The sequence below is a fragment of the Suillus fuscotomentosus genome (genome assembly GCF_016647785.1).
Source record: "Suillus fuscotomentosus strain FC203 chromosome Unknown F5891scaffold_100, whole genome shotgun sequence".
Lineage (NCBI taxonomy): Eukaryota > Fungi > Basidiomycota > Agaricomycetes > Boletales > Suillaceae > Suillus > Suillus fuscotomentosus.
This window is the reverse complement of record NW_024539612.1, coordinates 1-139379: the sequence shown is the minus strand read 5'-3', so window position 1 is coordinate 139379 and position 139379 is coordinate 1. Positions and strand designations below refer to the sequence as shown.

The 139379-nt window shown below is 46.9% G+C and overlaps 35 protein-coding genes across 35 annotated transcripts in view; 15 read left to right on the top strand and 20 right to left on the bottom strand.

The window, feature by feature from the left end:
- Positions 1-60, bottom strand: part of F5891DRAFT_1207533 (uncharacterized protein) — a gene marked incomplete at both ends in the record, with an annotated part of 3148 nt that extends 3088 nt beyond the window's left edge. The window contains one exon of the mRNA XM_041369072.1: positions 1-60. This exon is cut by the window's left edge and continues 8 nt beyond it. Within this exon, the coding sequence (XP_041219001.1) occupies positions 1-60 (60 nt within the window).
- Positions 61-3090: 3030 nt separating this feature from the next.
- F5891DRAFT_1207532 (armadillo-type protein) lies at positions 3091-4183 on the bottom strand (the record flags this gene model as incomplete). Its single annotated transcript, XM_041369071.1, has 5 exons — positions 3091-3278; positions 3334-3448; positions 3601-3747; positions 3798-4039; positions 4108-4183. The coding sequence occupies 5 exons, from the start codon at positions 4181-4183 to the stop codon at positions 3091-3093; spliced, it is 768 nt and encodes a 255-aa protein (XP_041219000.1).
- Positions 4184-22803: 18620 nt separating this feature from the next.
- Positions 22804-23028, top strand: F5891DRAFT_963035 (uncharacterized protein; the record flags this gene model as incomplete). Its single annotated transcript, XM_041375958.1, has 1 exon — positions 22804-23028. One exon carries the CDS (start codon positions 22804-22806, stop codon positions 23026-23028), a length of 225 nt encoding a protein of 74 aa, XP_041218999.1.
- A 2781-nt stretch (positions 23029-25809) lies between these two features.
- F5891DRAFT_930835 (nucleoside phosphorylase domain-containing protein) lies at positions 25810-26106 on the top strand (the record flags this gene model as incomplete). The annotated part of the gene is made up of 1 exon (XM_041373951.1): positions 25810-26106. A coding segment is annotated over one exon (297 nt), but the record flags the coding sequence as incomplete, so codon positions are not given.
- Positions 26107-28175: 2069 nt separating this feature from the next.
- On the top strand, positions 28176-29157 carry F5891DRAFT_963057 (kinase-like domain-containing protein; the record flags this gene model as incomplete). The annotated part of the gene is made up of 5 exons (XM_041375962.1): positions 28176-28424; positions 28475-28564; positions 28611-28868; positions 28913-29026; positions 29083-29157. The coding sequence occupies 5 exons, from the start codon at positions 28176-28178 to the stop codon at positions 29155-29157; spliced, it is 786 nt and encodes a 261-aa protein (XP_041218997.1).
- Positions 29025-30323, top strand: F5891DRAFT_45834 (uncharacterized protein). Its single transcript, XM_041371898.1, has 4 exons — positions 29025-29026; positions 29083-29153; positions 29203-29237; positions 29290-30323. The coding sequence occupies exon 4, from the start codon at positions 29465-29467 to the stop codon at positions 30173-30175; it is 711 nt and encodes a 236-aa protein (XP_041218996.1). The 5' UTR covers positions 29025-29026; positions 29083-29153; positions 29203-29237; positions 29290-29464; the 3' UTR covers positions 30176-30323.
- Positions 30324-31862: 1539 nt separating this feature from the next.
- Positions 31863-33254, bottom strand: F5891DRAFT_1196466 (uncharacterized protein; the record flags this gene model as incomplete). Its single annotated transcript, XM_041368304.1, has 3 exons — positions 31863-32270; positions 32322-32551; positions 32600-33254. The coding sequence occupies 3 exons, from the start codon at positions 33252-33254 to the stop codon at positions 31863-31865; spliced, it is 1293 nt and encodes a 430-aa protein (XP_041218995.1).
- A 2596-nt stretch (positions 33255-35850) lies between these two features.
- Positions 35851-36845, bottom strand: F5891DRAFT_1196464 (uncharacterized protein; the record flags this gene model as incomplete). Its single annotated transcript, XM_041368303.1, has 2 exons — positions 35851-36381; positions 36435-36845. 2 exons carry the CDS (start codon positions 36843-36845, stop codon positions 35851-35853), a joined length of 942 nt encoding a protein of 313 aa, XP_041218994.1.
- A 603-nt stretch (positions 36846-37448) lies between these two features.
- On the top strand, positions 37449-40171 carry F5891DRAFT_1131289 (uncharacterized protein; the record flags this gene model as incomplete). Its single annotated transcript, XM_041364650.1, has 7 exons — positions 37449-37676; positions 37728-38015; positions 38074-38175; positions 38222-38414; positions 38440-39003; positions 39034-39753; positions 39816-40171. 7 exons carry the CDS (start codon positions 37449-37451, stop codon positions 40169-40171), a joined length of 2451 nt encoding a protein of 816 aa, XP_041218993.1.
- A 786-nt stretch (positions 40172-40957) lies between these two features.
- F5891DRAFT_1131288 (uncharacterized protein) lies at positions 40958-41536 on the top strand (the record flags this gene model as incomplete). Its single annotated transcript, XM_041364649.1, has 2 exons — positions 40958-41441; positions 41487-41536. The coding sequence occupies 2 exons, from the start codon at positions 40958-40960 to the stop codon at positions 41534-41536; spliced, it is 534 nt and encodes a 177-aa protein (XP_041218992.1).
- A 2703-nt stretch (positions 41537-44239) lies between these two features.
- Positions 44240-44881, bottom strand: F5891DRAFT_985923 (uncharacterized protein; the record flags this gene model as incomplete). Its single annotated transcript, XM_041377671.1, has 1 exon — positions 44240-44881. One exon carries the CDS (start codon positions 44879-44881, stop codon positions 44240-44242), a length of 642 nt encoding a protein of 213 aa, XP_041218991.1.
- Positions 44882-46341: 1460 nt separating this feature from the next.
- Positions 46342-48057, bottom strand: F5891DRAFT_985922 (uncharacterized protein; the record flags this gene model as incomplete). The annotated part of the gene is made up of 5 exons (XM_041377670.1): positions 46342-46983; positions 47032-47076; positions 47126-47224; positions 47249-47857; positions 47917-48057. 5 exons carry the CDS (start codon positions 48055-48057, stop codon positions 46342-46344), a joined length of 1536 nt encoding a protein of 511 aa, XP_041218990.1.
- Positions 48058-49200: 1143 nt separating this feature from the next.
- Positions 49201-51411, bottom strand: F5891DRAFT_1196459 (uncharacterized protein; the record flags this gene model as incomplete). The annotated part of the gene is made up of 5 exons (XM_041368302.1): positions 49201-49469; positions 49521-50384; positions 50438-50629; positions 50680-51074; positions 51128-51411. 5 exons carry the CDS (start codon positions 51409-51411, stop codon positions 49201-49203), a joined length of 2004 nt encoding a protein of 667 aa, XP_041218989.1.
- A 9514-nt stretch (positions 51412-60925) lies between these two features.
- On the bottom strand, positions 60926-61600 carry F5891DRAFT_963049 (uncharacterized protein; the record flags this gene model as incomplete). Its single annotated transcript, XM_041375960.1, has 1 exon — positions 60926-61600. One exon carries the CDS (start codon positions 61598-61600, stop codon positions 60926-60928), a length of 675 nt encoding a protein of 224 aa, XP_041218988.1.
- Positions 61601-61792: 192 nt separating this feature from the next.
- F5891DRAFT_1196457 (uncharacterized protein) lies at positions 61793-62195 on the bottom strand (the record flags this gene model as incomplete). Its single annotated transcript, XM_041368301.1, has 2 exons — positions 61793-61861; positions 61911-62195. 2 exons carry the CDS (start codon positions 62193-62195, stop codon positions 61793-61795), a joined length of 354 nt encoding a protein of 117 aa, XP_041218987.1.
- Positions 62196-62342: 147 nt separating this feature from the next.
- On the top strand, positions 62343-64404 carry F5891DRAFT_1196456 (uncharacterized protein; the record flags this gene model as incomplete). The annotated part of the gene is made up of 5 exons (XM_041368300.1): positions 62343-62549; positions 62602-63023; positions 63072-63175; positions 63221-63385; positions 63437-64404. The coding sequence occupies 5 exons, from the start codon at positions 62343-62345 to the stop codon at positions 64402-64404; spliced, it is 1866 nt and encodes a 621-aa protein (XP_041218986.1).
- A 549-nt stretch (positions 64405-64953) lies between these two features.
- F5891DRAFT_1196455 (uncharacterized protein) lies at positions 64954-66914 on the bottom strand (the record flags this gene model as incomplete). The annotated part of the gene is made up of 8 exons (XM_041368299.1): positions 64954-65114; positions 65179-65274; positions 65318-65401; positions 65448-66146; positions 66194-66355; positions 66406-66459; positions 66513-66584; positions 66641-66914. The coding sequence occupies 8 exons, from the start codon at positions 66912-66914 to the stop codon at positions 64954-64956; spliced, it is 1602 nt and encodes a 533-aa protein (XP_041218985.1).
- Positions 66915-68385: 1471 nt separating this feature from the next.
- Positions 68386-71532, bottom strand: F5891DRAFT_1131286 (uncharacterized protein; the record flags this gene model as incomplete). The annotated part of the gene is made up of 7 exons (XM_041364648.1): positions 68386-68422; positions 68504-68720; positions 68783-70285; positions 70343-70460; positions 70519-70806; positions 70858-70938; positions 71068-71532. The coding sequence occupies 7 exons, from the start codon at positions 71530-71532 to the stop codon at positions 68386-68388; spliced, it is 2709 nt and encodes a 902-aa protein (XP_041218984.1).
- Positions 71533-71680: 148 nt separating this feature from the next.
- On the top strand, positions 71681-72675 carry F5891DRAFT_1196452 (uncharacterized protein; the record flags this gene model as incomplete). The annotated part of the gene is made up of 2 exons (XM_041368298.1): positions 71681-72091; positions 72145-72675. 2 exons carry the CDS (start codon positions 71681-71683, stop codon positions 72673-72675), a joined length of 942 nt encoding a protein of 313 aa, XP_041218983.1.
- Positions 72676-73299: 624 nt separating this feature from the next.
- On the top strand, positions 73300-75021 carry F5891DRAFT_1196451 (uncharacterized protein; the record flags this gene model as incomplete). The annotated part of the gene is made up of 6 exons (XM_041368297.1): positions 73300-73355; positions 73427-73554; positions 73608-74178; positions 74214-74284; positions 74333-74562; positions 74614-75021. 6 exons carry the CDS (start codon positions 73300-73302, stop codon positions 75019-75021), a joined length of 1464 nt encoding a protein of 487 aa, XP_041218982.1.
- Positions 75022-75736: 715 nt separating this feature from the next.
- F5891DRAFT_1196450 (uncharacterized protein) lies at positions 75737-78004 on the top strand (the record flags this gene model as incomplete). The annotated part of the gene is made up of 11 exons (XM_041368296.1): positions 75737-75770; positions 75823-75861; positions 75913-76089; positions 76159-76182; positions 76246-76430; positions 76481-76684; positions 76740-77189; positions 77238-77387; positions 77439-77633; positions 77681-77850; positions 77911-78004. The coding sequence occupies 11 exons, from the start codon at positions 75737-75739 to the stop codon at positions 78002-78004; spliced, it is 1722 nt and encodes a 573-aa protein (XP_041218981.1).
- Positions 78005-78400: 396 nt separating this feature from the next.
- F5891DRAFT_1196449 (uncharacterized protein) lies at positions 78401-78908 on the bottom strand (the record flags this gene model as incomplete). The annotated part of the gene is made up of 2 exons (XM_041368295.1): positions 78401-78709; positions 78765-78908. 2 exons carry the CDS (start codon positions 78906-78908, stop codon positions 78401-78403), a joined length of 453 nt encoding a protein of 150 aa, XP_041218980.1.
- A 167-nt stretch (positions 78909-79075) lies between these two features.
- On the top strand, positions 79076-81584 carry F5891DRAFT_1282101 (uncharacterized protein; the record flags this gene model as incomplete). The annotated part of the gene is made up of 12 exons (XM_041370520.1): positions 79076-79184; positions 79242-79283; positions 79345-79425; positions 79485-79708; positions 79765-79792; positions 79842-80089; positions 80146-80517; positions 80572-80721; positions 80786-80968; positions 81025-81191; positions 81245-81452; positions 81529-81584. 11 exons carry the CDS (start codon positions 79076-79078, stop codon positions 81324-81326), a joined length of 1686 nt encoding a protein of 561 aa, XP_041218979.1. The 3' UTR covers positions 81327-81452; positions 81529-81584.
- A 2461-nt stretch (positions 81585-84045) lies between these two features.
- F5891DRAFT_985911 (uncharacterized protein) lies at positions 84046-85184 on the top strand (the record flags this gene model as incomplete). Its single annotated transcript, XM_041377669.1, has 6 exons — positions 84046-84276; positions 84344-84366; positions 84453-84552; positions 84741-84777; positions 84836-84894; positions 84969-85184. The coding sequence occupies 6 exons, from the start codon at positions 84046-84048 to the stop codon at positions 85182-85184; spliced, it is 666 nt and encodes a 221-aa protein (XP_041218978.1).
- A 3769-nt stretch (positions 85185-88953) lies between these two features.
- F5891DRAFT_1131285 (ergosterol biosynthesis ERG4/ERG24) lies at positions 88954-90303 on the bottom strand (the record flags this gene model as incomplete). The annotated part of the gene is made up of 7 exons (XM_041364647.1): positions 88954-89163; positions 89220-89265; positions 89319-89450; positions 89504-89613; positions 89646-89709; positions 89757-90027; positions 90063-90303. 7 exons carry the CDS (start codon positions 90301-90303, stop codon positions 88954-88956), a joined length of 1074 nt encoding a protein of 357 aa, XP_041218977.1.
- Positions 90304-97925: 7622 nt separating this feature from the next.
- Positions 97926-98897, bottom strand: F5891DRAFT_1207530 (uncharacterized protein; the record flags this gene model as incomplete). Its single annotated transcript, XM_041369070.1, has 4 exons — positions 98534-98897; positions 98304-98483; positions 98060-98241; positions 97926-98007 (listed from the first exon to the last, which is right to left on the bottom strand). Exons 1-4 carry the CDS (start codon positions 98747-98749, stop codon positions 97926-97928), a joined length of 660 nt encoding a protein of 219 aa, XP_041218976.1. The 5' UTR covers positions 98750-98897.
- Positions 98898-99845: 948 nt separating this feature from the next.
- F5891DRAFT_1196443 (uncharacterized protein) lies at positions 99846-100913 on the top strand (the record flags this gene model as incomplete). The annotated part of the gene is made up of 1 exon (XM_041368294.1): positions 99846-100913. One exon carries the CDS (start codon positions 99846-99848, stop codon positions 100911-100913), a length of 1068 nt encoding a protein of 355 aa, XP_041218975.1.
- Positions 100914-117142: 16229 nt separating this feature from the next.
- F5891DRAFT_963052 (uncharacterized protein) lies at positions 117143-118523 on the bottom strand (the record flags this gene model as incomplete). Its single annotated transcript, XM_041375961.1, has 2 exons — positions 117143-117492; positions 117548-118523. Coding segments are annotated over 2 exons (1326 nt in total), but the record flags the coding sequence as incomplete, so codon positions are not given.
- Positions 118524-122776: 4253 nt separating this feature from the next.
- F5891DRAFT_1066791 (uncharacterized protein) lies at positions 122777-123072 on the bottom strand (the record flags this gene model as incomplete). The annotated part of the gene is given in 3 exon segments (XM_041363119.1): positions 122777-122959; positions 123003-123004; positions 123018-123072. Coding segments are annotated over 3 exon segments (184 nt in total), but the record flags the coding sequence as incomplete, so codon positions are not given.
- A 2191-nt stretch (positions 123073-125263) lies between these two features.
- F5891DRAFT_985906 (uncharacterized protein) lies at positions 125264-125908 on the top strand (the record flags this gene model as incomplete). Its single annotated transcript, XM_041377668.1, has 2 exons — positions 125264-125458; positions 125480-125908. The coding sequence occupies 2 exons, from the start codon at positions 125264-125266 to the stop codon at positions 125906-125908; spliced, it is 624 nt and encodes a 207-aa protein (XP_041218972.1).
- A 351-nt stretch (positions 125909-126259) lies between these two features.
- On the bottom strand, positions 126260-127334 carry F5891DRAFT_1196432 (uncharacterized protein; the record flags this gene model as incomplete). The annotated part of the gene is made up of 3 exons (XM_041368293.1): positions 126260-127155; positions 127209-127271; positions 127322-127334. 3 exons carry the CDS (start codon positions 127332-127334, stop codon positions 126260-126262), a joined length of 972 nt encoding a protein of 323 aa, XP_041218971.1.
- A 3649-nt stretch (positions 127335-130983) lies between these two features.
- On the bottom strand, positions 130984-132381 carry F5891DRAFT_1196429 (uncharacterized protein; the record flags this gene model as incomplete). Its single annotated transcript, XM_041368292.1, has 4 exons — positions 130984-131709; positions 131762-131940; positions 131996-132152; positions 132205-132381. 4 exons carry the CDS (start codon positions 132379-132381, stop codon positions 130984-130986), a joined length of 1239 nt encoding a protein of 412 aa, XP_041218970.1.
- A 633-nt stretch (positions 132382-133014) lies between these two features.
- On the top strand, positions 133015-133329 carry F5891DRAFT_1196428 (uncharacterized protein; the record flags this gene model as incomplete). Its single annotated transcript, XM_041368291.1, has 1 exon — positions 133015-133329. The coding sequence occupies one exon, from the start codon at positions 133015-133017 to the stop codon at positions 133327-133329; it is 315 nt and encodes a 104-aa protein (XP_041218969.1).
- Positions 133330-134158: 829 nt separating this feature from the next.
- Positions 134159-134837, bottom strand: F5891DRAFT_911629 (uncharacterized protein; the record flags this gene model as incomplete). Its single annotated transcript, XM_041373635.1, has 2 exons — positions 134159-134637; positions 134711-134837. Coding segments are annotated over 2 exons (606 nt in total), but the record flags the coding sequence as incomplete, so codon positions are not given.
- Positions 134838-137619: 2782 nt separating this feature from the next.
- On the bottom strand, positions 137620-138541 carry F5891DRAFT_1196426 (uncharacterized protein; the record flags this gene model as incomplete). The annotated part of the gene is made up of 3 exons (XM_041368290.1): positions 137620-137925; positions 137988-138302; positions 138353-138541. 3 exons carry the CDS (start codon positions 138539-138541, stop codon positions 137620-137622), a joined length of 810 nt encoding a protein of 269 aa, XP_041218967.1.
- Between the last annotated feature and the right edge of the window lie 838 nt (positions 138542-139379).

Sequence of the window (139379 nt, the reverse complement as noted above, 5' to 3'; positions counted from 1 at the left end):
GATCTGATCCCAAACAAGGCAGTAAGACTTAATGTTACCGACAATTAGAATTACAACCATGAGCCTTATAAGGGCATCCAGACGGGCATCAGACTTACTTCTGATAGGCCTAACGAACTTCGGTAGTACATGGACCGGGCCCATTCAGAACAAAGTTCAACATATGTCGAAGGCCGACTAATCTGAACACGTAGTAATCTGAGAGGATGCACCCAAATTTTGGGGACAAAAGGATCATTCTCTGTACAAATCTCAATTGCGAAGGAAGACGAGGACTAACATGTTGCAGATGATCATCACGATAGAGGCCCGAGTCGAGAACTCATTGAGTCAGTCCCTGATTAGTCATACTGCTGCATCTCACTGAGAGCACTGCCACAGGTAGTAACGTTTCAGTTCCCCAGGCACTTGGCAGGGAAAAGCATTAGTAGTGTTTAGATAATAACATTTGCACCCTTTTTCCAATTGCAAGCAAGACTGACTATGACCAAGTCTAGTATGTGCTAACCTGCAACTAACCCGCTTGACAATGTTTATCCCTGACCTCTCGACATAATTTGAATACTGTACATGTAACTCGGTAAGGTTAATTTGCGTGACGTGACTGATGCAGTCCCATTTTGGATTCATTTCTGCTAAGTTAACTATTCGGATTCAGATGTCTCATTGTTTCGATGCAATCGGCTAGGTGTGTAAAGTCCAAAAATTGCGGTGTTTGAATCAAGGTGCGGTATTCGAAATGTAGTTGTATGTGGCACTAGTACGAGACTCTACACACCGCCAATGGTTTGGAGTCTGGACTGGGTCCTATCATATCCCTCTCACTGAGGGCGCTGAACCTGGTGCCTATTGAAACTAAATAGGTACAGGTACAGAGAATTCATGTAACTTGAACGAGGCACATAGTACACAACTTGATGCTAGGATTCTGGGAACAAGTACATAGCGTACTAGAAATTGTAAATGACCAAGTATCGTAATGGGGCCCCGCGGCTAGAAAGTACGTCATTGCTCTATGAAATCAAACCAGTTCACTGATGCTAGCCATCAGTGCTAGCGATAGCTGGGCTGCCTGCAACAGAATTTGATGTATTGTCGCAGTCGCGAATCACTGTTATGATGATGTTCAGTAAGCGTGAATAAGAGCCGCCGTGGCCCGGTGGTCCCCAGATATTTGACAGTGGGGGGGTAACATGATGGTATAGTCATTGATCATCATCACAGAACAGCCTGGGGTCAAATTGACGGTGTTCTATAATTCATTACAAATTTACAATCACCAATTTTGGAATTTGTGGGATTCACATTACTAGATGTCGTTGAGCTGATCATGGTGTCATTACAGTTAAGAATTTTATTCAACTTGGGGGTAGAAAAGTTTTCTAACGAACGATCTACAATGATTTGCAAGTGAGTATGCCGTCACTAGGCTAGCAACTCAGCTATAAGATCTCACCGGAGCCAACTTCATTTTTGCAAATCAACATTAGCCTGGCTATGTCTGACTATGCCCCTTGTCCAACTGCCCAACCCTCTTCGACAGAAGACATGATAATGCATGTCCACACTGATCGATTGTCCAAATTTTCTATATCTGGCAGCAGTGACGACGTGTCAATTCATTGGGAATCAGGATTATTATTTTTAACAGACCCGTTCACTACTAGTACACACTCACCAACAGATCTGATCCTCCCTCCTCCTTCGTCCTTCGAAAATCTTCCGACCCTTCCATCACCTCCCACAGGTAGTCCCAGCGCTAAACCCCGTGTGCAGCTTGGTGACACTGACGTGTCACATGGAATCGAATACTCCGTGTCAACTAGTACTGTTCCCACCAATGAGAGCTTGAATAAGTCTTGTATGTTTCAAACCCGTCATCGAAGTGCTCCACTTGAGCAGTCGCAAACTCTCGAGCAGTTAAGCAATCATGACATAGCAGGCGTTCGCGTTGGGCAACCTGATGAACAGAAGGAAAACAAAAGTGTGGTCAGTGACTGTGGCAGCCTTGCTTAATTGTGATGTACTAACGAGGCGGCAGCAAACCGAAAATGGTTGTGTAGGGGTCCTACAAGCTCGAGCTTTTCGTGTCTCCAGCGCTCGGCGTCAGACTTGCAAGAGGAAGACTAAAGATGCCCTCAATCATGATACCGATCAGGTATCTCCGAAACCTGCTCCTCGAAAGTGCATTTGCCGGGAGAAAACGGGTACTGATTGGCAGACAGTCCTCGACATAGTCGCATATAGCAAAGAACGAAGCAGGAGTCAAATAGAGGGTGGTATGATGGTGAACATAGTATGAGAGCCTTGCGATAAGTCAGTGATCTCAAGATGTGGAAAGAATCTAGAGGTTTGGATGTCAAGGTTGAACAGCATCGTTGGCTTGTGGTTAGTTAGCCTGAGTCTGAGGTCGCATCACATAGTTAGCTACTCAGCGATTAGCAGGATATGGTGAAAATAGAACTGGTAATGTACACAGTATTTCTGCATTGAGTCACGTGGAACAGGTTCAATAAGACTCATAAGGATTGCGCCGGTCGTAGACAGCCGAGAACGAGGACAATATGTGCGATCACTTTTTGAAATCGTGTTGACGAGTCTGTTAAGGAGAGCTGTCTAGAATCTTCGATCATTCATCTTGAGAACGTAAAGACTTGTCCTCGTGCTGTGTCCTCATTTATGACCATTTCTAATGGACTTGTAGTATGTTGAGTAGATGTACAACAGACAAAGAGCACGAGATAAGCCAGCACTGAGAGGATTCGTGACTTCACGGTTGGTGTACCTGGTGTGGTAGTATTGATATCAGGAGCAGGATGTGTCATGGACGTTGAGGAGGTGATAGGCTGAGTCTGCGATGTCGATGCTTGAGCTGGGCGATGTGGTTTCTGCTGCTGTGCCTTATCTTGTTCTGGACGTCGAGCAACAAACAACGTCAATATCAATCCTCCGAGTCACGCTTACTTATACAATGACTGACGATGGGAAAATTCAGAGTGTCATTCGCACGCAAAGAGACAGAGAGCTTACCGCCATTTACAGTTTCGAATTACTGATGACATTGAGTCGAACTTCGGGAAATTTGTCCTTTCATAGATGAAGGAACAAGGGTAAGAGATGCTCAATAGTAGCTTCTCTGCCCAAGAGCGGTGCAAGGCCACTGATAGTATGGTTTGCAAGAGTGGCTCGCACATGCTGAGACGCGTTGTGCGAGAGGTCACGCACGCAAGGCACGATGCGTGCAAGGATGACTTCCTTCTCGAGCAATTTCGAAAACCCTGAAAACCAAGGCCGGAATCAAGTAGCATTCTATGGTGGTATTGATAATCATACCTGGGATCTGGCCTGCAGCTGCTGTGCGAACTTCTGCCTCGTTATCTTTCAAAAGCTGCACATATTGTCCTATTAACTCCTCCCTGACCAACTCGGTGCCGATGACTTCTGTGAGCTAAGCGCCAATATGAATTTTTGTCACCCAAATAAATGTGGAATCTGGCATCAAGGACGTACCTCATTGAAATGTGTTGCAGCCATATATCACACTCGCCAGCTCTTATCAGTGATACTGCATCTGATTTGCTTCAACAGCTGCTCCTTTACCTCAGGTGGCGTAAGTTGCTTCGCGATAACAATAAGGTCTTCTACTGTGAGTAAGTGTACAAAATCCTGATCATCGGATTGGAGTCTGCGGTAGATAGGTAGCCCACCCGACAAGACATGTTGCTTTGACAGGTTTTTGACAAATGGCTGCCAAAAAGTTAATTTTCAATCATGAAGACTGTATATATATTATGCACCCTGAGCCACTTTGCTGCAGCACATCTGACCATAGGTGTATCATCTGCACCCAGAGCGGCGAAGCCCTTCCGGAGATCCTCCTGGATTGACCACGATACTTTGTTGTAAACTGGAGGATACAGCGCAGCAGAAGAGGTGCACGATGTAAACCACTCTCCCTGTGAGAGCCGTTTCAGGAGTGGAATGTAAAACTGTTCGATTTGCGGAGTAGATAGAACTTCAGCTATTTTGGCAATAGATTCTGCAGCCTGGTGGCAAAAGCATGGTTATCAGCCAATTAATCCAGTAGCATCTTCTAAGGACGTGCACCTTGTCCCATACCAGGGTCTCCTCTACTGTGGATAAATTCTCCAGGGGGCCAAGCAGAACATGAGTGAATTATCATTGCTTTCCACCAATGGTACTCCCGCCTTAATGATTATATAAGCAAAACTCTGAGCAAAGTAGAACAAGTTGAACCAACTGGAACGATCTTCAAGTGTGGGCAGCGGCAATGCGCTGTTCTGGAATTCTTTGGACAGGGTTTCTTCTATTTCTTTCAATGGTGGCCTGCGGCGCACCTGGTTGCTCTTGGGAAAGGACAACAGACAATCGCGGACTTACCAGACATCGGACGTTCTGTCACTTCTACAAGAGAACCAGCACTCTCGCAAGCCAGAAGAGACAAGACCGCGCAAAAGAGGCGGTGTTTTCAAATTTAGGCTCAAATCCTGGCCAATCAGTGAGTAACTCCAAGCTTGCTTTAAAATAGCATGTTCAACCAGAGTCAATATCAGAGTCTCTCAGCTGTCCAATATGTGAGAGACCGTCCGAATCTCAAACCAATTACGCCTTGCAGCCTTCTCAAGCCGATATCTTTGGCTCACGAATTATGTAGTACTGCCGAGATCCTTGATGTAGAGAAGGAACAAAACAACAAAATTGATTTTGAGATGGGTAGCAATTTGGGAAACATGTGTGACAATACCAACTCAGGTCTGTGTCTTGTTTGCAAGTTCTGACCTATTCACAAATTTTTTCGATTCTTAAGAGGAACCCTTACTTCCAAGGGTGCGAATTCCGAGACCTCTCGATGATATCCAGCCTTCGCACGATGAACTCAATCACTCCGATAATACCACCATCCCAGCAGCGCAAGTGGCTGCATTACCTGCCCGATCCAGAATCCAACACATTCTTTTAATGCTGAGAGATACCCTGCAAACGTCCTTCAGCTCATTTGGACTCTGTCGACTATATCCTCATTGGCCTTCCTTTGAGCCTGACAGGTTTGTTCCGTCTGAGCTACTCGCAAAATCTTCTCCGACAGTTGTTCAGGCCGATCCTACACCAAACGTCCAGGCGCCGCCTTACCCCTTTCCTAACATGACGATATATTGTCTGATATCTTGGATGAATTCAGGTAGTCATTTGGTATCCGAAACCAAAGTCTTGCACCTTGTTAGAGACGTAACACTGGCAGATGATTTCAAACGCGAACATCTTGAAAACTTCTCTGTGAGGCGCAGCTTGCAGGAACTGGACAAGGACGACAAGGGGAGAAAGGCTACTTTTCCAGATGACTGGATTGAGAGCAGTGTTACCATTAACATTCCAATGAAGTCAAAAGAGGACGGTCCTCAGCCTTACACCATTCACGAATTTCACCATCGCCCTCTTGTCGAAGTCATATGTGCGGCGTTTGCAGATGTCCAAGCAAGGGCGTTTCATCTCTTACCTTTCAAGCACTTGTGGAGAGATCCTATGGACGGCCACCAAGAACGAGTCTTTGACGAACTTTATACCTCTGATGCATGGTTAGATGCTCAGGATAAGCTTCCAAAGGAGCCTGGGTGCTCATTGGAGCATGTCATCGCGGGACTTATGTTTTTTTCGGATGCCACACATCTGGCAAACTTTGGGACTGCGAAGACCTGGCCACTTTACCTGTATTTCGGGAACCTGACGAAATACGCGTGATCATCCCCTCGATCAGGAGCCTGTCACCTGGTAGGGTTTTTACCTTCAGTAAGTTTCCTCAAATGCCACAATTATGTCTACTTTAGTTGACCATGTCAGCTTCCTGACAGTATTAAGGATCTTCTGAGTACCTTACGTGGTATGTCGAAAACCGGCATGGTGTCCCTTCATGCACACTGTCGTAGGTAGCTTTTTCATTCCTGCTGGGAAATTTTATTGGATGAAGACTTTGTTTCCGCGTATCATCATGGCATTGTTCTGGTGTGCGCCGACGGTGTAGCTCAAAGGGTTTTTCCTCGAATCTTCACTTATTCCGCTGATTACCCTGAAAAGTATGTTCTTTCGTGAATTTTCAAGAGAGTAGAATTGCTCATAAATCTATAGAGTATTGATCGCTACTATTAAGGACATGGGCCTGTGCCCGTGCCCTCGCTGTTTCACACCGAAAAATATGTTCAATTCTCTTGGACTCCCTATGGACATGAAAAATCGCTTGAGAAACCTTCGAGTTTACACTATGGCGAAGGTAATTGAGGCCCGTGATTTCATTTACCGATGCGCGAATACTGTAGATGGTGTAAAGGTCGACCATGCTCTTGGTGGGGGTTCCTGGGTGCCTATTCTCATAAGAAATTGCTTCATGATCACTTTATGGTCAGCTCACGTATCTATTTACAGAATCAATTTGCCGCTAAGCTTGGGCCTTTCGGCCTTGATCCATTCCGGATGCTCGTTGTCGACTTAATGCACGAGTGCGAGTTAGGTACCTGGATGGGGTTATTTACTCACCTTATTAGACTCCTCTATGCCCTTCCTCAGGGTAGTGAGCTTGTCGCGGCCCTCGATAACAGGTACGAGCAATTCGTAAGGAGTGACGTTGCCTGGTAATGAATCCTGACGGTCAACTCTCAATCTAACTCTAGGTTTCGGCAGGTCCCGACTTTTGGTAACGGGGTTATTCGCAAGTTTTCAAATAATACATCTGAGATGAAGAGGTTAGCAGTGCGTGATTTTGAAGATATTTTACAGGTTCTTTCTGCTCATTTATTTTATGTGTTTGACTCCCTGATAACTTTTGTCAGTGCGCTATTCCCGTGTTCGAGGGATTGTTTCCCATCGAGCATGATGCGGTTGTGCAGTCCCTTCTTTACTGATTTGCACAATGGCATGCACTTGCCAAGCTCAGACTCCACTTGGACTCTGCGCTCACCTTTCTTGCAGAAATGTTCAAGAAATTGTCACAGAAGTTACAAAACTTTCGAAGCTTTACTTGCACTGCCTTCAACACTTTGGAATTACCCAAAGAAAGAGCAGCTCGGCAAAGAAAAGCCACCAAACGCTCAAATTGTGCCCCTCCAGAACCGAGCGGGCCCAGGATCAAAATGTTCAATCTGTCCACCTATAAGTTTCATGCAATGGGTGATTATGTGGCATCCATCAGGCTCTTTGGGACCACAGACTCCTTTACTACTCAAATTGTATGTACTGTCGACGTTCATATTTTTGACCTGAAGTTAAGTTTAGTTAGGGAGAACTTGCTCATCGAGCCCTTAAGGCATTTTATCCGCTGACCAGTAAGATAAACACCCTGCAGCAGCTAGCTAAGCATGAGCGTAGGTGTTGTGTATTACGGCAGATGGCAGAAGCTGGCATGCTCTCTTCTGGCAACCAATTGCAGGACGACACCCCCCCACCAGCGTCATCTGATCAGCATCACTGCATTGCAACTAATCGAAACAATCCCGTAAAGATTTTCACCTTTCTCCGAGAACACGACGGGGATCCGGCTGTCAAGGTATTGCATTCTATCTGAAACGTATTCTATAATTGGTTCACAGAAATTGCCAGAATTTTATACCCAAACTTAAGGACCATATACTCTATCGACTACGGGAGCTCGATGTTAGCTATTGCAACCATGTCTTCACAGACGCAGAACGCAACTCCGTCATTATTCCTGATAACACGATATATTCGGTGCAGATCATGCAAGTCCACTACACGACCTATGACTTATGGCGCAAATATGACACAATCAATCCCAGAACCCATGGAGATATCATGGTGTTATCAGGCGAGATAATACCTAATCACCCTTACTGGTACACCCGTGTATTGGACGTGTTTCATATGGAGGTTTGGCTTAATGTGGGGGGTCAACCCATAAAGCGGTGTCTTGTTACTTAAGGGTCTTATATGAAAGTTGTGTATAATGACAACACAATTATACACGGTGAAGACTTCTTGCCAGTCCTTAAGTCCACGGTCTCCGACTTTTCTACTTCGTGGGAGGTAACGTGGTGAGTTCTTGGGAGGATTTAGTTTGTTGTCCTCTTCTTGTGTAGTCTTATACGAAGTTGTTGTGGAATGTTCTGTGTTCTGGATAAATTCATTAGGTTTGTTTCAGCCTAGTAGGTCGTGTTTCAACCTATGAAAGTCTGTTTCAACTTTGTCGTCCTTAGATGTGTCTCACTTTCCGTTGAAAGGGAGAGTCTTATGAATACACGTAAAGCTTAGAATGAGAGCTGTTCAATGGTTATATAGTCAACCCCTGTAAGGTAGTATATAACCTAGAGTAGAATAACGATAATGAAAGTTATATAGTCGACCCCTGTAAGGTAGTATATAACTTTAGAATAGATAATGATATCTTAGATTACCTCAAGGCACTTATATTGGCCTGCACTTTAAGTCTTAGTGGTCTCACACGGTTTGAGATAAGAGTCAAGTGGGAGGATTGTATTTCATGGGTGAAAATGGGGTCCTTTTATACCTTTTGGGAACCCCCTTACTAAGCATGATTAATCAGATGGATTGGTAAGAATGTGGCTTACAAACCAGGTGATGAATCAGCTTATTACTAAGTACATTACAAATACAGTGTAATCTTACAAAGAAATTAGAAACCATGACAAACCATGACTAAACATGTTGAGTCATGTTAAATGTTGTTACAAAGCATGGCCAATCATGACTAAACATGCTGAGTCAGCTTAAATAATGTTACAAACCAGAATATTTCCCAGTCACATGATGTGATGACAAATAAAAGCTGGTGGCTGAAAGAAGCCAAATACAAATAAACAGTCAGAAATAAATAGAGATACAAAACTTGGTGGCTGAAAGAAGCCAAATAAAAATAAACAATGAGAAATAAACAGAAGGTCACATGCTTGATACAAATACAAGGTAAAATAAGCCTGTAAAGTGAGAAATAAAATACAAGACAATGAAATAAAGGAAAAATAGAGAGGTAACTTAGTGACAAAGGGCTAGACAGTCTCTCATATCTTCCTTATCACTCTCTATATATATCTGACATGGTATGAATCACATACCATGCATGACATCCACCCCGGACAAAAAATCGCAACTGTCCCCAGTTGAAGGGTAGGTCATGACATTTTGTTAATTGTGATGTTGTTAACTCCTCCATCTGTTTTCTGGGTTGACAAGATGGTGACATTCATCTAGGAGTCTGAAAATTTCGAAGTATACTGCACATGTAGGACATATTTGTGATAATGCTTCCTGGTAATTATGATCCCAGAAGTATATCATTTGATTGTAATGGGTTCTGATATCTTGAAAAATAAAGTCTTCGTGAAGTTTATTGCAATCCTCTAACAAGATGTCAAATAAACTTGCAATGTTTTGTTGAATTCGCTTCTCTATAGTGGAGTCTTTTCCATTCATGATGTGATGTGTTTTGTTATTTGTCCTCTGAGAGGAAAGAAGTATCTGAATCTGATCCTGATGAATTTTCCTCATAGTATTGATCATTGTCAAGAGTATCTGCAATTGTTTGCAGAGTAGGATCGTTTCGGCTTATATATGGAATTAGTCTAAAGGAGGCTACACCACGTCTAGACAGAGTTCCATTCATTTCTTTTAGAATGTAGGATCCACCTTTGGTTTGTCTCTCAACAACAAAGGGTCCTAAGTATCGTGGTTTTGTTTTGCGATTCAGTTCTTTCTCAACTTGAGTATTTCGGACTAGCACAAGATCACCTGGTGCAAATGATTTTCTGTGCATCCTCAGATGATATTTCTGTTCAAACTGAAGCTTGGACTTAAATCTGGCCTTCTTTAATGTTTTAGCGGCACGTCTCAAGTCTTCAGGACGTCTTTCGATTTGGCGTATTCGTAATGTGAGGAAATCAACAGGATTCATATTCTCGTGAAATCCATCAACAAGGAATGTTGCTTCACTAAGGTCAAAAGGTAGAACAGGATGGACTCCATGTAATAGGTAGAAAGGTGAGAATCCAGTTGCACGGCTTGTGGTAATGTTTTCGGCAAAGAGTGCCTGAGGAACCTTCTCAGGCCATCGTGAGATGTGCTTTTCACAACTTTTTACTATTGCTTCTCTGATATTAAAGTGTCCACGTTCAACTACCCCATTTGCTTGTGAGTTGTAGGGCGAGATTTGAATCTGTGGAATGTCCACTTGTTGAAGTAAATTTTGGAATGCTCCCTTAACTTCAGAGCCATTATCGGTAACTATCTGTCCTATTGCTCCATATCGGCAATACAAGTCTTCCCAGAAAAACTTGGCCATAGCTTTGGCAGAGGCAGATCGTAATGCTCTTCCTTCTACATATCGTGAAAGATCATCTCGAGCTAACACTAGATGCTTCATACCATTCCCGGCAGGCATCTTGAGTATGTCAATGTAGATCTTTGTGAAGATTGTGGCAGGTGTAGAGACTGTGATAGGTATGTGCATTTTCTTGGTGCTTCGAATCTGACAATCATGACAAGATTGTACATGGTGCTTAACATCGGTATACATATGTGGCCAGAAGAATCTGTATTGAATAGTCTCAAAGGTAGACTGTACTCCTTTGTGACCTAAATCTTCATGTGCTCCTGTCAGTATAGACAGTCGTTTATCGGGGTCAAAAATAACAAGTAAAGGGGGTCTATCTGGTAGACGCTTGTACATCTTTCCCTTTTGTACGAAGAATCGAGTTGTACGCTTGACAAATTTCTTGCGTTTAGCAGTACTTTCAAAACTTGGTGCTTCAAGTGTGGTAAGGAACTTGAAAATATCTGTCAAAGTCTGCTCTTGATCAGCAGCTGACAAGAATACGGATGGTAGGTTATTGGGATTATATGGATGTGCAGTGAAAATTGAGATTGATGTGAATAGGGCTATTTCGTCTAACCAAGAGTCATCTTCAGGGATAATCTCTTCGTCTGAAGCTAGAGGGCGTCGAGATAAGCCATCAGGCCCTCTGAAACTTGTTGCTGGTACATGGTGAAGTGTGAAATCAAATAGGAGAATTCCTTGAATCCATCTATTGATTGTAGCATTTGGTTGTAGGTCGGGCTCATTAAGCATGCCTTTAATATATTTTGCGTCAACTTCAACATGGAGGTTCTGAACTCCAATGATGTGAAGTCTGTAATGTTGAAGTGCTCTGAACAGTCCATACAATTCTAACTTGGGCTGAGAGTATCGTGACTCTGCATCACCCATAGGTAAAGAACCATATCGTGCTGGTCGTCGTCGTCCTTCATCATCTATTTGTGAAAGGATGATTCCTACAGCTATGAAGCTGGAATCGACTGATAAATATACGGGATTTGAGGAAGTATAGTCAATGCTTCTCATTGCTGGTGCTGAACATATACGTTCCTTCAAAGTTTCGAAAGAAATATCTTGCTTCTCTCCCCAAATAAAAGGGGCATCTTTTTTCCAAAGTTGGGTGATAGGTTTTGCTAGTTCAGAAAATCCTAGTATCCAAATACGAACTGTCCCACAAAGTCCCATAAATCCTCGGGCTTCTTTAACTGTAGTGGGGATTGGCCAGTTAAGAATTTTTGACACTTTCTTGGTATCAGGTAGTCTACCTTCTGGAGTACAGCGCTGTCCTACGATAAGGACGTCTGGAAGGCAACACTGAATTTTTGTAGCGGAGAATGTTGCACCTACGTCTTTTATACGGTGCATGATACGGTGAACATCATTTGCATGTTCCCAAATAAATCATCTAATCCCTGGGTTTTCTTCTAAGACCTCGGGATTACCTTCATTGTCAGGATAGATAGTCTTTGGACCTTTGACTGGAAGGTCATCTATGAAAACATTGGCTACATGTGGGATTTCATCCTGCAGTACAAAGCTGGTACATTTCTGAAATTCTGCAGGTGCATTTGTGTAGCCCATTGGTAAGGCTGTTAAGCGTAGCAGACCTAATGGTGTTAGGAAAGCTGTAAGATCTCTGCTTTCTGGGTGCATTTTACGTGCATCAAATCCCCAGAATAAATCGAATACGGTGTAACACTGAGCTCCTGCAAATGACTCTACAAAGTCATCAACTATAGGAATGAGACCAGCATCTCAAATAGAAATTTTGTTGAGAGGTTGAAGATCATGGACTAGTCTTAGTTTTCCATTCTTCTTGAGTACACAGAACCAGCGTGAACGGTATGCAGATTGGCTTGGTTCATATACCCCTGCGTTAATCTTGGATTTGAGTAGTTCAATAACTTTCTGACGTATCCCAGGTGGGATAGGAATATTCTTATATTCCCAAGGTACATGAGGTACAGTGGGAATAATGTATGGGGTGAAATATGATTCTTTGAGAATACCCCTATCAGTTTCTTCAAATGCTAGGGTCTCTTGATTTAAATTCATGATGTGTTGAAAAAGTTTCACTTCTTCAGGTAGTAGAAATCCTTTTGAATTTATCCCAAGGTCAACCATACGTTCATGAGTTAGACGTCCATTAGGAATAAATTCAGGAGGATGTGGAGTTAATGCTATTAAGTTTTGAAGTGGGTTATGAGGAAAATGACGATCTACTCTGGCTCCTTGAGGAAAAGTTCCTGACACGGGCTTGACTTTTTTGTCGACCCTCTTGTACATTGTGAGTACTGGATTTCCCTCAGGATAGTTGATAGAGTCACAGGAAATTAAGATATCAGACTCAGTATCAGAATTGTCATAATATTCTGAGTCTTGAAGTATAGATTCTTCATTTTGATTGGAGTTTGTGGTTTGGTTTTTGGATGTGAGATTATTTCTAAGTCTCTCAAAACAATCTTCTATAGACTCGTTTTCAAGTAAATCTGAAGGATACACTAGCATCTCCTTACTTGAATTTTGTTCAATAGGTTTTGAGTGACTTAGACATAAAACTTGATTTTGATGTTGTTGAAACTTAGGTTTTTCAGACAAAAATTTGGACCACCAAAGACTTGAATTACAGAATAGGTAACTCATATCTAAGGCTATCACTTGACTTTTTACACCTTTTTCCTGTATCAATACACTCATACACATAAGTCTGCAATGTAGTTTTTGTGAATAGGCAAGAGCACTAGAGACAATCAAAACAAACAAAGACAAACAAGTGAAACAAGATACTGAGTTGAAAACGGAGATATAAATACATAGGCACTGGTTCGAAGATGTGAGGGTCCATGTTTTTGGGATTATGTGAATTTTCACACGAGGCAATAGAAGTCGAAGGGGAAATAGAAATGATGGACATATACGAAATTTTGAGACTTGAGGATCCAGTAATGAGTTTTTAGATTTTCTATTAGAAAGATTGATAAGTTGAAAAGATAATAATGAAGGATAGAAGTTTACCTCTAGAGTACTAGAGAAAAAACTTCTTAGCCTTAGATTTCGGCTCTTCATCAGGTTCCTCAGCAATATCTGAGAGAACAAACCATTCCTTTGAATAAAAGGGGTCTTCGAACATCTCACTTCGAAAAGGTGATGTTGCTATGATAGTGAGGCCTGAGCGCGCGATCCCAAGGACTAGGTCTCTGTCTGATGCAAGACGAAGGATGTCCTTGACAGTCCCAACATCAAGGAGACGAGATTCAGTAAGGGCACTGACAGTGTCCTCGTCAGGGAAGGGCATAAGGAGGGCATCCAGGATCTTCGAAGCTAGCTCTCCTTCTCCATGAGCTTCGGCAATAGCTGCATATGAGTTCATCCGTTTAGCCTCACTCTCTGAGAAAAAAGGATTGACGTCGTCGTAGCGTCCAGTGTAGACTTTGTTAGTTAGACCTCCCTGAATGTGCAGGGTTTGGTCACATTTGATGGTCCTCGCGTGAGAGGATGCTTCAGCAAGCATGCGAGTCGAAAGGACAGTTTCAATGACATGGATTAAGTGCCGAGTGTGTGCCCTGTGGTCCTTGAGTTCTCGGACTCGTTCGTGCCAAGTCCTCCCAGAACGCGGACCTCCAGTGGGCAGTTTGACAGTTCCAGGGATGATAGGATGTCCAGGGTAGTTTCCATCTTGGAACGAATGGTAGTTCCAATCATTAGCAATAATCTCGTCTTGACAGAAACAGTAGGACTCAATACCCTGGACAACGTTAGGAATATAAACAGAATGATAGTCGTTGTACTTCGCGAACTCAGAGCTTGGATATTCCTCAGCCTCGAGCCTTGTTAAACCTTCGAATGAAACATACTTCCTACCATCAGGTCGACTCGGGCCTCGATAAGGGAAGGTGCCTTCTGTAGGTGCAGGTGCTGTGTCAGGTAAGGTTAACATAGGGATGTCTCCGTCATCCTGCGCGAGGCTTGAATCTCTCAAAGTAGGCTTAGATGTCGAATTATATTCATATTCGCCCTTGAAAGGACGAGAGGGGACGAGTGAGGGGAGATATTCATCATCCTTAGGTAAGCTCGCGTTAGAATTTGGTGGTGCTACCAGGAATGCGCTAGATGGTAGTGCGGACATCGAGTTTGAATACATAGACTCGTCGTCGAACGAAGGACGGACGAGAAAAACATCGACGGAGTCTTGAGCACCAATAGGAGGAGGTGTGGATGCTGTAGAGGATGGCATGGACGTGTTCTCGTTTGCATTAGCATTGTCTGCTTGATTTAATATATAGTTGAGTGCGTTGTAAAAACTTAGAGTGTGAATGCTCTCACCATTCGGGGCAAGAAGCAAAGGCTCTCCTTCGTCTGGACCAATCACGTGCACGAACTCGTCTTCCCTAGGTTCATCTGGCAGGGAGGCAATAGGTGGAATTAGGCTGTCAGAGAAGCTCTCTGTTTTGTTAGAAGTGCACGGGATTTTGTCAAAACAAAGTTCATTTTTAATCAACGATACATGTATATTTAATTTAGGTATCGTGTTGGGGTTAGAGAGAGAGGGTGGCGCGATGCCCGAAATTGCGGTGCCCGAAGGGTCAATGGTGGAGAGAGATGGTGGCGCGATGCCCGAAGTTGCAATGGGTGAAGGGCCAATGGTGGATAGAGATGGTGGCAAAGGGCCAATGGTGGAGAGAGATGGTGGCGCGATGCCCGAAGTTGCGATGGGCAAAGGGTCAATGGTGGAGAGAGATGGTGGCGAAGGGCCAATGGTGGAGAGAGATGGTGGCGCGGTGCCTGAAGTTGCGATGGGCAAAGGGCCAATGGTGGAGAGAGATGGTGGCGAAGGGCCAATGGTGGAGAGAGATGGTGGCGCAATGCCCGAAGTTGCGATGGGCGAAGGGCCAATGGTGGAGAGGAGGGTGCCGGTACCCAGAGTAGCGTTGGGTGGAGGTAGAAGGAGGGTGCCGGTACCCAAAGTAGCGTTGGGTGGAGGTAGTAGGAGGGTGCCAGCCGTGCCCAAGGTAGCATTGGGTGGAAGGATGGTGCCGGTACCCCAGGAATTTCCCAAGGTAGCGGAAGGTAGAGGTAGAAGGAGGGGGTCCGGATTGGCGTTGGCGTTGGCCAAAAGGTGGGGGTCCGGATTGGCGTTGGCATTGGCCAAAAAGTGGGGGTCCGGATTGGCGTTGGCCAAAGAGGAGGGCGCCGGATGAAGATGGGTGGCATTGGCCAAGGAGGAGGGTGCCGGATGAAGATGGGTGGCATTGGCCAAGGAGGAGGGCGCCGGATGAAGATGGGTGGCATTGGCCAAGGAGGAGGGTGCCGGATGAAGATGGGTGGCATTGGCCAAGGAGGAGGGCGCCGGATGAAGATGGGTGGCATTGGCCAAGGAGGAGGGCGCCGGATGAAGATGGGTGGCATTGGCCAAGGAGGAGGGTGCCAGATGAAGATGGGTGGCGTTGGCCAAGGAGGAGGGCGCCGGATGAAGATGGGTGGCATTGGCCAAGGAGGAGGGCGCCGGATGAAGATGGGTGGCATTGGCCAAGGAGGAGGGCGCCGGATGAAGATGGGTGGCATTGGCCAAGGAGGAGGGCGCCGGATGAAGATGGGTGGCATTGGCCAAGGAGGAGGGCGTCGGATGAAGATGGGTGGCATTGGCCAAGGAGGAGGGCGCCGGATGAAGATGGGTGGCATTGGCCAAGGAGGAGGGCGCCGGATGAAGATGGGTGGCATTGGCCAAGGAGGAGGGTGCCAGATGAAGATGGGTGGCGTTGGCCAAGGAGGAGGGCGCCGGATGAAGATGGGTGGCATTGGCCAAGGAGGAGGGCGCCGGATGAAGATGGGTGGCATTGGCCAAGGAGGAGGGCGCCGGATGAAGATTGGTGGCGTTGGCGTAAGTGCCGCGCGTAACATCAGCGTTGGCGTTGGCCAAAAAGTGACGAGGAGGGGGTGAATGTAAGATAGTGTTTGTTTTAATTAGATTTTGAATAAAACAAGAATTAAAAAAAAACGTACCCTTCCCTCCAACAAAGTCTCCAGCTCCAGGATCTTCTTCAGGGTCGTCCGGGTCCAGGGAAGATTCGTTCCAGAGGATGGGAGAATAAGAGGGAGAGGGAGGATCATCCTGGTCGTTGCCGGCAGGTGGGGAGAAGGCAGTAGCGTGGAAGGAAAGTGTGAGCGTGTCATTCTCAATGGAAGTGCTGAACCGGAAATTGCCGGGATTCTCAAAAAGGAAATCGGCCAGTTCGGCGCGAGTATTGTCGAACGCGTGTTCCGGCATATTCCGAAAACGCAATAGATTACCAAAAATGGATGTGCATGTGATTTCTGGATGCCTCGCGCTGGGTTGATCAGACACGAGGCCAGTGGGCGCTGGGCGTAGCACTGGTTCTGGCGCTTCTTTTATACATTTTGAGAAATCTTTTATTTCAATTTTGGCTGACTGATCTCGGCCTTTGCTGATAAATTTCTTACGAATAAAATTCTCGGCACGGAGATCATTTTGTAATTGTTTGGTCACGTGATTTTTGAGTTTAGAGTTTCGCGCGCTAAATTCCGAATTCGGTAATTCTTCATTAATTTCGCAAAACATTGTCGTTTCGCCCATATTAGTGACCCAAGTGGACGGTTCAAAGTCCCAATTAGGATCATTTCCGTCCGGAGTGCATAGAAGTTCATAACGGACCTCTAAATCAAGTGGATTTTTGAATAATAACCATGTCCCGTCCTTTCTTTCGTCAATGGAGACATAGTTTCCTCTTTGCCATGGACGACCTAATAATAGACTGAATGGTACGTGATCACCAACAAACAAATTCGCGTGAGTACTAACTCCTCCACAATCTAGTGGAACATTTTGTACCAATCCACGTAGTTTGCCTTCGCCGCCATTCGCATCGTTCATAGATACTGACTTGGCAATATCTATAGGCCTATTAATAATAGTCTTCCAGACGTGTTTGTTTACAATATTGAGTTGTGAACCCGTGTCAATTATTGCGTTAATCGCTTGACCGTCACAATGCATGGCTATTTTGATTAATAGTCCACGTGTCTTTGTCCATACTGAATGTGCTTCTATCTTCGAGTCATTAGGTAAAGACTTTGGTTTGATAGCATTAGCGAGGATTCCGCTAAGCTCACGAGAAGTGCCAAGAAGCTCTCCTACCTCAAGTCGGATAGGAGTCCTCAACACTGTTTCAAGAATTTTCTCTGGCTTAATTTTAGCCGCGATGTCAGAGACGCGTTGACGTGTTGTCGTATTCTTACGATCAGAGTTTGGGATTGATTTGTAAGGTGTGTCATTGGTCTTTGGGTGTTTCTCATTGACCTTCCTTTCATCCACATCATCCATGATGATGTCTTCACTATCCCACCCATTATCTAGACCTTTTCCTGTCTCTTTCTTATTTGCGGGCTTTGTCTTTGTGGGTGAAACGGGTTGTGTGGACTTAGGTTTGGTATGAGTATCAGCCTTCTTGGCTTGAGTAGTGGGAACTTTATCTTTCCCTTTATCTTTCTCGCTTGGTTTCCTTAGGGTTTTGCTTTGACCTGGAGGGAATACCTCCTGAAACCTTTCGTGTCTTCCTTGTGTGGAGTTTCGTGTGACTCTTTCAACCAGGAATGCATATGTTTCTTCATCTGAATCACTTTCTTCTTCTTCAGTTTCTTCATACTGGTTGATTGAATCATCCGTGTCACTATCTTTGCTATCAGAACTCACATACTCTTCGATGTATGCAGTCCTAGTCTCTTGAATTTTATTTTGCTTATTTGCACTATAGGTTTGTGTGTCTCCGCTATTCACTTTGATAAAGTGAGCTACTGGCACACTGTCCTCTCGCTTTAGTGCTTCGATAATCGTTTCTTCAGGTAGCCGTCTTACAGCTCTTCCATCTGGTTTTCCTATTTGTCCACGGTGTGTACGCTGTAGCTTACCGTCAGCGATTAGCTTATTGATCTGTGGACACATTGGAATACCATGTCCCTTTTCACCACAACCAAAGCATGTTCGTTCATTGAAAGGGGTGTTCGGTGGGTGATAGAACCTAGTACCTGGTTGTGGTCCTCTGAATGTCTGATTGGTGTTACTGTTTTGCCTTGCATTATTTTGTCCATTCTGATTGTTGTAAGGCTTATATTCTCCTTGGGTAGCATTACCTCTTTTCAAAATAGGGGCTGCTATCATTTCTTTGACAGAAGGATCAATTTGTGTTGCCCTGTAGTAGTACAAAGCATAGTCTGGATCATCGAGTGAGATTGCATTGAGTCTCTTGATGAGTCCCTCCATTTCATCCATAGGTTCTGGTGAAGTGATACTAGGACTCTTAGTATCTTTTGAGGAAGTCTTAGTTTTGGCTTCCTTGACATGTCCTTTCACTTTCTTTTGAGCTTTCTTTACTTCTTTCTTATCTTTTGGCTCTGGGGCCTTCTTCTTCTTACGAAAAAACTCGGTCTCAGACTCACTAGACTCTGAGTCGGTATTGGCATCAGAGTTTTCTTCAGTAGAGGAGTCAGTTTCAGACTCAGTCTCTACTTCAGAAACTAATAGGTCTGCATCAAACCGGTCACGGTGTAACAATTTCTCTGCTATTGCGACAACTCGGTCTACTGGGAAGGCTTCAGATAGATCTCTGTCTGGATCCTTGGCCATGAGGCGTGTTTCAATTTTGATACGGAGTTTCTTATAAATCCCCTCCCAGAAGTAACTTGCATATTCTTCACTTGTTAATTTCTTGGCTTGTTCAAGCCATCCTGCAATACGAATAAACCCTCTCACATACTTCTTCCAAGCTGTGAGTGTAGGGATTTTCTTTCCTCGTGTTGTCCTTACGTAGGACAATAAATCTTTGCGTCTATATCGCTTCGTGTCAAGGTCTGCATCATAATACTTCAGAATGTCAGCCTTGAGTTTGCCCCAGTTATTAGATCTGAAGCTCAGTAGTCCCTCTACAAATTCTGTTACATGACGGGACATGTACTGGGTAATAGATTCACATTTCTCCTCATCAGAGGTTACATTGTGATAATCACACAGTTTTTCATAAAGTCCTTGACTTCTGAAAATCCACCCTTGAATTTGGCAGGTGCTGCCTTAGTTCCAGGGCTAGGCAATGTTAATACGGATCGTGTAGTCATGTTTGACCTTTGTTTGTGTTGCGTTGATACGATTGTTGATGTTGTGATGTGTGTGTGGAGTGATTTATACAAAGTATGGCTTTGTTTACGATTGTTGTGATTTCTTTGTTGTGTTTAAATATGTTTGTTGACATTTTGTTGTGTGGGTGGAATGAATTATATGAAGTGTGCTTTGTTTACGATTGTTTTGCAATGTTTGATACAAGAAGAAGCCTCCCTCGCGGTGGGCTCCAGTGATGTCTTGTTACTTAAGGGTCTTATATGAAAGTTGTGTATAATGACAACACAATTATACACGGTGAAGACTTCTTGCCAGTCCTTAAGTCCACGGTCTCCGACTTTTCTACTTCGTGGGAGGTAACGTGGTGAGTTCTTGGGAGGATTTAGTTTGTTGTCCTCTTCTTGTGTAGTCTTATACGAAGTTGTTGTGGAATGTTCTGTGTTCTGGATAAATTCATTAGGTTTGTTTCAGCCTAGTAGGTCGTGTTTCAACCTATGAAAGTCTGTTTCAACTTTGTCGTCCTTAGATGTGTCTCACTTTCCGTTGAAAGGGAGAGTCTTATGAATACACGTAAAGCTTAGAATGAGAGCTGTTCAATGGTTATATAGTCAACCCCTGTAAGGTAGTATATAACCTAGAGTAGAATAACGATAATGAAAGTTATATAGTCGACCCCTGTAAGGTAGTATATAACTTTAGAATAGATAATGATATCTTAGATTACCTCAAGGCACTTATATTGGCCTGCACTTTAAGTCTTAGTGGTCTCACACGGTTTGAGATAAGAGTCAAGTGGGAGGATTGTATTTCATGGGTGAAAATGGGGTCCTTTTATACCTTTTGGGAACCCCCTTACTAAGCATGATTAATCAGATGGATTGGTAAGAATGTGGCTTACAAACCAGGTGATGAATCAGCTTATTACTAAGTACATTACAAATACAGTGTAATCTTACAAAGAAATTAGAAACCATGACAAACCATGACTAAACATGTTGAGTCATGTTAAATGTTGTTACAAAGCATGGCCAATCATGACTAAACATGCTGAGTCAGCTTAAATAATGTTACAAACCAGAATATTTCCCAGTCACATGATGTGATGACAAATAAAAGCTGGTGGCTGAAAGAAGCCAAATACAAATAAACAGTCAGAAATAAATAGAGATACAAAACTTGGTGGCTGAAAGAAGCCAAATAAAAATAAACAATGAGAAATAAACAGAAGGTCACATGCTTGATACAAATACAAGGTAAAATAAGCCTGTAAAGTGAGAAATAAAATACAAGACAATGAAATAAAGGAAAAATAGAGAGGTAACTTAGTGACAAAGGGCTAGACAGTCTCTCATATCTTCCTTATCACTCTCTATATATATCTGACATGGTATGAATCACATACCATGCATGACAGCGGCACCTTGAGGTGCTCTGGGTCAGGTGGTTAGCTGTCGTGCAGAACTATAAATCTGGCATGAATCATGCTTGCCTCCCAAAGATCGCATTTGTGGAAGAGTCAGACACAGACGTGTTTGGGTTCCTTGATCCCAGACAGGTAATCTGGGGAGCTCATTTGATTCCTGCTTTTTTCACGGGACGTGGTACGAGCTCACTTCGGTATGGGAAATCACTAGCGCGTCCTGGGGGTGAGCTGGATGACTTTGAAGAGCACTATGTCAACATGTGAGTGTAAACATTCATTTTCATAGTAAATCAATGTTTAAATTTGCACTAGATTCGTCGACAGGGATATGTTCATGCGTTATACCCATTTTGGCGTCGGACATTCGGCAACGTTATGCAAAATCATAAAGGACTGCACCAAGTTGGTGGTACAGAACAATACCATGGAGATTGAAAACAGCAATGACAATGAGGATGAGGACCTTGAGATGGTTGGCGATAGCGAGTGTTTTGATGAATGTGATGAGGAGGAGGACAGTGATGAGGACAGTGATGAAGACAGTGATGAAGAGTGCAATGAGTTGAGCGATAGGGATGCCGATGACGAGTTTGATGAAGTCTCTTTCTAACTTACAGCTCTGAATACCCGTACTACTTCAATTCATTATTGTAAATTTCTGGAGTCATGATCAGGTACTCGAGTCACTGATTAGTCACATCCAGATTCCGAAGCACGTTCAACATCTGTGTATCACTGATTCCCACTCCCTTATCGCCCTCTCTGCTCAGAGTTTGATCCCGCAGCCCATCCCCACAGACCGTGAAATCGACTTGTATCAGTGGTTTGCACAGGATTCTGTGGCAGATTCACCAGTCCAAGTACCCTCTCATCGATGACTATTTTTTTGTTTACTCGCCAGATTAATTTTGACCAAGTCCTGGCGCAGCATCACTACAATTTTTCTCCTGATCATAGACTCCTTATGAGTGTGTTGGGAACAAGGCCCTCACACTTGCACAGACTGCTATATGCAATTACACACCTACTCGAAATGATATTATGTCGTTTCACAGGATTTTATCCTTCAGTGAGTTCACAGACATTTGCATGAGAGCAATTTGTTCCTATCCTCCTTACCTTCTAGTGCATTCACACAACCTCCTTCATGGGAATAGAGGACACCCACCACCTCTGTTGATCTCTCTTTCTCGCATGGCCGAATGATGATCACGCATTCACTCAGCACTGCCTTGCAACACCAATTCATGATCTCGCTGATCTGTCCAGGATCTGGGCCACGTGCACAAGTTCTTTCCAAACCGCCATCATGTCTTCATCTATTGTTATACCCGAATGGTAAGCGTGACCTCTTTCTTGACCGACATCTTGTTTATGCGTCGACAGTCAAAGGATCCAAGTGGGCGTCATACAATTCTGGGCAGTTGTATATGACGTTGTCTGAACCGTGCATACAGCACATTTAACGTCTGGACAACGGAAACGAATAAAACACTTTTTGAAGTGTTGCCGCATGAATTCTCGCCATTCACAACTCAACATGGAAGGCTATTTACTTTTACCAGTTCAACGAATACCACGGTACCGACTACTAGTAAGTGTTCGCACTGGTATGTATATGACACGATTAACTAATCGTCGGTTCAGTTGGAAGAGCTTTTGCGAAGCACACCACCGTCATATACCTTTTTAGATGACTCGTTGGATCGAGCTCTGACAGAAATATCTTCGTTGGCAAACAATATGAACGAAGGCAAACGAGGGTCTGAATCTTGATGAAAACTCGTTCAATAGCAATCAAGAATATGAGGCAAATTCCCCAGCCCTCTGGTACAACCACATCGGTGAGTTGTGAACACAAACACCAGCTTCCAATCTTTTAACACTTCGATCAGACGGCTCATCATGGATGGACCTCTACTACTCACTAGGGTGGTGCGAAAGACGGTCATTTCATTTGAGACGTTCAATGCTCAGGGGGACGCCTCTGTTGTTCAAGTTGATTGCCTAGCGCCAGAGCTTAACCCCCAGCCTCTCATCGGAATACTGTGTAATGACCTTCTTGTTCTCTGCAGGGATCCTAGCGACGGGAAGGATCCGATGTCTGCGGTCGACCTGTGGGCAGTGTAGTGGATGGCGCAATCAGCAAAACCGTGAAAGCAGGTATTACAACTATGGCAGACCTCAAGGCGAAGACAAAAATTGGTGCTGGATGCGGTGGGTGTGTGCCTTTGGCCACAAACACATTCAAGGTATATCAATTTTTCTTTCATCACAAACACCTTTGGTGACCAAAAAATTTGTAGGCGGAGATGAAGAAAACAGGACAAGCTATATCGAACCACTTTGGTATGATTAGTGCTTCAAAAGAGTCAAAGTCGACGTGAGAGGTCGACCAGTCCTCGAGTCCTCTCCCATCTATTTCTTGCATCCCCACCTCGCTCACGGTAAGTGATCACTCGTGCTGAGTGATGAAGCAACTGTCCGTGAAAGCTTGGTATGTAATTCTATGGACTCACTCACTGTGGATGAGCGCTCATGAACTCCATCGCTGACTGCTCACCCCTGTAGTCAAGTTCCGAATGGCAAGCCATGCGGAAATTTACGAAAGGCATCACTAAGAAAATTTCGGTAAGTAGGTTGCTGTTGTCCTGGTTCTGAATACGGCTGACTTTGTGCAGAAACCCTTCAAGTCTTCCCATGACTGCGTTCCTGTGGTCCCAGAGAATGTTGACCCTCAAGGTGCTTCATTGAGCCAGAAAGTTGAGGTAAGTACTGGAACTCGTTATCCTAGTCTTTCAGCTTCTTATAGAGGCGCTGTAGAGAATCATGCCTCTCATGGCGTGATATGGTAGTTTTCACCAAGGAGTATACAGCACGAACTCATAGCATTACTCTGTGCGCTACCCGCAGCTATCTCTATATGAGGCGCAGCTTTCCCACGCAACGCGCGCCATGCGCGCACCATTCCCGCGCTTCACGATGTATACGCGCGCGCGCGTTCCCGCGCTTGCGCGCCCTATAGCGCCAGCCATCCAGATGCATCCATCCACTGTCCACCAAGCTCCCTAGTATGTATATTTCCATTTCCTTTATTAGCATAGTTCCACCTTTATTTTTATCATAGTTTCCCACTCATATATATTTTTACATACCTACTCGGTAGCGCTTCGGCTCCGCATGAGCGCGCTTAGGCGCGCTATATAAGCGCCAGCAGTACATACTACACGGGACCTACTTTTCCTTTTTTTCACTTACTAGTTACTACCCACTTACTACTTAGCAGAATATAGTAGAAAGCTATTCCTTTACATTTTGCACTCTTATATCTCTCATCTTGCTTTATATCACTACTTAAGCTTAGTTTCTCATTTCCGCATACGCGCGCGCACTTTCCCGCGCTTCGCGCTAATACGCGCGCGCGTTCCCGCGCCTTTGTACCTTGCGCGCTCCTGCGCTTTCTCGCGCTTCGCTTAAGCGCACACTCCTAGATCCTTGCTGCACTCACTTCCCCTATAGGGTCGAACGCACTTGCTTCTCAAGTAACGCAGACTAGGCAGCGCGCGACCTTACAACTTTTACAGATACAGTCAGGAGCTTCTTTTGTTCCTCATTGTATTGTTGTTTCTACAGCGCCCACTGGCAGGATCTCCACCTTTCCAACAACAAGAAGCATCCCGCCACATCTGACATCCCCAGCGGCTCCGTGAACCAAGGGCTGCCTGGAGAGGCTGCTTCGCAGATATTTTTGTCAAATACTTTGTTTTAATTCTCTAATTTCAGTGGTCCCACAGGTTCACACTCTTCCTGATCTCAAATTAGTTGACACTGAACTTCAGGGTGCCCGTGATGGTACGCAAAACATGGGATTACTCAGCAGACATGCGACTTCTATGGCATCTGCCGCCATCAACACTCCAGTGGGTCTCGCCGCTGAGGATGATTTTGAGACAACGTATCTCCAACCCCTAAAGGTTATCGATGTCATCCTTGAGAAGATCGCAGATGTATGGTTGATTCTTGTTGATTGGAAGCGAACTGATCAAGTTGTATAGGTACATTCATACGCAAAGATGGTGCTGGATGTGCTGTCTGTTGCAACCAAAGTACACTCGGTTTCTCCCAGGTCTAATCTCCTACTCAAAAGTCATAGATTATAATCGCTCAAGCACAGCGCGACAAATCGATCAAGAGTCTTATCAAGAAAATGGCTGAAGTTTACCGCTTCTTGACTCAAGATGACAGCCTTGGCAAAATTGAAGATGCGCGGTATTGTTGGAAAGATCGTTCAGATTCTTGAGTGTGCCCGTTTCATCAGGGGCTACTCGGAGATACAGAGCTTTTGTGAGTCCCCAAACTATCGCGCTGTGTGCATTAGTCTTATACTATTATCATAGAAAAATATTCTCTTGGAAACTGATGTCATTGTTAAACAGTATGGCGACTCTTTTGATGGACTTATGCAACAATTTCGGGACCAAGTTGATCGGGACATGGCCATCTTTGTCCAACGTATGGGTGAGGATTCTGACACGCTTCTGACTTTACATTCATTCATACAGTTTCAGGTGATACTCTGGATCTCGGGGATATCGCTTATGCAAAGGGTGCAGGACTGAATACCATGCAGTGCATACCAGGGACGCGCACGGAGATTCTCTCTCAGACCACGGATTGGATCAATGGCGGTGAAGATGCTGCTAACGTGTGCTATGGCTATCCGGCCCTGCAGGCACAGGCAAATCAGCCATCACTCACACAATTGCAGTGCCATGGGAGTGCTCGGTTCATGTTTTTGCTTTGACAAAGCCAAGAAACGCCATGACAAAGTCTGGTCCACCATCGCTCATGACCTAGCTGATCGTGACCCGGAGATGAGATGAGCATTGGCGGATGCAGTCAACGTTCAGACCTCTCATGTCCCCAGAATATGCCCAATTCATCCCTCTGGGAGATGCATACTCCCCTCGTCTGCGACACCTTGCCTTCCTTGCCTCTCACTCTCTTAAGTTTGACTCCTCTGCACTGGCTGAAGGAACGTATGCCTGGGTGGCAGGTCTCGTGTATGAAACCCCTGCTGAGGGTCGTTTCCTATGCAATGCAGGTGCACACATAGTCGGCATGAGCACCATACCCAAAGTCATGGCTGCACAAGAAGAGAATCTCGAGGTCATGGTGCTGAGCCTCGTTACTAACCAGGTGGTGATCGCGTCTGCTAGGATACGCAAGTTGAAATATTTGCCGAAATCATGGAGGCTACCGGTCTATTGTACAAGTTGTCTGCGAGGCGATACGCCATCTGTCGTAAGTTTGTACATATTTCGTACACATCCAGACCGCAAAATGCTAATGTGGCCCTCTAAGTCCCAAAAGGTGTTCCATCTCTCTCATTTCCCACTCAAACAATCGGTGTTCTCTGGCAATCCACAAGGTTATCATTGTGCGCATTTCCTCGTCCCAGAGTGGTGGCCGTGGGCACGGCCCGAATTGCTGCTCCGGATGATATAGTTGTTGGCGCACGCGCGATCGTGCGATCACCGATGTTGCATGAAGAATGTCCTGTAAAATCAGTAAATTATTATTTGAATGCATCACTTCACTCACCATTTGCTGATCTGGGATGGTAAACGAAATGTTACGACCATTCGGTAAGCGATTCAGATGCTGACAGTGTGGTTGTTGATGCACTCGCCATGACGATGTTAATGTGCGTACCTGATTGTTTTGATTCTGTGATAGCACCAGTCTGAGGTCAGTGCGAAACAAACTGATCAATCGATGACGGACCTGGACACCATTATTTTCTCTTTCTCTTTCATTTCCAATTCTATTCACTACATCTCTGAGAGTGTTCAGGTAATCCTGCATGCTGAATGTTGGTAGATCTTAAAGTAAGAAGATTTGTCGGATATCGAGCTCAGCGAGTGCACTTGGCGTTCAAAGATGACATCCCAATTCGGATGATCACACTTGATATCATGTGTGACATGTCACATCAGTCATGGTGTCACGGTGGTCATGGAGAATAACTACTATTTCTGTGAACTGCGTAGCTGCCTGGTTGCAGTAGATAAGTCAAAGTCATTATCAACATTCAACCAGTTCAAAGTCATTTTCATTTCCAAAATCTGGAGAGATGTCCAAGTCCTTATACTCATCTTGTGCGGATGTACTCTCTGTGTGCCAGGCTGCAAAAGATGACCTTGCTGCTATCCTTGATCCCAACATGGGGTTTGCGCCTAGGCTACGACAATTGTGTCGCGACTGGTGCATATCAAATTCCTTGTCTATAGAGCGTACCTCACCCGCTACCAGAATAACAGAGGCGGAGAATAGCGCGTCTTCTGACGTCTCTCAAGAGGAACTCGACATCTTACGCATGGAGGCCAATACATGGGGCCTTCTTCAGGCTATAATTCCGTGAGTGAACGTGTCTTGCTACTGGTTCCTAACTCAAGGCAACTGTAGTGCCCGCAAAACCGAACCAGAACCACATGTCCATCCCCGCACATTACTTGCCACAAATCCCTACACACCCACGTCAACATTAGCACAAGCAATCATGGATTCATCAGTACTCCTCACAGAACTCGTCATAGTACGAGAATGGCTCCATGAAACTGCCCCACAACCGCAACATCCAGAAGCCACCACAGGATACTGGAAATTTACGAAACATAATGTCATGCAGGGTTTACGCACAGGCTCAGGAATAAGAGAGGGTCTGGTAAAAGAGCTAGATCCTGATGCCATGAACAGAGGTGATGGCCGATCATTGGCAGCTGATGACACCATGAGCCAAATAATAACTTGTTGAAGCACTGACCAACATGCAATCATTCGCAGGGATCTGAGAAAAGCCTAGCACAAGCACTCTATTCATTTGTTCGTGCTGGCAGATTGGATGAGGCAGTTGAATTATGCAGAAAAGCACATCAACCATGGAGGGCTGCCAGTATCCGTGGTTCGCTATTATTTCAATGGCGGGCTATTGGTAAGTCAAGCTTTAGGTATGCTTTGGGTATCAGAATCGCTCTGACACCTAAACTCTAGTTTAAGGATATTGTTGATCTCGCTCCTCGTTTTAGGGATGGAGAAATTGAGATGCAGTATCTCTTATGCTGATGAGCGTCCGAGGTACTGATGATTGATGATCTTTGTAGGAGGTGATGGTCATTTCACCGAAACCAAGACTCATACATTCCTCCAGGCAAGGTGTGAAGGCCGGTGATGTGGGTTTTGTGAATATTGATTTAAGTCCACACTCAGACATAGCCATGCAGTTCCGACTACTCTACACACTGTTCAAAGATTCCATCTCATCGACACATCTATGCCGAAAACATGACGACCTCAAATTCTATGCTATACAAATTTTGAACAAGGAGCGCCTTCAAATTCGTAGTCCTCATGATCACATCCAACTTCAAATGAAAATTTGCGAGGAAATTTGCGAACTGCGGTCTTCTTTCCTCTCACCATTCATCTGGATCCATGAGGATGGCCTTGAAATTCATTCCATTGTGGTATACTTTACTTTTACTCTTGTGCTCCAGGTGCCAACAGTTTGAACTAGGAGTTTTACCCTAATGGCAGTCTCCAGGATTTGCTCGACTGCAACACGAGCCTTAACGAAAGCCACGCCCTGCACATAGCTTGCGAAGTAGTAAGCCAAGCCAAGTGACGCAATTAAATATGCTTACCTGCAATAGGTAGGGGCACTGGACACACTTCATACTGCTGGCATAATTCATCGTGATCTGGCACCATGTAATATCATGTTCGACACATCGGGACATGTGGTTGTTACGGGGTTTGGTCAAGCATGCAGACCTGATTCAGCAGCCTCTTTCCCATTGCCTGATACTGGTTTGTATTGTGCTCCTGAACTCATCCTAGGGTGGGCGCATGATTTTAGTGTTGACTGTTGGAGCTTTGGCCTGCTGATATACATGATGCTTTTCGGATCTGTGAGTTTACCACATCAATTTTTCCATTTATTTACACGTTTTAGCACCCATACGTTGCCGACAACGCCGCCATTCTGCAAACCAAGGTCCTTCGCTGCCCACTGATGGTTCCCCAGACAGTGTCAGTATCATGGGCAGTGCAACATCTTTCAGTCAAAGTGAGTTTTTGGAATATGTTAACGCGCACGCTGGCTGATGCACGTATTTGTGTTAGTGTTTGGAGCGCAATGCAGCCCTTCGCTTGGACATCAAACAGATTAGGGCGCATTCATACTTCTGCACTGTGTGAGTTTTATAACTCTGAGCGCTACCGCATTGTCGAAACTTGACGTAGGCATTGGAACAACGTGACCAAGAGGGTTGGCAAGGGTTTGGATACAAATTTGCGAGTACTTGCCTGTTAAACTGACATTCACTGTAGCACCCCTCGGATATGATGATGAGAATCCTAATATCAACATACGACATTCTGAAGACAAAGCACTCGCCTAGAATTTGTACCTGAAGCTTCTGACGAAGAGGAATCCCTGGACGTAGGTCAAGTGGAGTCGAGTGCGCAAGATTATGTACAACGTTTCAGGCAGCGCTCTGCAGTCATGGACCTAGGACACACTCCAGCAGGTCCATTATCATTGTGGGATGCTCTTGATTTGGAGATCAACTCCGTTTCCTCACACTACTCTAACCCAAGCACAACCAGTCATGAGGAACCACCAGAGAACTTTGGCACACTGCGAAAAAGTCGGTCAGTAACCTTTCAAGATCGTGCCCGGTCCACCCTATCTATCGCAAGCACCGTCCCTTCCACCAAATTGCATGCCCAAAATAAGCTTCGCAAGAGGATGTGTTCTGCAAGCACCCCTACACTTAGGTCTCCTCACCTTGATCCGTCGCTCAAGAAACTTCCCCTTGGCATCAAACAGATTGGCTACAGCATCGGTTTCAGCCCCCCTATGGAACCCCTTTCTTCTCGCTTGAAATTGGTTTATCGATCTGCTATCCGCACATGTCAAAAGCTGGTGCCAGTCATATGTCACAAAATCTCTAGAAAGACTTTATCTAAACGCAAGACATCCTCGCCAACAGACTCAAGTAGTGCCCATGACGCGACTGTAGTAATGCGTGGGCTCTATGGGCCAACCTGGACACTTGGTATGGAGTCCCTGCCACCTTCTGCGGCTACAGACACACTCTCAGCCACAACCAACGACTCGGAAGGCCCAGTGACACCAGAGACTCTGTTCTTTGCCCAGACAGTGGGAATAGTGCACCATGAGTTATCCACCCTTCACTTGGTACCATCCTAGGGTCTTCAGTCTTTTTTATGATTGTTTTTCCAGCCTCACAATCACGCTGCATTTTATTGATATTGATGTTCCGCTCAATTTTTTCCTTTGATCAGCTCCCTTGTCCAATCACAGGACTTTGTCATAAAATGGATGTCTTAACACCCGCCTGTGCATTATTGTTGTTGTAATAATCGTAATAAGCGCAGATATGCAGCACCTCTCAATGGCGAGTTGAAGCCTGATACTCCACCTATAAGGAAGATGTTGGAGGAGGCGGGCATTTTGTAGTAAGGGGCTGGCACCTACTCAAGGACTCAATGATTCTACACCGTATCAGTAGTATTTATGTTCTATGTACGTATCTAGCTAGTTGACTGGTGCAAACAGATTATATCAAAGAGTCATTCATGGCATCATATTTTTCAACCTAAAGAATGGTATATGAGAATACTCAACAAGGGGGACACATTTTACCCTACAATACAACTTAGGCTGCGATGATGATATGTTGCAACGTGGTCGCAAACTTCCATGGTCATCGAGATTTGATTATCAAGGTTAACGTCGCTTTCCATGAGAAGGTCTTATATACCTTTGTAATGCAAAAATAATTGTTGGAAAATGAGAACGCACAAAACAATTACAATGAGTACAGTACCACTCCTCACTGGCTACGAAGGAGGAAAGTCACAGCATTGTCATAGATCATTCATGGCAAGCTGCATTTGCGGGGATTCATGGATATATATCCACAACTAAAATTGCTCACAGTATAAAAGGTGATATGTAGCGAGCGCAGAATTGTATCACACTATACTTCTCACGGCTACGATATCAAGGACTCATCGGTTCTCTGATGTACTGCGTGCTCCATACCATCAGGTTCTAGTGAATTTCAGGTACAGCCCTTAATGAACAGAGGAAACACATGTGAGAATATCACAGATATAGCCACGATAGATGTCCTTTGATCATGAATCGCGTTACTGTGCATGGAATGCAGTGCGTTGTAGGGATTCATTTCTGGCTGGGCTTGTAGAGACTGTTTTTACCTTACCTTATGTTGGCACTTTTGTAGCTTACATAATCAAGCAATCTTTTCACCAGTTACCAGTATGAGTCTGAGTGCTGAGCAAGTTTTCATGATATTTCCTCTACTCTGAGCCTTGAGCCTGGTCCAGAAACCCTTTAGGGTCGAATAGCAGCTAGGTTCTGCAAGACCCAACACATTGTTCAGACTCACCATCTGAATTGTTGTACCTTCAGCGTATTTGCTATGATCCCCAGCTCACAAAAAGCAGCACAGTTGAGTGTGAGGGGAGATTGCCTTTCTTCTATCGTGACATGCTCTGCCTGCCCGAGTTAGATCGCAGTTCAGATGAATTTTCCTCAGCAGGACTAAATTGAAGGACAGCAGTTGTTCCTTCACATAGACGACAGCATATCAAACGGTGCCCTCAGATATCGCCCCTCACACTCGAATCGGGGGCTGGGAAAGGAGCCTGGAGTTTAATTTTGCCTTCAATATCTTAGTGTTCGAATATCATCTTTACTGGACTCTCCTGTTCTAGAACTTGGTGTGATCATAACAGGTATAGTGTAAGCTCAAGGAAAAAGGATGAATTTTCATGTGCGAAGACACTGTGCATTTGTAGAGATGTTGAACGAAGTACAAGTTATGAGTATGTGTGCTACATGATATCTACTACAGCACCATGACCCCAGTCATCATCATGTCAAGTCGAGCTAATACATTAGTTGATCGGAGCTGCGAGTCTCCAACATTGAGCATGTGAGACTTAGAATGATCGAATATGAGTTTCTGGACATCGTCCAGACCATCAATGTAGTGAACGATGTCGTTGAAAGTGTCTTTCCCTTCAAGCTGTGTGAATGGTATAACGACTGGTGGATGAGGCAGCTGCTCCCGCAGCACAATCTTCACAATGGAACCAACAGCGGAGATAGCATAATTGACTTGCTGGAGTCGGTCTGATGTCATAGCGGCAAGAAATTCGTAAATGCCGAGGTCACTGCACCATATGGAGTGAACGGTGACGTGAAAGATTAAGGGATTGTCGAGGATGCCATCTAGTAAAACGATGTTCCCATCCTAAAGAACAACCAATCAACACTGTCTATTTGAAACAAAATTTAAACATACTATGTCGACTGTAAACCTATGCATGAAGGCCAGTGGGTTGGCACTATCGTTGATCAATGCAGCTATCACGCGACCCTGGAATTGATCTGGCGCGACATTAGAGCCGACTGGTGGGTAAAGGTTGTAGCCCAGGGCAAGACAACTCCGAACGATGGCCAGGAGCTTCCGAAAAATGTTATTCCATGCCACCATAATCTGCTGCCATTGGCTACTCGTTGTTTTAATTGTAGCTAAATAAATAGATTAGTATTCAACTCAATTTATCTGCCAAAATGTACCGTTAAGACCCGGGATAGACGCTGCCTCCGAAATTGCAACAGATACAAGTGCCGCACCCATGTCATCAGTACCGGCCATCGCATTTGCTGTCAGTATGAACCTCACAATTCTTCTCTTCGCGCGTTCAACAATCTGCTTCTTAACTTGAGGTGTAACATCAAGGATAATGGGGCCTGGTCCGGCTGGCTGCATAGCAGCAGGAACGGTGTTGGATGTGGACTGTGAGGTGACAGGTTCTACCGGCATGACCGGCATAATTGCTGGCTGCATGGCCATGGGTTCAGGTGGCGGCACAGGGGCTAGATGGGCCGTGTGTGTAGTATGGGGGACAGTGACTGCAGGTTGCACAGGACCAAGGGCAGCCATCGTTGGCTCAGGCAGCGGAACAGCTCTGGGTCTGGGTATGAAATACAGCATGGTGGAGGAGATCCGAGCATGCCGATGCCTCTCAGAACGCTGGGATGATCCTACAAACGACTGGGGAAAGGGTAGTGGGTAGAAGGTGTCAAACTGTGCGGAGGAGGGAATGAGAGGCTGAATGCTGTTGACAGTGCTACTGGTCGACATATCATTAGTGCTGGATGGCCCAGGGGAAGGTTTTCGGGAGTTAGATAGCAAATCACTGGTGTTCATCATGTGGTGGTGGTCGGTCATACGGAGGAATCGTTCAAGTGGATCCTCATCATCTGCTTGATGCACTATTAGCTTGCGACTACTATAACACGAGCTCACGCCCGTTGTGCCTTCGGCACAAATCGAAGGAGCGCTACGCGCTCCTTCAGGGGAGGAAAATGAGTGTTGTTCCTTCGTCACAGGAAGCCAAGGAGGGCTACGCCCTCCTTTGGCTTCCTGGCCTCAGGCTGCATCCTAATAAATTGTGCATTTTGAATGATTTTGAAATATATTTATGAGCAGCTTTTCAAAGAACTCAAAAGTACAATAGTACATAAGATCAGTCAGTGCTATGTTCTTTGAGCAGGATTTTGACCAATGTAAAAAATACAAAATATGTAACAGTATCATTGAATGTATTTGTTTTCCCATTTTTCCCTGCCTCCCATCTAGGGATCAGCAGGGGTATGGGAAACTTGAGGGTAGGGGTAGGGGTTTGGATCTAAAGACCCCTGTACCCCTGGGAATATATCCCCAAATTGATTACCATAGGAGTGATGGATAAGTATAAAATTTTGAAGTTGTACATTTGCCTTCAAATGGTAATATATGTGATTGGAAAAAGTGTTACCATGGGGTATACCCATGCTAATCCCGTCTCCCGTCTCCCGTCTCCCGTCTCCCGTCTCCCGTCTCCCGTCTCCCGTCTCCCGTCTCCCGTCTCCCGTCTCCCGTCTCCCGTCTCCCGTCTCCCGTCTCCCGTCTCCCGTCTCCCGTCTCCCGTCTCCCGTCTCCCGTCTCCCGTCTCCCGTCTCCCGTCTCCCGTCTCCCGTCTCCCGTCTCCCGTCTCCCGTCTCCCGTCTCCCGTCTCCCGTCTCCCGTCTCCCGTCTCCCGTCTCCCGTCTCCCTTCTCCCATCTCCCATTCTCCAGTTTGAGTCTCCTGTCTGTCCTCCCCATCTCCCATCTCCCATCTCCCATCTCCCATCTCCCATCTCCCATCTCCCATCTCCCATCTCCCATCTCCCATCTCCCATCTCCCATCTCCCATCTCCCATCTCCCATCTCCCATCTCCCATCTCCCATCTCCCATCTCCCATCTCCCATCTCCCATCTCCCATCTCCCATTCTCCAGTTTGAGTCTCCTGTCCTCCCCATCTCCCTGTTTCCCATTTTTCTATCCCACCATCTCCTGTTCTCCCATCTCCCATTCTCCCTGTTTCCCATTTCCCATTTTTCCATCCTGCCATCTCCTGTTCTCCCATTCTCCCATTCTCCCTGTTTCCCATTCCCAATTTCCTGTCCTCTCATCTCCTGTTCTCCCATTCTCCCATTCTCCCTGTTTCCCATTCCCAATTTCCTGTCCTCTCATCTCCTGTTCTCCAATTTTTGAGTCTCTGTTTCCTTTTTATTTATTTTTTCACAACTCTTTGTCATTGATTTCCTGTCACCACATATATTTGTTATCCCACTGTCTGCAAAATTATCATGTTGTTCCATTTTCAATTTTATTATTTACTGTATGCATGTAACATAAACAATTACATTACAATAAGGAAAATACTTGTGTTGTGTAGTGCACTGCTCTAATGGGCAAGTGAGTCGGTGCTCGAAAGCCACGCGAGATTTCCACGCGAGATTTCCAAAAACAGGTTTAAGCGAGCTAAGCGCTCCCATGTGGCCTTTAGCAAAAGCCACGTGAGCGCGCGAGAGTTCCCGAAAACCGTCGTACTTTACTTCTTAGATTGGATGAATACATACTGTTCAAACTTGTTCCCAATCTGAATCCATCGTATTGATTGTCATAGTCATTTTCGAATGACTCGCTGGTAATGTCTTGAAGTTCACCAGAAATGCCTGAACGCGGATTATGGTCAGGCATCTGCATACTTTGCTGAGAGCAAGTAGGTAAGGAGAAATGAGATGGGGAAGGAGTGGCCACTGGTTAAAGGGTACTTACACCATGCATCCGGGGGCTGGAATTGAGTGATTTCCTGCATCGCGCGCTAGAAACATGATGTAGAACCTCATTATAATATGTAATAGCGAACAAAAGAAAAATTAAATAGAGCCAAGGTATTGGGCTAGCCATATCTGATACTAACGGCAATAATCCATGATAATGGTGACACATAAGGTCAATATCAGTGGGGTGAGGCTCAAGAGATGATGGGAATGGAAGTGAAATTTGAATTGACTCACTCAATCTGTTGAATAATTGACCATGAGCATTGCATGTAAGGTGGCCAAAGAGAAGCAGTACATATATGGGATGTTTGAACATCGACAAATATGGTTATTCAGTACCGAGAATCTTAATAATGCTGCGCACTGACTTCCATGTGCCGATCAAATGTTGTATTCTTTGACAAATGTGTAGTTCCAATGAGCGTAATAGTGTGACAACAACTTGAAAATAAATATGAAAAAACTCTAGTACATTATAACTGCACAGAAGAGAAAATACATATGGTTAAAGCAATACTATCAGACGCGCCATAGACACCTCCATATTGATGTCACGATGATGGCAAATGGGGATTGATGAAAATGCGATCTGAGTTCACCGCTGCTTTATATGGTTGATCAGCGTGGTAATACTTCAAACGAGAATTTCACGTACCGATGGAAGAGCAATTATCAGGTAGTCGACTGTTCAGAGCCTTCGCATGAAGCCTCGGAGTCAAGGTCCGAATCATCCACATGGCAAGATTTATCAGATGAGTCGGAAGGTTCCTCATTGCTGAGGCAGGAGAATATGATGGGGTACATGGGGAATACTTCGGGAGATTTCAAAAATGCCTTCCTGACACGTACACTCAGGAGCTTTGCAACCTGATCAGTTTGTGTACTGATGATACGAAGGGCCTCGGATTCGTCCTGGTAGACAGCTTGGAGATAATTCCTATCATCACCCAGTTCTGCCTGGCCACGCTGTGAAAAGATCTTCCTGAAGCACTGCAATTCCCACTCTGCCAACTTGAATCGTTCTTCGTTTTCAGTGTGGATACCATCAAGAAATATTGAGTGACGCTCAGCCTCTTTCATTTCCCACGTTGTCAACAACATGCATTGGCGCACAACCTCGTGCGTTGCAAGCTTGGCCTTGTATCCTTTGTACAAGGTCGAAGTTGTCATTTGGGAGAGGCCACTCTCTAACTGTTCTTCAAACTTTAAGACTACATTAGCATGATTATTAACATCGGGAAGTCAATTCAATATACCTTCTTAGTTGCTTCCAATGGAAATTCGGATTGGAATTTGAGATTCATCACCCGGGCTGCATAACAAAGTTCCAATGGAGCTGGGTTGGTGGGGTATGGGAGAGACGTCCTTGATGGTTTCTTGCATGCGAAGTGCTGTTGAGGAGATAGAGACTGTGACCTTTTGCCATGCCTAGAGAATAGGCTCTCCTTTACATCAGCAGGCTTGGATGTTCCATCCCGTTCAATGCGCAGAGAACTATTCATCATGTTTGGAGAGAGGCCAGATTGTAGGCTTGAATTACAAAGAGTCGTGTCAGACTGGCCCAAGGAGTCGGGAGAAGATGGAATTGTGGGACTGCTCATTTCTACAGGTGACAAAGGCAAATGAGGGCTGCAAGATTGAACAGGAGACGGAGGTGAGTTGGCCATCCTATAGTAAGGGAATCTTGGAACTTAGGTGATGATATGTACAGGTGATATATGTATATTAATGGATACCTAGAGCGGAGCCTGAAAAAGGAAGCTTACAGGGTGTACTACTATAGTAGTATCTATCAGCAGAGCGCAGTGATAGCATTATACAGCATGGTCAGTTGCCCCGGATGTCATGAATCCTTTTCTGCAACAGGTTATAGTCAGCATCTAGCCAAGACTAGACAAACGCCATGCAGAGCCTTCCTTGCTACTTTTCGTGCAAATTCTAACTCCCAGGGCCTGGGGAGTCCAAAGAATCTGACACTCCAAGCTGGCACACGTTCCCTGTCACCGCCTCCAGGGTCCTTGGAAGAACAAGATCATCCAATCTTATTTGAGGGAGATTTTTTTGGTACTTACGAGGAAGCTGATCTAGAATGGCCAGATGACCATTCTGGTGACGAAGAAGAGGACCTTTACAATGATGAATGGGAACCTCCTGCACAGGACAATAATGATGAACCGGAACCTCCGGTACCTGACGATGACATACTGGAAAATGAAGGTGCTGAAGCCTTGGAGAACCGAGAAGCTCGTCGGGAGATTGAGCAACATACCATGGAGCAAGATCATATTGTTATTGTGCCCTATCCAGATGCCCATGCAGGTGTACCAATAACTGGACAGCCTGCTCATGATTCAAATACCACATACGGTATAGATGCTGGCAACTCCAACAATATTTACGCTCCCTTCACCTCCCAGATAGACTGGGACATTGCTAAGTGGGCAAAGTTACGCAGTCCTAGTTCAACGGCATTTACTGACCTTCTTGCAATTGATGGGGTAGGTGCCAGTGAAGGTTACATCCTTGATTGTTCTGATATCCATATGTAGGTCAGTGAATGGCTCAACCTTTCATTCAAGAATTCAAAAGAGCTTAATAAGATAATCAACAAGGACCTTCCTGGACGACCAAAGTTCAAGCGTGAACAAATCATTGTCGCTGGCGAAGCATTTGGCATTTTCTACCGAGATATTGTCGAATGCATCAGATCTTTATATAGTGACCCTGACTTCGCCGATTTTCTCATATTCAAACCGGAGCGTCATTACGCTGATGAGGATAAGACGATACAATTATTTCATGATGTGCACACTGGTCAGTGGTGGTGGGACACACAGGTAAGCATGGTATCATAAATTCGATGCTTGGCCTACATTATTGACTTTGTAATTCAAGAAAGTGCTCGATCGACGACGTCCGGGTGCCACAATCATCCCTGTCATCATATCGAGCGACAAAACCCAGGTTACCATGTTCCGCAACAAAACTGCATATCCCGTCTACCTTACAATCGGTAACATTCCAAAGGAAATCCGACTAAAAGCCATCCTGTCGCGCTCACATTCTCCTAGCGTATTTGCCTACTACCCGCCTTGAGCATATCGCAAATAAAGCCTCAAGACATCGAGCTGTTGCAAACCTCTACCATGCCTGTATGAGTCGCGTACTGGCTCCCCTAAAGACTGCTGGAGTTGATGGGCTTGTGATGAGTAGTGGCGATGGTGCACGACGTCGTTGTCACCCATTGTTCGCGTGCTTCAGTTGGTGACTATCCTGAGCAGTTACTTGCTGCTGGAGTGAAGTCGATGGAGTGCCTGAAGTGCGATGTTCCCACAGACGAACTCGAAAGTAATACAGCGCAATGCGATATACGCGATCTTCATGCTGTGTTGGATGCTCTCGCTCTGATCGATGAAGGTGACCTGGCCTTTGTACAAGCATGTCGTGCTGCTGGAATCAAACCAGTTGTCCATCCATTCTGGGAGGACCTGCCCTATACAAACATTTTTCAGGCAATCATGCCTGACATGCTGCACCAACTATATCAGGGTCTCGTCAAGCATTTGCTTGGATGGTTAGCACAAGCGTGTGGAGCTGCAGAGATCGATGCACGATGCCGTCGGTTACCTCCCAACCATCATATCCGACTATTCATGAAGGGTATTACCAGTCTCAGTCGCCTCAGTGGTACTGAACACAGCCAAATATGTCGCTTCCTCCTTGGCATCATTATTGACATCCGGCTTCCTGGAAATCTTGCTTCGTCTCGCCTTCTAAAGGCTGTACGCGGTCTCCTCGACTTCCTCTACCTTGCGCAATATCCATGTCATAGCTCTGAAACATTACTTTTACTAGATGAAGCTCGCGCACTCTTTCACGACAACAAGGAGATATTCGTTGACCTTGGAATCCGAAACAACTTCAACCTTCCAAAACTCCATGCAATACGTCATTATATGTCTATGATTCGGATGTTTGGGACAACGGATAACTACAACACCGAGTACACTGAAAGGCTGCATATAGATCTCGCCAAGGATGCCTATCGTGCTACCAATCACAAGCACGAATTCACGCAGATGACACGATGGCTAGAACGAAAGGAGAAGATCATCCATCACGAGCAGTACATAAAATGGTGCCTTGATAGAGATCGCGCTCCTTATCAACCGCGTCCACCTGACCTACGCCTCGACCGCACCCTAAAAATGACAAAGCATCCAAGCGCCAAAGCTGTCTCAGTTCCAACATTGATATCTGACTATGGCGCAACTTACTTCCGAGAAGCACTTGCTCGGTACATTGCAGAACAACAGAATCCAAATGAGGTTTTCACTTGTCAGCGGCTGGAGAACGTCGCTGCAGGTATCCATTTACCATTCCACTCCGTCCCCGTATATCACAAGATAAAGTGGTTATCGACTGACGCTCGAGGGCATGGCGATCCACTTGTGACGGTGGATAGCATACACGCTAAACCCCAACGCGCTGCTCTCCAAATGGATGATGTAGTACCAGCACGTTTCGATACTGCACTTATCAACGATGGTACTGGCAGCTCTGTTGGCATCAAAGGTATGGCACTACACTTCACTGGATTCACACTGTTATAGCGTCAGCGATAATTTTGTTGCTAGGCTTCCGCATAGGCCAAGTTCGTGTCATTTTCTCAATTCCTGCAACGGCAACACAACTATTGTTCCCTCCAGTAAACCAGCCTCCCAAGCACCTTGCGTATGTCGAATGGTTTACTCCCTTTCCTGCGACACCAGATCCCAGGCACGGCATGTACAAAGTTAGCCGATTCATTCAGTCTGGCGAGAGGGTGGCAAGTATCATTCCTGTTTCAAATATTGCCCGCAGTGTCCATCTTATCCCAAAGTTCGGAGCTATTGTACCTCGACACTGGACAAGTAACAATGTTCTCGAAGAATGTGACACCTTCTTCGTTAACTGCTATATTGATAGACATAGTTTCGTAACTCTCAGATAATGCTATATCGCATTAGCAATATTTTAGAAAGAATAATTGAATTAGTGCTATTCTGTATTACTTGGTATAACTTGTCTAACTTTTGAGAAATTTGTTACACTTAGTCTAGGTTTGTATCGGAGGGTTTTCCTGATGAACGCACTCGTCGTCACGAAGCCGAACTTCCTCTGGACCATCACCCTCATATTGCAACCTTTCCGCTTCACACTGCTGGAGCCACAATTGATGAAATTGTTAGTGAGCAAAATGGATATCAGTCATATGGTGAAAAGATGAGTGAAGATGGAATTAGCTGTGTCTGGGCCCTGTTCACCTCACATATTGACTATGAAGTCGCCTGGTGGGCCAAGCTAAGGGGGCAAGGTTCGACTGCCTTCTCAGATCTACTTAACATTGACGGTGTGAGTTTATGTTTTCTCTGGCAATACTATGGTACTGACTTCAACAGGTTTGCGAACGGCTTGGCCTCTCTTACAGGAATTCTCGCGAGCTAAACCACATTATCGACAGCAAAATCCCTGCCCACCGTCCTCGTTTTAGGCGCCAGGAGATCCTGGTTGCTGGCGAGGCCTTTGATGTATACTTTTGGGATATCCTACAATGCGTCAAGGCACTGTTCGGAGATCCGGAACTTGCACCTCACCTGGTATTCGCCCCCAAACGACACTATTCCGATGAGGACAAGACTCAGAGGATATATCATGATATGTATACAGGCAATTGGTGGTGGCATACGCAGGTGAGAGAACTAATACATGACTTGGGGCCTTGCACTAATTGAGTTGAATGTATAGAAACGTCTCGAAAACGAAAAAAACTGGCGCAACTATAATCCCCATCCTGCTCTCATCGGACAAGACCCAAGTCACGATGTTTCGAAACAAGTCAGCGTACCCAATTTACATGACTATCGGAAACCTCCCCAAAGAAATACGACGACAACCCTCTCGTAACGCGCAGATACTTGTCAGTTATCTTCCCACAACAAAGCTGGAGCACATCACCAACAAAGCAGCACAGTGTCGTTGTCTTGCGAATCTTTTTCACGCATGTGTCCGTCACATTGTTGAGCCACTCATTGTGCCAGGCAAGGATGGGATGTCAATAGCCAGTGGCGATGGAGTCCTTCGTCGTGGTCACCCTCTTTTGGCCTGTTATATTGGAGATTACCCAGAGCAACTCTTGGTGACTGGGATGAAGACTGGAGAGTGTCCGAAATGTGATATACCTTCGACGGAGCTTGGGAGCAAAGATCTACCTTTTGAGATGCGTGATTTGGATCAAATCTTACATGCACTCGCTCTCGTCAATGAAGATCCGACTCAATTCACCAAGGCTTGTCGAGATGCAGGTAAGGTTTTTTGACTATGTTTTACCCGTTTCTGACTCTTGCACTCATTTCAGGAATAAAACCACTTTATCATCCTTTCTGGGAGGGACTCCTGCACTGTAATATATATAATGCAATCACTCCCGACGTTCTCCACCAGATATATCAAGGCCTTGTCAAACACCTTATCTCTTGGATCAAATCAGCTTACGGCGAGGCCGAAATTGATGCGCTGTAGAGACTCGTGCATCTCATGGTCTGATATGGCGCTTTACACTAGGAAGTACATAGCACGAACTTGTAGTGTCACTCTGTGCGCTACCCGCAACTATCTCTATATGAGGCGCAGCTTTCCCGCGCAACGCGCGCCATGCGCGCACCATTCCCGCACTTCACGATGTATGCGCGCGCGTTCCCGCACCCTATAGCACCAGCCATTCAGATGCATCCATCCACTGTCCACCAAGCTCCCTAGTACGTATATTTCCATTTCCTTTATTAGCATAGTTCCACCTTTATTTTTATCATAGTTTCTCACTCATATATATTTTTACATACCTACTCGGTAGCGCTTCGGCTCCGCATGACCGCGCTTAGGCACGCTATATAAGCGCCAGCAGTACATACTACACTAGAACCTGACTTTTACCTCCCAATTACTAGTTATCACTTACTTACTACTTAGCAGAATATAGTAGAAGTCTATTTGTCTATACTTCACATCTCCCTTCTCTTTTCTTGCATTATATTATCACTTGAGTCTAGTCTTTATCATTTTCCGCATACGTGCGCGCGCTTTCCCGCGCTTCGCGCTAATACGCGCGCGTGTTCCCGCGCCTTGCGCGCACCTGCGCTTTCTCGCGCTTCGCTGAAGCGCGTACCTCTAGATCTTGGCTGCACTCGCTTCCCCTTTAGGGTCGAACGCACTTGTCTCCTCAGGTAACGCAGACTAGGCAACACTCGACCTACAACATTTTTAGATACAGTTAGGAGCATCTTTTGTTCCTCTCAGTATTGTTGTTTCTACAACTGGAGCCCACCGCGAGGGGAGCAGTCAGCAAGATCTAGTTTTGCGCATCTTCGCACTTCACACTATTTAACACATAAAGGTCAATCTCTTTGCATATTCAAAAGCTAACCAATTTCTAGTCACGCATTCTCGTGCCTTGTGCGCGTGCTTTCCCACGCCTGTGCGCCTTGCGCGCGCACCTTTCACGTGCCTCAATGCCTTATAGAATGCCCATCCGCGGCACAGCAAATGCGCCCAAGTTTGACGGTACTACAGACAACCTCGCTGAATTTATTGACGCATATGAGCAGCTCGCTGATGAAGCAGGACTCCAAGGACTCGACCGCATCAAAGGTATTATCCGCTACCTTGCGCGCGATGATCGAGAACTATGGGGAGGCATGCCAGAAGCGGCAGTAGATGATTACGACGCCTTCTTAGATGAGGTGAAGGTAATGTATCCTGGATGGGATGGTAAAAGACGCTATGCGCTCGCAGACTTGCGCGCCATCGCGCGCGAATACGCTAACAAACCAATGCCTTCTTGCACAGAACTCAGCAATTACCTGCGCGCATTCAGGAAGGTTATGCAGCCACTCATGGAAGAAGACCGCATTGGAAAGGCTGAGCGCGACCGCTTATTCATGGAAGGAATCCCTAGCGATGCTCAGGCGCAAATCCGCTTGCGCCTTATGATCAAGTTCCCCGACCACCATCCATATGACCCCTACCCATTCATGGACATCTTTGCAGCTGCGCAGTTCCTATTACCTGCGCGCGCTTTTCCCGCGCCAAGCGCGCCAGTTAGCGCGCCCATAGTAGGAGCCCATTCAGTAACATTTTCCGACTTAGTCGGACAGCCAAAGGTTGAGATTCTGCCCAGGTAACCGGGCCATCCAAGGTGGGCCCATGGGTGGGTGGGAGCGGGTGGGCCCACAGTGCAGAAATCACCGACACTGGCGGCTGGGCTGAGGTGTGAGGTCCATAGAGATGAGTGGGCCCAAAATGTGTGACCTGGTAGGCCTGCATGCTTGAGGGTGAGAATGGGCCAGGCGGATTTGCGAAAAATTTTGACGGATGGGCCCAGCCCGCATGTATGTGTACATATGGGCTCGGGAAACAGGGCAACAGATGGGCCCAAAATGTGTGACCGGGTGGGCCTGCATGCCTAAGGGTGAGAATGGGCCAGGCGGATTTGCGAAAATTGTGACGGATGGGCCCAGCCCGCATGTATGTGTACATATGGGCTCGGGAAACAGGGCAACAGATGGGCCCAAAATGTGTGACCGGGTGGGCCTGCATGCCTAAGGGTGAGAATGGGCCAGGCGGATTTGCGAAAATTGTGACGGATGGGCCCAGCTTGTAGGCATGCTCGGGAACAAGGGCAACGGATGGGCCCAAAATGTGCGACCTGGGTGGGCGTGCAATGCCCGAGGATAGGCCCAGCGGATTGCATGTAATCTTGAAAATCACCACGGATGGGCCCACCGTGGATTTCATCTCAGAAAAGGCAAATTGGGCCAGTGCATATGCAGATGCGGTCTCGGAAACAGTGACGGATGGGCCCAGTCCGCTGTGTTTGAACTCGGAAAAGGCAACGGACGGGCCCAGTCCCCCATGGATAGAATAACTTCGGGTGGAGTCTCGGGGAAGGCTATGGATGGGCCCAGAACATGCTTATTTGCTCGCGAAAATGGTGGCTGATGGGCTGAATGTGCTTGGAAGAAACTCAGGAATAGACCCTTCCACCCATGACTGTGGAATCGGAAAGGACGACGGATGGGCCCAGCACTCGTCGTATATAGCCGAGAATGGTGGAGCCCGTAGATTTGGTCTCGGCGAAGGCGACGGGTGGACTCAACGTGTGTGTATTCCCGAGAATGGTGACGGATGTGTGCAGCATGTATGTTGCATGATGGAAGGGGCTACGGATGGACCATCCGTCATCCCTTGCGATGGCGATGATTTCCGGGCCCATCGGGCAAAGATAACAAATTGGTCGGGTGGCAGACAGAACCTTCATGTAGTTTGTGCTCGACCAGAGCGGCAGATAGGCAAAGACCCTTACCGACCCAGGGTTCTGACGACGTCCCAATGATGGGTCCGCCAGGCACTTCCGATATCCTATTTGCGCCTTGGCAGAATATGGCATATCGTCCGCGGGGCTGACGCCATTTGATGAGCCATTAACATTAGCTGGGCCATCCGAGATGCCCTTCATTAACGAAGAGTTGGCATCGCCGGACCTGTCCGATATCCTGTTTGCGCGAGGGCCAATTATGCTTCCTCCGTCCCGCTCATACGTCCGCTGGGCCATTGATTTATAATCGGCTAGGCCGCCATCAATGGAACCTCGGACTGTCACAGACATTGCTCTTGATGCCTTCCTCTATTCATAATGTTTGCTGTCTGGAATGCATCGGGATGTCCGAGCGATCTTTTGCACAAGACTACGATCTCCGGCTAGAAGTCAACACAGCCGACGATGTCCTTATTATGCGATTGATGCATCGGACACAAACCGCATGGGTGAGAAGTGGGTTAAGGCTTGTTGCGGTTGCAGACGGCGGTGCAAAGGAAATGTATGGATCGGCCCAGAGAGTGCTGATACGGAGGGGCCCGACTGGCCCAGTCCATACACATTCGTAGCGCGGATCGGCCCAATGCAGAAGTATCTGGCGCAACCGGTTGTTCTGAACCTAGTGCATAGAAACTCTATACGCAGATCGGCCCAGTGCACAAGTACCTGGAGGAGCCCAACTGGTCATTCTGGTACCAATTCGGCGTGCGGATCAGGCCCAGTGGGTAAATTGTAGGCCCAGTATGTGTGTATCTTGATTTGGGCAACTTCCGGAAGGCTCAAGCGACACGATGTGCCACCCATTGATATTGCATTGCGGCAGGGAAAACGGAAGGCCCAGCTAGTCGTTTTGAGCACAATCGGTGAGTTTAATTAATGCATATACATTGATGCTCGGGACATGTTGACGGATGCGCTCGGTCAGTAATATAATATATCAGCCAAGCAAGTAAGTAATGCATTCGGGTCTCGTTGGGGCTTGGGAATGTTGGGGCTGGAACACTGAACATGCTGTTTTGGACTCTGAGTAGTCAGCATCATACCTCGGTAATTTAAAATCTCGGCAAAATTTCATCGAGCACCAGTGGTCCCGGATGTTGATGGCGACGTGGGCCTTTACAAAGGTGACTCCGAATGCGAACTCCCGAATGGATATGTCTCATTATAAACAGAAATTTTCAGCACTGTATCGGTATTAAATAGATTGGTTGTCGCTATTCAGAACTGCACCGTGATGACTGGTTCCGGAAGCTAGTACAATCAGACAACCACATATCAGGTCATCACCACTTGATATGGTGGGTGATGACAATCAGTTCCGGATGCACCTTCTGTGTATGATGCTAAATCATGTCGGATATACGCAGGCGCAGTCTGGCCAGTATCACGGTGATTCGCGGAACCAAGAGGGTACTCCTATTGCCCGGCTCACGCTTTCGTCCACCGGACTCCTGGATGCACTTGCCGGTACAATAATCACATGTGAAGATGATTTGCACATCCTCAGGTCCCAACTTTTAGTTAGAATGAAGCAACACTATGATTTGACAAAGATCTGATAACAATACCACATACACAATTTGCATGGACTCAACTTATTGAACTCGGATACAAATGCAGCGCCAGGCTGAACAAGCAATATTCTAACAGTACACAGTCCTCCGGAATATCTACAGTACATGCGGGGGTCCCGCGATCAGATCCATCCTATATAACTAGTGACTATTTAAAGTCGTCATAACGTCGTCCATCTATTTTATGGATTCCAAAGATTTCCACCGGGCATCAGATTCGTTGAGCCGGAGCTCTAACTCGTCCAACCGCTGAAGCAGGTTGGTCTCAACTGAACCCACTCTGACCTCCAACGCGTCTACCCGCTCATTGGCGGCGAGGAGATCCAACCTCCGACCGAGGTCCTGGATGCCCTGCAAGATTTCTCTTGCAGTGGGCTCTGGTTCCAGCAGGTTGGTGGGCGCAGGTGATTGCCGGTTTTCCAGCTGTATTTGAGCCTGACCCGGAAGGACCTCCGTGGGCTTTTTCTCCGCTCCTACCGAATCCAATGAGCTCAACTCGTTCCGAGGCCACGAAGAAAATGTACCTTTGCTACAAGCAATGCTCCGTTGAGAGCGAGAAGGACGCGCCGCGAATTTTTCGGAGACAGCTCGGGACTTGGACGTCTTGGGGGTTTTGCACGCGTCAGAGGATGCTTTCGCCGCATTACCTTGCAACCTCTGCCGGACACCAACGCCGTCGATTGCGCACGCGATCTTCATGTTGTCGCAATTGGCGCAGGCGAGGCGTGTATACCCGAATTTCTTGTCGGGGAGGACAAGGCAGGCTACGTCCAACTTGGCACACTTGTCGCAGCGCCGGGGGTGGTAATGAACGGAATGCTTCAAATTCATTAGCCCGTATTTATCACGATGCATACACAGACTTACCTGCCAAGGAGTAGCGACATCAGAATCCGAGCCCCATTCTGCAGGCTTAAAAATGGCTCAACGTCCGCGCTATGCTTATGTGAGAATCACTTACCCGAGTTTCTGCATCCAGGAAATCCTTGTCTGCGACTAGGAGAACGTCCTTGTCAGTAGCGACAGGCGGCAATTCCTGGAGCGGTAAGCTGTTGGATGCCTGATCAAAGATGAATGGACATACCCTTCGTTTTACATGGATGACTCCTCCGGTTGGCTCTTTTTCGACATCGGACTTCACCTTCCTCATCTTTTTGGCAACTTTGGTCCCATCAGTATCTTCATCTTCCGCCTTCCTCTTCTTGCTATCGCCGGCCGCGGAAGCTATCTTCCATTGTTCCCTCTCAGCTTCTGGAAAATACAAATGTCGGTATCTTAGGGGCGGATGTGCTGGACGACCGACACGGGGCGGGTTCTTGGCCGCTCGCAACCATCGTTTCGGTTCCTCTACTGGTGTAGCAATGACATCCAGGTCCGTTTGGGATGGCATAGATGGCGGAGTCGAGGGAGTCGATGGTGGGACGATGATGGCCGGTGGTATTGGGACGGTGGCGGGAATATCAGTCGATGTCCCGATGGCGGGATGGTTAAATGTGGAGGGGGGGCGATAGTCCACGGTCTTCTCGAATCGTGGGTGATTCTTTATCCGAGGGTCGTCATTGGTGACGGAGGTCCAGTCGGGGACGTTTTCAAAGGCCCCGCCCTTTGAGTGCTGTCTCACAACGGCGGCAAATGAGAGTAGCTGTGGGGAGAATGATGTAGCATTCCCACTGTATAGTTTTAAGTCTTTTGCCTGTGTCGAATGTCTTAGTTTAACACGGAAAATTTGAAACAAACGTAACAAACACTCACCACACGCCTGGCAATCTCGTCCGACAGCCTTAAGGCCTCGGGATCACCCTTCTTCACCTTGATGCAGCGCTGAACGAGCGATTGCACGACAGCGAGCATGGCATTCAGGGCATCATTTGCTACTTCGGGAGGTACGGCCATGATGTCTGATTTGAAAGAAACACAGTGGTGAACAGGGTAAATATGGCAGATATGAGAAGTTGACTTGGAAAATTCCGACAAGTCTGGATTGTAATCAATCCGGTCATGAGTAATGCTGGGGACTTGTGGCTTGTGGATAGGGAAATGTGGATCAGTGGCAACGGTATTGTACTTGGGAGTGGTTCTATTATTGTCCTATGCATTCGGATGTAATACTAATAATCCATCCACCAATGTCCAGATAAACTGATACTGCATGTTTGAACGAGCCAGACTCTGTGCTGCCCTGCATCCACCCATCTTGGTCAGGGTGCGATTAAACTTCTTATGCTCATTTTCCCCACGATCTCCACATGTGATACTTCTGAAACCCTATGCTCGGATCCACTGGCCAGAACTTATTTGTTGTCAAAACCCCATTACTTATTCGCCGCCCAGCTTATACAATTTTGTCACTGCATTGCAATTATTCTACTAGTAGCAGTTGTAAATGCATTTGACAAGTGCGGCCGAACAAGTAGCCCATGTAACAGATAACTACTGATATGATTTATATATGAAATGAGCTAGCTAATTTGGCAATTGTAGCCCAGTAGTAGTGCTGCCGTGGTCAGATTCGGTCCGGTTCAGAGGGTCATTGAGGAGAACCCAGAACTGGACCAGCGATTCGGTTCTACGAAATGTCCGAACCCATAACCAGACCACGGAGAACCGTTCTCTGTGGTCCAGTTTGGTTTTGTTGCGTTCCGAACCAAAACCGGACCCACCATTTTCTAGTAGAGTCCGAATGCTATCATGGAAAGGTGAAACAGGTTCGAGCAGGCTTTCTGCGATTAAATCAAAGCGTAGGGTGTCTATGACGAGCAGGTCAACTCTTTTGTGGGCAGCGAGTGAAGTGAAGGCGTCTACACTTATGTCGGGGAGTGCGAGTCAATTGAGGAGGGATCCCTTTGCGAATAGATAAATCCCAGCTAGGTGAACGCATAGCCCCCAAAACAAGATACATTGCGGTGCTATCAATTTCAATGCTGAGCGTCTGCTCAACGTCACCGAATGCAGTAAGGATTGAGAATGCTCCATTTTATGAAAAAGTTGGCTGTCTATGAGATATCAGGTCTATGAACGACTTCTTACGACTATATATTAAGAAATTGGCCGGAAGGTTGGATTTGTCTTTATAAAGCCAGCCTGTGCGTGTTTGGCAAGTTCTTGGTACATATGGGCCTGCCGAATCGCATAACACTTGTGTCCCTCCGTTTGTGCCTCTCCATTCGATGTGAGCCTTGTCAACCACGTGCTTGCTTTGAAGAGGAAAAACTCCAGAGTCCACCCCATTTCATGTTCAACGAGTATGAGTTCTTCCGCCCATCGGTCGTGTAATGCTTTCGTGCGAAGCCAATGAACCCTGTAAACTGTCGTGTCTTGAGCCTCGGCTCGAAATATCCGGATTACAACTGACGTACATTCATTCATCCAATCGCTGCTGACAGAATCGCCTTGTACGTCTAGCGACCAGAACCACGGGAGAGTTGCATTTCGCTGCCCCCGGGCATTCGGGTCCGCCACAGCAGCAGTGGTTTTGAGATGGCACTTTTCCATCCGGAGATACTTCTTAAGTAGGCCATGAGCATCTAGGTTTCCTAGTTGTGCCCGACATTTCATATAAATCATCGTGTTGAGTCGGATGACCCTTTCAACCGAATGAACCTGCGTCCATGCCCTCGTTGACTTGGCTTGTGATTTCGCCGGACGCACGGCGGTACGAAAGAGCACAGCCTTATCCGCTAGATGCATTCTTATCGCTTGCAAGGCATCGTTGGCCTGACCTTCCCGAAGTGCAATTTCCTGACCAATGAGGTGTTCAACTCCCAGCTCCGCACAGCGTGCTACGCCGAAATTAGATGGCAGAGGTATCACGGTCTTCTCGGGGTAGAAGAGATCCCGCAGCCGACGTCCATGTGCTTCGGGTTCGGATTCTGTATCACTGCCATTAATCCCTTCATCTTCTGAATCGTCATCCATGAAGTCCAAGTGAAGATCTCTGATTTCATCATCAATGTCAAAGCCCTCGCCGAGATGTGTCGCGGCCACTGTTGTAAACTCATCTATCCGACTTTGCAATTTTGTCCGACGTCTGCATATATCCAAGGTTTGGGTTTCCGTGGGGTGTCTGCCAAGCCTCCTAGTATCCATAGTCAGCGCGATCTGCATCTCTTCTATGGTAATGCCGGATGCAATCCATGTAGCAGCACCTCGTTGCAGATTCCCACCCAATCGGCCTACCCGGGAGGACAGCAAAGCTAGCTCCTGCTGCTTCCGAGTTGGTGCTGGTCCATGCAATCAGTTTTGTGGGGCGGAAGCTGAGGGAGCAGAAACTCACCCCTCTTTAACTGAACTTCAAATACATCCATCACCGATGGATCGGCGACTCGACATGAATGTGCATATCGGTCTTGTTCTTCCCATGTTGCAATCATGATAGGATCGGCGGTTTCATTGAGCTTGTCAAAAGCAGAGGCACTTTCTGCGACGCCTTTCATAGCTTCCTTATATTTCTGGCAAAGAAAACTGCCTATATCAATGCCATTAGAAAATCTTCACCAAGGATATTCATAGCTCAACTCATGCGAATCATCTTCATAAAATTAGAGTCATTCATCTGGTAATCAAGACACTCTTGCCGATGGGGAGTCGACATCCCTCTTGTGGCGGGAGAAATGATATTCAGAGGCGCCCACAACGTCTCCATAATTTCTCCGTCGATCCTAGCGGCCCCGGTGATAAACGTTGATGCGTACCGAACATAGCATTTGTCTTGGTGTCCATGAACATGCCAGAGGCCAATTCCCAGTATGATCTCCATTCCAGAAGGGAGGCTCAAATAGAGGCTCTCGTTCACCCGACGCCGGAAGTGCTTGTTATACTGACAATTAATGTCATAAAATGTCAAAGCTTGACTGAGCCCATTTGTGCGGTGGCTTAACGCGTTACATAGGGCGTAGTCCATATTCATTTGCCTAATCACGGAAGTCACCTCGTGAATCAAAATCGGTGGAATCATGAAACATACTGTTCGCCCTTTTGAAAATCCACAACCGAATGAGGTACAAAACAGCCGTGGCGGGCGCACGCGCACCCGCCTATCCCGGTAGCTTCTAGTTTGTGTCGTGACGCATTGGCCTGGTTTACAGCTCGGTGATTGTTGCACTCGGACGGTTGAACAACGTCTTTGGCAATGGCTAGATGAGCCTTATATCGGTCTTTGGAAACCATGAAGCACTGGCCATCAGTCAACCAGACTTCGTCTTCCGGGTGAGTAGGATGAAGGTGCTCTGCTTTGAAGTTGCCATCCATGACCAGCGATCGGGCATATAGCCAACTGGGATCATCGGGGTGCCTATTGAGCCCCTTCAGTGACAAATTCCGTATTATACGGGCCACCCAACCTCCATAATATCCCGTATGAGACGGGCCAGCTGATCATGGGCCCATGTTGTGTATATTCTCGATGATGACGGATGGGCCGGGACACATATTATTTCCGATGGAGACGGGTGGGCCCATGTATGCCAATGATATATATATCCTTAATGTTGACGGATGGGCCGGGGGAATATGATCATTCATGGAGATGGGTGGGCCCATCTGGGTAATATGTAGAGTAGGATATTATAGACAGCTGGGCTGAAGAGAGATGTAAGGCAAATATTGTTATATAGACGGGCGGGCCGACGTGGGTGTATTACATATATGGGTGGGCCGAGGTAGGGAAATATTACATAGACGGGTGGGCTGACGTAGGGTGTATTACATATACAGGTGGGCCGACATGGAATGTATTACATATACGGGTGGGCCGACGAAAGGGATATCAAATAGACCGGTGGGCCGAGGGTGCTATAAAATATTTATTACATAGACAGGTGGGCCGAGGTGGGGTATAATTATATAGACGGGTGGGCCGATGCAGGATGTATTATATAGACGGGTGGGCCAACATAGGATGTATTACATAGATGGGTTGGCTGACGTGGGGGATAATACATAGATGGGCGGGCCGTCGGGGGTGTATTACATATATGGGTGAGCCTAGATATGTTCCATCAAGACATACAGCTGATGTAGCCACCAGCGAATCAAACACATAGGATACATGTACACTATGAGTGCATATACCTACCATCAACCACCAAATCTAAACCCCTAAGCACAAAAACATGAATCGATCATGTGTGGCATTGACCAATAATCCAGGACTGAAGTGGAAAAACCCCACACCTGAACCCTGGTGTGCAACAAATCCTATTTCTAAGCATGGACACCAGAAGCACAACACTCACAAAAATATATATGTCAAATTTTCAGTGCCAAACCCCATACTGAGATGTACCAACCCCTGAAACCCGAAACCTGAGACTGCCGGGTCTCAGGTATCGGGTGTCCGGAACTCGGAACTTGGGAGAATTTGGGGAGATCAATACAATTTAATTTACAATCGAGTTGATTGACAACACATTGACTTACCCATGTTTGCAATATATTTTTGTTTAGACATACCGAGTTCTGAGTTCCGGACACCCGAGACCCAAGACCCGAGACTGCCGGGTTTCGGGTGTCGGGTGTCCGGAACTCGGAACTTGGGAAAGTTTGGGGAGATCAATACAATTTGATTCACAATCAAGTTGATTGACAAACACATTGACTTAACTATGTTTGCAATATATTTTTGTTTAGACATACCAAGTTCTGAGTTCCGGACCCCCGGACCCCGAAACCTGAGACTGCCGGGTCTCAGGTATCGGGTGTCCGGAACTCGGTATGTCTAAACAAAAATATATTGCAAACATAGTTAAGTCAATGTGTTTGTCAATCAACTTGATTGTGAATCAAATTGTATTGATCTCCCCAAACTTTCCCAAGTTCCGAGTTCCGGACACCCGACACCCGAAACCCGGCAGTCTCGGGTATCGGGTGTCCGGAACTCGGAACTCGGTATGTCTAAACAAAAATATATTGCAAACATGATTAAGTCAATGTGTTGTCAATTAACTCGATTGTAAATTAAATTGTATTGATCTCCCCAAATTTCCCCCGAGTTCCGAGTTCCGGACACCCGATACCCGAGACTGCCGGGTGTTGGGTGTCGGGTGTCCGGAACTTGGAACTTGGGAAAATTTGGGGAGATCAATACAATTTGAGTCTCGGGTATCGGGTGTCCGGAACTCGGAACTCGGGGGAAATTTGGGGAGATCAATACAATTTGATTCATAATTGAGTTGATTGACAAACACATTGACTTACCCATGTTTGAAATATATTTTTGTTTACACATACTGAGTTCTGAGTTCTGGACCCCCAACCCCAAAACCCGAGACCCAGCAGTCCACAATTCTGGGGTTCAGGGGTTGGCAAAATGTGTATGAATATATGAAAGGTTGAATGAAACATTTTTGAAAGATGTCTCATATCAAATGTTAAGTCCCGAGTTTCGAATTTCGGGTTTCAAGACTCCAGGTTTCGGGACTCGGCACTCCCAAAATCCAGAAGTTGAAACTCGGGATTTGACATTTGATATGAGACATCTTTCAAAAATGTTTCATTCAACCTTTCATATATTCATACACATTTTACCAACCCCTGAACCCCAGAATTGTGGACTGCCGGGTCTCGGGTTTCAGGGTTCGGAGGCCCGGAACCCGGAACTTGGAACTCAGTATGTGTAAACAAAAATATATTTCAAACATGGGTAAGTCAATGTGTTTGCCAATCAACTCAATTGTAAATCAAATTTTATTGATCTCCCCAAATCTCCCCAAGTTCCGAGTGCCGGGACCCCCGAACCCCGAACCCCGAGACTGCCGGGTCTCGGTGTTCGGGGGTCCGGAACTCGGAACTCGGTATGTAGAACAAAAATATATTTTCAACATGGGTAAATCAAATTTTATTGATCTCCCCAAATTTCCCGAGTTCCGAGTTCCAGGACCCCCGAACCCCGAGACCTGGCAGTCCACAATTTCGGGGTTCAGGGGTTGGTAAAATGTGCATGGATATATGAAAGGTTGATTGAAACATTTCTGAAAGATGTCTCATATCAAATGTCAAGTCCTGAGTTTTGATTTCCGGGTTTCAGGACTCCGGGTTTCGGGACTCCGGGCTTCGGGACTCAGCACTCTTGAAACCCGGAAATCGAAACTTGGGACTTGACATTTGATATGAGACATCTTTTAAAATGTTTAAACCAACCCTTCATATATCCATACACATTTTACCAACCCCCGAACTCCGAAATTGTGGACTGCCGGGTTTCGGGGGTCCGGGGTCCCAGAACTCGGAACTCGGAATTTGGTATGTAAGACAACAAAAATATCTTTCAGGGTTCAGGGGTTAGTGAAATGTTTATAGATATACGTAGATTAATTCAAACATGTCTGAAAAATTTCGTTCATCTCAAATGTCAAATCCTGAGTTCCGGACTTTGGGACTCAGCACCCGGCAGTCAGGGTTGGGGGTTCGGCACTGAAAATTTGACATTCGGGTGTTCAGGTTTTGGGTGATATCTAAATCAACAACTTCGAGTTCTGCCAAAGCGTGAAACTTGAAACCCAGTGTGCAACATGTTGATTTTTCATTTATATCACACAAATCATCGAGTTCCGAGTGCCAAGGGCTGAGACCCAAAGCCTGAGACCTGAAAATATGTACACAACATGTCCATTTTTCACTCACTGCACAAATCACCGAGTTTCGAGTGCCAAAGCGTGAAACTTGAAACCCAGTGTGCAACATGTCCATTTTTCATGTACATTACACAATTCATTGAGTTCCGAGTGCCGAGGGCCGAAACCCGAACCCCGAGACCTGAAAATATGTATGCAACATTTCCATTTTTCACTTGTTGCACAAATCACCGAGTTTCAAGTGCTGAAACCCGAAACTCGAAACCCAGTGTGCAACATGTTCATTATTCATTTACATTACACAGATCATTGAGTGCCAAGGGCAGAATCCTAAAACCCGAAGCCCAAAAACATGTATGCCACATGCCCATCTACTCATTGCACAAATCACCAAGTGTCGAGTGCCAAAACCCGAAACCCGGTACTTCAAATCAGTAGTCGGGTACTTGGTACTTGGTTCTGATACTTGGTACCCAAGAATCAGTAGTCAGGTACTTGGTACTTGGTTCTAATTCTCGGTACCTGGGAATCAATAGTTGGGTACTCCAGCCAATAGTCCCGAGTCCCGAGTACTGATATTTGGTATTCGGTAGTCAGGTTTGGAACTTGGGTCTTGGTTTGGTTATCATTTGACTGAGATATTGGTAGGCAATATTGGCACTCGGAGCTCAAATACTGACTATCAACTATCAAGTGTCGGGACTTGGTAATCGGTAGTTGAGACTTGGTGCTTAAATGGATATTGCATATATACATAAAAATACAAAATATGTTCCTATGTGTTCATTTCTAGGTGAACAGACTTTGGAATTATATCTCAATCATCTATTCAACAATAGAAACAATGTATCAGGAGCTCAGGACCATAGGGTAATCCTTTATTGTATAGTGTACCTCCCCCTCTTCTGGTGGTTCACCCGCTGGGGGTTTTTCCCTGTAAAGCTGGACCTCAAGGACTGTAGGGAGTCTATTCCTGAGCATATTCGGAGTAGATATATCATATAACCAGCCCAGGACACACAGGATCCTTCTCCAGGAACAAAGCATAGACAATTGCACTTGTGACATTTTTTCACAATTTTCAGTATCTTGCCCTTGCATCCATGATCCAACCTTTTAATATATAATGAGCATAGCTTATATTCTTGCTTCTTATGACCAAGATCAGCTCACAATAGGCTGGAGTTTGTGAGCTAGTGTGCATACTTGCCATTTTGCCTGATAAGGGGCCCATGCCTTCAAAACATTGAATCTTCATAATCAGAAACCTGGGGTACATTTCAAATATCTTAAGTATCATAGACATAAATTTACAGACAAATCAACCAAGAATCGAGTACTGAGGAAGTGAAATGGGTAAGAAATTGAGTGTGGGAAACTTCAAAGACCCAAAGCATCGAAAATGGTTAGTTGAGCAGTGGTAGGACTTTAATGCTGGGCCAACTCATATTTTCACTATATCCCTTCTACCCACCCCCTACCCTCAGGGCAGTAGGCAGTATGTGTTCCTTGGGTAGTTTACAATCTATCCTACATATTTGTAATGATATTTTCGGCCTGAATCATATATAAATGTGACTTTATATAAAAGATGTCTACTGTCACTCTCCACACATCATTTTGCCTATCATTACATCAATCCTTCATGAATATTTCTAAGCTTTTAAGCTATTATAATGGATGTATATGGGTGTTATTCCAGGTCTCTGATCACATCACAGGCTTGTCATGTTGGATATCTCGACATAATGTGCAAGTCTCGCTATTAATATTCATTCTTTATCTTTAGACTCACTTACTGCACACATGTATTTCATTTGTCATTATTGATGTTTTGGATTTCTTTAGCTTATATCTTGGTCACATGGTAACCAATGGACGAGAAAAGACTACAAATAAACTCACCTAGACTCGGACTACAACCTTGATTAAGCTGACTACTGATTCCCAGATACCGAGTATCAAAACCAAATACTGAGTACCAATTACCATGTACCAAGTACTGCGTAATGAGTAACAAGATAACCAATTGACAAGAAAAGACTACCACTACACTCACCTGGACTTGGACTACAACCTTTGGTAAGGAGTTAAGCATAATAACAACTTTCATTTTTTCATTATTGCTGATGTTTTGCTGAATGACAAGGAAAGACTACCAAATCACTCACCTTGACATGGACTACAACTGTCATTTTTCATTATCATTTGCCTATATTGACTACCGAGTCTCGAGTACCAACCACTGACCACCGATCACCGAGTGCCGAGTACCGAGTACCGATAGGGAATAGTGTGGGTGAACCCCGGGGTATGAGTAGCACTACCCCCACCCATACCCCATGATATACCCACACCCACCTTGTGGGTGTGGGTTTTTTGGTGGGTATCAGGGAGAAACTACCAACCACTGACCACCAATCACCGAGTACCAAGTACCGAGTCCCGAGTCCCGAGTCTCGAGTCCCAAGTCCCGAGTCCCGAGTCTCGAGTCCCGAGTCTCGAGTCCCGAGTCCCGAGTCTCGAGTCCCGAGTCCCGAGTCCCGAGTCCCGAGTCTCGAGTCTCGAGTCCCGAGTCCCGAGTCTCGAGTCCTGAATCCCGAGTCCCGAGTCCCAAATCCTGAGTCCCGAGTCCCAAGTCTCAAGTCTCGAGTCCCGAGTCTCGAGTCCCAAGTCCCAAGTCTCGAGTCCCAAGTCCCGAGTACCGAGTCCCAAGTACCAACCACTGACCACCGATCACTGAGTGCCAAGTACCAAGTACCAAGTACCAAGTCCCAAGTCCCAAGTCCCAAGTACCGAGTACTGACAAATACAATTCCCAGGTTATTTGAGCCCTACACCAATGGATAATACATACAAATACAATTTGTGTCCATTTGAAGTACCGGGTTTCAGGTTTTGACACTCGACACTTGGTGATTTGTGAAATGAGTGAAAAATGGACATGTTGTGTACATGATGTTGGGTTTCGGGCTTTGGGTCTCGGCCCTCAGCACTTGGAACTCGATGATTTGAGTAATGTAAATGAAAAATCAACATGTTGCATGCCGGGTTTTGAGTTTCGGGTTTCAGCACTCAAAACTCAGTGATTTGTACAGTGAGTGAAAAATGGACATGTTGTGCACATATTTTCGGGTCTCGGGGTTCGGGTTTCGGCCCTCGGCCCTCGGAACTTAATGACTTGTGTAATATAATTGAACAGTGGACATGTTGCACACCCGGTTTTGAGTTTCAGGTTTCAGCACTTGAAACTCGGTGATTTGTGCAACAAGTGAAAAATGGAAATGTTGCATACATATTTTCGGGTCTTGGGCTTCGGGTCTCGGCCCTTGGCACTTGGAACTCGATGATTTGTGTAATGTAAATGAAAAATCAACATGTTGCATGCCAGGTTTCAAGTTTCGGGTTTCAGCACTCAAAACTCGGTGATTTGTGCAATGAGTGAAAAATGGACATGTTGTGTACATATTTTCGGGGTTCGGGGTTCGGGTTTCGGCCCTCGGAGCTCGGAACTCGATGATCTGTGTAATATAAATGAAAAATCAACATGTTGCATGCCGGGTTTCGAGTTTTGGGTTTCAGCACTTGAAACTCGGTGATTTGTGCAACAAGTAAAAAATGGACATGTTGTGCACATATTTTCGGGGTTCGGGGTTCGGGTCTCGGACCTCGGACCTCGGAACTCAATGATTTGTGTGACGTAAATGAAAAATCAACATGTTGCATGCTGGGTTTCGAGTTTTGGGTTTCGGCACTTGAAACTCAGTGATTTGTGCAACAAGTAAAAAATGGACATGTTGTGCACATATTTTCGGGGTTCGGGGTTCGGGTCTCGGACCTCGGACCTCGGAACTCAATGATTTGTGTGACGTAAATGAAAAATCAACATGTTGCATGCCGGGTTTCGAGTTTCGGGTTTCAGCACTTTAAAACTCAGTGATTTGTGCAATGAGTGAAAAATGGACATGTTGTGTACATATTTTCGGGTCTCGGGGTTCGGGTTTCGGCCCTCGGAGCTCGGAACTCAATGACTTGTGTAATATAATTGAACAATGGACATGTTGCACACCCGGTTTTGAGTTTCGGGTTTCAGCACTCAAAACTCGGTGATTTGTGCAATGAGTGAAAAATGGACATGTTGTGTACATATTTTCGGGGTTCGGGGTTCGGGTTTCGGCCCTCGGAGCTCGGAACTCGATGATCTGTGTAATATAAATGAAAAATCAACATGTTGCATGCCGGGTTTCGAGTTTTGGGTTTCAGCACTTGAAACTCGGTGATTTGTGCAACAAGTAAAAAATGGACATGTTGTGCACATATTTTCGGGGTTCGGGTCTCGGACCTCGGACCTCGGAACTCAATGATTTGTGTGATGTAAATGAAAAATCAACATGTTGCACGCCGGGTTTCAAGTTTTGGGTTTCAGCACTCAAAACTCGGTGATTTGTGCAATGAGTGAAAAATGGACATGTTGTGTACATATTTTCGGGTCTCGGGGTTCAGGTTTCGGCCCTCGGAGCTCGGAACTCGATGATCTGTGTAATATAAATGAAAAATCAACATGTTGCATGCTGGGTTTCGAGTTTTGGGTTTCGGCACTTGAAACTCGGTGATTTGTGCAACAAGTAAAAAATGGACATGTTGTGCACATATTTTCGGGGTTCGGGGTTCGGGTCTCGGACCTCGGACCTCGGAACTCAATGATTTGTGTGATGTAAATGAAAAATCAACATGTTGCATGCCGGGTTTCAAGTTTTGGGTTTCAGCACTCAAAACTCGGTGATTTGTGCAATGAGTGAAAAATGGACGTGTTGTGTACATATTTTCGGGTCTCGGGGTTCGGGTTTTGGCCCTCGGAGCTCGGAACTCAATGACTTGTGTAATATAATTGAACAATGGACATGTTGCATGCCGGGTTTCGAGTTTTGGGTTTCGGCACTTGAAACTCAGTGATTTGTGCAACAAGTGAAAAATGGAAATGTTGCATACATATTTTCGGGTCTCGGGGTTCGGGTTTCGGCACTTGGCACTCGGAACTCAATGAATTGTGTAATGTACATGAAAAATGGACATGTTGCACACTGGGTTTCAAGTTTCACGCTTTGGCACTTGAAACTTGGTGATTTGTGCAGTGAGTGAAAAATGGACATGTTGAACAATGGGTTTCAGGGTCTCGGGTTTGAAAAATAGCATAATAACAACTTTCATGTTTTCATTATCATTTGCCTATATTGACTACCGAGTCTGATAAGAGACCCCTTGGATGATTCATTGCTCAACGAAATACTACCTGATTGGAAGTGTGCTGGTTATCAGATATTCATTTGTCGACTCCCGGATCCCGGAACTTGGAAGTCGGTATGGTTGACCCAAATTTGGGTGGTCAGAACTTGGCATCTCATAGGGCAACACAAGCTTCACACCCTGGATTCCAAATTCTGCAAGACAACCTGTGCACCATCAAAGGCCATGTCAGGAGATCACCTGCTGCTCCGGGAACTCAGGAACTTTGATTTATTACCTCCTCTGAGTACGGTTGACCCAAAGGTTGGTAATCGGAACTTGGCTTCTCATAGGGTAACACAAGCTTCGCACCCCGGATTCCAAATTTTGCAAGACAACCTGTGCACCATCAAAGGCCATGTCAGGAGATCACCTGCTGCTCCAGGAACTTGGTAACTTTGATTTTATTACCTCCTCTGATTTGGTTGATGTACAACTACCTCAGCTCCATCGTGTTTACAATTATGATACACATGGGCCCACCCATCTATATTTTATACCACCCTTGGCCCACCCGTCTAATACAACATCCCATACAACACCCTCGGCCCACCGGTCTAATTAATATGCGTCTGGGCCCACCTGTATAATACAATATTGTATAATACCCTCGGCCCACCCATCTAATTTAATATGTGTCTGGGCCCACCCGTGAATGTGATAACAAGTACCTACCCATCTATCTCATACACATCTACCTTAATATACCCATCTGCATAATATCCAACTACCTCGGCCCACCCGTCTACCTAATATTCATGTACATCGGCCCACTCATCTACTCTATATATCCCCTGCATGGGCCCACCCGCCTCCATCGGGAATAATTTGCCTCCCGGCCCATCCGTCATAGTCGAGGATATTTTGATCATGGGCCCATGGTCCGCTGGCCCGTATCATACGGGATATTATGCACGTCCGTTCCCTCGTATTATACGGAAATAGGTCACTGTAATATGTGGCCTATTGGCCGGTAGTGGGGCGTTAATGCCGGGCTGAGGGCAAGCTGGGCAAAAGAGAGCGAGTTCACCGGATGTCGGCCTTCTTCTCTCATAACCAAACCCATTCCATTTGAACAGCTTCAGCTGTCGCCATTGCCGTGCTACCCTCATCAGTTCTCTGTAACGGTCCTGTGGGGAATTGAGCTTTGATGATGTTGAATGTCTATATGCAACACCTACAGGGACTAGTTGCGGAAATATACTTGACGTCATTCTTCTCAACTTGTTGTAGTAATTCATTGCCGAAGTTCCGCATTCCAAGTTGTCCAAGGCGAAACCATCCAGCACCGGAAAGGTAAATGCGGTCTTCGGCCGGGTGAAGGATGCCGGAAACATGCCCATCTCAAATAATTGCTTGTCGGTGGTACAAGCATTCGGACACTGACAAAACCGTATCATGAGCGAATGTACTCCGGACTTGTCAACAATGGTTATGCATTGCTTGCCGTTCAAGAATGGAAGTTCGAGTATAGTAGGGAGGTCCTCTTCCGGTTGATGTATTGGCTCGTCGGTGTCCTCCCATTCGTGGATTTCCCCAAGTACTGGACAAGGCTTTCCCTGATGCCCCAAATAAATTTCCATGCCCATCTTAGTCAGAGACGTTTCCTCAAAAAATCCTCCATTCCATTTCCCTATCTTATGGAAGGGCAGTCTCCGGTGCTCATCTCTGCAGCACTTCAAACAAAATAATGGCTCGCCGAGACAGTCGTGGCACCTATACACAGTTGACTCAGCACTGCACAGGCAGCATGATTTATCTGCTGGTGGAGCCTCTCATTCGTGGAGGATCCGGAGGTAATCATCAGTCCGAAATTTCCATTCCCGGAGATAATCATTTGGGCTCTAGGACATCGGTCAGCACAAAACAAATGGCATGAACATTGTAGTGCACCTTTGTCTTCTTTCTCCCTAACGGTAAGTTGAGCGCACCAATTGGTTCCTTATTACCAAAGTCCTCATAGTCAGCATTGAAATCGGTTGACGATTGATCCCATGCCCTATCGGAATTATGTTTTCTGGGAGACTTTGCTGGAGATGATTGCACGGATGGGCTTGGCTGACTGGGTTTGACTGGACACCACTTCCCTTTCAAGCCGCGAGTGGTCTCTGTTGTTTTCCATGTCACCCATTGCGCCGTTCCCCGTGGAGCCAATGTCCTTGCCCTAGACTTGCCCATGTGGTGACTGAAGACTTGTGTGAATTTTAAGACAAGCAAAATTTGCATGCTAACGCTTGGCTCGCTTAATAGCCAAATGAAGCGCAAATTAAGTAAAGGTCATGATTTTAAATAAGACCCCATTCAAAATAACCTTGTCCTTCAATGATGTCCGACCACAACTCTGCCTCTGATTCAGAGTCCAACAAACAACCTCCAGCAAATGAAGAAGAGGTTGCTGTCCTGCAATCTTACCTCGAGCAATGGCGCTCTGCTTCTACATCGGAGCGCAAGAATATATTGAAAGCAGCTACAATGGAAGCCCGGACGAAAGCACCAGTCATGTCAATTGTGCTGTTCAAGGCTCGTAAAGCGGTGCGTGGCCATTAATTTTTTGGTATATGATACGCTCCTCATCGTGATTCAGACATATGAGACATGGTTCCGCAACCATGCCAAAGCGAAGAAACCAGGGAAACCCCCGATCAAGATGGGGCAGAAATGGACCGAGAGAAGCGTCATAGACACACTCCGGAAAAAGGAGCTCTTGAAGAAAATCGATGACGAGACTGGTGCCAAACCCGGAACAAAGGAGATGATGAACCATTACACAGTCTACCTAAACCGGCTGATGGCATCACTTTCACCGGAAGACCTTCAAGAAGCCAAAGAGACGGCCGATGAATGGAATAGTCAAGGTGTTCCAGACGATGTCAAAGTCGAGATCGCGAGAAAGAAGGGCGACGACATGATCCGACATTTTTCATCGGAGATGTGGAACCGCGCGGGAATGAGAGTGTTCGTTTTATCAGCTTGGAAGGATGGAGAGAGCAAGGTCCAGGTGGCCGGGTGCGTTTTTCGACCGCTGTGATCCACAACGTCTCACCCCACAGACAGACATGACTATAACCAAGAGTTCGGTGGTGCCGAGTCGTTCATGAAGAGTTACAACTGGAAAGTGATTGAGCCAGAATGGGACGCATATGCCGCCAGTGTATTCGGTAAGCCGCTTCATTATGTATCCGGTGCAAACTAACTGCGATCAGAGGGCGATGTGGACGAGAATCCGGTTGCTCGGAAGAAAGGCAGACAGGACAACACGTATACCCTTCACATCGGAGATGATGGATATCCTGTAATCCCTGAATACGTATCCATGGACTTAGATACAAAGAAGGCAGTCGTCCGGGCATTTTTGACATGGCACTACAGTGCGTCGATTTCCTTCTTCCGGTGAATTCAGTGACTGAAACAACATGAAGGGAAGTGCTGTGGGGACCCTAAAGTTTCTATACCATGGAAGTATGTGATACCCAGGTACGACAAGATCATTCCCGTACAATATCTTCCGGAAGGTCACAATCTCGCCGAGCCATCAAAGCTAAGGCAGGTCCACGCCACAGAGCTTTTACGATTTTGGTATAGGAGACAGGAAGAAGGCAAAGAGCACGTCTTCGAATTTACAGGATGGTGGGACAATGAAAGCCAGGATATCGTCCTTGCGACTGACCACAATAGGCGTGTCACAAGCCGGGCACAGCCAACCACCCAGATGAAGAAGTCATCGGGATCAAAGTCAAAGAAGCATGGCCATCATGGGCAATCCACAGGTGGACAATCTTCTGGTAAAAAGGGGAGCAACGATGAGCCGGCCCCTGCACATCGTTCCGGAGTCAAGGCAAAGAAGAGCGCCTCATCTACCACTCCCCGAAACAAGAGCGAGGGATCTAAGAACAAAAGCACGTCTTCCGACAAGGACATAAATCGTATCGGGACAACCGATGAGTCCTCTGCCGAACAATCTGAACAATCGGATGATGATGTACTGCCCTCACGGACAGGAAGGCAGTTGAAGGGGAGGAAGTCGCATACGGGGTTGCCGAGGCACCACTACCGAGCGTCTGTCATGAGTAGCAATGACTCTGACAGTGAGGTCGAACAGAATCTCCCTCAAAAGGCCCTTGCACCTTCAGACAAACATGTCAAGATGGATATGGTAAAACATAGCAAGGCTCAGATCCTCGATATCAGCTCGACGGATAGCAGCACGATAGATGGTGTCAAACAAACTGCAAAGTTTACTGCACGCGAGGGATCTAAATCCATCGTCACACGACCGGTGATACCACCCGCCCGCACTGGTCGGACCAGCCTCCCGGTCTGGCGGCGCCGCACCCGGCTACCGGGCGAATGCCAGTCACGTGGAATCCGCATCAACAAGGACAGCTGAACCTGCAATGCCCATAGCACGCCATCTGACCGGTAAAGAACATGCAAAGAAGGGAGGCAGGAAACGTGCTGCTGAAGAAACTTTAGAAGGGTCGCCTCCTAAAAGGAAAAGAGGCCGAGCAATTGTAAAACAGGTCACCAAGAATGAGATAGAGCCCGTGGCGAAGAGACTGAAGAAACGGGTCGCTGAAGAATCCATGGAAGGATCTCCTTCAAAACGCACCCGGAGCAAAACATCCAACCGCCTTCCCACGACGCGTGCGCACAAGCCAAACTCCCGATATGCTACCGACTATGTAAGAACTTGAGCACACAATTATGCTGCATGGTTTGTATCATAACTCTCTATTCCGGTTTTCTTTGGATACAGAGACATGGACATTGTACATTTTGTTTGTATGGTGATACATAATGCTACTACTACATGGTTCTTTCTATGAATGAAAGTTATAAATTCTCTCAAATCAACCGATGTCTACCGATCACCTTGCTGAAGGTTTGTTATCATGGCATCCAACGGATCCATAATGCGCCTGTGGATGTCCAGCAATCAGTAGATTGCAACAACATCCTCACCGAGCTCTGTCACTCTGTCCCGCGCGTCTGCGTATGCACCTATGAGCCTTTGGTTCGCCCGCAATGTGGCTGCCGGAAGTGAGTTGGGCATGCCAGCAGGATTTTGCTCAACCACATTTTGTGTAGATGCATTTCCTGTTCCAAATATATGTAAAGTATAACCATTCTACAAGTCACTACGACTTACACTGATAAGTACCGATGCTGTTCAGGCGCTGGATGGCACGGTGCATTGACAGGCCGGCCTCCTGAAACGTGTTCCGTTGGGACACTCCATGCGAAGATGCTGAGCCAGCTACACGATTAGCAGCATATACAACATATTCGAAAACACTCACATCCAGCATCCGACGTGAGGTCGATTACTTCCGGTATCTCTATGCTCATCGGCCCATATCTGGCGTCTCTTGTTGATTTGGGAGCTGCAATGCGATTAGCGACAAGTATTGAATATCAGGACTAACTTACATCCAGAAGACGATGTCAGGTCGATTATATAAAGCCCATCCATCGGCGTCGGACTGTTCGTCCGGCGACCGATTTGTCCGTTTTGAGGGTCATGTCTTGATGCAATATCCCGGTTGTCGGCATCACTTCCCCATCCGCAGTCATAAGGGTCCTCCGGAATCACGACCGGGGACGCACTGTCGGCATCTTTTTCTTCCTCCCATCCGCAATCGTACAGGTCTTCTGTTGCAACACTGGAGATGAATGCTGCACCATCATCCTGCTGATCGCTCCATCTGCAGTCGTATGGATCTTCTGCGCATTCAACTGTCACAACCGAGTCCGTGAGCCCCGCACCATCATCTGGTCGATGCTCCCATCCACAATCGTATGGATCGTCTTGATGGCCAAGAGTCATTGACGAGGCCATGGGTTGCACATCTACAGCATCCTCCCATCCGCAGTCGTACGCGTCTTCTTCCTCAACCATAGGCAGACCCGGTACCAGACCATTCTTCGACTCATCCTCCCGTTCAAAGTTGTTTGAGTCTTCCTTCACTCCCGGTGTATCGACTTCCATGCGATCATCCCATCCGCAATCGTAAGGATCTGCTTGCTCTCCTGAGAACAAGCTCGAGAGGAGATCTTCTGCAGCCGGTGCGTCCTCCCACCCGCAATCATAAGGGTCCATTGTTAGTGATCCGGCGGTATCATCCGCGGCTATGCTGATGATTAGTTTCACCCGAGCGGGGTATGTGGGTGCTCACATCTATCCGGCCCCTTATCTTCATGCATGGGTTCATCTACGGAACCACTATTCACCTGCGTCAGACCGAGAGGCGACCGGTCCAAGTTGGTGAGTCCCCGGGATCGTGGAATGGCCTTTGCTGCAATGGCAGTACTGTGAGTCATGTCAAGGACATGGATATCTTTAACAAAGGATGAGAATATCTCTAGATTGTGACGGGATGCGACATACCGGCTAGCATGCTTGTAACTTCATCAAATTCTCCGAAAAAGCACATGTCATATCCTGTGTTATAAAGTTTAGCTTAGCGATTCAAGTCAGGCCAGAGAATAACATACTTATGTCCCTGTTTGCGATGGGATCATTTGTCCATTCTTGGCTCAATCGCACCTCGTCAGCCAAATTATATTCTGCATTGGGAGAGTTTTGAGCATTCCCGGGTCAGAAGCTTCGACAGCCGACTTACGTTTGAACCTTATATAAGGTTCCACTCCGATCAGGCCCTTAAACCTCGGGATCTGTGAAAGTGCGGGCGGAATCCATGAGTCCAATGGGGTATATCCATGCCACCAGGCGAGGGGCCCTTCGAATTTGTGTTTTGCTACCTCCGGAGAGTTGCTACGCGTAGATCTGAGTGAGTCAGAGGAATTGACATAGCTACTATCAGAAGTGGCACTGGTGACCGAGTCATCGTCATCCGAATATACCGCTGTAGCAAAGCGAACTTGCTTTCCAAACATGACTGTTTTGTGTAAAATAAGGAGGTCGGGGAAGGATTACGATGGGCCAAGATGTACTTCCATATGTGGATCACCCGACTGTGGCACTGTGGTTGTGGCAGTGGAATGCGTGGGACAATAAGCTGTATTACGTGATAATGGTGTTAACAGGTCCACAGCACCGTGCTTCCATAATGGCCACGCGTTCTTGGAAACGCCCATAACCGAAGTATTGGTATAAATCCCGAGACTTATGAAAAAGAATCGAAGTTATCTTTCTTTGCGTATACCATCACCCATTGCTCACTAGTTTCTATACGCAATTATGACACCTTCGGAGATAGCAAACAATGCTCTCCAGGCTACACTCGAGACTGTACAATCATTGATGAAGCGATGTATGAAATTAAAGGAAAGTGATCCAGGCACACTGACATTATCGGATGAAATTGCCAGATGCCTGGTGAGTTTTGCTCGACTAGATCTATACTGTGTTTTGGATAACTAACTACATTTGGTGCAGGCAAAAGATTTGAAGCTGTATGGGGGTAGCGCGACATCGTTCTCCCCTCAGCTGCTATCATGTGCCGCCGTAGTACGGGAGCACTCCAAGGCCGGCATCTTTGTGTCATTGCCCGACTGGAAGACCGTCATAGACGACGACCCGCGCATTAGGAGTCACCCGCGGTTCCACAAGACCGTGGACTACCGCCCCTCCATCTTGCCCGAACACAACCCCCCCACGTCGGCGTCGGCGGTCCCGGAGAAGGCTGCAAAACCTCTTGCAGAATCCATCCCAGTAATGATGCCGGCGACGCCATCTGTTTCAAATACATTCGTACCTAGCACTCCCGTGTTGCAAACCTCAGAGGTTCCGGTAATGGAACCCATGGTATCGGACATCCGAAGTAGTGCTGCCGACACAACGGCATGGGAGGCATTGACCCCCCTTCCGCATTCCAGCGCTCCCGTGATGGTGAGACACAATATCCCTATGGTTGGAGGTACGAAGACACAACCGGAGACAGCCTCGCGGCCCAGGAAGACGAAAAGGAAAGCAGAAGAGAGCGACAATGATGGCAAAGAAGCGGAGGTATTGAGCGGACTCACACCAACGCCCATATCCCGGAAACCAATTCGCAAACGGAAGAAGAAGTTTATGTCGGATGAAGAGGACCACAGGGCCGCTGGTACCATTATTGTTAAGGTGACTCTCATAGTATATCTCTGGTCATTGCTCACCGGCAATTGATATAGCACAAGGCTTTGTCGGTCAAGACATTCAATGTTGTGGCTCCGGATGCCACACCAGCAGGTACTTCTGCACCAGAATGGCTGGACGACAGAGGCTTTTGGGATGAAGAAACCAGGGTGAGTCGTCTCTACCTCTGTGAATTCGGGTCTTACTTGCACGCTTTTAGCCTGCCGGATGGGGTCTGGATTCCAACATCGCCACAACGGTGGAGGTAAGTAGGCAAGCAAATGCATGCGGTCAATGTTTGCTGACCCATGGTCCAGCAATCCGTTCGCTACCACTCCCGTAAATGTGACAAATGTGTCAAGTTGAAGGTTCCTTGCGTTGTTCTTCCTGACAAGAAGTTCGGATTCACCAGACTAGCCTGCGCAAACTGCGATGAAATGAAGATCGCCTGCAAATGAATCGGCTAACTTTGTACATGCCGTGCCTGGGATCTGGTGTCGCAGGAAAGGGAGTAAACCATTCGACATACGCAAGGTGCTTGGGAGGCTGGTTTACTGGAGGGAACAATAGTTGTGTTGCCGTTGCAGGAATTGAGAAAATGACACGAACTTGGCCTATGCGGAAGCCTAGCAACAAAATTATCGCTGACGCTATAACAGTGTGAATCCAGTGAAGTGTAGTGCCATACCTTTGATGCCAACAGAGCTGCCAGTACCATCGTTGATAAGTGCAGTATCGAAACGTGCTGGTACTACATCATCCGTTTGGAGAGCAGCGCGTTGGGGTTTAGCGTGTATGCTATCCACCGTCACAAGTGGATCGCCATGCCCTCGAGCGTCAGTCGATAACCACTTTATCTTGTGATATACGGGGACGGAGTGGAATGGTAAATGGATACCTGCAGCGACGTTCTCCAGCCGCTGACAAGTGAAAACCTCATTTGGATTCTGTTGTTCTGCAATGTACCGAGCAAGTGCTTCTCGGAAGTAAGTTGCGCCATAGTCAGATATCAATGTTGGAACTGAGACAGCTTTGGCGCTTGGATGCTTTGTCATTTTTAGGGTGCGGTCGAGGCGTAGGTCAGGTGGACGCGGTTGATAAGGAGCGCGATCTCTATCAAGGCACCATTTTATGTACTGCTCGTGATGGATGATCTTCTCCTTTCGTTCTAGCCATCGTGTCATCTGCGTGAATTCGTGCTTGTGATTGGTAGCACGATAGGCATCCTTGGCGAGATCTATATGCAGCCTTTCAGTGTACTCGGTGTTGTAGTTATCCGTTGTCCCAAACATCCGAATCATAGACATATAATGACGTATTGCATGGAGTTTTGGAAGGTTGAAGTTGTTTCGGATTCCAAGGTCAACGAATATCTCCTTGTTGTCGTGAAAGAGTGCGCGAGCTTCATCTAGTAAAAGTAATGTTTCAGAGCTATGACATGGATATTGCGCAAGGTAGAGGAAGTCGAGGAGACCGCGTACAGCCTTTAGAAGGCGAGACGAAGCAAGATTTCCAGGAAGCCGGATGTCAATAATGATGCCAAGGAGGAAGCGACATATTTGGCTGTGTTCAGTACCACTGAGGCGACTGAGACTGGTAATACCCTTCATGAATAGTCGGATATGATGGTTGGGAGGTAACCGACGGCATCGTGCATCGATCTCTGCAGCTCCACACGCTTGTGCTAACCATCCAAGCAAATGCTTGACGAGACCCTGATATAGTTGGTGCAGCATGTCAGGCATGATTGCCTGAAAAATGTTTGTATAGGGCAGGTCCTCCCAGAATGGATGGACAACTGGTTTGATTCCAGCAGCACGACATGCTTGTACAAAGGCCAGGTCACCTTCATCGATCAGAGCGAGAGCATCCAACACAGCATGAAGATCGCGTATATCGCATTGCGCTGTATTACTTTCGAGTTCGTCTGTGGGAACATCGCACTTCGGGCACTCCATCGACTTCACTCCAGCAGCAAGTAACTGCTCAGGATAGTCACCAATGAAGCACGCGAACAATGGGTGACAACGACGTCGTGCACCATCGCCACTACTCATCACAAGCCCATCAACTCCAGCAGTCTTTAGGGGAGCCAGTACGCGACTCATACAGGCATGGTAGAGGTTTGCAACAGCTCGATGTCTTGAGGCTTTATTTGCGATATGCTCAAGGCGGGTAGTAGGCAAATACGCTAGGAGAATGTGAGCGCGACAGGATGGCTTTTATCGGATTTCCTTTGGAATGTTACCGATTGTAAGGTAGACGGGATATGCAGTTTTGTTGCGGAACATGGTAACCTGGGTTTTGTCGCTCGATATGATGACAGGGATGATTGTGGCACCCGGACGTCGTCGATCGAGCACTTTCTTGAATTACAAAGTCAATAATGTAGGCCAAGCATCGAATTTATGATACCATGCTTACCTGTGTGTCCCACCACCACTGACCAGTGTGCATATCATGAAATAATCGTATCGTCTTATCCTCATCAGCGTAATGACGCTCTGGTTTGAATATGAGAAAATCGGCGAAGTCAGGGTCACTATATAAAGATCTGATGCATTCGACAATATCTCGGTAGAAAATGTCAAATGCTTCACCAGCGACAATGATTTGTTCACGCTTGAACTTTGGTCGTCCAGGAAGGTCCTTGTCGATTATCTTATTAAGCTCTTTTGAATTCTTGAATGAAAGGTTGAGCTGTTCACTGACCTACATATGGATATCAGAACAATCAAGGATGTAACCTTCACTGGCACCTACCCCATCAATTGCAAGAAGGTCAGTAAATGCCGTTGAACTAGGACTGCGTAACTTTGCCCACTTAGCAACGTCCCAGTCTATCTGGGAGGTGAAAGGAGCGTAAATATTGTTGGAGTTGCCAGCATCTATACCGTATGTGGTATTTGAATCATGAGCAGGCTGTCCAGTTATTGGTACGCCTGCATGGGCATCCGGATAGGGCACAATAACAATATGATCTTGCTCCATGGTACGTTGCTCAATCTCCCGACGAGCTTCTCGGTTCTCCAAGGCTTCAGCACCTTCATTTTCCAGTATGTCGTCGTCAGGTACCGGAGGTTCCGGTTCATCATTATTGTCCTGTGCAGGAGGTTCCCATTCATCGTTGTAAAGGTCCTCTTCTTCGTCACCAGAATGGTCATCTGGCCATTCTAGATCAGCTTCCTCGTAAGTACCAAAAAAATCTCCCTCAAATAAGATTGGATGATCTTGTTCTTCCAAGGACCCTGGAGGCGGTGACAGGGAACGTGTGCCAGCTTGGAGTGTCGGATTCTTCGGACTCCCCAGGCCCTGGGAGTTAGAATTTGCACGAAAAGTAGCAAGGAAGGCTCTGCATGGTGTTTGTCTAGTCTTGGCTAGATGCTGACTATAACCTGTTGCAGAAAAGGATTCATGACATCCGGGGCAACTGACCATGCTGTATAATGCTATCACTGCGCTCTGCTGATAGATACTACTGTAGTAGTACACCCTGTAAGCTTCCTTTTTCAGGCTCCGCGCTAGGTATCCATTAATATATATCACCTGTATCACCACCTAAGTTCCGAGATTCCCTTACTATAGGATGGCCAACTCACCTCCGTCTCCTGTTCAATCTTGCAGCCCTCATTTGCCTTTGTCACCTGTAGAAATGAGCAGTCCCACAATTCCATCTTCTCCCGACTCCTTGGGCCAGTCTGACATGACTCTTTGTAATTCAAGCCTACAATCTGGCCTCTCTCCAAACATGATGAATAGTTCTCTGCGCATTGAACGGGATGGAGCATCCAAGCCTGCTGATGTAAAGGAGAGCCTATTCTCTAGGCATGGCAAAAGGTCACAGTCTCTATCTCCTCAACAGCACTTCGCACGCAAGAAACCATCAAGGACGTCTCTCCCATACCCCACCAACCCAGCTCCATTGGAACTTCGTTATGCAGCCTGGGTGATGAATCTCAAATTCCAATCCGAATTTCCATTGGAAGCAACTAAGAAGGTATATTGAATTGACTTCCCGATGTTAATAATCATGCTAATGTAGTCTTAAAGTTTGAAGAACAGTTAGAGAGTGGCCTCTCCCAAATGACAACTTCGACCTTGTACAGAGGATACAAGGCCAAGCTTGCAACGCGCGAGGTTGCGCGCCAATGCATGTTGTTGACAATGTGGGAAATCGAAGAGGCTGAGCGTCACTCAATATTTCTTGATGGTATCCACGCTGAAAATGAAGAACGATTCAAGTTGGCAGAGTGGGAATTGCAGTGCTTCAGGAAGATCTTTTCGCAGCGTGGCCAGGCAGAACTGGGTGATGATAGGAATTATCTCCAAGCTGTCTACCAGGACGAATCCGAGGCCCTTCGTATCATCAGTACACAAACTGATCAGGTTGCGAAGCTCCTGAGTGTACGTGTCAGGAAGGCGTTTTTGAAATCTCCCGAAGTATTCCCCATGTACCCCATCACATTCTCCTGCCTCAGCAATGAGGAACCTTCTGACTCATCTGATGAATCTTGCCATGTGGATGATTCGGACCTTGACTCCGAGGCTTCATGCGAAGGCTCTGAACAGTCGACTACCTGATAATTGCTCTTCCATTGGTACGTGAAATTCTCGTTTGAAGTATTACCACACTGATCAACCATATAAAGCAGCGGTGAACTCAGATCGCATTTTCATCAATCCCCATTTGCCATCATCGTGACATCAATATGGAGGTGTCTATGGCGCGTCTGATAGTATTGCTTTAACCATATGTATTTTCTCTTCTGTGCAGTTATAATGTACTAGAGTTTTTTCATATTTATTTTCAAGTTGTTGTCACACTATTATGCTCGTTGGAACTACACATTTGTCAAAGAATACAACATCTGATCGGCACATGGAAGTCAGTGCGCAGCATTATTAAGATTCTCGGTACTGAATAACCATATTTGTCGACATTCAAACATCCCATATATGTACTGCTTCTCTTTGGCCGCCTTACATGCAATGCTCATGGTCGATTATTCAACGGATTGAGTGAGTCAATTCAAATTTCGCTTCCATTCCCATCATCTCTTGAGCCTCACCCCACTGATATTGACCTTATGCGTCGCCATTATCATGGATTATTGCTGTTAGTATCAGATATGGCTAGCCCAATACCTTGGCTCTATTTAATTTTTCTTTTATTCGCTATTACATATTATAATGAGGTTCTACATCATGTTTCTAGCGCGCGATGCAGGAAATCGCTCAATTCCAGCCCCCGGACGCATGGTGTAAGTACCCTTTAACCAGTGGCCACTCCTTCCCCATCTCATTTCTCCTTACCTACTTGCTCTCAGCAAAGTATGCAGATGCCTGACCATAATCCGCATTCAGGCATTTCTGGTGAACTTCAAGACATTACCAGCGAGTCATTCGAAAATGACTATGACAATCAATACAATGGATTCAGATCGGGAACAAGTTTGAATGGTATGTATTCATCCAATGTTATAGTAGTCGCGAGCTAATAGTGCATCAAGCAGATGATGAGGATCCACTTGAACGATTCCTCCGTATGACCGACCACCACCACATGATGAACACCGGTGATTTGCTATCTAACTCCCGAAAACCTTCCCCTGGGCCATCCAGCACTAATGATCCGTCGACCAGTAGCACTGTCGACAGCATTCAGCCTCTCATTCCCTCCTCCGCACAGTTCGACACCTTCTACCCACTACCCTTTCCCCAGTCATTTGTAGGATCCTCCCAGCGTTCTGAGAGGCATCGGCATGCTCGGACCTCCTCCACCATGCCGTATTTCATACCCGGACCCAGAGCTGTTCCGCCGCCTGAGCCAACGATGGCTGCCCTTGGTCCTGTGCAACCCGCAGTCACTGTCCCCCATACTACACACACGGCCCATCTAGCCCCTGTGCTGCCACCTGAACCCATGGCCATGCAGCCGGCAATTATGCCGGTCATGCCGGTAGAACCTGTCACCTCACAGTCCACATCCAACACCGTTCCTGCTGCTATGCAGCCAGCCGGACCAGGTCCCATTATCCTTGATGTTACGCCTCAAGTTAAGAAGCAGATTGTTGAACAAGAATTGTGAGGTTCATACTGACAGCAAATGCGATGGCCAGTACTGATGACACGGGTGCGGCACTTGTATCTGTTGCAATTTCGGAGGCAGCGTCTATCCCGGGTCTTAACGGTACATTTTGGCAGATAAATTGAGTAGAATACTAATCTATTTATTTAGCTACAATTAAAACAACGAGTAGCCAACGGCAGCAGATTATGGTGGCATGGAATAACATTTTTCGGAAGCTCCTGGCCATCGTTCGGAGTTGTCTTGCCCTGGGCTACAACCTTTACCCACCAGTCGGCTCTAATGTCGCGCCAGATCAATTCCGGGGTCGCGTGATAGCTGTGTTGATCAACGATAGTGCCAACCCACTGGCCTTCATGCATAGGTTTACAGTCGACATAGTATGTTTAAATTTTGTTTCAAATAGACAGTGTTGATTGGTTGTTCTTCAGGACGGGAACATCGTTTTACTAGATGGCATCCTCGACAATCCCTTAATCTTTCACATCACCGTTCACTTCATATGGTGCAGTGACCTCAGCATTTATGAATTTCTTGCTGCTATGACATCAGACCGACTCCAGCAAGTCAATTATGCTATCTCTGCTGTTGGTTCCGTTGTGAAGCTTGTGCTGCGGGAGCAGCTGCCTCATCCACTGGTTGTCATACCATTCACGCAGCTTGAAGGGAAAGACACTTTCAGCGACATCATTTGCTACATTGATGGTCTGGACGATGTCCAGAAACTCATATTTGACCATTCTAAGTCTCACATGCTCAATGTTGGAGACTCGCAGCTCCGATCAACTAATGTATTAGCTCGACTTGACATGATGATGACTGGGGTCATGGTGCTGTAGTAGATATCATGTAGCACACATACTCATAACTTGTACTTCGTTCAACGTCTCTACAAATGCACAGTGTCTTCGCACATGAAAATTCATCCTTTTTCCTTGAGCTTACACTATACCTGTTATGATCACACCAAGTTCTAGAACAGGAGAGTCCAGTAAAGATGATATTCGAACACTAAGATATTGAAGGTAAAATTAAACTCCAGGCTCCTTTCCCAGCCCCCGATTCGAGTGTGAGGGGTGATATCTGAGGGGACCGTTTGATATGTCACCTGATACAAGAAAATTCGAACCCAGCATGACCTTATTCCTCAAACGGTGCCCTCAGATATCGCCCCTCACACTCGAATCGGGGGCTGGGAAAGGAGCCTGGTCAAATTCTAGCCTCTGTATATTTCTTTTCAGCTGCCTATATTCATGCGCTCTCAAGGACCTTATTTGTTAAGGGTAGGAGTGATCCTGAAATTGATGCTGACCAAATTGTACCTTTGATTTTGTTCGCGATCCGATGAAGCCTGAACTAATCTAAAACAGGCGCTCAAAAATTCAATCGTTTTGGAACCCATGGCAGGCGAGTAAGTTTTCCCTTGGCAGTGGCATCTAATATAAATTGGTAGTACCAAGGCCAGTACAAGGTAGTTTCCTCAATTTCCTTCCATTACATCCCAAAATCATCTACTAATATCTACTTGTTTAAAGTACCATTCAACAAGTCAGTATGGCACGCGCCGATAACACTGGTTCTAGTCGAAGTAAGTAGTACTTACTGTCATAATGAGAGCTAACTGTGAATATACATTATAGGTATTCAAAGTGCAAAGCAAAAGGCAATGGAAAACGCAGGTCAGTGTTATATGATGATTGTGGAACACTTCTCACCGGATATTGTCCTAGTCTGGATGACTACAAAATCACAGCGGCAGCGGCCCACTGGAGGGAAGCTCACTCAAGCTCCTGTGCAATGCAAAACCCATGTGTCTACCGGTGCCACCAAGCGTCATGATGGCCGCAGCAGTGTTGCTAGTCCTCATGTCCCAGAGATCCCTGGGCCTGTGGCTAGAAAGCGTCCAGGTAAGTGTTTGCGCCAAGCAACGGACTTATGCTTACATGAGACTGTACCTCAAGCTCGTGACACAACAGGGTCACTTACCAAGAAGCGCCGAGGTGAGCAAATGAACTATAATTTCATAGTCATTGACTGATTCACCTGGCCCGGGTACCATTTAGTTGCTAAACCGCATGCAGTGTCCGACGATGAACTACTCAGCGATGAGATTTCCGAATTCCAACCTGGTCATGATGACTCGGAGCAGGAAAATGACTCGGAGCAGGAAAATAACTTGGACATGGAGGATATTGACGACGAGTTGGAGGAGCCCATTGACTCTGTCATAAAGTCCTTATCAACTGAAGTAAGTGTCATCGTTACTGTTCTGGTAGCTGACTATACATTTCCTTTCAGAAACCAATTTTTGTTTCGATGTCGAAAGCTGAACAGGCTGACTTTCCTTTGACGCAAGCAACCTGGCCTCGCACAACTGCCTCAAAGAAGTCGAGGCAGATAGCTGAGCTGTTCCCCTTCGCGTCGACCCAACCAAGGACTCGTGCAGTGGCCCCTCAGAAGGCAAAAATTCAGTCCGCACGCGATCGCAAACGAGCAGACGAGGTGAGCGAAAGTTTTATTGTGCTTATTTCCGTGTTTGATGTCACGGACACTGCAGATGCCTGTTTGGGCAGATGGTATTGCCGAGTCGGACAAGGAACTCGAAGAAATTATGGTGCCGGATGAGTCCAACGATTTAGAGGGATCTCAAGAGGTCGACTTAGAGGGATCTCAAGAGGTCGACTTAGAGGGATCTCAAGAGGTCGACTTAGATTATCATGATTCTGGCCTTACACGTCATGGTCGCCCTGGAAGTGCCAGACTCATACGGACGAATACCGGTAAGCTGAAGTTGATGGACCAAGATATCGACACATGCCGTGTCGTCCAAAGAGCGATATTGGAGGCCAAAGTCCACGTTACATTTGTCAACGGGTATCCAGAACTCACCGAGAAGAGTCTGTTCACGCGGAATGCGCTCTTAACAGCAGCTCGTGCTTGTGGTGTCCCAATAATCCAGGATCGCCTCAAGTCCGACGACTCGTATGTGACAGCTCTTGCTATGCTGGTACGTTGTATTCTCTACTGGAGTACTAGTTAATTGAACCTTGTGCAGGTGGAAGCCAGAGTCCCACTTTTCCGCTCAGAATTGAAAGATGATGCTTGCGCACAGGTGACAGCATATTACCGTCTCGGGCCTGATTGTGTCGACACCGCAAAAGCTTTGCTCGTCAATCACGTTTATCATTATGAGCAGCATTTCAATGTAGGTGGCTATATTCTGGGTCACACATGCTGATTTACCCGGTGACTGCAGGAGAAAAATATTCCAATTGCACAGTCAAAAAAACCGTACTTCGCTGAGATCTTGCCATATCTGATGAGAGGGCGCTACTTCAACGGGCCAAAGTCAGTTGGCATGAAATTTTCGGACCGTTTTGAGGAGATCGCGAGCAACAAGGCCCAACGGCCCGAGGTGACGATTCCAATGGTGGCCTTAACCAGTACTTCGGTATATTTCTTGATCCAGTCCGAGTTCATGTATTGACGAGTGCACAGGTATATGCTGCACTTCTGTGGAAGGCCAATGGATCTCCATCCAAGTTCAATTTTACAGGCAATTTATTCAGCGAGGTCTACTTTTTTCATGTGAAACTTCTCGAGAAAATGAAGGGGGCCGCACCAGGCAAGTTTCATAAAATGATGGCCAATATTTTTGATGCTATCCAGTGAGTTGATTTCTGCATTGTACTATTGACTATCGTGTCCGAGTCTCACCTCTCCATAAGACAACTCTCCGCCAACGGCAATGCTGCTCTCGTCGGGTCACACGACTCTGCAATGGCATTCCTCGATCTTGATGGTATGGATGACGAAGAGTAGATTTCTGGGTTGACTGGCAGTTTCGTGTTAAATAGTCGCATTCGTTTATCTTCTTTTTTGCATTATGACTCGTTCTCTTAGAAGTGCTCCTTTCTCATCTACTCAGCTATGTTGACATATCCCTCATTTAATAAAAGCTTAATTTGTTCTTGTAAAACATTCGAACGAAATCAAAATCCTGAGCCGTCATCATTGATGTCATCATGTTCCGTGATAACTCATTGTAAATTTGCATAAAGCTTTGTAAATTTATTATAATTATCACTAAACTAGTGAGCGCGAGTGAGATATGGCGGGGCAGTAAAAAACTTTCTCTAATTCACTAAGGTGCCTACTTTTGTGAAACTATCAGGAATTAGAGAAAATTTTGTCAAATTCCACATACTTAGCCTAGGTTTATAGCGGAGGGTTTTCCTGATGTTGGCCATCAACGTCTTCGTCAGCATTGCCTTGTTCATCCATGGGAATATTCTCGTTCATCTCCGGTTCTTCGGCACTTCGCATACTAGGAGGTTCCCAATCTGTCTCTTGTTCAGCCACTCCACCTTCGCCCTCAATTTCCTCATCTTCATCGTCATCACCCACCATCTCAACATCATCTTCATCGTCTACAGGCCATTCAAGGTCGTCCAGTGTAGTATTGAAAAAATCACCTTCAAATAGGTGCGGCCCATCATCATTGTGCAGCCCATCATCATTGGTGGGCTTGGTGCCAGTGTTTGCATCAGCATTGTGCGACAACAATGCAATAACGACATACCTGTGGTGAGTGACCTGGACTGCTAGGCATGTAGTTGCGCATGTCCTCGTAGATGCTAACACAGGGAGAATTCCTGGTTTGTGCAAGGTGACGTGAGTACCCACTCTCACTAAATGTGCAACCACAGCCATCACAGACTGGCATGGTGCTGTGGCTGCAGCGGTTTCAGTGGCTCTGGCTGAAAGTATGTCGGGATATAGCGGAACCTCAGAACCTCGAAGTCCAAATTTGTAAGTGTCAATATCAATTTTTTCAGTTGCGCATCCGACTGACCCAATTCTCTTTTTCTCTCACTCTATCAGATCTTTTCAATGTCGACTCCGACCGAAAAGGCTGCTGCAATGCGTGCAGCCAAGCTGAAGAGACGTGTGGAGGCCACCGCTACTCCAGAAGTGTTGGCTTCCCAGTCTGCTCCGAGTCGTACGTTTTCTCAGTGTCGCTTTGTTTTTCTAATGCGCTTGAACATCTGGCATAAAGGACCCTCCCGACAATCCAAGGTCACAGCACTGAAAAATCAAGGTGCGCATCAATGGCTGTCTGAGTCGAGCCACATCTTCTGACTCACTTGAGCAAATTACAGTTTGGATGCCAGACAAGAAGACACGAAAGCGGGCTGCATCGAGCACGGCTGAGCCTGAACACGCCGAGCAGGCACAAACCTGTAAGTTTCATCAGAGTTTGGTCTATTGTGAACTCACACTGATTTATTATATGCCATAGCGGGCCCAAAAAATACTGACCCTGTGAACAGAAAATGGAAGAGCAGTGTTTCACAGCCAGCGGCACAACTTTTCGAGTCTGACTCAGACAACTTCAAGGTTGATGGAAGCGATGGCGCCGAATCTGATTCTGGAGCCGAGTCAGACGACAAACTCGACGAATCAGATGATGACAGTATTCTGGGACTCATTGGTGACAAGCTAAAGGCTACCCTAGACTATGAGGTATGTGCTATTGTTATCGATGATTTTACATCTGAGTGTCTTCATTATTTGCATAGCGTCCTCAAATTACTACACATAACGACGGTATGTGACAACCTCCTCCTACCAGTACTTAAGTGACACTCTCATTTAGACAGCTGCAGTGCGGCTTCATCATTCAGCTCAATCCCCCCTAGTACATCACCGGACTCTGACAATGACGACCCCGTTCGTACCATGGACTCTGCTGCGGAGGATATAGGGCCTGGGAACAGTCAGCTTACTAACATGAAGAAATCCGGCCCTCACTATCGCTCTTCCAAGCTGAAAGAGACCAGTAAGGCCAATCAGAAAGGGGCGCTGTCAAAAGGAAGTAAATACCTGAAGCAAAGAGAACAAGAGGTGAATGAGTCTCGTTGATTCTCTTGAACATTCACTCACTGCACTCGTTGTTTCAGAAACCAACTTGGTGCACGCCAGACAAGGTTGATGACACCACCAGTGGGCCACCTGCAGATGACGAAGCAGTGTCAGCGCGGTCTATTCGTTCACGCGAAGATGACTGGTTGCCTTCTTGTCGCATCGTATATAGCAGTTCCGGTAAGGTCAATTTAACCGAGCAGCAACCTCACATCCAGGACTTGCTGCGGGCCTCGATTACCTGCCTTCACGAGCACATCCTCTTCGAAAATGCGTACTTGGACCTCCAGCAAAGGAGGAAAATTATGGCCGACATACTCTTGTCATGTGCGAAAGATGGAGAGGAATTCGTAGATGTGAGAAAACGGCTTACGAAGGATGCGAAGTATGTACGTGCGTTATCTTCCGTGGTATGTGTATTATGTTGCCTTGAGTTTACTACTGTCTTCTCAACTCATTTGCAGCCTGAAGGTCGTATTGGCACCATTCGTGGGAACGTCAGGAAGGTTGTGCAAGTACATGTGGCAAGCCACTATGGTCTCACGAAAGGTGCTGATGACAGGGTCACGGACCTTCTCAAGAACAATGCATACATTTATCCGGTGAACGCGAAGGTTCATCAAAGATTTATCGTCTATTTTATGTTTGAGCTGATGCCAGTGGCTTCATACATTACAGGGGGACCTTATCCAAACCAAACCATTTCAAGCGCCGGCGATTTTGGACACCATCGAGGATGCATTCTTCAGCGACGAGCTCGCAGCAGGAGTAAAGTGGCATGACCATCTGACATCAACAATTGATGATCATCCTGACGAGGTTGAGCTGCCTGTCGCGATGGTGGCACTTGCTAGCGCTGCGGTATGTTTTAATTGCTGTGGGTATGTTATATGTATTAATCAATCACACAATTCAAGGTGTGCTCCGTCATTATGCAGTACTCCTCCGAAAAATTCGACCGAGACTTCAACTCGGACATGTACGGCGGGATCTATCGGACATTGGTTGGCATGTTGAATGGCATCTTCAAGGCCAGCAAGCGCAAATTTCACGTACTCGTACACTCGCTGTACAAGTCTGTCTAGTGAGTTCTATCTTTTTCGACACTTGTCATTGTCTGATTCCATCGTGTTGTAGTGGGTCGAAGCGCAAGACTGAAGAACCTAGCGCAGCCGATAGTCTCATGTTCCTCAATATTGATGGTATGGCGGAGGACTGATACTGGTCACACATTGTATTGTCTAGATTCCAGATCCAATGGTACTCATTTGATAGCATTGGACAAATTTTAACTGCCTGAAAATCATGTTCTGCTTGACGCAAATTCTGTTCTGATTGGCGAAAAGTGAGATCCAATTGTCGAAAATTCTCAAGGGACTAAAATAATGGATCGAATGTTCAAATCCATCGAATTCTCGCAGATCCACGCAAGTTGTATCATATTTCATCCGATTTGAGAAGAGCGTTTTTCCTGATGCAATCTCAAACCATTCATCGTTCTTGATTCACAAATTCAATCTTTCGTGCAGGAGGTACATGCAGCTATCACGTCAGCTCAGCCTTTGTTACTTATACTTGAATTGTTTACCTCTTCAAGCGGATACAAACATCAACCAGCCGGTACTTTGTGCCGGATACTTTTTCTTAATGGCTTTGATGACTACCATGTAGTCTTCCATTCGCAGATCCACGATATTTTCATTGTCCAGAAGTCTTAGTCCATGGTTGGAAGTACATGGATCACTCGCCACGGCCTAGTTCCATTTCAGATTTCGGGATCTCGAGCTTTCGCAGTTTGATAACGACAACTTTCGAGATAGACCACCATCTAGTAGGGTTGTGACATATTCCAGTGGTCCAGTGCAGACCAAAAATGCATCCATGACTAGTCAACAGCGCGTATGAGGGGAGGAGTCATTGTGCCATCGAGGCTTCATTGTTCAAGCGTACAACGAGACTGCAAAACTCGCAAGTACTTTAGTCATTCTATTTATTCAAGTATTTCCCCTATTCCAAGATCTCCATTGCTCGAGCGGCAGTCAAATTTGTTCGGAACCAAGACATTGGTCAAATCAACATCAAACTAGTAGTAACTTTTATGTCGTGCCATCAGTCATCATGTGCACCGATGCTGATTGAAGTAGAAATACGACTCACCGTAGTTGAAACGTTTGCGTGTCATGCGGTCATTCGTCTTGAACACACGTCAAGACGCGCTACCACGCCGGTGAGTCGTGTGGTTAAATCCAAGACGCAAAATACTTATACTCACATATATGAGGCCCTCTATCCTACATTTCTTCCCAGGGCAGCAATTTTTTGACGTGCACAATATAGGACACCCATCGCTGCTATCAATGTCAAGGGGAGTGGCAGACACTAATGCCATCAAAGCAAAAGCAACGACGACGACAGAGGGGAGATGCATTGTTTGTGAGGATGTGATATGGGGTCAAATCGATCTGAATGAGACGGTAAGCAGACGGCTTTTTATACTATGCGCTGAATGTTATTCTTCGTGGTCCGGGTGACGCAGGAAGAACATATCCATTTGAAGTCCCTTATCGAACATACAACTGGTGACACGCGTCCAGGGCCTTAAATTCGGACATCTCTGTCCGTCAGTGTGAAGGTTGACGCCCTCGTGTTTCACGACACATTTCATCCCGTGATCCTTATGGTTCATATCTTGCAGTGTACGCACATGAATTATTTTTTTGGAAGAGCGATATGCTTCTAGATCTGCGGTACTGCACTGATTAGGACCAGTTCTACCGGTCTGAGGGGAAAATGCACTCAGCCGTATGATACTTACTAAAACAGCAAGATTGTTAAGGATGAATGATGGTGCTGCGATGGTGTCTGAGCCGGGAGAATCATCATCGGATTTCGCTATCGACACATGTCAGATATGGGCACTTCCCGACAATCTTGACTCACTTTGGCTGTTACGAAAATTTCGTCGATCATCATTGGATGGATATTCTTCAGGTTTGGTCAGGCCGGTAATAGAGGTACTGGTTGTGACGGCCTTAAGACTGTCCATCCAATGATGATTAATGAAATAGTCACCAATTTTCGTAACAGCCAAAGTGAGTCAAGATTGTTGGGAAGAGGTTAGCATAGAATCGAGTCTACGCATGAGTGAGGCACACCTAGGCGTGTGCTACCTTGCTCTGACCCACGACGATAGCATGATAGTTTAGTCTTAGTTGTTCAGCAGTAGCCTGAGATCTGCCTGTTTACTCCATTTTACTTTATTATTCCTTGGCACCCACCGGTCCCACCCGCTGCCTCCTCTCTCAGGGTACGGCTAAACTACTCAATTCCTTCTCCTGCGGTGCACATGCGCCTGAATGAGAAGCCCACGCCCAAACATCCTTTTCCTCATCATTTAGACCCTGTCAAATCGCTGTATCTAAGTCATTGTCCAATTCAGTTCGTTCTCGCTCACCAGCCACCACGCTACGAAAGCATAGACCGGCAGAATGCCAAAATACAGGGGATCACAGTGAAAGATGTTCTATGTAATAATTTTCTTCACCCTTCTCGATCGACTCAAAGCAACTGCAGTTCCTTGTAAAGTAGAAAACAATCAGTTGTACAGCCACCTACAATCAAGAATTGCTTGATCGGATGATCAAGGATCCATCTACACCTGCCTGTTACAGAGACCGATACTGCGGTGTCGTGGATGGTTCGACTCCATGCTGCGAATACTTATGGAGTAACCAAGATCGAACTCGATCGGGCATTGCTTCCATGTTCAGACAGAACCGGAATGTCGTATTCTTGTGCTACGTGTCATGACGAGGTCCGAGGACCTCAGTCTTCACGGTGGTGGTCGTGCCATCAAGAGGCAAAGAAATAAGGAACGCTGACACATTGTTGTATCAGATGCTCCTTATTTTTACAAAGCCTTTGATAGAAATGAAGATATGCTTGTGATCGAGGAGTGCAGGCAGAATCTCAATCTCTCAGGAGAGATGTGTCCCGCAACAGCGGCACTCATAGTCGAGGTAGTCGCCTGTGACAAGCCCAAGGGGGGTATTTTTCAGGAACAAGAAACTGAACTTGCTGAGCTGGCAAATGGTAACGAGAGTTCCGGTGGTATTCAGCCCCGGTCCAAGAAGACGTCAGGTATGGCTCGAGAGGCAGACAACAAAACAGTACATCTGTGAGGAGGAAGGAGAACAGATACACACAGCTGTAAAGAAGATGCTTGTATGTCTTCAGCGCAGCCCTGACCCGATGTTCGCGTGAGTCGATTTCTAAGGAAGATCTTGCCAAATGCTCACCTCCTTCCATCCAATCGTTATGTTGTGTTCGCCTTCAGGTAAACTAGGGCCAGGCCTGGGTCCCTGGAATATAACTCGGAGGTTCTCAGCAGCCTACTAGAGACAAGCTACAATATACTCACACCACTAGATACCCAGTACTACCCAGTACGTGGTGAGACTACAGATCAATCAATACAAACACTTCAAAGACTTGGTTGACAAGAAAACGTACAGCACAAGAACATAATTGTCCAACTTGGGGTTGTTCGTCGTCGGTAACAAAAGCGCTAAGTTCAGCAATAAGGTGATTATATACCCGACATTACTATGAACCTGTATCGAAATATTGTTAGCTTCCGACGACAAACGACACAGCCCTTGCAACGCACGGTAAAGACATTACTGATCTCATTGTTTTCCATAGATTCTTCTTACTCGTAAACTTCAGGAGGAATCTTGCTGCTTTCATACTTTTCTCTCAACTGGCGTGCATTCGGAAACGCACAGGTAAGCGCCACACAGTCATATCGTGCAGCTCAGCATACCACTGTGACAGCAAGTACCGTCAGAACGTGCCACAGTCAGTAATAGAGCCGACGGTAGTGAATATGGCTGTCATTATGGCGGAACTGATGACATTCGCGATCAGGATCACACTAGAAACTGACTTGGTGCCGCTACCCCAGGGAGATATACATTGGCCAAAAGCAATGGTTGCAAGGCACGATGAGCCGGGGCCTGCGAAGAGATCATATCCTGCTGCTGTGGCAAGCCCCTGGAACAGAGTTTGTGTATAGCCCAGAGGATAAACACACTGGCTGTGTGAAACATAGATAAGAAAAGTGGGCCCGATAATATTCCGCCGACTCACATTGTCACCATTATAGTTTAGCTTTGACAAGGGTCGATACATATGGATCGGAACTCACGACAATAGCTCCACAACTCCCTTCTGCCCACGAGCGGGTCATCCTTGCTGATGGATCTTGTTCGCGTCCTCCATCTAGTCTAAGGGTCTCTGGTTCCAAATCCTTAGAGGGCAGGACCGCAACAAGTCACAAGACGCACCATAGACACGCAGATACTTTATACTAGTCTACAGCGAGCCGTGAGGTGAGCGGCCAAGAGACACAAAACTTGAGCTTGAAAGTTTATTGGAGAGGTGTGGTGCTCGCTTGATGTCTCGGTAGGGCCTGAAATTGTGAAGACAAATATCGGACGCATGTAGCCAGTGCAGTCGGTTATTACCAGCTGAGAGCATATTCTTTGCCTCGTGTCTTGGGCGTCTATGGAAACGAGCATAGTTAGCGCGGTGAAGCCACATAAAAACGCACAATACAAGCACCTCTGTAATTTAGAGAAAGACGCCCACAATTCTCGGCCGTGCTCAACACCACCAACCTGCAGTAAAATGTCACAGCTCATTACAAGCACCACACCCATTCGAACTTTTGAAGGTCATGAGGAATTCGCAGAGGCGGTCGCAGTGTTCCCCAATAAACGACGAATGCTTACGGGTTCATACGACAAGACACTTCGTCTTTGGGACTTGGAGACAGGTGTTGTGTTAAAGAAGATGGAGCATAACGATACGGTGGGGCATTGACGATATCGCGAGATAGTAAAATAATAGTAAGCGGTGATTATGATGGAGAGGACATCGCCTGGTACGGTGAAACTGGCGAATCCATCACCCAACTCATCAAGGCTCACTCCAAAGTCATCACCTCGGTGGATTTTTCTCCAGAAGGTACGGTGCTGGTCACTACTCACCTGCATTTGATTCAGAATTCAAGCAACAATGTAGCGTGCTATGTGCCAATCAGAGAACCTGTGAGAAGAAGATATCGTCATATATCGTTATATATCGTAATATATAGGAAAGGTTTTCGTCACATTGTAATATAAAGTGATATAAAGCAATATATGACCATGTAAAAGCACCATAATCAGCATAATCCCCAGCAAGAACTCACCGGTTTACTGATGGTGCTGCCAACGGAAATGCGGCCCTCGCTGCCAGCGAATATGACAGGGCTATTGACCTATACTCGGCGGTAATCAACTCAAACTCTGCATCTGATGTTGTTTTTGCAAATCGTAGCAAGGCACAGTTGGGCAAAATGCTATGGATGGAAGCGCCTCTCGATGCGCAGAACATCAGGAAAACCCTCCCCAGACAAATTTACTTAAAGATGTAACATTAGAACTAATCCGAACTAATCCTGCGTTATTATATCTAAATTTTACAAATTCGAGTTTTAGCTAGCTTAGGTCAGTTTTTTTACCCCCTAATAAAAACACAAGAATTAGCAACTATTTTCAGTAATTCAAACACATTAGCATGACTTTTAGAATTGATTTTTTTTATCTTAGACGAGGGTTCCAACCGAGTCAGACAGAATAAGATACAAGAACAAAATTAAATTTGATTAGAAATGGGTATATGGGCAGTAGGCTAATTTAAATAACAGCGCGCGCTATGACCAACTGGGAGACTATGTATCAGCTTCACGATTCCGTATTGTACACTATGAAAATGAGCGGGGGATGATTCCGTCTTCTTCCATATTGTCGAGGTCAAGTAACTCGAATGCTTCGAGCTCAGCAGCATGGCCACCAGCAGCGGCGCTGCTGTATCGCAACTTCCTGCAAGCAGAGTGAGCATCGAGGCAATACTACCTAAGTGGAACTCACTGTGCAGCCTCATAGATGTCGGCCATCATACAGTGGAATTTCGCAGGTGCGTCCTTCTGAGCTCAAACGAGGATCGACAGACTCACTTCCTGTGAACGGTGGGCGACGACATGGATCAGCGTGGCTCAAGAATCGACAGACTCACTTCCTGCGAACGGTGGGCGACGACATGGATCAGCGTGGCTCAAGCTCGAACGAGGATCAACAGACTCACTTCCTGCAAACGGTAGGCGACGACATGGATCAGCGTGGCTCGAGCTCGAACGAGGATCGACAAACTCACTTCCTGCGAATGGTGGGCAACGACATGGATCAGCGTGGCTCGAGCTCGAACGAGGATCGACAAACTCACTCACTACAAACAGCGGACAACAGCTTGGATCAGCGTGGCTCGAACTCGAACTCGGACCGACAGACTCACTCACTGCGAACGGCGGGCAACAACTTGGCGAACTCGAACTCGGACCGACTCACTCACTGTGAACATCCTAGAATAAATAGTTTTTAGAATAAATAGGTTTGCTTCGAACAAGTTTAGAATTTAAAAAAAATCATTGCGCACCTTAATTGTATGTAGTGCATGAACACCAGCAATGAAGCTTGAGGCCTCTTAAGCTTCGAAGACGAGAGTGAGAGTTGAAGATCAGTGACATGGCGCCACTTCGCTCAAACATTTCAAACTACAAGTCACATGATTCAAACAAATATGTACAAATGTTGGACTTAAGATATTTCTTCGTTCAAACTACAAGTCACATGATACAAACAAATATGCACAAATGCTGGACTTGGATATTTTAAAATTTTGTTGCACACTCACGGCATCAATGATCACACTATTCAGGTGTCGAGTTTCTCAATAGGCATGGTTTTATGACCCTTAGGTAGTACTCTATAACTTAGCAATAATTACATGTATGTTATGAATGATATTGATATCTAGCTCTAATTTGTAATAGTTTATCTGACTTAGAAGAGTTAGATGTATTGTAGAAAAAAACTCGTCTAACATTATCATCTTTAGCTACTTTCTTCATAAATAGCTGTGATTGTGCTAATGTTACGAATTTTTGTGAATTCTCCCTAATTTGCCTTGGGAGGGTTTTCCTGATGAAGGTGCGATGGGAGCTATGTTTCTGCTAAATAATATCATATATACTGCGAGAAATTTGACTTGTAGATACATGGCCATTGATATCCGTAAATGCAGAGTAACATGAGCAATCCACGACGATGTCGTCAGATTGCGCCATTGCAGTAGATGGGGGGCGATAGTTTGCTTGTGCCAATTATTTCGAGCATTGTCGTTTTGCCTTATTTATATGTTGAATTACGACACTATTCAAGACATTATCGTGATAAGTAGCTCTAGAACTGCTCATCTAACTTATACTCCTATTAGAGTCCATCACAAAGTCGTGACATGGCGCCATCGCAACACATGAGGTATGGTAGCACATTCCTCTCAACGTCGTTTACTGTTTTCTTTTTTCTTCTAAATTAAGATGTTATCTGAGGTCATCCATGACCTTTTCGTGGGAAGTGGCTTTGGCGTTGCCCCACTAGTGTACAATGCTATTAACGTTCACCACAATGTCGTGAAATGGCACCATCGCAACACACAAGGTATGGCAGCACATTCTTCTCAATGTTGCTAACTATTCTCGTTCTCCCTCGTTTTAGTATGCTTTTCTCCTGGTAAATATGGCTATATATGATACTGTGATTTTCTTCCCGGGAGATAGCAGGCAGGATCAACGGATAACATTTATTTGTCATCGACTGAGTCTTCACAACAAATCAAATTGCTCCAAGACATCATGGTATACTATGGTAAAAATGGGTATAAATATGTGAAAGCTTGCTAGATTAGTAGATTCCGGGTATGAACTTATATCTAACGATAGAACAATAATGCTCCCAGTCCTTGCCATACTTGATCGAGCAGTGTTCAAAGTCACGCCCGCAGCGATGGATGAGTACCGTGATGAAGAAAACCAAGTAGAAGTAAGGAATGATGGTTGCACTTCCGATAACAACACCCCAGCAGAAGCTCATGGTCCAGTCGGCAACATAGTTCTGAGAAAGAACAACGAGGTTAGCAGACCGAACACATTATTATGGATCTAGCCTACAGGTTTGCGAGAGTATCTCCACCAACCACTGATGAGAAGGCGGTTTCTAAAATTGGAAGGTAAGAGAGTCGATCAGTTAAGAATTGCCGCAAGACTTGCCCATGTGCTGTCTGGATAAACTCAGGCTTCTTGAGGGTTCCCCCCGGAAACTGCGGGAATGTGTTGCGGAAAGTTGTGATGCCCTGTGTTTGCATTTTGAAGCGACTCTTTTGAGACATTGAGGTGTCCCAACTATGAGGACACATGTCAGCTGAATGACGGAAAATGAAATCATAAAGTCGTACATGTAGTATGCTGTCAGTAGAGTGGTGAAAAGAACGACATATGTAGGTGTAGAGAATTGATAGTTAGAGGGATTGTGCGAAGCCATGTATACCACAGAGTATATGTAAGTCTGCAACACCACAGATCAGTAAAAGTTAAAACATAATTGGAGTTACATATGAAGGGAACACCAGCAAAGTTCCAGAAGATGACCATGAAGCCCCATCTAAGAAAATGTCAATCAGATAAACGAGCATAAGAATTACTACCCACTTCTCATGATACATATCCCACGTTTGGGGGATACACTCTTCGCCCTTTGCGCTGAAAATTGGATCAGGAATGCAAGTTTTAAAAAAGGGATGCACAGGGGTGACATAACCATATTGTTCATACTGGTGGCAGCCTCCGGACATGGCCAAAAAGAAGACAATTACCCAAGGAATCTGAACCTCAGCCCACATCTTCAGATCAACAGAGCCGATACGGGGATTCAAACAAGCACCCATGAAGACATCATAGATGAAGTTCCTGACATGCGGATCTCATTTCCAGCTGCAACTGTAACAAAATACATACCAAAGGACACAGCGAAACCGTAAATTATGGCGATGGACATGATGTGGCCATAATTGTCGATAATTTCGGCGAGATAAAAAATGTGGTAGTAGTGCAGAGCAGCAGCAGTCAGCATAGTTGCGTAGAGAGAGTAGAGCGCATTGCAGTTATACATGAGGGTCTTATACCCAAGAGAAGGTACAGGAAGCCCTTCTTGTTGGTACCCTGGCATGACCAATGCGAGGAAGAGCTGATAGACCATGAGACCGGTATATATTTTCTAAGCGTATGCATTGGGGCTTGCATCCTGTAGCCATCGTTCGCAGCCTTCTTCCTGGTTGTACCCTTGGGTGGCCTGTAGGTTCAACATCGAACCGACAATAAAATCGTCATAATGCTGTCGCAAGCAAGGCAAAGTGGTGAAGAGGACTACGCTACGACAAAGCCCGAAGGACACCGAGTAGCTGACTAAGCTACGATGCTACTCGGCTGCTACTGCACCCCTCACCATCACACTACTCGTCCAATTCCGACCAGACACGCTAAGTCCTGAGCGCCAGATAGCTGGGAAACAAGCCAAGCAAACTTATCATATTCAATGGAGGTTTTGTCTGACGCCGGCTGACTCGAGGATGAAGGCAAGCCAGGTGTGGATGGCGAGGGTGGAGACGGTCGTAGTTGAGACCGTTGAGACCGTTGTTGTTGAGATTGGGGGGGGGGGGGGTGGAAACAATGGTAATGGTGGAATGAGTGGAGGGTGAGCGGGCGCTGGTGTTGGTTGCGAAGTCTCCGGCCGAGTGGGCATGTAGAACAGGATGCTGTCCAACTTGCCACGGGCTGAACACTGGTCGTGCTGATCAACACATTTGAACTGTTGCTGACGACCCGGGTTGTACTGAGACATAACGTTAGTCGAGGAGTTGAACACAACCTCGATAAAACACTGGGGAGGTACTACAGTACATTGTAAGTATGTTTGAATTGAAGAGAGAAAAAAATGCACCTTTTGGCATTGTTAGTGAAAAGGACTGCCTGCTAATGCGGGTGGTAGAGTAACCAGAATCCCAGGGCAGGTATTTAAATGTGTGTGGTGGCAATCGCGACCACGCGTTTATAATATGTAAGATATCTTTTTGAGTATAATGAGCATATAAGGTTAGAATCGCAGATTGAATTAGCTGAGCTTACCCTGCCCACGACGTTCCTTGTCCCTCAGTTCGAACGAAGGCATCAGTGACCTTAGGGAATACGCCAGAATGAGAGGAATGGAGGCACAGGCAAGCATCGACCAGCATGGCTCGAACTCGAACGAGGATCGACACACTGCGAGTGGCAGACAACGACTTCGATCAGTGTGGCTCAAACTCGAACGAGGAATGACAGACTCACTCACTGTGAACCGCGGGCAACAACTTGGATCAGCGCGGCTCAAACTCGAATGAGGATCGACAGACTCACTCACTGTGAACTGCGGGCAACAACTTGGATCAGCACGGCTCAAACTCGAATGAGGAACAACAGACTTACTCAATGCGAACTGCAGGCAACAACTTGGATCAGCGCGGCTCAAACTCGAATGAGGATTGACAGACCCACTCACTACTGCGAACTGCAGGCAACAACTTGGATCAGCGTGGCTCAAACTCGAACGAGGAACAACAGACTTACTCACTGTGAACTGCAGGCAACAACTTGGATCAGCACGGCTCAAACTCGAACAAGGATCAACAGACCCACCCACTGCAAACCGCGGGCAACAACTTGGATCAGCGTGGCTCAAACTTGAATGAGGAACGACAGACTCACCCACTGCAAATGCCAGGCAACAGCTTGGATCAGCATGGCTCAAACTCAAACTAGGATCGACAGACTCACTCACTGCAAATGCTGGGCAACAGCTTGGATCAGCGTGGCTCGAGCTTAAAGGAGGACCAATACACTTACTTTTTCGGTGGAACTTGAAGGTAGGTGTTGTGTTGAAGAAGATGGAGGGGCATAGCACACTATAGTAAGCAGGTGTAGTGAGTAGCAATAAAGTACATACTATCCATCCCAGCTGGGTCGTCACCCGTCAAGTAACACTTGTGTCACAGTTGGTCACAGCTGCCATTTCTAAGCCCGCTCGGCAGTGCATCCGACCCAGATGGCGGCTATCTCCAAGTCTGACAAGTCATCACAGCCAGTCGTAGTATCCATTTAAAGCTCCGCCACGGCAATGTTCAGCTGGCTGTCACCAGTGTAAATCTTGCAGGACTTTGGCTGCTTTCAAAGGACTTCACCATTTCTTCGTGAAAATCAGTAGTTCAACCTCGCAATGAACAGTACAAATTAGAAATAGTGATTTAAGTTGTAAATTATGTGTGGAAGCAAGAATTGAGTGAGATATTTAGGTAGTAATGACTTGTAGGGGTGATGACTCAGCCAGGATGGATAGTATGATATGTTTGTTTTTAGATATGTTTTTTTATGAAAACATTCACTTAACCACTTTTTTCCATCCCCATTGTCATTTTTGAACTAATATATGTGTAGAAAGTACATATATTATTAGTGGTGGCTGGGTCCGGTTCTGAACCGCAGTTCAAACCCGGACTGTTTCAAACCTGACCGAGGGTCCGGTTCAAGGTTCGGGCAATAGGGGGAACTGGACCATTGGTCTGGTCCATGGTTCGAGGACTTCCAGAATTCCAGAACCGGTTCTGAACCTGTTCGAACCGGCGGCAAGTCAGTACATATTTTTAGTGTAGTACTATTAATAATAGGGCGTAGATCTAATTCTATAATTGACAGACCTAATGTAACCGGCAGAACACGGTGTAGAGACTCGTGCGTCTCATGGTCTGATATGGCGCTTTACACTAGGAAGTACATAGCACGAACTTGTAGCGTCACTCTGTGCACTACCCACAGCTATCTCTATATGATGCGCAGCTTTCCCGCGCAACGCGCGCCATTCCCGCGCTTCGCGATGTATACGCACATGCGTTCCTGCGCTTGCGCGCCCTATGGCACCAGCCATCCAGAAGCATCCATCCACTGTCCACCAAGCTCCCTAGTACGTATATTTCCATTTCCTTTATTAGCATAGTTCCACCTTTATTTTTATCATGGATTCTCACTCATATATATCTTTACATACCTACTCGGTAGCGCTTCGGCTCCGCATGACCGCGCTTAGGCGTGCTATATAAGCACCAGCAGTACATACTATTAAAAAGGGACTTTTACCTCCCAATTACTAGTTATCACTTACTTACTACTTAGCAGAATATAGTAGAAGTCTATTTGTCTATACTTCGCATCTCCCTTCTCTTTTCTTGCATTATATTATCACTTGAGTCTAGTCTTTATCATTTTCCGCATACGCGTGCGTGCTTTCCTGTGCTTTGTGCTAATATGCGCGCGTGTTCCCACGCCTTGCGCGCACCTGCGCTTTCTCGCGCTTCGCTGAAGCGCGTACCTCTAGATCTTGGCTGCACTCGCTTCCCCTTTAGGGTCGAACGCACTTGTCTCCTCAAGTAACGCAGGCTAGGCAATGCACAACCTTCAACTATTATAGATACAGCTAGGAGCATTATTTGTTCCTCTCTGTATTGTTGTTCTACAACGGTAGGCTATTCTTAACGACAACCTCGATGTTGCCTCGTCATCCATTATCCTCGTCAGTGCCCTCGATGTTGCCTCGTCCGCGTCATCCATCATCTCTCTGCAAGTCTTGGATATCCCTCTGGTGCCTCTCCTTTTACCACACCAGGAGGCACCAACACCATCTGTGACTCCGGCACCTTGACAATGCCACTTTGGACTCTCATTCAGATTCTCAAATTTCAATCAACGACTTTCAGGTAATTTATCAACTAATTTACTGATTGACATTTCCTGAGCTTTTTTCGATTGATAGGTGCAGCTTAAAGTTGGGTTGTGTGATTTACATGGTGAGCTGATCTGTCATTTTCCCACCTACAATCATGTCTGACCAGTGCGCTGTTGGTCCTGACGGCCATCTAAAAGATGCTTCCGAAATCATATGGCACAATGACCCAGACGACGAGGAGCCTATATCTGCCCCTGGTCCCATTGCAGCAAGTTCTACTCCTCCAGTGCACCATTGTTTGTCTATTGGCGACGTAGTTATGTGCTGACTCATTTAAATAGTTTAATGCATACTATGTCCCCAGCGCCTCAGCACCTGCAGGTGAAAACACCGAGCAGGAACCTGCTGGACATGGCCAATATGGCCGTTCATGGGTCCTTGTGGCTGTGCAAGCCCGTCAAGTGTCTGATCGTGTGCAGGCTAAGCCTTGTGCTGAACTTACAGCATACCTTCAGAGTCCCCTTGAGCAAACTGAAGACATTGTACGTTGGTGGGGTGTAAGTTTCTATTTTGTTGCGAGTCCTTTTGTATCTAACTAGCTTATTTTATTGCAGCATCACCAATCATTATATCCGACACTTTCACGCATGGCCAGAGACTATCTGGCTATTCAGGGTAGTAGTACCGCATCGGAGCGTGCTTTCTCAAGCGGGGGGCTTACAGGAACAAAATGATGGAACTGTCTTAAGGAGGATGTATTCGAGAGTTTGCAGCTGCTGAAGAGTGCCTATCGTAATGGTCACATCTCGGCTGCTAGCGATGCTGAACAGCATCTGGATTCATTGACTGCTGCATTACATGACGAAGATGACAAGGATGTTGCGCTAGTTTAGTTTATTGGACTTTTGTACCTAGCTACATTTAAACATTTTGACATTTTTTTTTGGGTCCGGTTCTCGGTTCAAACCTCTGCTGAACCAGAACCGGACCATTATTGGACCGAACCGATGGTCCGGTCCATGGTTCTGCTTACTAGGAGAACCGAACCGATGGTCCAGTCCATGGTTCTCCTAATTTCCTGGAGAACCGGACTGAACCGGACTTTTCCATCACTATATATGTATTATCCTACTACATATGAACCCTTGTGAACTTATTAGGGCTGCACACTGTACCGTATATGGTAGACAGCCGTACACATACAGTAGAGATATGGTAGATGGTGAACCCATACACTGTATATGACATTGGGGGCAGACAAAGCGAACAGTACAGTATGGAGTATAATATGGCCGTATACAGTAGTGCCAGTGTACGGTACATACAGAATGAAAATCAGTTATAAATGAGCCAAACAAAGTCTTGCCTTCACAAGCATCAACATTCTGATAGTCTCAGGCTTGAGACTTGCACCTACATAGGTTTATGTATAGTACATACAAGCACTTTATTCACCTTCTGACATTACATTTGCTGTTGTTTTTTCCTCTTCTTCTCTTGGAAATATTGTTCGAATGTCTCAGCAATGTCATACTCTTGAATGCGCGGTGTATAGCTGTCTGTGTGTGAACAAATATGTGCGCAGGTCAAGCATGGCTTTTCAAGCGTCAGCCCTTGAAATCTGTTGAAAGTCGTTGCATAAAAGAGGTCGCAGGGGAAACTGTCTGCGATTTTGATTATGGTGAGGCTTTCCCGGAAACAAGCAGGGTAATGATGCAGATGTCACCACATCATAACATTGGTAAGAAGTCAACTGATGCAGCACAATGCGATAGATCTGATCGGATGCCTGAAAGACAAGAAGAGATGATGACATGGACACCTTGTTGTGAGTCACCATAATCAACTCACCATCCAACCACACACAGCCTGCAAACAGCTCAGTGCATGAACCACAATGACCACAGTGCTTAAAGAAAGATCACAAGAGCCAACAACTGGAGAATTTGAAGCGCAATGAATGACGTTGAAAGTAAGAAAGTGCATTGTAGGAAATGGGCAACCTGAGGTAGCATGGGGAACCACATATGGTGGACAACAGTGGCACGAGACTTTTCAGATGAATGTCGCACACTGCAGGAAAGGATAATCCAATGCACAGAACAGAGAGCCTATGAATAAGCAGTGTAGGATACCATGACAACAGCAATAACACTGGCAGAGTTAAAAGGTGAACCGTACATAGTTAGGGAGAATTAGTATCGCGGTCAGACAATATTATAAGGAACATACTGACAGTGCTGCTTCCATCAGTATGAAGCACACACAGCAAACCATTAGAGTCGTCGCTGTTGTTGTCGTTGTCGGTGCAGAGCATGGTGGTTCAGGGCAAGAAGGTATGGGATAAATTGGCACCCATTCCGACCATATAGGCTGTATGTAATACGGCTTGTATGGTGTACGGTTTGGCCGTACACCATACCTGTCTGTCTCCCTTTGCAGGCCTGCCGGTATGGCAACTGTATCCTTCGATGGTTGCCATACAAACTGTCTATTACGGAGATGGTGTGCAGCCCTAGAACTTATTGTAAGTTTGCCACAGCTGTCCACAAGAGACGAACCTGTCACAAAACTATCATGTAATGCAGCACAGAAATTCCCATGAACCTAAGGTCGAAATTATATAGTACTAGATGTACCCACAAGTTCGTGCTTTTGCTCTAGCACATACAAATCATCACAAATCATTTTGGTATATAGAAATGAAATGATCCTGCATTGTCAACAAGTACATACCTCATCACCTTCTCGCAACTCCATCATCTTGTCATTCAGTCTCCAAAGGGCAAATCATTCTGCAAAACGAAATGTGTTGTATCCAGCATGTGAGTGGGCCAGGCGAATAGTTGTTATTATCATTTTTTGTCTTTGCCGAGGTTGATCTGAACCAACTGTCTTGCTATGCGAAGCTTATCCCAGAGCCATGCGACTTCATGATCATTGTGTCCAGGCTTCCCATCAGAAGAATATTCCGATCTTGTTCAGAACTAGCACCAACCTGATAGTCTTGCAGTTTGAGTTTAGCATGTAGCGTATCTCTCATTTCAGTTGAATGCTCCGTTGTTGCTCAGACAGAAAACGAGAAGTATGTATTTTCACATCAGACATTTTCTTCGGTGTTGGTCCTATTAGCTGACATTGATTTTGGTATGCTAATGCAAACCACAGTTCCCCCGTCCACCAAGTGCACCTGTCATGTTAGAGTTTACGGATTGTGTTTTTGACGAAGGAAATCTAATGTTCATATTGTTTAGCAGATAATTGAGCGGTCATCACAATATTTTGTTTGATTCGGCAGCTAGACCGGAGGCTTGCAAATACTCACGCAATCCACTGATTGTGAAGATTGGACGTCACAAGCAAGATTATTTAGAGCTTCCAGTGTCATAAGCTAAGTGTACTCTTCTAAGCTATGCCGGTATACCATTGTTGACAAAATTCTCTGATGTTGGATATGATGTGACATACCCACAGGACTCCATCTGAAGCATATGATGAACATCTCAATCAGTTCAAGCAAGTTTGTAACGTGTGGGAGTCAAGGGCCCTGTGTTTTACCAAACGAATAGGTTGTCAAATGTGAACTTGGCATTTTCTTATTATGCAACCGAATACTCACAGCAGCTATTCCAAAAACATATGAAGAATCACAGCCTTCGCGCCACATCAGGGAAAGCCTCCCCCCTGAAATTGAGGTAATTTCCAGTAAATCCCTGGTTTTCCTTTGATTTTCAGCGAAATCATGTTTTACTGTTTTATTTAAGTCCAGTCATAGTTTCAATGAATTAGTTTGAATTCCAAGTGATTTCTTCTGAATACCGTCGAATTCACGGTCATAATTCCAATGAATTAGGTCGAATTCACTCATTGGTCATTGTTAAAATACACGAAAATCAACATTATATTGGATCAGAATGGCCTGTCAGTATGTACGAAGTTGGGTCAGTAAATGATATACACGAACATGGGTATCTGAGATGACTATCAAACTAAGACAACTATCAAAATGTACAAAGTGAGATCAGTAATACATGGGTATCTGCGGGTGCACACAGCACAACAACCTTAGTTCAATCCTCAGACATTGCACTGAGATCGAGGTAGTCGAAGTTGCTCAACGCACCAGATGGCAGCAACACATTGTCCGACACACTAACATAGTATGTTAATGGCAGGCATTCGATCAGAGGATGATGAAATGCACCAGACAGCCTTGTAAAGCCGTGCCATCAGCACGTGATACTGTTTTTTACTGCCTTCAAAGATCCGAGTGAGGGTTGCTTCATGGGCTTTGTAAATGCTAATGTAGACAGTAGCATTGAACGATTTGACTTGCAAGCTCGACGGTGGATTGCCACTCCTCCAGTCCATCAGTATGGCATAGATCTGCAACAACCGTGACAATTAGTTAGTAAAGTTCATCTAGAAAATAAAAATAAAAAACCTACAACAGTTGCAATCAATGCAACCATAGCTATGGGGAGCTCCGGCTCATCATTGCCATCTAAGACCGACACAAAATCTTCATGTGATTGAACTCCAATCGAGTTCTCGCCGTCAAACAATGACTGATGTAGCGTATTGATCATGGCCTCGTCGCAGAAAGGTTGATCACCAAGGACTTTACCCTGGGCAGTGACATCAATATCGACAATGAAACATGACACTAACCACTCACATTTTGGTTAGTCAGAAAAATATACTTGTGACTCTTCAGGAGCTCTTCAACCTCGTTGGAACAACCTCTCCTAAGTGTGAATCGAGACACAACGATTTGATGAGCGAGCTTTTTGATACCAGTGCGGAAAGCACTAAGCCGTCGCATTTGCCTTGTATTGCATTTAATGTTACGGAAGTCAGACGCTGGGTGGGCAGTCCAACCCCAGAAAGTCATCACATGTATAGGGTGAAGGTGGACAGACTTTACTACCTGCTCATCACCACCGCAGAAACCCTGGTTAAATTCTGGCCGGCAAGGCCCACTGAGCAGCAATTTCTTCTCGTCCGTCCCTGGGATCGGTCTCTCCTGGAGCTATCTGACTATGAAAATGATATGGAAAGTGAGGAGCATTATGGGACCATCAGGAAAACCCTCCCATGTAAACTTAGGTAAAGCTGTTCAAATTAGATCTTTTTTTGTGCAGCTAACACATATTAGACATATTAGATGGGCTAGACAAAATGGCCAGACTATATTGCTGATTTTTAATTAGCCATACCTTGCTGCTATTTAGAACAATTAGATGTCCTAGTAGACAACTAGGAAGGCCTTGCACACCTTAGGAAACACAAATAGGAAGATTTTCACACTTGAAGTACACGGAAGAAATTGATGATATCATTAAAATCATGTATCAGGTTAATGTGGTAATGTACGACTCATACAAGTAAAACAAACCATAAGAAGAACATAGCAAGCGGTCAGATATAATGAGCGAGTGAGAAATATCGGGGAATCAATGACTATCCAAACTGGCCCTTTGACTCTGCACAGAAAGCTGCCACAACTAACACGTCAGAACTCAATGGTTTTGGTCGCCTTGATATTTGTCAGTGACTCTGCACAGTGAGTTTAGGAATTGTCACATGGTATCCGCACGTGGAAGGGGAGATTAAGACGGATCCAAACAAGAGTGTCTGTCATGAAATAAGATTGACAGTCAGGACCATTTGAATATAAAGAATGTAATTAAAATTAAAAAAAATCAGTGCATACCTGCGCAGCGTCAGCAGCCATCAAGCGAGCGAGTGAGAGAAACCATCAGCATTGGGTAAGAACTGTAATGAAATCGCTTCTTGGTCCTAAACCAAGTGGCACCCCTGCAAAGACCCCAGACTCCGAAAAGTCAAACACTGCGCTCAACAGCGTCAAAGAAGGCTACGGCCCCCAAGATACTTGCTACTCTCATAAACATCTGCTTTAAAAACATAAATACTCTAGTCCAAACATAATTAATCCAAGGAAAACATAGAAAATCAGCGAAAACACAATGCCACCACCCCCGACTGGAACATTTAGACCTAGTACAGCCAACACCAGATCTTCCTCAAGACTGGGAACCCAAGAGATAATAGCTACCAAGAATGAGGTATCGGACGCGGTAAGTGCTAAAGCTCATTTAGAAAAGACGGCAATGGCCATTCTGGGCAAACCGTACACCTTTGACAACATTTCAGACATCCTATTCCACATCACTCAAATGCCAGGGGTAACACTACCAGTCCAAACAGCCATCAGGGCAATAGCGTTCATACTAGAAGAAGCAGCAGAAGTTGTAACGGCCAATTCAGTGGCTAAACTGGTAATCACGGCCATCGCCCCCCACATTGCAAATATCCAAGGAATATCGGAATCCATGACATCTATCGCATCAAAAATGGAAGGTTCCCAAGAGAAGATCAATGAATCCATCACCTCCATCAGTGGCAACAACGTGGACGCCTTCATAGGTACAGCTGCGCTCGACTCCCGCTTAGCCAATGTTCAAGAGGCGGTCACCACCCTTACTACTCAAGTCAAGGAAGCGTCCCAACAACAAGGAAGCTACAAAACGGCATTATTATCAGGACCTAAAGACAACCGTCTCGATGCGCAAACCATTCAAAGAACAGCACGTGAAGCGATTAAGGCCCGTCAGATACTGATCAGCCTCCCTCCTGACAGTCCGCTAGGCCCTGGTAAACTATCCCACAGCCAACTCGTAGAGAAAATAAAAGAAGCACTGAAGACAATCAGCAAGGAAGGAGCCCCGGAACTAACCATTCGAACAGTAACTCAGTATCGTAACGGAGGAACTGTCCTAGAAATGCTAACCACCGAAGGCGCAACATACATCAAGAAACCGGACATCAAAAATGAATTCATCAAGATCCTCGACCCCTCAGCTACGATCAAAGACAGAATCTACCCAGCAATCATCCAATTTGTCCCACTAACCTTTAATCCTAGCGACCCAGAGCACCTCCGTGAACTCGAAATCGAAAACAAATGGAATGAAGGAGAACTAGTCTCTGCCAGATGGATCAAACCACCGGGAAAACGAGCCAGCAACCAGTGAGTCGCACACGTCATCGCCTCATTCAACAACCCAGCTGCAGCCAACCAAGGAATTCGCGACGGCATCATAATGAACCAAGCAAGACTCCAAATGAAGAAAAATCGACGAGAACCTATCAGATGCGCAAAATGTCAACGATACGGGCACATAGCAAAGGAATGTATCTCTCACGTTGATGTCTGCGCTAACTGTTCAGGACCACACAGATCAAACGAATGCGACAATAAAAATAGCCAAAGCTGCATCTCATGCGAATCCGAAGACCACGCAAACTGGGACAGAAAATGCCCAACGTTCGAAAGGAAGTGTATTGACATCGATAACAGGTACCCAGAAAATACAATGCCATATTACCCAACAGAGGATACGTGGACCCAAGTACAAATTCCGCCTAAAGCAAAACCATTCGTTAGAGAACGCACTCCGACCTCAAATCATCAACAACATCAACACCTCCCAACTCAAGACACCCTCGAAAGACACCTCGCGCCCAGGGGAACCAGACCAGGCAGAGGAAGCTACCTACCACCAAACCGAGGACTATCAGCCCCTCGACACCGCTCCACGACCCAACCCACCCAATCAATAGGTTCCAACTCCCCCATCACTCAATATGAATAATACACCCATCAACAACGATGTCAAGCTACGCATCTGGCAGGAGAATCTCAATAAATCAGACGCCGCCCAACACTGTATCCTCAGCGGCCCCTTTACAGCCAAAGACTTCGACATTGTAGTAATTCAAGAACTGTGTACTGACTCCCTAGGTAACACCAGAGCTACTCCCGACTGGAACGTGGTATATCCCACACACCGGTATATGCATCAAGGAAAATCAAGAGCAATTACACTAGTCAACAAACGCATCAACACAAATAACTGGCGCCAACTCCCCTTCCCATCAGCGGACGTCGTAATCATTCAACTAAATGGTACATACGGAAGAATCACCATTATCAACGTCTACGACGATAGCAAGATCAGAGCAGCAATACCAGCAATCGCTACATACATGGAGAATGAAGCGCACACCATCCACCCCACAGCCAATGACCACATCATCCTCCTAGGGGACTTCAATGCCCATCACCCCCTCTGGGAGGAGGACAGGAACGCCCACCTCTACACCCCACGCGAAGCGGTAGAAACATCTCAACATCTAATCAAACTCCTCGCCGATAACGACCTAATGATGGCCTTACCAAAAGACAAACCTACACTCCAATCCACGAGCAGTGGAAACTGGACCCGCCCCGACAATGTATTTTGTACTGCACATACCCTAGAATCATTCTCGATGTGTAACACCGCGCCGCGTCGTAGACCGCCCTGCACTGACCATGTCCCAATTCTAAGCACCCTAGACCTCAAGATTCCCCGTTCCTCGACCACCACCACCTTCAACTTCCGCGACGTGGACTGGGACACCTACAGAGGCTGCCTAACCCGCAACCTAGCCAGCCATCCCGCTCCCCAAGTTCTCACCACCGAAGCCCAATTTCAAGATGCTGCAATCAGCCTTAGCACGGCGCTCAAACTAACGATCGAGGAGAAAGTACCTAAATCGAAACCCAGTCCACACGCCAAACGCTGGTGGACAAATGAGTTAACTATGCTTCTAGCCAAGAAAGACGAGCTAAGTGATATGTCTTACAAGATGAGAGGACTGAACGATCACCCCATCCACAAAGAGCACCGGAAATTCCGCAACCACGTGACAGAAGAGATCCGCAGAACGAAACAGGAACACTGGGTCGACTACCTCGAGGAACTCGATCAACATAGTGTATATACGGCAAGCAAGTACATGACTTCACCAATGGGAGATGGTGGCAGGACCAGCGTCCCATCCCTCAAAACCAAGAACGAGAACGGTCAACCCACTGAAGCAATTTCTAATGAGGACAAAAGTAAGACGTTAGCGGCTACCTTCTTCCCACCTCCCCCGGCGAATAGCTCAGTACCCATCGACTTCGACTACCCAGACCCGGCCATGCCGTTCACCGCCATCACAGCAGACCACATAGCCAAAGCGATAGCTAATACCAGCTCCTATAAAGCTCCGGGCCCCGACGGAGTGTGCAACATCATCCTCAAGCAAATCGCCGAAATCATCATCCCATACCTACTACAGCTTTTTAATGCAGTCTTCACGCTCAACACCTACCCCACTGGATGGAAGGAATTCACGACAGTAGTTCTGAGGAAACCGGGAAAACCGGACTATACGCTCCCCAAAGCGTATCGTCCAATTGCGCTAATTAATACCACATGCAAAGTACTAACAGCCATTATAGCAGAACAAGTAACGTATATAATGGAGAAGCACAACCTACTCCCCGATAATCACTTCGGCGGATGCCCAGGAAGGACCACCACAGACTCCCTCCACATCCTCGAATCCACGATCAAGAACGCTTGGCGTACCGGTAAAGTAGCTTCTATATTATTCCTTGACATTGAAGGGGCGTTCCCAAACTCCGTCACGGATCGTCTAGTACATAACATGCGCAAACGCAAACTCCCCGTTGAAATCGCCACATTCACGGAACGCATGTTAACGGATCGAAAAACACAACTCAAGTTCAACGACGCAACCTCCGATTGGATCACCATATGAAACGGCATCAGCCAAGGAGATCCCCTTTCAATGATAGCTTACTTGATTTATAACACTGACCTCCTAGATGTAGCTAACCCGAAAAACAAAGAATCAGCGCTAGCGTTTGTTGACGACACAGCCTACATCGCGATCGGATCGACATTTGAAGAAACCCACGAAACCCTCAAAAAGATGATGGAAAGGCCGAATGGCGCTCTACAGTGGGCAAGAGACCATAACTCACGCTTCGAGGTCGGAAAGTTCGCCCTTATAGACTTCACTCGTAGCAAATCTCGACATCGCCCCCCGCTAACTATTCAATCCACCACCATTACGCCATCCGAACATCATTGCTTCCTGGGTCTCATCGTCGACCAAGAATTAACATGGAAGCACCATGTGAACCACGCTATCACCAAAGGTACAGAGTATGTTCTACAGATCCGTCGACTATCAAGACCCACGAACGGAATATCCGCAAAGCTCATGCGCTAGCTCTACCTCACAGTAGCAGTACCGAAATTCTCGTACGGAGCGGACCTATGGTTCAGACCCATCTATACCGAAAACTCGACAAACGAACAACGCGGATCCATTGGTACGGCTGAAAGGCTAGCAAGAGTACAACAGATAGCCACATTAAGTATCACCGGGGCGATGAGAACTACCGCTACTGATATCCTAGACGCTCATTCGAACCTGTTACCCACCGCCCTCCTCCTTCAGAAAATATGCCACTGAGCAGCACTTCGACTAGCCACGCTCCCTCAACGTCATCCCCTTCACTCGCATCTGAAACACATAGCTAAGCATTATAGTATCAAGCGACACCGGTCATCTCTTCACAACTTAATAGCCACTTACCATATTTTCCCAGATAACATCGAAACCCTAGACCCCATTCGCCCCTCCAACGCACAGCATCGCAACAATTACAACACCCACATAACGATCAAGGAGAAAGACGCCATCAAGGAGCAGCACGAGCTAACAGACGACATCCAGATCTTTTCAGATGGATCAGGCTATAAGGGCGGAATAGGTGCCGCAGCAACGCTCCTACGAAACGGACAGGAACCACGCACCATCAAGTACTATCTCGGACCAGCCAAAACCCACACCGTCTATGAAGCCGAGGTCGTCGGACTAACCCTTGCAGCCAAACTCCTCGCCACAGAACCTAACGTCACCTACCCCGCCTCTATCTTTATCGACAACCGGGCAGCTATACTATCGGGAGAAAGCCACAACACGAAACCAGGAAGCTACCTGGTAGAACACTTCCGCGGTATGACGCGCATGTTAGCTAAGAAACGACGAGAACAAGGACGCAATTTCGCCCTCACCGTCAGGTGGATTCCAGGGCACAAGGGGGTCATAGGAAATGAGATGGCGGACGTGGCGGTGAAGGAAGCCGCAGAAGGAGCAAGCAGCGTGAGGAATAGACTCCCGGTATACCTCCAAGATAAAACGCTACCGGATAGCGTGTCGGCGCTGAAACAATGGCATCAAGACGCCCTGAACAAACGATGGAGCGAAGAATGGAAAAACTCACCCCGCTACACAAGAGCAAAGATCATTGACCCCAGCATGCCGTCGAACCGCTACCTCAAACTTGTATCATCCCTCCCCAGACGCCAAACCAGTATCTACACCCAGCTTCAAACACGCCACATTCCTTTGAACCATCATCTCTTTCGTATTGGAAAAGCCGACTCCCCGCACTGCCCCATATGCCCAGGAATGGATGAAACGATATTCCACTACCTTTTTGATTGTCCGCAGTACACCCGTGAACGGCACATTTTCTCCAATGCCCTCAGACGCAAAGCATCCTCTATCGAATACATCCTTACATCAGATAACGCCACCACGCCTCTCATGAGATTCATAAACAGTTCAGGACACTTCAAGACCACGTTCGGTGAGATCACGACTAGCTAACAAGTAACAACTCACGCACACGTACCCAAACAGATACCACACACTCAAAATCCACATACAAAACCACGCCACGACACTCAACGAAAACACCTGTATCATACACATGTACAACCACCACCTCATGAAGTAACGAAGGGAAGGACATTCGCCGGACGAAGGTCGCTGTAGGAAAAGAGGACAGAAGGAAGGATGAGAAGGATGAAAGTAACGAAGACGACAATGAAACAACAACGAAACAAACATAAAAAATGGACAATACCCCGCACTCAACACCCAAATACCCCATATCCCACACTCCCACCTTACCTATGCCTCACACCACTGCCATTCCCCTCGTACAAAATCGGCATCGGCCTTTGCCTGACACTACGCCGACAGAGTACGCGTTAGCTCCCATCACGCGAAAGTATACATACAACTACGATTAGACCAGTCGGGAGTAAACCCCCCGCACTCGAATAGGGTTATGTCCAACATAGGGTCTTCGACCCCAATGGACAATAAATTTGATTTAAAAAAAAAAAAAAAAAAAAGAACTGTAATATAGAAGGAACAACAAATGAGAACTTATGCGTTGCAAACAGTCTTGCCTTCATCGTCCTTCCTCCACAAAGGAATTGCCACCAGGACTCATCATCTCCACAACTTGGACTGGTGTCGCAGAAGAAGAAGAATGTGGTGGTGCTGCAGCCAAGGACAGTGTGGACAATGCAGAAGCCAAAGATGATGTACCACCTGCGTCGTCCTTCTCCATGACTAGCATGCATGGACTTTGGATGTGGACGTTCATGCTACCAAAGAGAAGAGAAATGATACGTCCGCTCAGCAAAGTCCATACGACGTATATAGATGAAATAATACTACTCACTGATTGGCACCATCAAAGGTCGAAGTGCAGGATGGATGGTGTGAGTAGTTGTAGTAAGAGCGCACTTTGTTTGCACTTTGTTGGTTTTCTGTTGAAATCAACCGTGGGAGCTTTATAAAATATTAGTCATATTGATCGTTCGATTTTCGTTACACAAACAACTTCAAATTATTAAATGTTCTGCCTGCATATGGCTACTGCTGTCCTTCATCCCACATTACGCTGCCAACAATGCTGACTTATACTGGTGCCAGGTCATGTAGCCTGCCAGAATGTCCCAGCACCACGGGTCCAGCTGAGTGGCTGCGCCGACTCTTCCCTTCATCTGTTTTCATTCTGTACTCACTGTCGAGCTCGTCGTACTCTACACCTCCTTGCTCATTTCTTCAAAGTCTTCAAATCCCGCCCACCACTCCCTATGCCACTCCCTTTATCCTAGGTGTCTATCAATTTAGTGTCCCACACACCATAGCTCATCGTTTTTCCTTACTGAATTATCGTCACATTAATAGTTCCTTTTCGTTACATATCTCATTGAATAAACAGTTATTGGTCTTTGACATGTTTGAATTTCGTGAGCAGGTATCCCGCCCTCCCAGCAGCTCCACCTGCTCGTGTACCACCCCAAGCTAATGCTCGGCCCAGCCCAACCTGGTAGAACATGTCAGCGACCCTAGAGCTAGACGAAGCTGGAACAGTTATTCAGCATCAATATTTCTGGCATTGTCTACCATAGTGCTTGCTAATGTTCTTGACGAGTGTTCATCATTTTATGTAAATACATACTTAGATCAATACAGTTTTGCAACATTGTGCTAGTTGCCAATGATTATCATTAGCTTGCACTATACTATTTGTTACAAGTAACATCGGCTACATGGCCCCCCTATCATTTTTCCCTTCGTCCTCACCCTCGTATGCCTCCGGCTCGTACTTCTCTACCGACTATCCATTGACCGGATCCTCGGGACCGTTCCCGTCCCTCATCCCCCTCCTATCGCACCAATGTGCGCACGTGCCTTCAGGCTATGACTTGTTCTGACTCGTGCCACCAATGTGGCTTTCCTTATCTTGTCTTATCTTTCCTCTGACTCATGCGTGCTGCGCATTGTATCATTTACCGTTGGCTCGTTCCAACGTTTCTCGGTCTCATTCCGCATTCAACCTCACATCACTAATCAGGCTCTGCTACCAGCGTACCTATACCCTTTCCGTTTCCCCTTTGCCCTTACCTACAGTACGGTAGCCTTGCCCTTAACCCTTTCCACTTAGTATAAGTAGTCGGTCACTCTGTACTAGATTCCCTAATTTGAATCTACTCAATCTTCCCTCGAACATACTTCCCTCTGAAGCCTGCTCAGCTTCAGTCTCTAGTATCTTTTCTTAGGTGCTCATCGCGCCTAAGTCTACCTTGATCGACTACTCTTCATTCAGACAAGACTGTCCTTACTTTGAGAATGTCAGTGACTTTGAAGACATCCGTCTTAGAAGTCACGTGACACGCGCGTCTCTGTTATCTGCCGACTCGTCATTGCCAGTCTCAGTCGCTACACCGGACCCTTCCGGTTACGTCACGAATGTTAGCGGACAACGCCCCTCTTAGGGCTCCACATAACAGATCTATTTGAGTGCGTAACAAAAGATTCAAGTTACCCTTTTTGGCGCCCTGCCACCTGCACGGCTCCTTGACCAACAGACACCACAACTACTTGGATCCCAAAGTACCCTTGGGAACGTGATCCCAACACTCTGGACTCCAAACCTGAACAAGAAGAATCGGAAGAAGACCATACGTCCTCCGACGAGTTTCCCGACGAACAACCGTATGGCAATCTCAACTCGAACCCTGGAACAAGAATGTCCGGAGGCCCCACCCAACAACCAACAGTGGTCATATCCAGGCCTGAACTAAAGGCTGGAGTACCACAGAACTATGATGGAAGCATCGATGATTCCAAGCGCTGGATGTACTCGGTGGAGACATACTTCCTCATGAACCCGACGATCTATAACTCCAACCAAACCAAGGTCGCTGTTGCACTCCAGTATATGAATGATGGAGACGCCCGCATCTGGGCCGACACCTTCTACTGAGAAGCCTTCGCCAAACCTACCATTGACTTCGGTTCCTGGAAGGACTTCAAGAAGGCTTTCACCGAATCCTTCCACCCGGTTGATCGGATGACCGAGGCTCTAACCAAGCTTCATGGTTTGAGTCAAACCGGCAACATGATGCCCTACATTGCGACGTTCAAAACCCTGTCGTCTACTGCTAGTCTCGAGCAGGACGTCACCCTCATCCACTTCTTCGAACGAGGGTTGAAACCAGGACTTCGGACCGCCATCTACGGGAAGGAGGTTGTCCCCACCACCATCGACAAATGGTACACTGCCACGACACAGTTGGAATCCAACTACAAGCAATCAAGAGCAGTTGTGTCCAACAACAAATCGGTACGCCCTTCTGGCCACCGGCACGTCCCCAAGCCTCAGGTCTGCCAACGCGATCCTGATGCTATGGACGTCGATCGTTCCCTCACGCCTGAGGAACGACAGAAGTGCTTCGATAAAGGCCTTTGCTTCAAATGCAAGGAGAAGGGCCATTGAGCAAACGACTCCTGGTTCCACCCGAAGGTGCGCTGAGGAGACAAGAACGACGAAGAAGACAAAGGCAAGAAGCCAAGCAAGTCTGGCGTCCGCCAGCTTGACGAGTCTTCTGACGAGGAAGACATGGAAGTCAACCTTGTCAAAAGAAAGGATTTTTAAAGAGAGGGCTTGTCGAATGGTCAATTCCCTCTATCTGCGCATTGTATACTAAAGCTGTTGGTAAATCCAACGAGTTTCGTGTCCCGGTGACACTTTTCTCTTCTTGCAGTGCCAAAACCATTCAGTCGACCGCAATCATCGACTCAGGGGCAGGTGGGACTTTCATTAGCTATGACTTCATCAAGTGAAATGGGATCCGGACCCACCTACTCAAGAAACCCTTCCGGATCACCACAGTAGACGGGAGCCTGTCCTCGGCAGGACAGGTGACCCACTACTGCATGCTATTCATTCGTCTCAATCGGAGACTTATGTATGGAAAGTTCAATATAACGAAATTTTCCAAGCATGATGATCTACTTGTTGGAAAACCTTGGCTTAGTGCCATGATGCCCAATATCGACTGGAAGGCCAACACGATCTCCCTGCCTGTGACCAATAGGTCAAAGGAGGTGGAGAGGGAACTCAATGCCTCCTGGCGAGAAAGCAAGGCTAAGCCATATCTCTTTCATGGAGAAAAGGCTGTCCTAGAAGAACTTGACGACGAGGATTTTTCGCCCCTCAAGCGACTCCCTGAAGGCACTCAACATTGCCTTGAAGAAATCAAGAAACGCAAGAAGCATAACAAGAAGAAGATGGCGCCAATCATCGTGCCCTTCGAAGACACCGACTTCAACACTATGGACGATGTCTGGGTCGGACAGACCCATCTCGTGGATAAAGTTGAGGAGATCTCCACTTATCCCCTCATTGACGATGAAGTTCTAGTGGAATATGCTTCGGACGGAATGTCTGTCCGGATCATCGAGAACATCTCTTTCGACACCCCGCTCACCAAGGACAGGACCTCGAAGAAAGAAATCCGGAAGGCTCTCCACAGACGAGCAAAACCTCTCCGGAACCTCTGGATCCTCGCTTCTCAGCAGGACTACATGAAGACCTCCAACAAAGCTCAAGAATTTGCTATGGAGGACGCGCAGGAGAAGAAGAAGAAATCATTTGAAGAACTGGTACCTTCCTATCTTCATGATTTTGCTGACATCTTCGCAAAAGATGGTCTGAACAAACTCCCTCCCTCACGGCTGGGGGTAGACCACAAAATCAAAATGAAGGAAGGCTTCATTCCGAAGTCTTCTTGAGCCTACCCGCTCTCACCAAAGGAAACCGACACTGTCAAAGCATTTTTGGATGAACACCTTGCCAAAGATTTCATCCAACCCTCAAAGTCTCCTCAAGCTGCTGGATTCTTCTTTGTCGGCAAGAAGGACGGATCTCTCTGCCCCTGCCAGGACTATCGGTACATCAACGAATGGACGATCAAGAATGCATACCCACTCCCTTTGATACCACCCTTGCTTGCGAAACTCAACAAGGCGCAATGGTTCACAAAGGTCGATGTATGCTCAGGATACAACAATATCCTCATTCATCCCGACGACAGGTGGAAAGCCGCGTTCTCCACCTCATATGGGCTCTTTGAACCCAAGGTAATTTTTTTGGATTGTGCAATTCACCCGCTACCTTCCAAGTTTACATGAACCAGACATTTTCAGAAGAACTAAATGAAGGATGGTTAATCGTCTATATGGACGACATCCTGATCTTTTCAGATAACCTGGACGAACACCGGCAGAGGACCCGCCGAGTGTTGGAGAAACTCCGCAAAGAGTCTCTCTTCCTCAAACCCGAGAAATGTACCTTCGACACTCAAGAAGTCGAGTACCTCGGTATGATCATTCGACCCGGACAGGTTGCTATGGACACTGCCAAGCTGAAAGGCATCAGCGAATGGCAACAACCCTCTTCGGTCAAGGACGTGCGGTCTTTCCTTGGATTCTGCAACTTCTACCGTCATTTCATTCCCCACTATTCCGACATTGCACGCCCTCTCCTAGACCTAACCAAGAAGGAGGTTCCCTTCTCTTGGTCCGACTCCACTGAAGCTTCATTCCAGCATCTGAAGAAGCTATTCACAACCGAACCAGTTCTGCGGAACCCCGACTCCTCGCGGCAGTTTGCACTTGCAACCAACGCCTCGCTCTTCGCGACCGGAGCAGTCTTACTCCAGACAGATAGCAATGGGGATTACCACCCCTGCGGCTATCTCTCCCAGTCCCTCAACGCGGCCGAACGGAACTATGAGATCTACGACCGGGAACTCCTCGCCATCATCCGCGCCCTTCAGGCTTGGAGGCATTTCCTGGAAGGAAACCCTCATCCAGTCGTCGTTTTCACCAATCACAAAAACCTGATTTATTTCCGTTCTGCGCAATGACTCACCCGACAACAGGCCCGATGGCACCTCATGCTCACTAACTTTGATCTGGAACTTCACCACATTCCTGGAACAAAGCTCGCTGCACCGGATGCCTTGTCCCGCCGTCCTGACCACGTCATCACCAGCCAGGATAACGAAGATCGTGTTCTCCTCCCCGATACCCTGTTCACCCGTCTAATTGACGCTGAACTCGCAGACAAGTTCCAACAACTCTCTGACAACCCCTCCGACCAGACTGTGAAAACAGCCTTGGACGCTCTCTCCGGGGTGTGCGCACCCCCCATGAAGTCTGCACTTTCCGATTGGAGGTTCACCAATGGTGTTCTCTTCTATAAATATTGTGCCTACATTCCCCCCAACCTCCGGCATCACGTGTTGTCTCTGCATCACGATCACCCAACCGCCGGGCACCCCGGGTGTTCGGGTACCAAATGGAACATCAAGAAATCCTACTGGTGGCCCGGAATGGGCTCCTTCATTAGGAAATACGTCGATGGCTGCACCATGTGCCAGCAGATGAAGGTTAACACCCACCCCACGACACCTCCCCTCACCCCGATACCCTCCTCGGCCCTCCGGCCCTTCGCCCAGGTTTCGGTTGATTTAATCACCAACCTCCCCGAGAGCGCCGGCTACGACTCTGTCATGGTTGTGGTAGACCATGGGCTTACGAAGGGGGTAATTCTCTGCCCTTGCAGAAAAACCATCACAGCGGAAGGAGTAGCTGAACTTTTCTTCAAGAAAGTGTTCATGCGCTTCGGACTCTATGACAAGATCATCTCGGACTGAGGCCCCCAATTCACCTCGAAGCTAGCAAAAGAGCTAGGACGACTCCTCAACTACCAAGTCGCACTTTCCACTGCCTACCACCCTCAGACAGATGGCCAGACTGAACGGCTCAACCAAGAGCTTGAAACCTACCTCTGGATCTACTGCCGGACGACTCCCTCCAAATGGGCAAAGCACTTGCCTATGGCTGAATTTGTTCATAACTCCCAACGACACTCCGCCAGAAATGCCTCTCCCTTCTACCTCATGATGGGCTACGAACCACGAGGCATCCCCCATCTCTTCCCCGACTCTACCCTACCAACCACCAAAGACCGAGTCAAGTCACTCGCCAAGATCCATGAAGAAGCCCTTGCATGCCACAGCCTCGCGCAGCAATGCATGGCTGATCGTTCCTATGGCCAGCGTTACAAGCCATGGAACGTTGGTGATAAGGTATGGCTATCCGCCACGAACCTAATCACCGGATTCCCTTCTAGGAAACTCGCCCTGAAATGATATGGACCCTTCCCAATCCAGAAGGTCCTCTCCCCCATCATGTTCCAGCTAAAGCTGCCTGCCAGCTGGTGTATCCACCCCACATTCCATGCCTCAAAACTTTCCTCCTATCAGGAGACAGACGTGCATGGACCGAATTTCACCGAACCTCCTCCTGATCTTATCGATGGAGAGGAACACTACGAAGTAGAAGCTATCCTCCAACACAAGGGTACCGGATCGCGTCGCCGGTACCTCGTGTCTTGGGTTGGCTATCCTGCCTCCGAACGAACGTGGCTCCCCGAAACAGAATTAAAGTCCGCAGCGGAGCTCCTGAAGGCGTATAAGAAGCGACTCAAGATCGCTTCAATCGCCATCTCATGTTGATCAACAAACACCACTGCAACTTCGCCTACCGCCCTCACTACACGAGGGCTGACCCCACCGACGAACCCATTCACACCAACACCAAAACCTTCCATCACCAACAAATCTGCAATCGCCACCGCCCCATGAAACCCAAACCCTTCGACAAACAGAGACCCATTACCCAATACCCCACCTACGCCACTACCCAAGGAAAGATGCTTCGTTATGCCGGCTTCAGCGTCGTCTGTTTCCTCGCACCGATCCGCTACCTCTCATGCGTCTGCCTCCGACCACGACCTGACGAGCCAGCCAACGCCTGGCCATGATGGGCCCTCCCCCCTGGGATATACCGTCTTCCGACAACCATCCCTTCGCTCAGTTGTCCAAGATAGGCAACGGGTTTACTGGGAAGCAGTCATCTGCGATCCCCAGTATGCACTTCGACTCGACAACTATCTCAACCGCACCAACGACGACATTACCATGAACCTTGTCCAGGCCTTCAGGGCCACCGACGCCCTCACCGGCGATATCGCCAGGATTGACTTGGCTAGGGAAACTTCCCTATCCACCGTCTCGACCAGATATTACCAAGGCAAGATCAAGTGAGCCTTGCTAAATCTGTTTGAGCTCAGGAACTTCCATGCCGCTGTCATGGCCGTCGAGGAGGAGCAGGCATTTAATCCCCCTCCCGACCCGCTTGCAGTCATCGAGCGTGCTGTCTATGACAGAGCTCTGACCCCCTTCCTTCCCCAACTACCCCGCTCCGAATCACCAGAGCACATCCCCAATGTCACCCAGTTGACCAACCCTGAGATCGACTGTCTCTACGAGGAATACGAACGCGAGCTCTATGCTCCACGTAACCCTTCTCCCACCCTTGATGTCAACACCATCTCTATCACCATCCCAGAGTTGGATGAGTGCCCCCCTGATCCACCTGTTCTCAACCCTGACAATTGGGTACCCACCGAGGTGGTCCCACACCTCTCTCTTAGTTCTCCGGAACCTCTTCCCACTCCGCAATGCTGAAATCGCCATGCTCGTGCACAATCCATCCTGTCCCTGGGACTACCCCTCTCCCATGTGCATCGCCCGCGCACTCAGAACTTCACTAGGCACTATCCTCGTGAGGAAGCCAAGGAAGACGCCATCAACGACGCACATTGTGATGCCACCGAGACCACCCAGGTCTACCGCAGCAACGTTGTCTGCTGCCAGTGCTGTGTCTTTGGACACAAACAGAAACACTGCGCGCAATACTTCTGCCGCATTTGTGGGCAATTTGCCCCAAGACATCTCACTCCCTTCTGCCCTCGACTCGATGGCAGAAAGATCCTTTGCCGTGGAACCTCTTCTGACCGGTTCTACAGGGACATGCGCCAGCTCGAAGCCGCGTATGACCAGGACGCTGCTCGCCTCAAGCAAGAACGCGAAGAGAACGCAATCGAAGCCGCCTCCTGGCTCGAAGACCTCGACTTCGACCCCGAGTGGTATAACAACCAGGACAACTACGTTCCCCTGGATGACGATTAAGAGTTCATGGAACTCTACCTTGAAACGGGGGTAATGTTACAAGTAACATCGGCTACATGGCCCCCCTATCATTTTTCCCTTCGTCCTCACCCTCATATGCCTCCGGCTCGTACTTCTCTACCGACTATCCATTGACCGGATCCTCGGGACCGTTCCCGTCCCTCATCCCCCTCCTATCGCACCAATGTGCGCACGTGCCTTCAGGCTATGACTTGTTCTGACTCGTGCCACCAATGTGGCTTTCCTTATCTTGTCTTATCTTTCCTCTGACTCATGCGTGCTGCGCATTGTATCATTTACCGTTGGCTCGTTCCAACGTTTCTCGGTCTCATTCCGCATTCAACCTCACATCACTAATCAGGCTCTGCTACCAGCGTACCTATACCCTTTCCGTTTCCCCTTTGCCCTTACCTACAGTACGGTAGCCTTGCCCTTAACCCTTTCCACTTAGTATAAGTAGTCGGTCACTCTGTACTAGATTCCCTAATTTGAATCTACTCAATCTTCCCTCGAACATACTTCCCTCTGAAGCCTGCTCAGCTTCAGTCTCTAGTATCTTTTCTTAGGTGCTCATCGCGCCTAAGTCTACCTTGATCGACTACTCTTCATTCAGACAAGACTGTCCTTACTTTGAGAATGTCAGTGACTTTGAAGACATCCGTCTTAGAAGTCACGTGACACGCGCGTCTCTGTTATCTGCCGACTCGTCATTGCCAGTCTCAGTCGCTACACCGGACCCTTCCGGTTACGTCACGAATGTTAGCGGACAACGCCCCTCTTAGGGCTCCGCATAACAGATCTATTTGAGTGCGTAACACTATTGGCCTTAGAGCTAGCTACTATAAAATTTCACAGCTTGCGAAAATTTGTCTAAGAACGTTCAATCTATCTAAGTCTATATGGGAGGGTTTCCTGATGACGCCGCCTTCTTCTCTGTCAGATGATTGGTGTGGTGGTTCTCCTGTAAAACAAGGGATGTCTGACCTAGAATCACGAGCATTGCGGCTGCTTGTTCACCTTGCGCAGCCTTTCAGCGCATTTTTGCTGGTGCAACAGCGCAGTGGAGAATACAAGAGGATTGCGACGGATTATGATATTGTCGGACAAGTCCAGGATGTGGTTTCTGTTGGAGACTCGATGGACATCAGGACCATAGAGATATTGTAGTCGTATGTTTTTTGTTTCAAAGTTTTTGGACTACTTTAAAGATGATACCATACAGCTACGGCATACGTATCACACACGCATGTTAGATGTAGTTTTGGCACTTAGGTAGCAGCTCGGGTACAAATTATGCTCCAAGTCCCGTCACCTTCCTTAACATTCTTGCAACCCTTTGTCCTCGAATAACTGCATTTCTGATTGCTTTGGTGTAGGAGAACCGCCGATCGGTCGTTTTGACGCGCGATTCGTCGAAAATAATATACACTTTGAGACACGTGCATGTAGCTATCAGTGTATAATGCGTACTGTGCCAAATTTGCAGGCTAGTACAGGTATCAAGGTGAATGTAGTAAATGGTGAACAGGTTCCTTCATCTGGATTGCAACTAGGCTCGTGACCAGCCTGGCTTATTACCACTAGCAGGAACCTGCAATGGATGCCTTTCACGTAACTAATCTATGACACATTTACCCTCAACCCATTTCTGTCCTTGTCCTGCCACCTCTCTCACATCAGCAAAAACCCCCTTTTAATATTGGCAAAAATTGGATCATATTTTGTAAAACGTAGAAAATCATGTACCGTTTTCCCGAATGTGCATCAATCCAATCCAATATTCAGCAAATTTGACTAATGTGTTAACAGGGCCACAGAATTCGTGCAAGTGAGGGAAAATTGTTTGGTACATTGGGAGTACTAGTACTTGTTTTCTCGGATGTGATCTTATTATACTAATTTATGTATGCCGTGAGCAGCATGCTGGACTTCCAACAGATGAGCCTTTCTTGCCTCCTCACACCGCTTGATTTCAGCATCCCAATGATCTGCCACAAGTCTACACATGTAATTTTGAGAGACAGTTAAAGGGGCCAGAGTTTGACGGTATGGTGGAACAGGAGTTTCAGGTATTTCTGTCACAGGGGTAGCGCTAATCACAAATTCTGGCAATGGAAATCTGCGGATCAATGGTTTTTTAATCCTTGTCACTTGGTAAGAATCTGCTGACATGATGATATGATCAACGACTTACTTTTTGATGGGTGACTGGTGCCTTATGTTTGCCAAAGTCCAGGCCTGGGGAAGGTGAGCGCGGGCTACAAGTCCACTGGCAGTGAGAATGAATGATCTTACCCTCAGAATCAACCAACCGTTTCCTGGGACTTATATTCTCTTTCTCCGCAATCCAGTCCTGCAAGTTGGTCAGTTAGAGTATCTGTAGCTTAGAAGTGGAACCTGTGCACCATAAATATATCCAACAAGACACTTGATACACGTAAAACACGAGCAGATGTTAGTCAAAGAGATTGAATCGACATGGAGAAAAAATTTGCGCACCAAGACCGAACCGTGAGAAACCATCTGTCAATGCCTAGAGACCCAATATCAGTCATCGGCCGGGCCATTGAAGTGTGTACAACAAGCCTTTTATTTAACTAGAATACAGTTACATATGCATCTCGGTCAGTGAAGTTGTTTACAAAAAAAGTGCTACACCGGTCTAATATGTTGCTCGTAGTCCATTCACATGGAGCTACTGTCCTGAACTTGGGTATTAAGTGAATGGACCGTCGAACATTGCAAATAGGGACAATGCTGGATTGCCTGTCACCATCATAAAGTGTGCGTGAAACCTTATACATTCCATGGTTAATGTCTGGTGCAGTGAACGGCGTGAACCATTCGACGTAAGCAAGGTGGTCAGGCACATTGACATTGCCAAACAGTGCATGTTTGACATTGGCCGACAGTGAGAAGACCACGTGAACTTGCGCAACACGATATCCTGCAAGTCATTCGTCAGCCGAAGTGTCCCTGCATACACACATCAAGACACTCACCTTCAACACCCATTTTTCTGCCATTGCCCAGATTTACAAGTGCAGTATCAAACCTCGCTGGAACTTTCCTGTTGTGGCAGTCACGTCGGGCAGGTCTCGCATGGATTGCATCAACAGTGACATTGTTTAGCATGCCATCATCACCCACAGTACTATAGCGGACCTTGTGGAATACCGCAACTGACTGGAATGGTAGATTGACATGGCAGGCAGCCTCTTCAGACTGCCTCACAGTCAAATCAGGCTGTGTCACTTGCACGACGAAACGAGCCACAGCAGCTTGAAAATGTACAGCACCATACTGCTCAGCTAGGGACGCAAACGTCACCCGTTTAACAGATGGGTTTTTTGTTAGCTTCGATTGTCGCAGATATACAAGGTCGGAGTGGGGTAGGGGATGACGCGATTGAGGGACATGAGCTGGGGCAGCACCATTGTGTAGACGCCATTGAATAAATTTATCGTGCCACAGCATCTTCTCTCGTCGCTCGAGCCAGAGGGTCATTTGCATGTATTCGTCCTTGTGATTTGTCGCGCGGTATGCATCCTTCGCTAGATCAATGTGAAGTTGTTCTGTATATTCAGTGTTATAATTGTCAGTGGTTCCGAACATTCGAATCATCGTAACGTAGTGTCGGAAAGAATGGAGCTTTGGGAGGTTGAATGATGATCGGATACCTAGATCCACGAAGATAGACTTGTTGTCATGAAATCGGTTGAGTGCACCACTCAGATGCTCTAATGTCAGATCCGAATGACATGGGTACTGCGCGAGATATAAGAAGTCGAGGAGGCCTCGAACTGTGCGAATCAGTCTAACAGGGGATGCCCCATCAGGCAAATGGATGTCGATGATTAGGCCCAGAAGAAAGCGGCATATTTGCTGGTGCTCCGTACCGCTTACTCGCGACAAAACTGATATACCTTTCATAAATAGGCGGATATTGTGATTCGGAGGCAAACGTTTGCACCGCGCTGTAGAAACAACAATACTGAGAGGAACAAAAGATGCTCCTAACTGTATCTAAAAATGTTGTAGGTCGAGTGTTGCCTAGTCTGCGTTACCTGAGGAGACAAGTGCGTTCGACCCTAAAGGGGAAGCGAGTGCAGCCAAGATCTAGAGGTACGCGCTTCAGCGAAGTGCGAGAAAGCGCAGGTGCGCGCAAGGCGCGGGAACACGCGCGCGTATTAGCGCGAAGCGCGGGAAAGCGCGCGCACGTATGCGGAAATGATAAAGACTAGACTCAAGTGATAATATAATGCAAGAAAAGAGAAGGGAGATGTGAAGTATAGACAAATAGACTTCTACTATATTCTGCTAAGTAGTAAGTAAGTGATAACTAGTAATTGGGAGGTAAAAGTCAGGTTCTAGTGTAGTATGTACTGCTGGCGCTTATATAGCGTGCCTAAGCGCGGTCATGCGGAGCCGAAGCGCTACCGAGTAGGTATGTAAAAATATATATGAGTGAGAAACTATGATAAAAATAAAGGTGGAACTATGCTAATAAAGGAAATGGAAATATATGTACTAGGGAGCTTGGTGGACAGTGGATGGATGCATCTGAATGGCTGGTGCTATAGGGTGCGGGAACGCGCGCGCGCGCGCGCATACATCGTGAAGCACGGGAATGGTGCGCGCATGGCGCACGTTGCGCGGGAAAGCTGCGCCTCATATAGAGATAGTTGCGGGTAGCGCACAGAGTGACACTACAAGTTCGTGCTATGTACTTCCTAGTGTAAAGCGCCATATCAGACCATGAGACGCACGAGTCTCTACATCTCCCAGGGACTTTAAATTCTGAGTGTCCCCACTCAGCGCGTGTGTGGTGAGGATTTTGCGTGAGGGTATGCAAGTGCGATGCTTGTACGATGCTTTGGTTGTTGGGCGATGAATGTGCGAGCATAGGAATGGTATGTGTGAAGCGCGGGAAGTTGCGCGCATGGCGCGCGCGAGGCGCGAGAATGTGCGCGTGCTAGGCATGAAGGCGCGGGAATGAAGCATAGCATGGTGGATTGCAAGGGTGACTCTGATGTGAATAGTGTTCCCTGGGTGTGAGGCGATGATGCAAGAGTGATATGGATGTGGCGCGCAAGGTGTGGGCGAGATGTGCGCATATGGCGTAAAGCGCGAGAAAGTACGCGCGCGCAAGGCGCGAGAAAGCGCGTGAGTGTTGCATGTGTTGTATTCTGTGGGGACACCATGAGCTGTTGCGCAATGCTCTTGGAGTCCAGTATGCGTGTGTGCGTGTGATGCGAAGTGGCGTGGTCCAAGAGCAATCCAATCCATGTCCAAACCAAGTCCTGCTAGGCGCGCTAAATATTAGATGCTAAAGAGTTTCAACAGTGTGAGTAAAACTATATGTGAAAATGCGAATGAAAAACAGTAACTTGCAGATGTCCTATCTGACTTGTCTTCTTCGTACAGCTGTCAACATCTATACCTTCTTATAAATGAAGCGCAGGAAGCGCGCACGCGCGAGGCGCATGTGCGCGCAAAGTGCGTGAACATGTGCATGTGCGCATGAGGCATATGGGCGCGGGAATATTGCGCGCATATGTGCGCGTTCTAAGGTAAAAAGGAGCATGGTGCCGCGTCATGCATGCGAAGAGAAAATATACTATTGAGCTAGGCGGGCACAATCTAAGGTTGTTGTGTTGTTGTTTTTCTTCTATGTTCTTCTAGGCGCCTCCTATATGCATATATATCAGTGTGTTATTAGTCTTTTGGATGGTGCTATAATGAGAAAGAATGAGAATGAAAGAGCGCTGGACAAAACCCAGGGTAAAACGAATGATATCCTATGAACAGCAATGGTATATCTTTCTCTTTGGTGCGCCGCTGAAGCGCGCGATCCTCCTCCTTGAGCGTGTGCGAGTGCGCGTGACTAGTGCGCTTTGCGTCTCTTGCGAGCTGACGCGTTACCCAAGGTAGGGTTGGAATGTGTGAGGCTGGCGCGCTTGGGTGGGCTTGTGACTGGCAGAATGAATTCCTGCACAACGCACTGCAGGTTGAAGGCGCGCCAATGGGAGGCGCTGCAAGGGGTGTAGGGGCGCCCTACAAGCTGATCGGATGCGCGCGATGTGCGCGCCTTGGTGCGATTTCGCGCGAATTTGATTATATTGGCTGAACACGCAAGGAACGGCCATTTCTCTGCAAATGCATTAGCGAGAGACATGTATAGCGAAGAATTAGGCGCAAATGTTGCGCCAATGGGCTGTAAGGGTGATATATCAAGGCGCAGTAGGCGCATAGGTGAAGGAGAATAGTGCGCATCAAGGCACGCAGGAACGAAATTGACATGGTAAGCAAAAGCGCAAAGAATGCGAATAAATGTAGAAATTGCGAAGTTAAAGATGATGATAGGGGGTTTAGGCGCGTATGTATGTGTAAGGCGCGCGCCTAAGTCGCGCCTGGATGACTGATTGTAATATACCTTGTGTTGAATGTAGGAAATGCAATTTAAAAGGGGGGAAATGATAGAAATGCGATGGTGAGGAAACTCTGCTAAAATTATGAAGGTGCGAGGCGCGGGAATGCGCGTGCGTATTGCACGATGCGCATGATCATGGCGCGTGAACAAGGGGTGGTGTGAAGATGAATTTAAAGTGTATGGAAGCATCATATAGCTCCTTAAGAGCTTTAAACATGAAAAAGACAAAAAGTGCGAAATGAGATGAGGGTAAATATACAATGCCTCTAGGCGCGCGCATTGCACGTCCTCAGGTGCAATATGGTGCGCCTGAGTTGCGCCAGGGTCGCCTGAGACATGCTCTGCTTGGTGGTTGTGCAGCGTGATGCACGGATGTTTTACCGGTGCGCGACAGTCACTGGAAGCAAAAAGCGCGACATGCGCACAATCGTTAGTGACAATTGGAGTTACCAGAGGCAAACTCTGGTTGATGCAAGGTGCAACTTGAGCCTCTGATGCGGCAGGAGGCTCCTCTATAGGCGCGCTAAGGTGCAATAGATGTTTAGGGTCATCCCTGACCTCTGATGATGCGAGTGGCGATAGCAGTGATGGCGATGGTGCGATTGGCGAGGTTTCTTCCTTAAGCGATGCGATAGGCGGGCGTGTTTCAAGCGATGGCGTAATAACATCCACAATGGGCGCGTTACTGTGCAATAGATATTTAGAGTCATCCCTGACTTCTGGCGAGGTGATAGCGATAGGCGCGCATGTTTCAACTGGCGCGTTAGTGTGCAATAGATGATTATAGTCATCCCTGACTACTGATGCTGTGATTGGTGATGATGATGCGGATAATGATGGAGATTGTGAAGGAGATGGTGCTGATGATGAAGGTGAAGAGGCGCCTGCAGCGCGCTTTGCGAGCGCGGCCCTGAGTTCGTGATCTAAAGTGATGCAGTCTGGTATAGCCTTGCATGCTGGCGCAGTTGATAGCTGAGGTGCGCGTGAATCGCGCGAAGGCGCAGGAAAGGCGCGCGCGTGAGGCGCAAGAATAGGAACTGGTGGCCTTCTGTCAAGTACAACATTTGAGGGTGCGCGATAGAAGAGTCCAGCTGTTGCATTAGCGCTAATGGTCGTATCCTGCGTTGCGCGACTCTCGTAGTATTGATCTTTACACTTAGCCACTTTAGCTTGCGCTGGCGCAGTTGCTGTGACTAAGTTCACAATTGGCGCTACTATCACATAATTCAGTACTTTATTTCCGACTTAGATGGACAGCCAAAGGTTGAGAATCTCCCCAGTTAGACGGGCCATCCTAGGTCGGCCCATACGCAGATAGGGCGGGCGGGCCAGCCATGAAGGCAATCCTCAGTGGTAACGGGTGGGCCAACATCATGCAGTATTATTTGTAGGCTGGGGTAATGGTCAATAGACTGGTGGGCCAGCCATGGAAGGACCGGAGATAGGGCGGGCGGGCCAGCATGAAGTAGTGCTGCCGAAGTCCGGTTCGGTTCGGTTCTTGGGGCAAATTTTCCGAACGCTGAACCGAACCTATGGTTCGGTTCAGCCATTTGGTCGAACCCTGGACCGAACGTCACCGAACGCGTTCGGGAGGGTCCGGTTCGCGTTCGAACCAGGTTCGACTAAGCTTGGACCATCTGTGGTTGTATAGGCTCGAGACCATGAGTTGTCATGTAATTCGAGTCGGACAGACAACGAAAAGACTCTAATGCAAGGAGAACTTCTTTGTACAAAGATTGAATTCAAGTTTCTAAAATAAACACATTTTATTTGCCCGGTGCACATAGTTCCCTGATCACATTCTCATCGATCCTCTTCTCTAAACATATCTCAAACGCAGCAGCATGTACGGTTGCAGTATTCGAGATTGCAAGCGTGTCAATCTTCGCTGCAGGATTCTCTGAAAGGCGGAAAGCCCAGAGAATAATAGCCGTATTGATGAAGATGGACCGATTCGCGACATGTTGACCAGGACACACTCTAATATTTTCAAGTAAGGCATGAGAAAAGGTGGAAAGATGAACGATACCACTCACCGGCGGCCAAAACCAAAAGTGAAAAACTTGAGATCAGTGATCACCGCGCACACGACCTGCATCGTCGCGCGATGCGCAAAGCCTGTAGTGAAAGGTGGTCGTCCATTATCGCATCATCACAACTGAAATAAGACGTACCTCCAATAGTGACAGGTCTCCACCTGAGACCCTCGAGGATGAACACGGTAACTTGCGGCATAGCTTGAGCTCGAACGAAGACCGACAGACTCACGAACTGCGAACGGTGGGCAACGACTTGTATCAGCATGGCTGTTGCTCGAACGAGGATCGACACACTCACGACCTGCGAACGGTGGCCAACGTCTTGGATCAGCACGGCTCTTGTTCGAACGAGGAACGGTGGCCTGGTCCGCCAACGATTTGGATCAGAATGGTTCGAGCTCGAAAATCTTGACATACTCACTTCCTGCGAACAATAAGCAACGACTTTGATCAGCATGGCTCATAACATTCCCAAGTAGTACTTACCTATATTAATCATTAGCAAGAGTTCAAAGTGTTTGGAATTCATATAGCGACATAAGATACCTAGTGTTTGAACATGTTGTGACGGTGCAGTACTGTGTCACAGCGCGTCACGACTGCGGCAGGCGCGACAGAGGACCGCGTCAATTTCACCCGGCTCAAACCTGCGCGGGTTGCAGACACATGCATTTGCATATATTGACACATAGTAAATACTTACATCTTTTTAAAAAAGTGTAAAGCCTACAAAAATTGAGAGGTTCGAACCCGTTCGAACCTATTCACTACCAGCCCGAACCCCGAACCTCTGGAAAGGTTCGGTTCTGAGTCTTGGCCGAACCTTGGACCGGACCATGCGTCCGGTTCGGAAAGGTTCAGGTTCGAACCGAGGTTCGGAACCGGACTGCGGCAGCACTAGCATGAAGGCAATCCTCGGTAGTGACGGGTGGGCCAACATCATACAGTATAATTATGAATTATTTGTAGGCCGGGGTAATAGTCAATAGACCAGTGGGCCAGCCATGGAAGGACCGGAGATAGGGCGGGCGGGCCAGCCATGAAGGCAATCCTCGGTAGTGACGGGCGGGCCAACATCATACAGTATAATGATGAATTATTTGTAGGCCGGGGTAATAGTCAATAGACCAGTGGGCCAGCCATGGAAGGACTGGAGATAGGGCGGGCGGGCCAGCCATGAAGGCAATCCTCGGTAGTGACGGGTGGGCCAACATCATACAGTATAATGATGAATTATTTGTAGGCCGGGGTAATAGTCAATAGACCAGTGGGCCAGCCATGGAAGGACCGGGAGGGATACAGAAGAAGCATGCATTAATATATTGGGCCAGGATGTGTGCTGCTGGGGTACCGGCTGGGCCCAAAAGTATTTTTGGACAGGGAATGACAGCCCCTTATACCCGGTACAGGCGGATGGGCCCAGATATGGACCCAACCATTCCAAGGTCCTCATCAATGATGGTTGGGCCGACGTACCCGAGACCAGCGGATGGGCAGGCAGTTGTACCCGGTATTGGCGGATGGGCCCAGATGTGAACATGACCATACCCAAGGGTCCTCACAAACTTTGATTCCGAGACTGGCTGACAGGCACGTCCTCCATTAATTATGGGTAGGCTGGCACCTGAGCCCGGCGGACGGCACCAGACCAATGCTGTGAATACCGGATTCGCATAGGTATGGTGTCCCAGACATATTGCACATCTGAACAGTTGCATTCCCTTGTGTGTGCAATCATGTCGGTCGCACATCCGGTCCTTGATGGCGGATCTTCCGGATACATACATCAATGCCAGTTTGGATGCTCCGGCCGACACAACATCGCTTTGTATTGACTTGCATGCGCAGTCGGTTGGTTGAGCTACCGAATTTATACCCCAACAGAGATCCGGTATCATTCGGACACGACTCAGATCAACTTATCCGATATGGTAAATAAGATGTGATCGAATCGGTCCGCCGAACGGGAGTGGCGGGAGTGGCTGGAGTGTCTGCGCCCCGAGCAGCCGGTGCAGATTACTGATCCCAACTTCCACACCGACACTGGTGGTTGGGCTGAGGTGTGAGGTCCATAGAGATGAGCGGGCCCAAAATGTGTGACTGGGTGGGCCTGCATGCTCGAGGGTGAGAATGGGCCAGGCGGATTTGCGAAAATTGTGACGGATGGGCCCAGCTAGCATGTATGCATATATGGGTGGGCCCGGCTTGTAGGCATGCTCGGGAAAAGGGCAACGGATGGGCCCAAAATGTGCGAGGATAGGCCCAGCGGATTGCATGTAATCTTGAAAATCATGACGGATGGGCCCACCGTGGATTTGATCTCAGAAAAGGCAAATTGGCCCAGTGCATATGCAGATGTGGTCTCGGAAACAGTGACGGATGGGCCCAGTCCGCTGTGTTTGGACTTGGAAAAGGCAACGGACGGGCCCAGTCCCCCATGGGTATAATAATGTCGGGTGGAGTCTCGGGGAAGGCTATGGATGGGCCCAGAACATGCTGATTTGTTCGCGAAAATGGTGGCAGATGGGCTGAATGTGCTTGGAAGGGACTCAGGAATAGACCCTTCCACCCATGATTGTGGAATCGGAAAGGGTGACGGATGGGCCCGCTCGTCTTATATTGCCGAGAATGGTGGAGCCCGTAGATTTGGTCTCGGCGAAGGCGACGGGTGGACTCAACTTGTGTGTATTCCCGAGAATGGTGACGGATGTGTGCAGCATATATGTTGCATGCTGGCAAGGGGCTACGGATGGACCATCCGACATATTCCATGGGAGTGCTCGCTGGGGAAATGTCTGACAGCGGCCGGGTTCTATATGAACCCGTTGGTTGTGGGCATTCCGACAACTGTGGAGAGTCATATGCGTGAACCGAGTGTAGGACTATTGTAGAGAACCACCACGGCTACCATAGGCTAAACCCTTTGGATCTACATCGGCAAAGGCCCTATCTACCATTGCTTCCGGAAGATCCTGCACGGTTGTAAGGTACTGTCCACTCTGAAATCATTTTATCGCTGCCTCCGCTGAGAATGAGGTCATGTATTCCATCTATGTACGGTAGAATCCTCACCGAGACTTGTGAGAACGCTTGTGTCATCGGCAATAATCGAATTGGCTAGCTACAACACAACAGATACTAATCTATGTCGCCATTCTCCCGAAGTCATTGTATGATAGCTTGATGATCAAAAAAACAGACTGGTAGTTACCAAATTGGTGATGCAACAAATTATAAATGAATCAAATGACCATCAGCGACCCTTCACTAAATATACGGCGGCGCTTTGCAGCTGGCTCCCGAACATCTTGCTCAGGATGAAATAGATAATTCAGCATATCCAAGTCATGCTCCGCCACAATCTTCTGCCCATCCCACGCACTGTCAGGCTGTCGAATATCCTTCCGATTGACATACATAGGATAATGTGTCTGCTGGATTGGTCCAGCCCAATCGAAATCGAGCAGCATGAAGTGTTTGTCGTCCCGCACAACAAAATTGGTATCTCGAAGGTCGCCATGAACGTAGCCGTCATTGTGATTGTGTAACTCCCGGATGAGAGAGGTGATGGTCTCCTTCAGCGGCTGACGGTCCAAAACACTTATCTCACTGAGCAGTCGATATGAGCCAGGTCGTTGCGGAAAGCAATCATTATCAATATCAAGGGCATCCATAACCACCAGATTCCAGCCGCCGGGTAAAGAATTGTAGGCGATAAGTTTGGGGGCGTTCCCCTTGCTGGCACAGAATTCGTGAGCCTGAGGGGAATAGTGCCTGACAAACTTCATGCATATCTTGCTCCCAGCCGCATCGCCGACGGTTTCCCTGAAGAAAATAAGTCGATCCCTGAGGATTTGAGTCTCATCATACGAGAATTCCTGAATGAAACCGGTGGAATTGGTATAACTCCGAGGGTAGGGACATTTAAGATATGGATCTTCGGGTTCGAGGGTCGGGATTGGATGGGAGTATAGTTTGGTGAGTTTCTCGACAGCAATTTTGAGAGCCCCGAAAGTACGAGCTGCCATCACTTGCATGCGGAGGTCTGTTGAATGCCAAAACAGAGGAATGATAGGGACCAGGACATCGGACTGGACTTTTTCAGTGAAAACAGAGCCTGAAAAGCCAATGCATGCCCCTATTTGTGATCAATAAAAAGCTTCAGCAATTAATCTGGTGAAATGAACTAACCGAAGACAATAGCGGTCCTCAAAGTTAAAATCGTAGAAATTTCAAGAGGTAAGAAATTTGCGACTTGCCGATAATTAGAACTCCGACGATGACAAATCAAGCTCATATCTTACCACCGCCCATCATCATCGTACCTTACCGTGACCATCATATTGATAACGTTCTGCAACGACATCGGAAGATGCCTCGAGAATCGGATCGCAAAAAACTACTTCGTAGTCTGAAGCAAACGACAAATGACCTTACGATTGCGCGATACATGGAGTTGATTGAATTTATGGTGGATCAGCTCCTCGAGGAGGGCTCTGACAATAGCTCTGATAAGGGATCGGATGGTGATAGTGGGTCAGATGTCAGCATACGGACCGCATCGCCAACATGGCCGGAGTCCCCGACGTCATCCGTCATATCCACGTTGTCCATCAGCTCTCTAGTAACCTCGCTTTCAACAGCATATTCTGATGTCCTATCACTCGATATCCCAGACATGTGCGATCAAGTGTTTACGCACTTTATTGATGCGATCGGGGCACTGCATGATGAAGTGGAGAAGTGTCGGGTACTTGACGTGCGTCCATCTCTGACTCGCGCACCGCAGTTACACCTGCTGCAAGAATGGGCGCTGCTCTCACCTGAAAAGTTTCGCCGCAAGCTTCGCGTTGATGCAGAGGTATTCAACAAACTCACAACGTTAATCCAAGCCCACCCCATTTTCCATAATAACTCAAATAATCCACAACTTCCTGTCGCCGTCCAGCTCGCGATCTTTCTCAATGGTGTCGGCCATTATGGCAATGCTGCGACTACTGAAGACATATCCGATTGGGCTGGAGTGTCCGTAGGGACCATCTACAACTGCTACAAGCGAGTCATGATCGCGATCTTGCAACTGCATGATCGCGCCATACATTTTGATCCGCTCGATCGTGAGGACCAGATTGAGCGAGAGCGGGCAAAAGCGTACGTGGAGCAGAAGACATGTCGTGAGTGGCGCGGCGGTTTCCTTTGTGTAGATGGGACTCCGTCCCCTCTACACGAGAAGCCCGGTTGGCCGGCATCCCGAGTCGTTTTTTGGTGCGGGAGAGTGGTTGTGGGCGGACTTGGCGTATGCTGCGCGAATTTGGTGTGTGCCGCCGTACAAACGGCCAGCGGGAGGGTCTTTGACGGCCGAGCAAAGGACATTCAATTATAACCTGTCAACAGTGAGCATCAGTACTAATATACTTTTGTCGTCCTCACCCAGTGTCTAGGTCCGCGTTCGTTCAGAGCACTTCTTCGGCTCTATCAAGGGCCGGTTCCAATCACTGCGGGAGCTTCGCATCCCAATCCAAAGCCAGAAGGACCTCGACTACGCGAACATGTGGATCCGTTCGTGCTTCATTCTGCACAACTTAATTGTTGAAATTGAGGAAACAGAAAACCGCGAAGACTCGAACATATGCTTCTATCAGCAAACTCGGAGATTGAGGCGAGCTGACGGTGACGGAGGAGAGGATGATCAGCAACAGGGTGGCGCAGTAGGTGATCAGACTTACATTGGAACTGTGGGGCAGGATTTTCGTAACACGTTAAAGACGCGGTTGCTTTCGTCGTTGGAGCGAAGGTAGTTAGTATTATATTAAATGTACTTGTACCTATACATATTCCTTTTGGCTCGCAAGGTCACACTTGAGATTTTCTCGAGAAAGGAGCGTTTTAGCGAGCTCTAGGAGGGGTCAGTAGTGCTTGAGATTTTCTCAAGAAAGGAGCGTTTTGGCGAGCTCTAGGAGGGGTCAGTAGTGCTTGAGATTTTCTCAAGAAAGGAGCGTTTTGGCGAGCTCTAGGAGGGGTCAGTTGTGCTTGAGATTTGCTCGAGAAAGGAGCGTTTTAGTGAGCTCTCTGAGTTGGCACCATCGAGTACAACATGGAATGCATTTCCTGAAAACCTGTTACGTGACAACATAGTGCAAACCTACTTAGTTTTGATCAAGACCGCGCTCCAAAGCAATACGACGAATTCGAGCCTCCTCCTCCTCCCGACGTGCACGAGATAGCTCAATCTCAATTCTTGCAAATTCCATCTGTTGAGTCATCCTCTCCTGCTGGTGCTGATGATCTTGGTCAGATAGACGCATCGCATGCTCCCGCTCATCACGAGCACTGCGGGCCTTGAGATCACGAGCCCAAATTTCGGTCTCAAGTTTCATGCATTTATAGTGTTCGTGCTCCACACGATCCTCACGTTTGCTGTTAAGGTGCGTCATTATGGAATCTGCCGTCTGAGACATCCTATCTGCAGCGGCAGAGGTCTGATCGAGAGTGCTGCCACCAGGGCGTTTGCGTGATGAAGAGGGGGGGCGACTAGATTGAGGTGAAGCACTCTGAGTAGGTGCACGTGCACGAGACTGCTTTGTAGAAAGAGAGGGTGAACTTGCGCGACTTCCTTTGAGTGAGCTGACGCGAAGAGACTGCAGCGCTCGGCTAGCACCAATGTCCGAATCTTCCGAGTCAATGGGTGTGGATTGAGGGCTAGCTGATGACTCCTTGAAATCAGAAAAGAAAGGTGAATTGTGGGTGGTGCTTTGATTGGGTACTGGTGAGCGCTCAGGAGAGTTCAGCGATATCACGCCGTGTGTGTTGGAAGTTGTGATGGGAGGAGGTTGGGGTCGTTGGTACCAGTGTGGTAATGGAGCGAGTGAGAATGAGTTGGGCGTGTCGCTAGGACCATGGTCCAAAAATAACAGCGGGGATGGTGCTGACAATGGTGATTCGAATGACTCCATGGAGGGGGGCTGGTCAACCATCATATCATCTGGTGCATCTATAATGCCAGCATCACCTGTAGTATGAGCGCTGATCTCAACTATTTCTCCGTCCTCGGCATCCTCATCTGTGTGAGTGTCATCGTCGCCTGCGGCCGGTGCTTGTGGTTGCTTTGAGATAGCGAAATGTTCTAATGCAGCGGACGCAAAATCTTGCCCTGTATCCGCTGTAGAGAAGGCGTAATTGAAAGCTGGGTTTGTGCGCCACCAGCCATGAAGCTCAGGCCACCAGGGAAATTTTTCGAGCTTTGTATCTAACAGAGATACGATTAAGACATGTGCAGTTCAACAGCGGCTAAAACTTACCAATCAACGACTTCATCGTTGGATCCTCTTGCAGCTCTGCATATGTCTTTCCGGCTCCTGACTGCTTGAGCTCCTTGTTGAACTCGTTATATTTTTTCTTGAGCCTAAAACATCTGATCAGTGATTCTAGTGGGAGGAGAAACAATGCAGGAACGGGATACATACGTGCCGAAACGAGTTGAAACTGGTTTGATAAATGCCTTTGGGTCCTCCTTGAAAAGTCGTTGACCTCCGGATCCTCGTCATTCGAAAATACGGCTTGTGCGACCTGTGAATAAAAGGTATCTCTCGAAGTTCCGCTCTGTTTCTTCTTCCGACCTTGCTCCTTCGCATCCTTTGCAGAATCGGAGAACAGCTTGATCCGTGCATCTTCGTTTTCCTTGCACCAGGCAAGGAGACGTTCTGTACGAGCGCTACGAACCCCCTCCCAATGAATAGTGCATTTCTTCCCAGTGTCCGTACTGGCGGACACACCGGCTCGAACTCCACCACCTCGACCTCTCTGTCCAGAGCGTGACATGATTCAGGGCGTTTATTACGACAACGATTGGTGATCGGATTGAATCTTTGGCACCATCGACGCCAGTAATGACGATGTCGAGTGACAGGGCAGGGCGGAGTTTGAACATGCCGTACCGGCAACGCAAAATCTTGCTGTGAATTTTTTTCTACGTTCGACTTTGAGAACCGTTAATAATATGGATGCATGGAATGAAAGACCAGAGCCTCGCCATCTCAATCTTCAAGTCTTCCATAAACTTGCGGTAGTACAACATCGCCTCCATGAATGGTTCGGCAGTGCCACTTCCGATCTCGTTCTTCCCCTCAATTATCATCAGCACAAACTGTCCGTTGGTAGACAAAATATGTCCGTCCGTCGTACATCCGGTCGAGCCAACCATAGAAGCATTGAGTATAATACCATAGTCACGGAGCACTTGCCGGAATGTATTCATCCGCGCAAGCTCATTGGGATAGAAGGAGGCCATCTTTTCTGAAAGTTGCAAAACAAAGTCGTTATCGTGGACAGTTGGTTCATACTTTTGACAATCATCCACGAACTCGGCGAAGATAGGCTCGAGAAGAGTAATGGGAACAGGGTCCGCGGCTCTGCTAGGACGGTTGCAAAGGTACTCTGGCTGGTCCTGCTTGGTTGAGAATGCAGATGGTTTTGCACCGGCCGACGGACTACCCGCGCCCTTCTTGAGATAAGCGATTCGCCGATCAACAGCTGGAATTTGTCGTGCAACGGCAGGATGTTTTACGACGATATGAATGCATCCGCGCTCTATTCCATCCGCAAACACATCAGACAGCTCGGTTAACGGGTGCAGCTCGACGCCGCCGTCTATGATCGCGTTCCGTAAGTCTATATCATTCAAATTGATCTTGACCTTCCAAAATATCAGATTATTAACATTCAACCTTAGGCATCATATCACTCACCTTCCATAGCTCAAGACGGTCGGCGGCAACATGGTCAAACTCTGGCTTCTTGGCGACCTTGATAACATTTTTGAGGTCACCGACAGTCTTCGTCCGCTCAATGTCGACTGGGAAAATATGGCGAGAATCATCGCCGAAGACAATGCAGTTAAGTTTCAGGTGGAGCGGTCCGGAAGACACTAAGTCGGACCACGATCATTGAGGAAAGGGTGGCAATATCGAAGGACAACTCACCGGCAGGCGGGCATTGGATAATAATATGCAGATACTTGCGCGGAGGAGCATCGGGGAAAATCTCTACCATTTCATCCACAGGTGATAGGGATTTCGTTGGGTCCAGTGTAAGATTGTTGAGATTGTGCTCAATCATCTCGTCGACGGGCAGGTCGACCTTCCAAAATATCAGATTATCAACATCCGATCCTAGGCATCAGATCACTCACCTTCCATAGCTCAAGACGGTCAGTGGCAATATGGTCAAACTCTGGCCTTTTCTTGTCTTTGATGACCTCTTTGAGGTCACCAACAATCTCCGTCCGCTCAATGTCGACCGGGAAAATACGGCGAGGATTATCGCCCAAGACAATACAGTTGAGTTTCAGGCGGAGCGGTCCAGACATCTGACGTTGACAACAAGAGTGATAGCGTCTCGAGCGGTAACTGCAGTGAGCGCTCACTGCTGCAGCAACAATGCACTTACAAAGCCAAGCAGCAACACCCCGTGACCGGGTATTTGATTTTCTGTGAGAATACACCTTGCCTGGGAATTTTTGTCCCTTTCCGGGTATCCGATGCACCATTTATGGGTGAGAAGTGGATTAAGGCCTGTTGCGGTGCATCTGTTGTCGCAATCGAAGGTAGTTTATCTTGCAGGCACCGCAACAAGCCTTAATCCACTTCTCACCCATAGATGGTGCATCGGATACCCGGAAAGGGGTTAAATGGTGTATGACGAGATGTTCTAGGCACAGTAAGCCTTAATCCGCTTCTCACCCATGAATGGTGCATCGGATACCCGGAAAGGGGTAAAACGGTCCATGACGAAATTTCCATAGGCGCAGTAGGCCTTAATCCGCTTCTCACCCATAAACGGTGCGTCGGATACCCGGAAAGCCGTACAGGATCTTCCAGAAGCAATGGTGGATCGACCATTCGTGACGTAGATCCACTGGGTTTAGCCTATGGTAGCCGTGGTTGTGCTCTACAACAGCCTTACAACCGGTCCACATATCTGACTCTCCACAGTGGTCGGAATGCCCGCAACCGATGGGTTCGGACCACGTTATGTCATCGGCTTCCCATCCGGTAAATCCCTCGACAATCCGATTGGTGCGAGGGCGACGGAACCGGAGCTTGTATCACCAGCACCAGACCCAACGGCTGCGCGTGCGCAAACTCTGCCCCACCTCCCCTTCAAACGTAATATCTTTGGGGCGGGCGCCAATAAGAAACCCGGAAATGCAGCGCCGCAGGTCGGCAAGTATCGCAGATGGACCCAAGTCGGAAGAGGAGGAAGAAGTTCCAATCAACTGACGAGGACAAAGTTCACACCGGAACTATCTTGGTAAACGTATGTTCGATGATGTTTGCATATGAATCCTGAACTCAATCGTGCTCCCACCGTCCAAGTCAGCGTCAGACAGAATTTAAATCCGGCGGGAATAGACTCTGCAGCCCATGACAGGAATTTTCGGAAGGAAGAGACAAGGGTGCGTTATCGGCTCTCTGAACGATATGGTCAAGCGAATTTCCACCGGGATGAACGTGCCAGCATTGAACTGATTGCTTACCAAGTATGTATTGGCGAAGCGTGTCAGAACGTATCACAAATCGGGACAGCTGCATTTCCAAGGCAGTGCACCGAAAGTTGACAAGATAGTACGTCGCACCGGATCCTCATGAGCGACACATCCGAAACTATGGACATGCATTCTGTCAGCTTCCGAAGAGTTTGATAATTATCCCCGTCCGGACATCGATGTACATGTTGGTACTCTGGCCGGTAGAACATCCTCTTATAGTGAACCGGCAAATGCAATCGGAGGATCATCTACCGAATGCGTCATGAAAGTCAAATAAACGTCATATCTAAGTGAAAATTTGACTAAGGAAAACAAAGACAACCCTATAAAATTACATGAAGTATTATTATGTCCATCTGCATATGACGATCTATTTCTCGGATATGACCGATGGTGCATTAAGAATCGAGAAGATGCAACGAAAAATGTCATATGAGCCACATTGTCAGTCTCTTTGAAGGCGACATCAACCGAAAATGAACTACAACGCGCGGTACCGAATGAAATCTGCCTGATTGTATTGGGCTAGGTGGTATATCGCAAAATCCGCGAGATTATATTTTGCGTACTCTGTACGCGGGGTCCGAGCATAATTATGCACGCTATCGCGCATAAACCAAGCCCAGACGATTCTGTCTCCCTCGGCAACTTGAACGCCGTGCCTCACGAGCCGGCCAGAATAGCTAACCATAACACCCGGATCATAAGCGAGCTCGATGCCCAAGTTGGTCAATTGCATTACGCCATGGCCATAGCCGCCTATGCAGGTAAGGATATCAAAACCTTCCGGGGGGCATTTCGGATCTCGATGGCTTGGCGACTTCCTGTTACACATGATTGCCGCTCCCGTGTAGACGGATGTCCAATGTTGAAGGAACTTGCACATATCATCCAATCCTTGCTTGTCTGCCCAATGCCCAAGCTCTATATGAGTGGATATAGATGCACGGTATAACTGCGGGTGCATTACACGAAGGGCGGCTGAAGATATGAGACCCGGACGTTGCATGTCTTGGATGACCGACAGGCTCCTGTCCCCCTTCAAGGTAGCGGAGACTTCGGGCATAAAGCCATCTTCCGGGTTCACAGGCGGGGGCCCATGACACTATTTGATATTAAACATTTCCTGAGTACAGAAAATTCAAACAGACCTCGTGTCCCTGTTGAAACCAGCAAGGCGATATATTGATGCACCCGGGCTTTAACTGGGGCTCTTGGGAGGCATAAAAATTGGTTGAATGGGTTCGCCATTTACTCGCCTGTCCCGTGGACATCTTCCCACTGGTGATGCTCTGTTTCAATAGATTGCCCATCCCGATTGTGGCGGTGTACATATCACGCTGTCTTCTTAGATAGATGATCTATAGATAAACACCTATAAAAACAAATATCTCCACGGTCAGCGATTCAGACAAATACCAATGGCTGATAACGTGGTCGTTCGTGGGTGGCTGTTTACACTTCCCAAGCTATGTCAGACCACAGTACTTCTGTAAGGTCAGCAACAATGCAGTCAATCCAACAAAAATGAAACTGAAATGAAATCACTCCAACGGTATGGCAGTGATTGAAAGACGAAAGAAAACTAGTCAACCCAACGGTATGGTGATGACAAAAAAGAAACGAAGAAAAAAAAAAGACACCTCTTCAAACCTTCCTTCAACAACAATGCCTTGTAACAATCGTATCTCGAAAGAGTTGTGTGGAATTACAGCAATCAACCCCCTCAGCACAAACAGGTAGAATCAAAGGTCAAGACTAATCAATGCTCAGTAGAACTCTTAGCTCACTGTTGAACCTGCTGCCAAGGAACTCACGATGAGTATTAAACAGAATCAGGAATGGACGTCCTTGGTTTCAGTACCAAGTCCCCTATTCAACAACTAAAGTCTAGCAGACAAGGAAGATCCTGGCTCAGTATCACTACTCAGATGAGTGAGGTCAAGTGTTACTGTCAATCCCTAAAGTCTCCCCACTAAACTATTCGGAGTCTAGATGGATGAAAGAGACAACACAAAAGCTTCTGAAAATATGAATGAAAGCTTAGCACTGAAACTTGAAAGAGAAGAAAGAGAGAGGATCACAGAGAGAGAGAAGAGAGAGAAAGAGCGAAAGAACGAAAAAAAAAGAAAGAGAAAAACAAAAGAGTGACAGAAAAGAAAGACAAAGAAAGAAAGAAAGAAAGAAAGAAAGAAAGAAAGAAAGAAAGAAAGAAAGAAAGAAAGAAAGAAAGAAAGAAAGAAAGAAAGAAAGAAAGAAAGAACGAAAGAAAGAACGAAAGAAAAGAAAGAGAAAAAGAGACAGAAGAAAACTAGAAAATCAAAGAAGAAAAATCAAAAAAAAAGTTCTGTCGGTCGTTGAGCACAGTGAGCTCAAGGTCTTGGTCGTCGTTGGTGGTGATGAGCTAAGGGTGTTGCTGAATGCTGATGCTGATGAGCTTAGGGGCTTGCTGGTTACTGAAAGTTGCTGGCTGACTACTGGTTACAATGACTTTGCTGAAGGTACTTGACAGCCCTGGTCACTGTTGTTGACAATGATCACACTTCACACACAATTTTATTCTGAAAGTGGGGCTTAAAAGCTCTCTTCTTTGGGCAAAAATTTGGGTCTTATATACAAAAAAAAAAGGGTGGCTGTGCTACGTTTTCCCGCCATCTATGAGGGGTGAGCTTAGTCAGTGGTACCAAAAATCATTTTGCAGGGGCTGCTTATGTTGCACCAAATGAGACCATAATTAGTCAGCATTAGTCAGCATGCTTGGGCTGAGTGTTCTGTCATCACTTGATTTGGATCAAAAGTCACCTGACTTAAGATCATGTGATTTAGCATCATGTGACTGAAGGGTCATGTGACAGGCTGATTGTGCACTGCAAGAGAAATATTCATGATCATTGGTGTTCCGTTCTGATGTCACTTTGTTGAATGAGAAAATGACGCGAGGCAAGTATTTAGGGTTTTGAGGAAGTTTTCCCAGGGTAACCCATGCGAGAACTATTTTTCACAGTCACCTGACATGTGTGGGATTCAGCCTGAGTCATTGTTGAGGATGACTAAGCAAAATTCATCGCAGAATTAAATATACAAAAATATTCAGCCTGTCCGAGTTCCATTGAAAAGATGAAATGAAATATTTGTCTGAGCTGCATTCTGGCTTTAGAATAGAGGGAAATGGTTTCGTAGTGATTTCTAGGGTATTAGGCTCATGGGAGAGCATTAGTCATCCATGCACCGAACCAGTTTGGTGCAGGTCAACGCTACCTCCTCCCCGTTAGCATGATGCAGCTTCAATGCAATCCCGCACTGACCTTCACCGACCAGTTAAGCGCACCCGGAAGGTACCAGAGTATTATCCGATAGCCGGCATCGATCACCACCGACGGGTGTTCCAACACCAGGCGCTCAGCGGGGGGGAACTTCGCCAATAATGATTCTTCATGAGAATCATTCAGTCCCGACTCCCGTTTGGCCAACGCCTCGTTGTACCGGATGACGTCGATATCCAGTTTTACTACAAACATGTACGGTTTAGCCTACCGGGGTGTTGATATGCCTCTGCCAGCACGGAGGCCAACTGTCCGCAAGCAACCGTAGTTTCCGGGTCAAGTTCGGGCGGCGCGGGCACCAACGGTCTGCCTGCTATATGAGCTGCAAACTGCTGCTCGACCCATTCGCTTGCTATGTCGGCGACATTAAGGGCCCAATCCCGGGGGATGAACGATGTCGGATGACAGGCGAGGTCAAGGGCACCAAGCTGTTCATGGTAGGATTCCCAGTACTCATGCGATATCATTATTGAATGGGAGATACGCAGGTCTTGTTCAAGAAAATGTGCATCTTAAATACAATTGGCCATGCGGCACTCATCCTGATGATGTAACACAGCGAGCCGAGATCCAACTTTATGAACGTAATTGATCAAACCCACGCATGTCTCATATAACCGGATGGGATTATACTTGGCAGGATATTGACATATGGAAGAGAGACACTACATGAAAATATGCTAATGAAGAAGCTGTTCCTCGACTACTGTACATTATTTCAATGCGGAAGTAATTAAAGACCGGGAAAGGGTTCAACGGATGAAGGTCCTCCCAGCCTGCCATTGTCGTAATGCCCTTGCAACATTGCAACTGCCGCGTGGGAGGCTACCATTGCCTCGCGAAGTTCATCTACAGGATCCTCTAGACGATCTAATGCAGCCACAGCCTCCCTTGTAGCATCCAGCTTAGTAACAAGGAGTCGGCCGAGTTCCATACCAAGATATGAAACTTCGGCCCGGAGAACCTGCAGCTGTTGCAGGAGCGGATCATCGCTGCGGGCGTGCGTAATTGGTGTCGGCACCATGCTGGCCATTTTAGGCTAATGCATGCATGTAGTAAGAAATACTGATCGCATCATAATCTGGAAAAAAAATCACTCACCCGCTGAGCAAAGTGGTCGGTCACCAGCTCCTTCACCGAAGCAACAGACATCCGAAGAGGCATATCGAACGGCGCAAGGTCGAACCTGTGCTTCCACCAAGCGTGGCGATAGTCACGGACCACCCGATTGATGTCGACTGGATGGGTTGGCGACTCATGCGGGCATGCCTTGAATGCGGCAAACAGTTTCCCGTGATCGTAGTACGGCTCGGTCTGGAAAGATGTGATGAGCAAGATAACCTCATTCAGATATGCCGGCAGTGTCGTGTTGATATTCATGGCAGCGCAGATGTTGACAAAGGGAAATACAAAGCGCTGCCGGTGCCTATCAGTAAATCTCTTCAGGGACGATTGCATAAACTCACCTCCGCTTCCCAGATGATGTGTCTCACGAATGTGTGCTGATACGAGCTGGAGTGTTGGGTTTTACTTTTCATTAATTCGATGTGAATGACTGTAAATCGGGAAGTGGCGTATTCGAATATTTCCGCTGCATCCCAGATGGAAAATTTACTGGCAGCAGACTTATGGAGCATTTGGTAATGATCAGTCATGACTGGTTGCAGTGGGGTGATAGATGAAGTCAGCTCGGACACTGTTTAATTATACGGTTGGAGCTTCAAAAGCATTGTTGTGGTGATTTACAATGACAGGCTCAATCCGGTAATGTGGCCACAAGTAATCGTAAGCTGTGACCCAATTCTCGATGCCACATATCCCAAACAATGTCATTGGCTAAATTGTGGAATTTGTGGATCACAAATGTGGTAAATGGACCATATTGCGTTGTTTTTATTTTGAATTTTATGAGTCAATGAACAGCGTCATATGCTCGGATATGAAAAAATTTGACCGGAGAGTGGACTTCGCCTCACAAAGCTTGGCTAGGCATGTGAGGCATGTTCTTGGTGAATGCGTCCGTGTCGAAGTGTGTGACTGGTAAACGCGCTTCCGCCCGCATGATGCCTTTTTGCTTGGCCAATTGATCGTATAAACTGCATGCTCAGACAATTGACTTGGAATGCAAACCAGATTATTACGTCGGGATACCGGAACCACGGTAGCGTCACATTTTGCCTCCCACAGGAGTTCTGATCGACCACAGAGGCGGTTGCCATGAGATTGCTGTGCCCATCCGGAGATGAGTGCATCATGAGCCTCTGGATTTCCCGGATGTGTCCGACACTTCCAAGACAATATATTCTGTGATGTGACACAATAGTCGCTTGTGACTGGGCCCAAAAGCCACCATTAAGAGCAATGCAGATAAATTTGAGCTCGGAATTGAGGACGGAAAGCACACAGTTAGAATTGTGTTTCCGGTAAGCAAGCAAGCATTTTATTTGGTCAACAGGATGGATTGAGAATGTGAATGCCGGAGCACAAGTTTGT

Excerpts from the sequence above, each read along its gene's own strand:
- F5891DRAFT_45834 (XM_041371898.1), top strand. The coding sequence starts at position 29,465 with ATGGACCTAGGACACACTCCAGCAGGTCCATTATCATTGTGGGATGCT.